Below are 144,179 nucleotides of genomic sequence, written 5' to 3'. Positions count from 1 at the left end.
GAGATATAAGCTAGTGTAAGACTTTGTCTGGGATAAGGCATCGGCATTTTACCCCAGGTTTGAGGCTATGGTATATCCAATAGCATTTCGAATGGTTCAATGGTAGAAGTTCTGATACACCATAGCCTCAAACATGGGGTAAAATGCCATTGAAGTTCTGACAATTTCAAGTCAGAATGCATGATAGTAAACACACGAGCAGAGACACGACCGTGTGTCTCAGCCGTGTGAAGGGTACAGTCTAGCACACAGACGTGTGTCTTGGCTGTGTGAAGGACACGGGTGTGTGCCAAGCCCTGTGAAAGCCACTGTAGGTGTGCAGTTAGAATTATTTCCACATGGGTGGAGGACACGGGCGTGTGCCTCTATGTCAAGTGACATTTTCCTATCGTTGTCAAAAGGACCCAGATTAGTCCCGAATGATTTCCGATGTGTGTTTTGGGCCTCGTAAGCCCATATTAAGAATATATTGATAAGTTTAAGGAAGTTTTAAATTTTCCAAGTCATGAAGACTCGGAATTGGTTGCAAGTATTACTTCAAGTTAGGTAACGCATCGTATTCTGCCCCGACATAGGATACTGGTATGAGGTGTTACACACAATTTGGTCCCTAATATGGGCCTATGAGGCCCAAAAAAACCATCGGAAAAGATTAGGGACTAAATCAAGGACTTTAGAAAAGTTTAGGAAATTTCCTGAATACAGAGCCACACGCCCGCGTGAGACAGGGGACACGCCTGTGTGCTCTCGACACGCCCGTGTCCTCCAGCCATGTAACTCTCTGACTATGACGTTAGCACCAATTTAGGGTCACACAGCTGTATCACACGCCCGTGTGACCAGACCATATGGTCAATAAAAATTAAATGATTTTTCATAAAATGGTGTAGACTTCACACAGCCAGAGTACACGTCCATGTGGGTAGGCCGTGTCTTTTCACACGGCCAAGACACGTGCCTGTGTCTTAGCCCATGTGTTTACTACTGGGCATACTGCTTGTAAAATTTAGGTCTAGGGGACACACGGCCATTCAACATGCCCGTGGGGCAGACCATGTGTCACACACGGTCTAGACACGTGCCCGTGTGTCTACCCGTGTGGACCATAAAAAGGCTATTTTCCAAGCCAATGTCACCCGCAAATTCTTTCATACACTTAAGCATATTTCATAGCATGCAACATGACCTATTTAAACACTCAAATATTCAACACCATGGTACTCTCATACCTTCATATTGTCATCCCATTGCACATTCATTTACTTACACCATTTAGAAGCATTCAACACCAATTTCATGCATAATCAAACTTGAAACCATAACTTCAAATTATTCATTCATGACTATAGTCACCTTAAGATCATTCCTTATCGCATATCCATCAATCAAACCACATAGCACATCATCAAGGCATTAATACATGCATGCATGAACAATTAGACATTACAGCCCCAAAAAATAATTATGAGCCATATCACATGGCTATTACAAAATGAATCATCAACATCATTGGCCTTCACACCATGCTCAAAATTACAATTTCACTATACCCAATTTCTTTTGATAGTATGATCGAACACTCCGACAGCTCTCAATCCCCGAGCTATCTTGGCGGAACTACAAAGGATAGAAAAGAGAGGGGAGTAAGCATTTAAGCTTAGTAAGTCCACATGCAAAATAATATGCAATGTTACTAAACCATAATCATACAAGACATAATAACATAACCACTGAGATTATTCATCACTCAAGCATTCTAGCTCGTTTATCAAGTATTCATATATATACATATAAATATATTTTCTCGTCACATATCATCCTTTAACAAGGCATCACTCATGAGTATAACATACATACCTATACATACCCGTAACATATCAAATAACTTATATCTTCATTACCATGCCCATCTTGGGACTTTCATCGCATCAACCATTATAATACACGTTGAACACTCAAAATACTATTGGATACACGAAAAATTGCACGTAAGTGCCACATAAACATACATAGCCGAAGCTACCTCATATCATGCAACACTCACAATAGAGCTATTCACAGACTTGCTCATATAAGCTATCGATCAAGGTATAACTACTCGGGCTGGTCACAAAAGCTGTCAGATATCCGACCACTCAAGGATTACCTAGCCACTGATAGGACACACAAGACTATTACCCGAAACTCAATCATATGTATCGTATCCATTATGAACTCGGACCACTAAACAAGATCTGATGCTACATATATCACGAACCTGGACCACTCAATGAGTTCGGACTTCTTAATTCCTAGTGACATGTCACTTGTATCCTAAACTATTCTTAAGGTTCAAACAGGGTTTTTCTCACTTGCACATTGCACCTCTATTGCACTTGCTCGTGACGTCGTGGATAGTAACCATAATATTATTCATGCTTATAATAGTACCATTAGACATAGCATACATAATAAGCAATAAAATAATTATCACATAATGTTTACACAACATAACATACCACATTGTCACATTATTTACACATGTACTTACCTCAGTACAAAAATGATGGTAATCGAGCCTAATTGTCGTATACTTTATTCTTCCCTCGATAAGACCCAATTCACATTTTTCTTGATCCATAATGCCAAATTTAACTTGTTTATTAATCACATTACTCAAATCGATCCATAATTCATGCTTTGGTAAAAACTACCTTTTTACCCCTATCTTTCCACTTATTTACGATTTAGTTCCTAAGCTTGTAAAATAAAATGCATGCATTTTATTGGTTACCGAAGCCTAGTCGAATCTTTACTTTGCTCATATCAGCCCATATTTTCCTTTATTTCACATTATTACTACCCACTTTTACACTTTTACAAATAAGTCCCCTTTTTAGGTGTTTTCACTAAAATTCACCTAGTAAAAGATGTTTATCATGCATCAAACATTCATATTCCTCCATTAATCAACAAAATAAATGCATGTTACTCATTGGTCAAATTTCATACATGAACCCTAGCTCAAAATATAGCTAGAAATTGGTAGATCATGCTTCAAAGACTTCAAAAATACAAAGAACATTAAAAACGGGGCTTGGGAGCACTTACAATCAAGCTTGAAATGTTGAACAAAACCTAGCTATGGCTATTGAGAAATTCGGCTAGCACTTGGAGAAGATGATACATTTTTGCTTTGATTTTCCCTTTTTATTCTTTTAATTACCAAATGACCAAAATGCCTTTAGGGTCTTTCTTTCAAATTTTTCCTATGCATGTCTATTTTTGTCCAAAATTATAGAAATTGGTCAAATTGCTAATTAGGACCCTCTAATTCATAATCTAAAGGAATTTCATGCTTAAAGCTTCTAGAATGCAAGTTTTGCATTTTATTCAATTTGGCCCTAAAATTCAATTAGACATTTTATGCCTTGAATTTCTTCATAAAACTTTCAGATAAGCATGCATTCATATTATAGACTTCATAAAAACCATAAAATAAGTATTCCTATCTCAGATTTGTGGTCTCAAAACCACTGTTTCGACTAGGCCCTAATTTGGGATGTTACAATGAATGCTTAGTAAGCTAGTATAAACTTTAAACATAACAATTCATTTCAATAATGAACATTATGGGGTAATTATAAACCTATACTAATACCACAAAGTTTATCAAACTTTATTATCATCAACTCATAAATGAGTAAGTTCATCAATATCACATATATTTTTCATTCCTATCATAATAAGATTTGTAAAACATATAACTCAATCATTAACCTTTTCATAATGCTATGAACCACTCCATTTTTTTTCTTACCATTCCATTTCCTTACTTTCCATTTCATTTACTTCGCATAAACTTAAATAACAACATCAATTCACTAATTAGTATATTTTTTCATTAACTAGGTCAATTCATCCATAGCATACGTAAACTTCTCACATATAAATACATCATTAAACTCATCATTCCCTTTTTCATCATATTAAATTTCAACTAGGAACTTACCATTTTATTACCTTTCTTATCCCGTTTCACATGCATAACACACAAGACATAAGCATAACATCAACCATGACTACAAGCTAGTTCATTTAAACATAGTTGTTTTGGAATCAACTACAAGATAAACCATTTCATAAGAAAATATGTACTTTGATCCTTACTACCCTTTCATGAACATAAGCATATTTCCATTTGGACACTTACCATTCCAATGCATAACTTTAAAAGTAAACATAATATAACCCAACCCAATAGCTTGGCATAAGCTTAAGCATCATCAATAACACATGTTAGTGCATCAATTCATAATTCACTTTAGTTAACATAAAATAAGTCATTAAACATGAATAACCTCACTTGAAATAATCAATTTCATGAACATAGACATACTTTCATTTAACCTTTCCGTTTCTTTCATTTTCATAGTTTTCATGATATAAGTCATTTGAATACTTACCGTTCCTTCCCCTTTCATGCGTGTTGAACCACTTAGAATAATATTAGATACACGAGAAAGCTTATACAAAGTGTACTAAACGTATGGTCAACCATTTCTTTTCATCATTGCTCATTTGAGCCATAAATGGGTCTACTCACACAATATGACACTTAGAATGTAGCTACACGATGCCATTCACACAAGATGACGAGTATTCGTAACAAATGTTAGAACTTAGCCATCGATAGGACATTCTGGACCAGCACCTTGAACATGGTAACTTGGGTCTGCTCACACAAGCTAACTGTCAAAATGTAAGCTACATGATGTTGCTCACACAAGCTGATGAGTATCCATAACAAATGCCAGACCTTAACCATCGGTAGAACATTCAGGATCAGCTCCTGAAACATGAAAATCCTAATAACATGTCATTTATATCCTATACATTCCTAATGTAACACCCCCTACTTGTGTCCGACGCTGGGACAAGATGTGAGGCATTAACGAACTTAAACACAAACAATCATGCAACCATAAAATTTCATTCATATTTTAAAACACTCAATCACATGCACATAGTCCCTTATTTGGGTTTACGAAGCCTAAAAAATACTTTAAGAAGGGTTCGGGACTAAACCGATAACTTTGGAAAGCTCTAGGGAAAACTTAGAAATTTTTCTCATGAAACAGGGCCACACACCCGTGTTCCATCAACACGCCCATGTCCTCAGGCCGTGTAACTCTCTGTTTATAACGTCAGCAAATAAATTGAACCACATGGTCAGGCCACACGCTCGTGTCACCAAGCCGTGTCCCTCACACGGTTGAGACACACGGTTGTGTCTCATCTCGTGTAGTTAACTCTTAGGCTATTTTCCAAGTCTTTTTGTTACCCTTACATGCACACACATATACATGGATCCAATGACATTCAACATCTTCAATTATGATACAAGCATATCACTTACCTATCAACATGCATGTGTTACACATTCCTACATTAGGCCAAGACAAGCCATACCATAGTTATCTTTGTGCCAATTTATTTCAACTTATCATCAAACTTCCATGTTCAAAGAATTATTATTTATCTCCATATTACACATTTAATTCATGGTCATAAAACATGCATTTAATACACATGACATATTGCCAACCATGCATGACAAACAAACATAATCCTATCTTCATATCATAAGCAATAAATCATAACTTGACTAGCTAGACTTACAAGCCATAATCAATATGAGCCACATCTCATGGCCATATACAATAGCTCAAAATAGGCCAACACATTTGGCCAAATCATAATAACACATGTCATAGAACTAGGTCCCTATACATGCCACTCACTTGATAATTCTAACATATGTAACAATATTCCAAAGGTATTGGCTTGATAGTGTGATGTTGCCTCTGACGATCTCCAACCCCGAGCTGACTTGAAAACACTAAAAGAAATAGAAAGGATGGAGTAAGCTTAAAGTTTAGTAAGTCCATATGAAAATAATAAGCAAATTATCAACATGATTCCATGGAAATATAATCATAATTACACTTTTACTTATTTTCTAGTCATGTTGTTTTCTTGAGTCATAGTTACTAAATTATTTATATCTGGAGCTACGGAACTCCAAATTAAGATATGTAAATTTTCCCTGAAACTAGACTCATACATCTTTTTACCTATAAATTTTTATAATTTTTTGTCGATCCAATAAGTACATTTATTCTTTAAAGTTACCCATGTTCTGCTGCTTGATAGCATTGATTTTTCTTTACTAAAAATCAATTATCTCATAATACGGGTTTCAATTAATGTTCTCATCTATTTCTATTGAAAATAGACTCATTAATTATTTTAATAATATAAATTATAACCTATAATTATTTTTGTACAATTTTTAATGATATTTCCAAGTCAAAACAGCGAATTCGAAAATCATTCTGACCCTGTCTCACAAAAATTAAAATATCTCAAAATATGAAATTCTTTTTCTTACACCGTTTCCTTTATATGAAAATAGACTAAAAAATATTTATTTTTATATCTTTTTCAACCTCTAATTTGATTTCCATGATTTTTGGTGATATTTCAAATCTACACAACTGCTGCTGTCTAAAACTATTTTATTACAATTTTCAGTGTTACATAATTTCAATTACTCCCTTCCATCTTATCGAAAGTTCACTCAACAATCGAGCACATTGCTCATAAATTTCCAAAAGCATATACATACACTTATTCATCACATGGTCATGTTCAGATGTATTTTCACTTAGTCGATTTCCCGTTGAACTCATCGGAATAATAAGAAATACACGATTGCCTGCACATATTACCACCCTTGTAACCGAAGCTATTTGGTACGCTTAGTAGCCTGCACTTAGAACTACACATGTGATCAACAATCCGATACACATAGTAGCCTGCACTTAGTACTACACACGTGACCTAACCATCTGATTCACGTAGTAGCCTGCACTTAGTACTACACACGTGATTGAAGTTGTCGGGTACGCATAGTAGCTTGCACTTAGTATTACACATGTAACCAAACTATCTGGTACAGGTAGTAGTTGCACTTAGTACTACACACGTGAACTAACCATCTGATTTACGTAGTAGCCTGCACTTAGTACTACACACGTGATTCAAGTTGTCGGTTACGCATAGTAGCCTGCACTTAGTACTACACATGCGACCAACAATCCGATACACATAGTAGCCTGCACTTAGAACTACACATGTGACCTAACCATCTGATACACGTAGTAGCCTGCACTTAGTACTACACATACGACCTAACTATCTGGTACATGTAGTAGCCTGCACTTAGTACTACACACGTGACCTAACCATCTGATACACGTAGTAGCCTGCACTTAGTACTACACACGTGATTGAAGTTGTCGGGTACGCATAGTAGCCTACACTTAGTACTACACATGTGACCTAACTATCTGGTACACGTAGTAGCCTGCACTTATTACTACACATGTGTTCTCACAATAGATCATTCGTATCATTTCTATTCCGAAGGTTCAACCGGGAAATTCCTCACTTTTTAACATTTAGCAAACTCATTCATATTCTATTTGGATTCATAATTTACATCAAATGATCATTCTATAGGCAGCCACATCTCATATAATAATGAAATATAATAACATAAAAAAAATCGATATATTATTTACATACAAATTGTAACATCCTGATTTTCGGATTTATTCGCGGTTTTCAATATTTTGTAAAGATTTTAAAATTTTGTATTTGGATGTGAAATTAATGTTTTGAGTAGGTAAATGGGCTTATAGAAGGCCCATGTGTTGGCCAAAAACCCGGTTGAATTTTTTAATTTTTGGACTTAGAAGTTAGGGGTTCTAGCTAGATGGTCCTTGTATAAAGTTATGGGTAAATTGCATCACAAAAAGAGCCTTAGTAAAGTGGCAAGGGTAACGCCACTAGGCTCCTAAAAAGGTGGATTTTGGAGCATTGGGGAAGGCATGGGATCAATTCCCTGTGTTGACAAATAGATGCATTTATTTTTAAGTGCGGGAGGGGTAGTGTTGGAGTCCTGGTGGAGTCTGCTAAAGGAGAGCTTGAATCTGTCCAAACGCTTGGATTAAGGAGTGATAAGGGGAGAGATTTAAGGGATTTGGAGAGAGGCTAAGAGTTGGCCGAATTAGGGGAATTAGAAAGGGGATTTCGGCAGAGGGGTATTAGGTTAGTATTTCGGCACTTAGGGTATTGAGTAGTGCCGTTTTCTTCTGCTTAAACACCTTAGGGTTGTTCTTTTCTCTCTTTTTCCTCTCTAGCCGAAACCACCATTCTTTCTATTCTTCTTTCTTCATTTTTCTTCTTCAAAACCGTTCATCAAACCTGTTGTTCATCAATACTTTTGTCGAATCCATAAAAGCCGAAATCCTGTGATCACTGCTTGTGTCGATTTCTTCAAAGCCAGGTCCTTCTAGGTTCTTTTGTTTTTTCCACGATTATCTTTTCTTAATCCTAGATACCTGACGGCAATTCTACTTCAATGTCATAGCCTCATATCGTCATCTCCTTCACCACCCAAAAGCCGAAAGTACCATTGGTTTAGGGGCTTATAGCTGAAACTTCTTCAACCCTTGGATTCGGGTTTTACCATTGTTCTAAGGATAAATCTGCACCGGATTGCATGGAAATCAAGTAGGAGTAAGGGGTAAGTACTTATCATCTCAGATCTGTTCTTATTTTACGATGTTAGGAAAAGCCGAAATCCCTAAAAATTAGGGAGGCTATCGATTTGTGCATAAGGCTTTAAGGGTTTGTAACTGATGTTTTCTTTTGGTGATTAGAGTCTTCTTAAGCGTTGGATCAAAAGCGTGAATCATTGGAATAATCAGATTCGGAGCTAGCTATCGATTTTGGCAAAAGGTAAGGGTTCGAAGGCTTTTTAGGAACATGGTTCGACTTTGGTTGAGCAAGTTTTGGGTTTAGTGATTATGGTTTGTAAATAAGAACTGTACTAATCAATTGTAGGACATCGAAAGAGATCTCGGTAGCAGGCGTCGCGAATCAGGTGTGTACCGAACACCCTTTCTTAGTTCAATTCGGCAAAAGCTGAAATGCCGAAATTTTCGGCATTTCATGGGTTGTGAGTATGCGAATGCTCTCAAGACGTAGAGTAAATGTTAGATCTAGCACCGCAAGGTGGTAAGTAAGTTTGTGTGACGTCTTAACGTACTTTGGAAAAAGAGGGCCTCGATGGGTCAAAACTGGGCCCAATGGGCTTACGGACCAATATGGGTAAGAGATGGGCAAATTAGCCTGTTAGTTAGATGGTGGAACCAAACTGCATAAAACTGTTGAAAATTGCTGAAGTAGCTTGTGTAGTTGCTAAGTTACGAGAATTACCCCTAAGGAGTAAAATTACCGATATACCCCTAGGGTTTAAATTAGCTAAACTGCATGATTGATTAATACTGTATTGTACATGATATGCTTTATTAATATCTGTTGCATGGGATTGGGGTCTTGATGGAGGAAGTATTGAAAGTGGTTCATCCACGTACTGGAGGTTTTGCCTCAACTTACTGATATTTGAGCAGCGTTGCTGCAACTGTGGAGTATAGGGCTGGTACGGGGCAGTGTAGTGGTTGGTGGGTTGAGTAGTCTCCCCAGATGGGTTTGCATGCATTACTACTATTGTTACCTATGTTACTGAACTGGGCCTATGGGCCACATTGTTATGTAAAAAGGGGCTAAGGCCTTGCTACTGTGTTCTGAAAATGGCTTTGGTCCATTGTGTACTGTTATCTGAATGGGGCTTAGGCCCAATGGGCTCGAGCTGATTTGGGTTTTGGATGGGTTTCTGTATACAATGAGTTTTCCCAAACTCACCCCTCTTTCCTTCCATCCTTGCAGGTGAGCCCTAGTTGGTGGACTTGGAGCTGGGCGGGATTCGGAGTGGCCACACGTTTTCTGCAAATTCGTTTTCTTCTGGTGAACTAGATTTTCCATATTTTTCGTTTCTGGTTTTGGGTTTTTTTTGTAATAAGGCCGCTAATTATTTTATAGTTTAGGTTGTTTCTTTATTATTTAACTCTATTATGATAAAACTGATCTATGATAACTAACGAAATAGATTAGCTCTAGGACGCGTTTTCAAAAACATTAAGTGATTTCAAAATAACACGAATACGAGTAGGGCTTCCGCTAAGCAAACGTTTTCAACCTTAATCATTTTCTTAAGATGGACATAACCAAACGGTTTTCTCAAAATTATACGAGATGTTAGAGTGTGGCAATGGCGGTGAACATGTCTAGGATTGGATCCGAAGGGAGCTTGGTACTTAAGCAGTCCGACGGACTCACCTCCTCTTCTTCCTGGTTTCCTACCTGGTGCACAGCTTCCATTCACTTTAACCTACTTTTAAAAGTGTCTTTTACAACACCAACTAAGTTTTCCAAACTAAGTAATACGGAATGTTTTGAACGCTTCCATATGGCGCATCAGATCTGGTCATAACATCTAGGCCGGGTTTGGGGTGTTACACAAACTTACCTTGAATGCGAGCACGACTATTTATTCCGATTTAGTCCATAATCTCATTCATTCCCAATCTATGCCTGAATCCCATTTTCCTTTATATATAATATCACATTTAGCTTAATAATTAGTCACATTATTCATATAGGTCTGAAAATCATATTTTTAAAAATTTGCATTTTGACCCCTAAACTTTCACATATTTGCACTTCTACCCCATGGCTCGTAAAATGATTTTTATCCAATTTCCTTGATTTTAAGCCTAGCCTAATCATTTTTATAACTATAGCACCCCATAATTTTTACTAAATCACACTTTTATGACAAAGTTTTGTAACTTTTTCAAAATTATGCTTTTTGACAATTTCACCGAAAATCACTTAGTAAAAGTCATTTATTACACTCCGAGCTTTCATTTTCTACTAGTTGACATCAAAAAACATGCATGTCATCCATGGGTAAATTTTTAAACACAAACCCTAGCTCAAAATATGGGTAGAAATGAGTAGATCTTATTACGAGGATTTCAAAAACGTAAAAATTATTTAAAAGGGGGCTAGAACGGACTTACAATCAAGCTTGGAAGCTTGAAAAACCCTAGCTATGTCTTCTCCATGCAAGTTTCAGCCATGGGGTAGAAGATGGACAAAAATTGGCTTTTAATTTTGTTATCAATTCATTTTAATTACTAGATTACCAAAATACCCCAAACTTAAAAATATTCTATTTCACCCATTTCAAGTCCATTTTTGTCAAAAAAATTATTCAATGGTCTAATTACCATTTAAAGGCCTCCAATTTAAAATTTCATAACAATTAGACATCTCTAACATGTAGAACTCAACTTTTGCACTTTTTACAATTTAGTCCTTTTGACCAAATTGAGTGCCCAAACGTCAAAATTTTTAAACAAAATTTTCATGAAATCATCCTGTGAAATTGTAGACCATAAAAATATAATAAAAAAATTTACTATGTCAAATTTGTGGTCCAGAAACCACTGTTCCAACTAGGCCCTAATTCAGGATGTTACACCTATGGTTCAAACGATGCTCAATAGTCGTCGAACATCGTTGGATTTTCATCATTTCTGTAATGCCCCAAAATCTCAAGAATTTTATTGTAAGAATCTGAAGTAATTAATTTGTATATTTCTGGTTCTGTACCCTAATTTGCTATTTAAGGCCTGGTGTTCGAGTTGCATTGTTAAAAATTATTATTATTATTTTTAAAACAACCTTCAACCATGCGTTTCGTAGTTAAGTTCAATTCTAAGCAAATCAGTGTCAAGAATAAGCCTACTAGTTCACTGGTTAAGCATCTGTTTGTATTTTGCCAGGTTCTGAGTTTGAATCCCACCGTACAGATTAGGAAATATATATGTTTGCAAATTCTGGAAGGGGTGGTTGTTAATTTAAAACATTCTAAGGAAATGTTATCATTCTTTTTCGCTTCTAAACTTTTAAGTTCTTTGTTTTTGTTGTTATTTCTTCTTTTTATTTCTTTTTTTATTTCTTCTTTTTTTGCGGTTGATTTTCGTGAATTGGGAAGTCTTGTTACCTATAAGGTCAATAATGTGTAAGTTTCATTATGATTCTCTTTCATTTGCAATTTTCGTTGTGTTAGCACTTTCCTGTCGAAACAGGAGTTTGCTCGTTTACTTGACATTCTGTTAAACACTTGATTGGCTACTTCATTTAGGCAAGGATATTGAAAAAGATGTTAATCCACTGTGCGAGGTGAGTGTACAAATTAAGTCGGAATTGCGTCGAATCTTTCGACATAATCTTAGCCGTGGATTGATTTTGCTAAATATTGAAATTGATGGTGTGATTGGTTGTTGAATGATTAATTAGGTTCCGGGTAGTCTCTATGTTGTTTCCCCATCAAAAGGAAACTAGGTGCATAACGAAACCCTTAATTTTGCAAGTTTTGGTTACCAAAAATAGTGGTTGTTGAGGCCACGCGGCCAGGCACACGGGCATGTGTGGCCATGTTAGTGCAGGGTTCACATGGGCATGAGACACGGGCATGTGTCTAGGTCGTGTAACTTATTATTTGTGATTTAGGACCACACGGGTAAGCACGCAGCTTGTGCCCAGGTCGTGTGAATCACACGGCAAGGACACGACCGTGTGTCTAAGCCGTGTAACTCTCTGTTGTAGGTTAGAACCACACGGGTAAGGGGCATTGGCGTGTACCTAGGCCGTGTAACATAACCGTGTGTCCAGGCTGTGTGGCATTGTAAAAGACGCCCAAACCCCATTTTTAAGGCCGTAAATGTTGTTTATGACTGATAATGATTTCCCCATTGTATGAATGATCTGAATTTGATTGTATGAGAACTCTCTAATACTTTGTAATGGACGTATGAATATTATAACTGTAAATGTATTATAGATAATTGTACTTTGCATTTGCATGGGTTGGGATGTTATGAGGAAGGAAGTAATGTACTCTAATTCAGTGGTTAAGCCACCATGTGAATTATTCTGATTCTGGCACTTTGTCGCATTATGATCCAGCAACAAAGTTATGTTATTGTAAACGTGTCAAATAGACACTTGTGGTGTGTAGGGTTGGATGGGCATTGAATGTCCTGAACAGTGTGTTGGGATGATCGAAGATGGTGTGTAGCGGATGGGATTTAGGAATATCTGCATCTAAATCTGATCTGCAATATATATATGAGTTAGTATATAATTGATTTGTTCTGAACATGAACTGTAAATAATTCTGTACCGAATCAAACCTCTGAATTTGAAACTACTTTACAAATGAATACTAATTGAATAAACCTCTTTTACGCATTGATTTCACAACTCATTTTGTTTCCGATTGGATTTCAGGTGATTCCCAACCTTGAACGGGTCAGCGCAACGTGTGCTCATCAAGCATTTATCTTTCCTTAAGTAGTATATTAGGACTTCAGTAAACAACAGTAGAATGAATTTGGAAGATTATATACTTAATTAGGTTTATAATGAATGTGTTATGAGGCAAGGTTTAACTTTATTGTATTGTGGTGTGGCCTTTGGTAATTGACGAGGTAACTCTCTAAACTTGGGCCAGACGTCCAGGCCGAGTTTAGGGTGTTATAGTTTCTTTCATGATAAATTTCATAATAACACATATACATATTGATTCATTTATAATAGAACAACACATTAAACATTCAATCTAATTAACATTGAAATGTTTATAGTTCATACGAACTTACCTCGCCAGATTTGCAGAAATGTTAAAGTACAAAGGTTATTTGGCAATTTTTCATTCTCCTCGATTTTCCACTCAATCTTGATCTAAATTAATAATTTCATTCAATTCATTAATTTAGACAGTAAAACAATTTATTTTATACAATTTAGTCATGTTTGACATTTTTACAAAATTTTCCCTAACATTTAAGTTTTATTCAATTTAGTCCCTAAGCCTAAAACATGCAAACTAACCATTTTTATTGTAAACCCATGCCAGCCAAATGTTAATAGCATCCATTTCAACTTATGTTTACAAAAATTTCAGATCAAGTCCTTGAACTATTACTAATTCAATAATTTAGTCCCTAATCGGCAAATTCATCAAAAATCACTTAATAAAATTCTTATAAATAAAAACTCATACTTCAAATTCATTATTTAACATCTAAAATCACAAATATTCATCAATAGCAATATTCACAATCTTTAGCAGTTTCAAAAATGAAGGCACTGGTTAACTAGACCTAGTTGCAACAATATAAAAAACATAAAAGTTATTAGAAACAGGTGAAAATGGCGTACCATGCATGAATTGAAGCATGGCCGAACCTTGGATCTTCTAGCCATGGTGTTTTGGTGATGAACATATCAAATGAAGAAGAAAACCTTTTGCTTTCTTATTTAATTAACTTTGTATTCTTTATTTTATTAACTTTTTTATTATTGATTTTATCTTTATATTTTAATAATAATATTATAACATATAAAGCACAAATAAATTTAAAAGAAAATAAAGCTTTAACCGTCCACCAACTTAAGAACGGGTAATTTACCTATTAAGGCCATCCAATTATAATTCTTTAATCAATCAACCCCTTTAAATTAATAGCGATAAACTTTTTCAATTTTTACGATTTAGTCCTTTTTGCTTAATTAACTATAGAAACATTAAAATTTCTTAACAAAACTTTAATACAAATAGCACTCTGTAAATATTTATAAAAATATTTATGACTCGGTTTATAGAAATGAGGTCCCGGTACCTTATTTTCTAAAACCACCTAACTTTATGGTCTTGCCTCTTGAACTTAATTAATCATTCGAATCGCATAAATTACCATATCAAAAACCTTTTTAAAACTATATATGACTCTTTAATATTAAAAAGTAATAATTACAAACTTACTCGTAGGATTTGTGGCCCCGAAACTACTGTTTCGATACAACTAAAAAAGGGACTATTACATGTTCAGTCTGATGTACTGTCAGTCTAGTCAGCCACATCTATGTCTCTATCTTCTGGGAGTCATTCATTTCAATGCTCAAGACAGCCACATATTAGGTTCGTCAACTAATAATAGTTATCTTTCTGTCTTACAATCCAACCACATAATACCGCTTAATATTAATTAAACGTTAGATAATGAATTAGTCAATATTAGCTTCTATTTTGCTTTGTGTGCAAATATCATTGAGGACAATATACAAAGAGTATTAATATAATTAATGGACATTATTATTAGATCAATTTGTTTGAAAAATACAAGTGTACATAGACGAAAATGCTACACTTAGGGCATCAAATCCAACAGTTATCGATTTACAATCTCTTTATATGATACATAACAAAATATCCCCTCAATAACAATATATCTCTTTAAATAACAATATTCTCTAACAACTACCAAATCTATCAACTATTTACTCAAAATCCTAATAAAAACACAAATTTCTAACCAAATACTCGAAGTCCTATTGAAAATCCAACTTCGTAAAAATTCTTAAAAGTTTTTAAATTAAAAATTGTAAAATTTATAATGCCAAAAACAAATTTATGATTTTTCAACATATCTATTTATATAACATCATTTTGTATGTATAACAAAATTTATAATATATACAAATAAATTTATTTATATAACATCTCTATTGATCCCTACCCACAACATAACTTATAACTGGTTGGTTTGGTAAAAGTTTATACTCATTTTTTTTAGAGCCTACGACAAAAGCTCTCTTGTCCCCCTCCTCACCTACAATATATATAAAGAGAAAATATTTGGTATATTGCTATTGGCGTTTTTAGACTTCATAAATAAGGTCAGGGGTTGACAAATGTCCTATAAGGGTATAGTAAAATACTAAAAAAAATAAATATTTTAGAAAATAAAACACATGTCAATTTTTTAAAGTTACTTGTGGAATAGAAAATAACATTGTTAATGTACCAAATAGTAACTCATATATATGCAAATATTTTTTTGAGAAAATACACTTTACAACTTTCTGTTCTATTATTTAAAATTAATTTAGCAATATATTTTTTTTATATTTACAAGAAAATATATTTATATTAATAATTTAATAATTTTAACATTTGAATATACAATTTTAGGGTTCAAAAAGCTCCTGAACAAAAAATTCAAGTCATTGCACATGAGATTTTTCATCAATTAAGTCATTTGATTGTTAAAATTAACAATGAACTGTTAAAGAGTAAAGATTGTTGTTTTCTTACATCTTTGGGTTACTTTTCCTATGTATCATGCCAAAATTGTTGTACATGGTGAATTGTTGTTTTCTATTTAAAATAATTAAAATATCATAAAATATTAAAAATAGGAAATTATAAAAATTAGTATAAATGAAAAAACTTATTAGATAATTGAAAATATAAAAATAAAGAAAATTACAGAAAACTTAAAACTATTAAAAATAAAAAATTACAAAAAAAATATAAAGTACTAAACATAAAAAATGTAAAAAAAAACATAATGTTTTTTTTTAAAACATGAAATTTTTTAAAAATATTAAAAAGTATTGAAATTTACAAAATACTATAAAAATAAAAAAATAAAACTAACAGTATATGAAAAAAGAATTATAAAACCAACTTTTTTTAATTTGTACACTGACCATCGTTGACAATTCTATACCTATTAAAAAAAAAATTTTGTTATGCTCATTTGCTGAGGACTTCTCCAACGCTTACACCCTTTTGTCCATTGTAGATATATTTTTTTATATTTTTATTATATATATTTTTTTGTAATTTATATGATTTCTTACAATTTTTTTATAATTTTGTACTATTTTTTAATAATATTGAATTTTTTTGTAATTATATATATTTATAATTTTTTGTACTTTTCTATTTTTTATTTAGTTTTCAAAATTTTTATAATTTTATAATGGTTTCTTATAATTTTTTATGATTTTTAACAAAAAAATTAATTTTTACCATGTGGCATAATCTTTATGTGACATGTAGCGTAAAATAACCCAAAAATAAAATAAAACAATAGCCGTTACTATTTAACAATTGATATTGTCTATAAACTTAAATGATTGAAATTTTAATATTTAAGGGTTTATATAAATGTATTTTTATTTTTTCAATGACTTAATTAATTTAACGGCTTTTTGGATGCTCTAGCCAAGATACAAAAGTATTTAAACAATTAATCATTTTTATATAATCAAAATATATAAAAATAAATTCAAATCCCTAGTAAAGTAAGGTCACACTCTAGTATTTTCTAATTTATAGTGTTCAATAATTTTATTTTTTTTAAGCGGTTGCGTGATTTATACTACTATAAATTTCCTCCCCCCCAAATTTAAATTCCAATCATTCTTTCTTTTAATTATAAAAATAATTAAATTTTAATTTATTTTTATATTTTGTTCAAATTTGAGATTTAATTTATATACTATAATTATTTTTAATAATTTAGTACCTCAACTTTAAAATATCATTAGTTAGTCTAAATACATTATTCTAAATGAATGATGATGTCAATTTTTAAAAATTATTAGTACCGTTAAAATTTTTTATGAAATTCAAGTACATTACATTTCTTTTATTTCATTAATACCAAGTGAGTGTTTTATTTAAAAAATGCTACACCGGAAGATTTAACCAAAAAAAAATAGAAGTGTATAAAATAAACCTAGATTTTTAAATTTAAAAGTGGAGAGACTAAATTCTTGAAAATAAAAGTATAGAGATTAAATTCTAAAAATATGAATAGTACAAAAACTCTAAGCAAATTACGACCTTTAACTTTTAATCTATAGATTATTTAAAAAATAATTAATTAATTGTCTCGAGATTATTTAATTGATGTGTAAATATACACAATCGTTGAGAAGTAATAAAGTAGTGAGTAAGACTTATCATCTCCACAAGGACTGTTTATCTAAATCAAGTATTACAAAATTAATTACTTAGCAAATTGGTTGATGATGAAAATTAATTAAGTGTGATGGATTTCTATTTATATTAAACTAGCCTAAGTATGCTTAAAATTAAATTAACTAAAGAATAAATAAGTATTCAAGTTTTAAGAGAAATCACAATAGTATGCATGTGTTAGAATAATTTTCCTTACTAACTTAGAATTATTTAAATAATGTTAATAATGATACGAAAAATAAATGGCAACTCGGCTATTTATTAACCTTGTTTTAATTTCGAGTACTTTGGTTTCTCTTGAAGTCCAAAATTTAACCTCTTGACTGCATATGTCTATGTCTGTTCCAACTTCAAGATTACCTTTTCAGGCATCGTCTAAGAATTTATACTTAGTAAATTATTAAGCCTAGAATATGTCTATGTCAACAACTTAGTATTTTTAATAAGCAAAAAAATAAATTATGTGAGGTAACAATAATATTTTTATACTAAAACAGTTTAATCACATAAATCCTAGATTTATGTAAGGTAATAAGGTTATTTCGAGTTATTACAAATTTTGACCTAATTTTCTCAAATATAAATCAAACATGCACCATTTAGAAATTGTGTTAATTAATTATAATTTGATTCTAATTTAATAACTAATTCAATTGCATCCCTACATTTATAATACACGAATAAAATATTCATGGTTTTATGTAACGCCCCAAAATTTTAAGAATTTAATTGTGAGATTTTGCTGTAATTATTTTTTGTATTTACGGTTTTGTGTTCTGCAATTGAATTTAAGGTCTAGAGTTCGAGTCGCATCATTAAAAGTTTTGTTGTATTTTAAATCAATCCATAAGCACGCGTCACCCGCTTAAGTTCGATTCAATGTGAAATTGTGATAAGAATGAGCCTATTGGTTCACTGGTTAAGCATTTGTCTGTATTCTGTCTAGTTCCAAGTTCGACTCCCATCATATACGTTAGGAAAATATTTTTGTCAAAAGCTAGAAATATGCTTGGAAGTTAGGAAATTAATTAACGATAGTTTCTTCTTCCTTCTTTTTACTTTTGTTCTTTTTTTTGTCGATTTTATTCTTTTCCTTCTTTCTGGTGATTATTTTGTTAACCGAAAATGGTGAGGGAATACGGGATTAACGGAAGTTCTGTTGTTAATCACTGGTCAGAAGGTTGTCAGCAAGTAAATGTCAATGCGAGTATCTCCGCAATTTTTCCTTCGCTTTGTAAATTGTTTGGACCAGAGTATTTTATGAGTTTCGGGAATCTCTTTTTAAAGATTGTGTATTTACCTAGCAGGCAAGGAATAGAAACTAGACAATCTTTGTGATTGTTGCTGAATTTTCATTAAGTTCGGGATATTTCAAGGTTTCGTGTCGAAACTTCGACGTATGTATTAAGTGAGTAATCAGGAAGTTCTGTTGATTAATTGACTAAATTGTGTTACTAAATGCTTGTTTTAAGCTTCAAGGATCTTTAGAGTTGTTGTCTCTTCGAAATCTATCCAGGTGCATATCGGAAACCTTAGTTTTGCAAGTTTTAGTCGTCGAAAATGGTGGTTGCTGACGCCACACAGCTAGGTACACGGGTGTGTGACTAGGTCGTGTGAGCCACAGAGGCGTGTGACAGGCCGTGTGATTGGCCGTGTACTCATTGTTTGTAGAATGAAACACACAGCTAGGGACATGGGTGTGTGCCCAGGCCGTTTAACTCACTGTTTATGCTTTGGAACCATATAGGCAAGACACACGGGCATGTGATCAAGCCATGTGGTATGTGATTATGGCCCGAAACCTATTTTCGATGGCAAAAATAGTACTTAACATTGATACTGGCTTCTTTAATGTATGAATGATGGAAATTAATGATATTAGAACTGTTTGATACTCCGAGATTGATTTGTGAATAACTTAGTTATAATTGCACTACAATGTTTATTCTACTATTGTGCTATCTTATTGATTATGAAATGAATTGGAATGAATGAATACATGATACTGGTACTTGTGTTTTACATTGGAATCGGTTGGGATATTGGGAAGGAGGAAGAAATCTATTTTGAAATCGTAGCTGTATCCGTCACTAGAGCAGGGTTATGAGGTATTACCAATCAATTCACAACATGTAGCATACATTTATCAAATATAAAACATTTATTGTCATAATCATACAACACAATCACATTGCCCCTTATAAGGGCCTACGGGGCCTTAAACATGCTTTAGAAGTGGTTTGGAACTAAACCGATAATATATGAAAATTTTGGAAACTTAGAAAAATTTCAACCATACAAGGGTCACACGTCCGTGTGAATAGGCCATGTGCCTCACACGGCTCCAAACACGCCTGTGTCTCAGGTCGTGTGGAAACAAGGCATACATACTGACTTGGGTCACACGGCCGACCACATGCCCGTGTGTCTAGGCCGTGCCAAATCTGTATGGTATACTGACTTATGCAACACGGCCAAGTCTGTAACATCCCAATTTTGGGCCTAGTCAAAACAGTGGTTTTGAGACCACAAATCCGATGAGTAAAATTTTATTTCTCATATTTTTATGGACTACAATTTCACGGAATTATTTTGTAAAAATTTTGTTCAAAAATTTTGACATTTGGGCACTCAATTTAGTCAAAAAGACTAAATCGTAAAAAGTGCAAAAGTTGAGTTCTACATGCTAAAGGTGTCCAATTGTTTTGAAATTTTAAATTAGAGGTCCTTATATGGTAATAAGACCATTGGTTAAGTTAGTGGACAAAAACGGACATGGTTAGGCATGTTTACAAAGTTTTTTATGAAGGGCATTTTGGTCATTTAGTTATTAAAATGAATAAAAACAAAATTAAAAGCCAATTTTTGTCCATCTTCAACCTCTTGGCCGAAACTTATATGGAGAAACCATTTCTAGGGTTTTTCAAGCTTCCAAGCTTGATTATCAAGGAAAATGAGGATTGAACCTAAATCGGGTGAAAAATGAAAAATTGACAGTTAGGTTCCTTTTTGCTATTTTGGTGTCGAGGTAAGTTTGTGTGTCAATAATATTGCAATGCTATATTTGAATTGAAAATTCTATATTATTATTGCACGAATGGCATGATTTAATATATTGAAAAGTGATGAAAGAATGGTATATAAAATTTGTGAGAACAATGATATATGACTAGTTGCACATGAAATGTTTGATGGTTCAATCATTGATGGCTTGCTATATAATAGCTGAATATATTGAGAATTTGATATAACATGATATTTTATTAAGTTGGATAACTTGTGAAAGAGTGAAAAGGAAGGTAAGTTTGTATGTAAATAATATATCGTTTTTACTTATGTTATAATATTTTGTTGTTATATGAGACGTGGTTGCATATTGAATGATCACTTGATGTAAATTATGAATTGAAATTGATTATGAATGAATTGGTAAAATGTTGAAACGTGTGGAATTTCCCGGTTGGACCTTCGGAATAGAAAAGATACGAATGATCCATTGTGAGAACACATGTGTAGTACTATGTGCAGGCTACTATGTGTTTAAAATGATTTTAGGTCACGTGTGTAGTACTAAGTGTAGGCTACTACGTGGTCGCATGTGTAGTACTAAGTGCAAGCTACTATGCGTACTCGACAACTTCGATCACGTGTGTAGTACTAAGTGCAGGCTACAACGTGTATCAGATGGTTAGGTCACATGTGTAGTAATAAGTGTAGGCTACTACGTGTACCGGATTGTTGGTCGCATGTGTAGTACTAAGTGCAGACTACTATGCGTACCAGATAGCTTTGGTTACAAGGGTAGTAATATGTGCAGGCAACCGTGTATCTGTTATTATTCCAATAAGTTTGCCGACAAATCGACTAAGTGAAAATACATGTGAACATGACCATGTGATGTGTAAGTGCAGGTATATTTTTGTGGAAATTTATGAGCAATGTGCTCGATAGTTGAGCGAACGTTCGGTAAGATGGAATGGAGTAAGTGAAATTATGTAAGAGTGAAATCTGTAGTAAAATAGTTTTAAACAGCAACAGTTGTGTAACTTTGAAAAATCACAAAAAAATAGTGTAAATTGAATTAGAGGTTGAATAATATATGAAATTAAATCTTATTGAGTTTATTTTCATATAAATGAAACTATGTAAGAAAAAGAATTTATTATTACGAGATATTTTAATTTTTGTGAGATAGGGTCAGAATGATTTTGGAATCCCCTATTTTTACTTGGAAAAATCATTAAAAATTATAAAAATATAATTATGGGTTATAATTTATATTCTTAAAATCCTTAATGAGTCTATTTTTGAAATAAATAAACAGGAACATTAACCAAATCTTGTACGAAGAGATAATTAATTTTAAGTGTAGAGGGGTCGGAACTATCAGACAGCGAAATAGGGGTGAATTTAAAAAATAAACTGTACTTATTGGCCAGACCAAAAATTCTAAAAATTTTATGCTAAGAATATATGTGAGTGTCATTTTTGGAAAATTTATCGAATCTTAATTTGGAGTTCTAGAGCTCTAGATATAAATAATTTAGCGACCGTGACTTGAGAAAATAGCTTAACTAGACTTTGAATAAATAGAGAGGAATTGAAAAATAACATGTTAATACATTGCTTATTATTTTTCATGTGAGCCTACTAAGCTTAAATCTTACTCCCTCCTTTCCATTTCCTTAGTGTTCCTAGGTCAGCTCGAGGTTGGAGATCGTCGGATGCAGCATCACACTATCAAGACAATACTTGTGGAATATTGTTACATATGTTAGAATTATCAAGTGAGTGGCATGTATATGGACCTAGTTTTATAACATGTGTTATTATAATTTGGCCAAATGTATTGGCCTATATTGAACAATTGATTATGGCTTGTAAATTTAGCTATTCATGTTATGTCTAATAATTGTGATGTGAATATGTTTGTTTGCCATGCATGGTTGGTACTATGTCATGTATGTTTAATGCATGTTTTATGACCAATTGAGGTGGTCATGATCATGAATTGAATGTGTCTTAATAAAGGGTGTTTAATCACTAAAATGTTGCTATGAATTGTGATTATGACATGTATAAAGTTGTAAGAGGTTATGGGTAACATAAAAGCTTGGAAAATAGCCTAAGAGTCAACTACACGGGGTGAGACATGGCCGTGTGTCTTAACCGTGTGAGGGACGCGATCTGGTGACACTGGCGTGTGACCTTGTTTCATGAGAAAAAAATTGCTAAGTTTTCCCAAAACTTTCCAAAGTCCTCAGTTTAGTCCCAAACCACCCCGATGTATGTTTTAGGCCTCGAAGGCCCATATAAGGGATGATATACATGTGTTTGAAAAGTTTTAATTTGGACAAAAAATTTATGGCTAGATTTTTGGATGAATGACTGTGTATGTGTTCGGTAATGCCTCATATCCTATCCCAGTCTTGGGTAAGGGTAAGGAGTGTTACATTTAGTGGTATCAGAGCTATAGTTTAGTAGGTTCTCAGACTAACCTAGCATATGTATGAGAGTCTAGCTATGCATCCCACCGATCTGAGATAGTGTGATGTTTCCCGATGCGTATGATAGCCACTTTTTTTAGACAAAAGTACCCTCCAACTAAGCTACATCCAACCATATTGATTTTGGTAATGAGGTATTTAAGTTAAGTACAGTCATGATGAGTTGAAACTTGGAAGGTACGAATCAGATTCACAATACCCTGTTATGGATAGAATTTCATTGACCTGATTGGATATAAAAAATTTGATGGATTGTAATGAATTATTGAAATGAGATAAAGGATTATATGGCATAATGAACTTATATGTGATTGATTGATAATTCCATGATATATGTGACTGAATTGCTCGAATAAATGCATGTGCTTAGATAACTTACCAAAGATATAGATGGAATGAATATTCACGTGTGCTTATTTGAAAGATTATGGTTGACAAGCTCGTATAGTTTAAGTAAACATTTTAAATTGCTTGGATTGATTTATATGATTGTAATGAAATGTCTAAATGATGGTGTACGAGGTGAAGAAAAAAAGAAGAAGAAGAAGATTGTGATAAACTTATCCATGTTTATTGGTCCTTGTATGTTGTTATGTGCATGACTTGTCTGATTAAATGAATAGATAAGTAAAGTTATTCAGAAAACATAGAATGTATGCATAAGTATACTTGTTTTAGTGAGATAACTAAAAAGTGGGTGTAAAATCAATATGAAAGTTAGTTTACCCGAAATGAATGACATGATTGTGATGATGTTGCTATGATGATGAAAATTGTGACATGTATATGTATATGAGAGTCGAGTCTGAGGCCCTACGACCCCCTCCCCTTACCAAAGTGGTGTTTTATAACAGAAATTCCTAAGATTTGTGTTGAATGAGTTCTCGAGCGAGAAACGAAAAAGTTCAGTGATAGAATGGTAATAAGAATGATTAGAGATTGAGAATGGGTTGATAAGCACAGGCATGAACTAGAAAGATATCGAATTGACTGAAAGATTATTTAATTTTCGCAACATCGTAGTTAGTGAAAAAGGTTAATTTTGATAAAACGATCTATCCTGGTATGACGTCGAGAAATGTATTGATTAAAATTCCCTCATGAGCTAATCTTCTTTAGTGAAAAGAATAATATGAATATTTTGATGCAGAAAATAGTTAAAGGAATAATGTTCGGAATGCGAAATGTTTGAGTATGGTAATTATTGCGAGCAGATGATGGCTGTCTCTTTTAAGGCACTCTATGAGTCTATTTATTTTTGGAAATTTGTTGTAGTGGTTGTATATCCTCTGATGAATTTTTGTACTATGGAAATGTTCCCTGACCTTAATGATAGACAAAGGCGTTGTCAGTCTGATTGGTACATAATCTACATGATCCTATTTCTTTCTAGCATTCTGTTACTTTTTTTCTATTGGGAATTGATGAGAAAGGGTGTATGATACTATGATTTGGTTTCTTCTAATGGTTTCCTTGTCCAATATGTATATGGAAAGGTATATTATTCTTTTTGCATCTATCCTTAGTGTTTTGAGTGATGTCTTCTTTTGGATTTCTTTTCTCCGAGGAACCATGAATGTCTTTCATATTTTCTTATGAACTTTGTTATCAGTCTTTCGATACGGTATCATGATTTGGGTTTTCTTGTTTTGGATTTTTTTATGTTGGATTTCTATATTCTGGATTTCTCCGTTATGGGTTTCCTTATCTTGAATTTTTGGTTATCTTTATCTCGTAACTTGTCGAGCATGGCTTATATTTAAAGTATGACCTCTAGCTTGTAATATATATATCAAGTATGATTATGTTTTTGATTTGACTATGGTAAAAAGGTAACCTTAGTAATTCGATTTCTCAAATTTCCTTAGAAGGATTTAACATTGGCAAAGGTTTATGTGGTAAAATTTTCGTATTGTGAAATTAAAAGCTTAATTTGTGATTAGTAAAGTTTGGACAGATGATAACATTGTTAACCGAAGCCTTTGAATTAGTTTAGTATGCATTGGGCAAAGACTCTTTGATTTTTAGCGATAGTTGTTGTAAGATCTTTGAGAAGAGTAGAATGCTGTGACAAACACTTGGGTAGAAAATCCAAAACTTGTACAGAGATTTCGCAAGAAAACCTACAGGAATAATGTATTAGTGATCGAGTTTGGAACTCGGCATCGTTGATCCTTGTATATGAAACTTGAAATGTTGAAAGGTTTAAGGATATTTATCAAGTGTCATCAGAATTATCTTCGCCCATGTTGGCAGCAAAATGGAAATGAGAATAAGTTATTATGGATTTCATGTCTGATTTATTATTGTCTCTGGAAGGGAAAAATGTTATGTGACTTTTTGTTAAATGTTTGACGAGATATGTAAATCATGCTAGTATGTACTGAATTTTCGCTCATCGAGTTCGAGGAGTTTCGTGTCTTTATGATTGATGGATTTCTTGGAATACTGGTCTCCACTAATCGGATTGAGATCCTGGTTTCATATCGTGATTTCTTGGGAAAGCCAGAGGAGGCTATCAAATGAAAGGTAACCGAGAGTTGATTTGGCAAATAATCAGACTGTGTGAAATTATAGAGAGTATAAGGCCGAGATGAACTGGCTAGTTTCATTATTCAAATTCAAAAAGATTCAGGTATGAATGTATATGTAACGTGATGGTATGGATCAGACTTTTGAGTACATGAACTTTCTGATAAAGATTAAGTTTCAGTGAATGTATTGTAAAGCGAAAACCGCTCATGATTCTTGTTCGTGGAATTTAAAGAGATATGTAGTAAATGTAACGCCCAAAATTTCTATAATTTTGGCTTTTGGGATTGTTGAGCTTGGAAATATCAGGACTTTTGTTTTGAATCATGTTGGCATAAAATATATGTAGTTTAAGAGGTTGTGTGCTCTGGGGTGTGTTTGGGAGATCCCAAGTTCGACTTAACTTGGGCTAAGTTTTGGTTTTTATTTGAATTAAGCCTAACTTTTGGTTGATGGGCTTATAAGAATTTATTGGTAGGAATTTAACAGAATGGGTCTGCTGGTCTAGTGGTTAAGTGGCAAGGGATTATGCCTGAGATCCCGAGTTCGAGTCGTGAGTGTGGCGTTATTTTGCTGATAAGCCATGCAAACGTTTGAGTTGGACTAAAACACTAAAGGGGGAGGTAGGGTTTATCAGGTGTTTGCCTAACCTATTTTCCTTTTTCTTTTTGCTCTCTCTGTCATTTTTTTCTTTTCCCAAACCTCTTGTTGCTGAATTTTTATTTCTTTTACCCCTCTCCTCTGTTTTTCTTTCTTTCAATTAGTTTTGGCGTGCTACTAGTGGTTTCGTCGGTTTGGTAAGTATGGTTTTGTTAAATTGTGTGGTTTCTTTTAGAGATCGTTTAAGAGGGATTTAATTTGCTATTTAGGGGACAATTTAGGTTCTGTGGATCACTAACCGGGGTTCTGAACAGCGAGTAATTGCAATTATTCGTTGAAGATAAGTAGATCTCTCATTTCGGGATTTGTCTATTCTAAACTACTCGAATCAAGAGATTGAAAATTTGGTTTACGATTGACAATAATAGGTTTTGGAGTGTTTGGGATTGCGTTAGGTTTCAATCGAAACTAGGTGTGTACTTCGATTGCACAGAAAATAGGTTTCGGCGAAAGCCAAAATCGAGACTGTCAACACCACATGGACGTGTGGACTGCCCGTGTGGAGGCCGTGTGGCGATACACGGCCGTGTGGTCGATGAAGTAGGCTGTGCGCGTACTACACGGGCACGACGGACACAGGCATGTAAGGCTGGCGAGGCCGTGTGGGCCACACGGGCGTGTGGGGTACATCAGTGAACCACACGGACGTGTAAGATCTTGGGCCAGGCCATGTGGTCCATACAGACAAGGCCAATCTGGGCTGTGTGAGCCACACGGATAGGGCACACAGACATGTGAGCCTAATTTGTTTGAAATGTTCTACAAGGTTGGACGGGTCGGCCAAGTCGACTGTGACCTGATTGTAGGGTTGGTAAGCGTTACTTAGACCCCTATACTTTGATTTGATACTAAGATGTATGTAAAACCATGATAATTAAAACATGTGTACCTGTTCTGATTTGATAATGATGTTATGATTTAATATCTGCACATGAGCATGCCTTATTATTTGTTGCATTGCATTGGGTTGGGCATGTTGTTGAAAAGGGGGAAGACTGAAAGGCTATTAGTCTGTCATTTGACAGCTACGCTATATATATATGATACGTACCGTATACGGTACCATTTGGTATGTAGGGTTGGATGGGTTGATTTTATCCCCATACTTGGTGTGTAGGGCTGGGTGGGTCGATTTTATCCCCACATGGTGTGTTGGGTTGGACAGAGATGGTGTGCAGGGTTGGTGGACATTACTGTTCTGATTAATATACATGTATGTCTGTATTGGCTAAGGCCCAAATGTATCTGATACTGTTCTTAGTGGGCTAAGGCCTACACTGTTCTTGTTAAGAGCTTAGGCTCCATTATGACTGTTTGACTGCTATCCGTTTACATGCATGCTTTACTGTGGGGATGTACACATTGAGTTTGTGAAAACTCACCCTTTATTTTGTTTGTCTATCAGGTAATCCCCAGTAGTAGGTTGATCCGTGCAGTGCAAGGGCTCGACGGTACCACTGCTACATACACTTTGGTTTTAAAGGTTTTTAATGTTTTTATTATTTTAATTGCTATAGTTGGGGGTAATTATGTAATTTCTAGTTTTAGATTGTTTGGTTTAAGTTCGGAATTTTGAAATACTGTTTATGGATTTTGGAACTCCAACTTTATTTGTTCTTAAGCTTCCGCGAACTAAGAAATGTTTTCAAGATAATTAATCAATATATGTTTTTTGAGTTAAGTAAAAGGTGGTAACTGGAATGATTTTTGGGTTAACACGGTTTTAAATACAATCTCATGTCACTTCGCTAGATTCAATCATATCGTCTATGCCGGGTTCGAGATGTTACAGTAAAAGTTCAACCTTGAGTGAAAGTTCTTTGACATCGATTATAGGATTTAGGAATCTAATTGAAAAACCAAAACCACTTTCCTCGTAAGATTTTCGGGGACGAAAATCCCTAAAAGGGGGAGAAATATAACATCCCGATTTTGGGCCTAGTCAGAACAGTGTTTTCAGGACCATAAATCCGATGAGGAAAATTTTATTTTTATTATATTTTTATGGTCTACAATTTCACAAAATGATTTCATGAAAATTTCGTTCGAAAATTTTGACGTTTGGGCACTCATTTTAGTCAAAAGGACTAAATAGTAAAAAGTGCAAAAGTTGAGTTCTACATGCTAGAGGTGCCCAATTGTTATGAAATTTTAAATTGGAGGCCCTTATATGGTAATTAGGCCATTATTTAAGTTGGTGGACAAAAATGGACATGGTTAAGCTTGTTTCCAAAGTTTTTCATTAAGGGTATTTTGGTCATTTAGTTATTAAAATAAATTAAAAACAAAATTAAAAGCCAATTTTTGTCCATCTTCAACCTCCTGGCCAAAACTTGCATGGAGAAACCATGGCAAGGGTTTATAAAGCTTCCAAGCTCGATTATCAAGGAAAATGAGGATTGGACCTAGATCGGGTGAAAAATATAAAATCGACGGTTAGGTTCCTTTTTGCTATTTTGGTGCCGGGGTAAGTTCGTGTGTCAATAATATTGCAATGCTATATTTGAATTGAAAATTCTATATTATTATTGCACAAACGACATGATTTAAAATATTGAAAAGTGATGAAAGAATGATATATAGAATATTTGGAACAATGATATATGACTAACAGCACATGAAATGTTTGATGGTTTAATCATTGATGGCTTGCTATATAATAGCTGAATATATTGAGAATTTGATATAACATGATGTTTTATTAAGTTGGATAACTTGTGAAAGAGTGAAATGGAAGGTAAGTTTGTATGTAAATAATATATCATTTTTACTTATGTTATAATATTTTGTTATTATATGAGAGGTGGTTGCATATTGAATGATCACTTGATGTAAATTATGAATTGAAATTGATTATGGATGAACTGGTAAAATGTTGAAAAGTGAGGAATTTCCTGGTTGGACCTTAGGAATAGAAAAGATACGAATGATCCGTTGTGAGAACACATGTGTAGTACTATGTGCAGGCTACTACATGTACAGGATTGTTGATCGCATGTGTAGTACAAAGTGCAAGCTACTATGCGTACCAGATAGCTTCGGTTACAAGGGTGGTAATATGTGCAGACAACCGTGTATCTATTATTATTCTGATGAGTTCAATCGAAAATCGACTAAGTGAAAATACATGTGAACATGACCATGTGATGAGTAAGTGCAAGTATATTTTTGTGGAAATTTATGAGCAATGTGCTCGATAGTTGAGCGAACTTTTGGTAAGATAGAATGGAGTAAGTGAAATTATGTAAGAGTGAAATTTGTAATAAAACAGTTTTGGATAGCAGCAGTTGCGTAATTTTAAAAAATCACTGAAAATTGTGGAAATTGAATTAGAGGTTGAATAAGATATGAAATTAAATCTTATTGAGTCTATTTTTATATAAAGGAAACGATGTAAGCAAAAGAATTTCATATTAAGAGATATTTGAATTTTTGTGAGACAAGGTCAGAATGATTTTGGAATCCCCTATTTTGACTTGGAAAAATCATTAAAAATTGTAAAAATATTATTATGGGTTATAATTTATATACCTAAAATCCTTAATGAGTCTATTTTCAAAAAAAAATAAACAGAAACATTATATAAATCTTGTACGCAGAGATAATTAATTTTTAGTGCAGAGGGGTCAGAACTGTCAGATAGCAAAAGAGGTGACTTTGAAAAATAAACTGTACTTATTGGCTTGACCGAAAATTCTGAAAATTTTATGGTGAGAAGATATGTGAGTCTAGCTTCTGGAAATTATTAGATTTTAATTTGAAGTTCCATAGCCCTGGCTATAAATAATTTAGTGACTATGATTCGAGAAAATAGCTTAACTAGACTTTGAATAAATAGAGAGGAATTGAACACATGTTAATACATTGCTTATTATTTTTCATGCGAGATTACTAAGCGTAAAGCTTACTCCATCCTTTCCATTTCCTTAGTGTTCTCAGGTTGGCTTGGGGTTGGAGATCGTCGGAGGTAGCATCACACTATCAAGCCAATACCTTTGGAATATTGTTACATATGTTAGAATTATCAAGTGAGTGGCATGTATAGGGACCTAGTTTTATAACATGTGTTATTATAATTTTGCCAAATGTATTGGCCTATATTGAGCTGTTGATTATGGCTTGTAAATCTAGCTATTCATGTTATATCTAATCATTATAATGTGAATATGTTTGTTTGCCATGCATGGTTGGTAATATGTCATGTGTGTTGAATGCATGTTTTATGACCAATCGAAGTGGTCATGACCATGAATTGAATGTGTCTTAATAAAGGCTGTTTAATCACTAAAATCTTGCTATGAATTGTGATTATGATATGTATAAAGTTGTAAGGGGTTATGGGTAACATAAAGGCTTGGAAAATAGCCCGAGAGTCAACTACACAGGGTGAGACACGACCCTGTGTTTAACCGTGTGAGGGACACGGTCTGGTGACACGGGCGTGTGACCCTATTTCAAGAGAAATTTTTTTTCTAAGTTTTCCCAAAACTTTTCAAATTTCCCGATGTACATTTTAGGCCTCGAAGGCCCGTATAAGGGATGATATACATGTGTTTGAAAAGTTTTAATTTGGACGAAAATTTTATGGCCCGGTTTTGCGTGAATGACTGTGTATGTGTTCGGTAATTCCTCGTATCCTATCTCATTCTCGGCTACGGGTAAGGGGTGTTACAAAGTCACACGCCTGTGTGCTAGGCCGTGTGCCAATTAGGGGGTATACTAACTTGTAGCACACGGCCAATCACAAACCTGTGTGTGAGACCATGTGGAGCATACTAACTTCAATTCAATTTTAACACCAGGGGACACATGGCCGTGTAACATAACCGTGTGTCACACACGGCTAAGACACACGCCTGTGTCTCTGCCCATGTAGACAAAAATAGGCTGTTTGGAAGGCCATTTTGCCACCCCAACTTCAAAGTACCTACACAAGGCAAAATGGTACCATTTCATTATACAATTAGATAGCCAAAATCATCAACCAAATGCACAATTCATACCATTATAATTTCATCTATTCCAATTCTCAAATCACTATCATTTACTTAGCCAAATACATGCCAAAACAATATCAAACAATATGGCTCATTTACCATAATTTACACATACATAACTTACCCTATAGATAACCAACACAACATCTAAAATCATATCTCATCAAGGCATTTCTGAAGCATTTATACTCCACAAATCAATTAACCATTTGAGCAACTATAAAACCATCACTCATGGCTATATGTATACAAACCAAAACATATTTATTTACAAGCCATTTCTAATAGCCAAACACACATCAATATTAACATCATTTACAAGCCAAATCTCATGGCTATGATCACAACCAAACTACCACATCTAGCCTATACATGCCATATATTGAAATTGTATAATTCAAAAGTACCAGCTTAGATATTTGATAGTGCGATGATGCTCCCGATGACTCTCGGATCCGAGGTAGCCTTGATTCACTATAAAACATAGAAAAATAACACAAAGTAAGCTTTTAAGCTTAGTAGGCTCGTATGAGATAAACTTAATGCAATCACATAAACATAAATCAATATGCAACATTCATTAACTATCAAACCTTTCAAATATTCATTCACAAAACTATATACTCTCATCATCATTTCTTCCATTCAAATCTAAAATTGTTTATTCACATACCTGTACCATCTCGTACCAATCTCATAAGTACCTATACCATGCCCCGAAGCCAAATCAAGGTATCTTATCCAAAATATCATGGCCCGAAGCCAAATCAGCCGATATGCATGGCCCAAAGCCAAATCGATTTATCTCGCACCCGAAGTGCTAAATCATGGCTCGAAGCCAACTCAAGGTATCCCTAATGACATGTCACTAGCATCCTAAACTATTCTTAAGGTTCAACTGGGATTCCAACTGTCGAATCATCGTCGAATCATTTCTGAACTTGTCCGTAATCACATAATAACAATTCATGCTATATCAAAGAACATAAAATACATTTGAAATAAAATTATAACATAAGAACTTATCTTAGATGTTAAAACGACGAATCAAGTTGATTAGTCAATAACTTTATCTTTTCCCCGATCGAAGTCCGTATTTCTCCTTTCTTGATCTAAATATATTTAAAATTAACTTATTTAATCAACCATTCATTCAATTTAGTCCAAAACATACATTTAGGCCTATTTACACATTAGCTCCTAAATTTTCACACTTCTAACAATTTAGTCATTATTTCACAAAACACAAAATTCACATAATTTCAATAAACCCAAGCTTGGCCAAATTATTTATAGGTCCCTAGTAGCCTAAAACTTTCATTTATTTCACATTTCAACCACACAATTTGGACATTTCACAATTTAATCCCTATTATGCATTTTCATCAAAAATCACTTTGCAAAACATGAAAATCTATCATCAAGCTTTCATATTTCAACATTAAACATTAAAGAACACATAGATTCAACAATGGAAACTCTCAAAATCTTTAACATTTTTGAAATCTAAGGTACTGGCTAGCTAGAATACTAAGCAATGATTTCAAAAACGTAAAAATCATAAAAAATCAAGCTTAAAACACTGACCAATTAACCTTGCAAGTGTCAAACCCTAAAACTCAATCAAAGGCTTTATTCTTCATCAAAATTCAGCTAAAAGAGAGCAAAGATGGAAAAAAATTCATATTGTTTTTATTAATATAACATTTATTAAATATTTTACCATTTTAACCTTAAAATTAATACAAAATTTCATTTATGCCAAACCATTAACATCCACTAACCATATAATGGTATATTTACCACTTAAGGACCTAAAATTCAAAGCTCTATAGCTATTTGACATCATTAGCTAATTGAACAGCACTTTTGCAATTTGCTCGATTTAATCCTTTTTATCAAATTAACCATTCAGACAGTAAAATTAGCTCACGCATTTTTCACACATATCAAATAACATGCTGTTAAATTCAGACAGAATTTCAACCTCGACCGGGGAAATGACATGTGAAGGACCAGATCGGTATCATCGAAGCATTGAAACATGAAATAGATTATGTATTTTCTCTAACTCAGACGGTAAAGATAGTCGATATGCCACTGGCCCAACTTGCTCAGTAATCTCATACGGTCCGATGAATCGTGGACTCAATTTCCTTTTCTGACCAAACCGCAATATCTTTTTCCACAGTGACACTTTCAAAAACATTTTATCCCCAATCTATTACTCAATATATTTCCGTTTCAAGTCTGCGTATGATTTTTGTTGATCCGAAGCTACTTTCAAACTATCGTGAATTACTTTAACTTTTTCTTCAGTGTCTCTGATCAGATCAACCCCGTGAATCTTATTTTCGCTGAGCTCACACCAGTACAACAGTGTTTGACATTTATGACCGTATAGAGCTTTGTATGGTGCCATCTTTATACTCGATTGGAAACTATTATTATAAGCAAATTCAATTAGCGGTAGATATTTCTCCCAGCTACCTTCAAACTCAAGAATACAACAATGGAACATATCCTCAATTATCTAAAAAACTTGTTTGAATTGACCGTCTATTTGTGGGTGAAACGCAGTGCTAAAATGCAACTTTGAACCCAAAGCTTCTTGCAATTTCTTCCAAAATTGCAAAGTAAATCTTGGATCTCTATCCGAAACAATAGACAGAGGAACACCATGTAATCTGACAATTTCAGAAATATACAACTCAGCTAATTTATCAAGTGAGAAATATGTACGTATTAGAATGAAATGCGCTGTTTTCATCAATCTGTCAACAACTACCTAGATCATATCTTTTGTAACACCCCTTACCCATACCCGAGGCTGGGACCAAGTACGAGACGTTATCAGACATGTACTCTAACATTTTTGAGAAATACGGGTTATAAAATTTTGTTCCAATTTGAAACCAATCGAACAACATCTTAGTGCCCCTATTATGGGCCTACGAGGCCCAAAACATATATTGAAAATGGTCCGGGACTAAATTGAGGACCTAAGGAAATTTTAAGATAATTTCTAGGTTAATGTCTCACATGCCCGTGTGGAGACAATGCACACGCCTGTGTGCTTTAGGACACATTCATGTTCCATAACGTGTGGAATTAATTGAAGTTATTTCCTATTTCAAACCTACAGGGGTTTTCACACGGCTGAGCACACGCCCGTGTCCCTCGCACGGCCTAGACACGCTTGTGTCCCTCACACAGCCTAGACACGCCCGTGTGATCGCCCATGTCCAAGAACTTGGACATTCTGTTTATGACGTTAGCATGCATTTAAGGGCACACGGCCAAGACACATGCTCGTGTGCTAGGCTGTGCCCTCCACACGATTGAGACATATGGCCGTATCTCTACTCGTGTGTTTACTACCATGCATTCTGACTCAAAATTTTAGGTGCAGAGGATATACGGCCATATCACATGCTTATGGGGTGATCCATGTGTCAGACACAGCCTAGACACACGCTTACGTGTCTACTCGTGTGGACCTTGTTAGGCTATTTTCCAAGCCTTTGGTCACCCTCTAATGTTCATGCCCACTTATTATTTTCAATAACACTTAACATGGTCTGATTGTACTCTTAAATGACCTTAATATATCTCATTACATGTAAACCTCATCTCATCGGTCTTATACATGCTCGATTATACTCTTTATATTAAGGATTTTTATAACTGGTAACTCAATTAAGCTTGGCTTATTGTTTTAACTCATTTCCAAATTCTGGCCTAACCACCCCATGTGATTTGGTCATATTACATGTGACTAATTGTAACACACCATATTTAATCATTACAAGAACATTGGAACATAATCATGCACAATTTAGTAGGTCGTAACCTACTCCAAAATGAGCCAATTCCCAAGACCATATACAAGTAAATAAGTATACTTTTATAAGCCTTCATATTGGCTAATCAAATGACACATATAAAAAAATAAAAAAATAACAAAAGCCCTATACATGCCATTGAACAAAATAAGAGTATCTATATACCAAAGCTAGACAAGATGATAGTGTGTTGATTCTCCAACTGTCTCCTAATCTTCGCGAGTCCACGAGCTCTGTATGACAGGGAAAAGAGAGGGGTAAGCATTTACATGCTGAATAAGGGAAAGTAAACTTATTGAATAGTTAGCATACATCCATATTAGGCAACAAAACTAACAAGTATGAAATAGTTTCCCTATCACATGCACTCAATCGACAAGTTAGTTCCATAACAATACACCTTGTAATTTGTCTTAGATGAGCTCATTGTCCAAAAATTTCATTTTTATATCTCATGTTAATCCCTTTGAGTTTCTCGAAAATCTCGATGGATTATCCATTTACCGTCAAGTCATAAGAGCGATCATACGGCGGGATTACCAGTCCATGCTAAATCCCCCGCAATGTAATCTCATAGGGTGATGTCGGGATTACCAATCTAGGCTAAATTCCATATAGCGACAAATACCCTTAATGAGCTCGGATCTGAATTACCAGTCCAGGCTAAATTCAGACCTTAATCAGATTACCTGTCAGAGCTAAATCCACAATGCACGCATATTCTTCGGGAGGCTTGATCACTCAAGGAACACCCGTCTTGGCTAGATCCTTTTTGTATTTGAGATCAATGGATTACCCATCCGGGCTAAGTCCTTTTCTGCAACACATGCAGGATCGAGTCATGTAAGCCATGGTCTATCCATCGAATTTCCCTTTTTTACTTCAATCGGGACATTTATTATCATATCATTATGATTAACATGTTTCATGGATTTTCATGCCATCATTATAACCAATTATCATACATTCATAATACATGCAATTAGGCATATTAATAGTTTAATTAAAGTTATTCGAACTTACCTGGTATTTGTTTCGGTTCCACGTTTCGGTTATTCCGAAACCTTTCGTTTCCCTCGATCAACCTATGGAATTTGTTCCTTCAGGTCTATAATAATAAAAATAAATTATTAATACCTAAAATTATACTTTTTGAGTCTGAATTTCACCCCCGAATAAAATGACCATTTTGCCCCGAACCTTTCACATTATTTACGATTTAGTCCCTAGGCTCGCATGATGAAATGCATGAATTTTCTACATTACTCAAGCCTAGCTGAATGTTCTTTCCTCTTATGGCAGCCCACATTTTCCATTATTTCACATTTCTACCACATATTTTACACCTTTTACAAAAAGGTCCTTTTAGGGCTTTTCATGAAAATCACCTACAAAAAGATGTTTAACACACATCCAACTTTCATATTCCTCCATAAAACATCAAAGAATAAACATGTCACACATGGGTCACTTTGCAAACATGAACCCTAACTCAAAATATGGGTAAAAATGGAGAGAGTAAGCTATCAATATTTCAAAAATACGAAGAACATTAAAAACAAGGCTTGGGAGCACTTAGTATTGAGCTTGAAAATGTTGAAAACCCTATCTATGGAGGGCTTGAGACATTCGACTGGATGAGGGAGAAGAATGGCTAATTTTTGCCTTCATTTTCCCATTTTATTTCATTAATTAGCCAAATAACCAAAATGCCCTTAAGCCCTTTCTTTAAAATTTTATACATACAGGCCCATTTTTTTCCAAAAACTTAGAAATTGGGAAAATTTCTCCTTAAGGACTTATAATTAATAATCTAAAGCAATTTCATACAAATTGCTTCTAGAATCCAAGTTTTGCACTTTATTCAATTTGGTCCTTATTTTTCAATTAGACACCTTGCTCATAGAATTTCTTCATGAAACTTTAACACATGCATAATTTCATATTCTAAACCTCATAATAATCATAAAATAAATATTTCAATGTCAGATTTGTGGTCCTCTAAAGTCTTACCAGTAAACAGGTTCAGATATAGGCTTCTCATGGTTTCTTTCGGCTCCCATATTGCCTTTTCCACACCATGTCGATGCCATAAGACTTTTACCAAGGCCACATCTTTATTTCTAAGCTGTTTAACCTCACAAGCCAAAATCTAGACCGGTTCCTCACCATAGGTCATGTCTAGTCTAATTTCAATTTCCGTCGGTGAAATCACATGAGAAGGGTCTGATCGATATCGCCTTAACATAGATATATGGAACACATCATGAATCTTTTCCAGTTCTAGTGTCAAATATAACTAATATGCCAAAGGTCCAACTTGTTCAATAACCTCATATGGTCCAATAAACTGTGGACTTAGTTTCCCTTCCTAGCCAAATCTCAATACTTTTTCCGTGGAGATACTTTCAAGAATACTTTATCTCCAACTAGGAACTCAATCTCTTTTCTTTTCAGATCAACATATGAGTTTTGTGTATCCAATGCCGCTTTTATGCAATCACGTATCACTTTAACCTTTTCCTTAGTTTCCTTGATTAGATCAACTCCGTGAATCTGATTCTCCTCGAGTTCTGTCCAATACAATGGAGTTTGGCACTTTCTGCCATATAAGGCCTCATAAGGCGCCATCTTCAAACTCATTTGAAAATTGTTGTTGTAGGCGAACTCTACCAATGGCAAGTATTTTTCCCAGCTGCCCTAAAATTCAAGGATGCAACATCGCAACATATCCTCAAGAATCTGAATCATCCATTCAGACTAACCATCGGTCTGCAGGTGAAAAGCTATACTAAAGCTCAACTTTGTACCCAAGGCTTCTTGTAATTTCTTCTAGAATCTCGAAGTGAATATCGGGTCTCTATCTGAAATAATCGATAGTGGTACCCCGTGTAATCTCACAATCTCATATTTATACAAGTCGGCTAACTTGTCAAGTGAATAATCTGTCCTTACCGAAATAAAATGAGCCAACTTTGTCAACTTATCGACCACAACCCATATAGCAGCTTTCTTTTTCGAGGTGAATGGTAATCTTATCATGAAGTCCATAGTAATTCTGTCCCACTTTCATTCGGGGACCATCCCAGGCTGTAGTAAACCTGAAGGTACTTGATGTTCCAGCTTGACTTGCTCGCATATCAAGCATTTCGATAAAAATTTGGAAATGTCTCTTTTCATGCCGTTCGACTAGTACATTTTCTTTAAATCATTGTACATTTTGGTACTTTTAGGATGAATAGACAAATGGCTATCATGTGCCTCTTACAAGATTGTCAGAATAATTCCATCGTTCCTTGGTACACAAACTTTGTCTCTGAACATCAAACATCTATCAGGACCAATCTGAAAGTCTGATTCAATGCCCGACTCACATTGAGCTCTTTTAGCTTGCAGGACACTATCATTAGTCTGAGCATCATAAATTTCCTGAAGAAATGTCAGCCTAGTCCTTAGCTCTGCCAAGACCGAACCATCATCAAACAACGCCAATCGAGCATTCATAGCCCTCAATGCAAACAAAGATTTTTTGCTTAACGCGTCCACAACCACATTCGGCTTTCCCACACGATAATCGATGATCAGCTCGTAATCTTTAATTAATTCTAACCATTTTTGCTGTCTCAGATTCAATTCTTTTTGAGTCATCAAATACTTCAAACTCTTGTGGCCTGTGAATATACGACAAGCCTCACCATATAAATAATGCCTCCAAATTTTCAAGGCAAAAACAATGGCGGTAAGCCCTAAGTCGTGTGTTGGATAACTCTTCTCTTGTGGCTTCAGCTGCAGCGAAGCATAGGCTATCACCTTGCCATTCTGCATAAGCATACAACCAAGTCCATTTGAGGACATATTACTGTAGACTACAAACTCTTTTCCCGACTCGGGTAATACTAGAACTGGAGCTTCCGTCAGCAATGTCTTCAACTTTTCGAAACTCTGTTGACACTTCTCTGTCCATTCAAACTTAGCGTCTTTCTGTAGCAACCTCGTCATTGGAGTCGCTAACATAGAGAATCCTTTCACAAATCTTCGGTAGTAACTGGCTAAGCCAAAAAGCTTCTAACCTCGGTTACATTTTTAGGTGGTTTCCATTCAACGATGGCAGAGATCTTACTTGGATCAACTTGCATACCATCACCCGAAACAACATGACCCAAAAACCCTACTTCTTGGAGCCAAAATTCACTCTTGCTAAACTTAGCATACAATTGCTTTTCCCGTAAGGTCTACAACACAGTCCTCAAATGCTTTGCATGTTCTATCTCATCCTTGGAATAGATCGAAATGTCGTCAATGAACACAACGACGAACTTGTCCAAGTATGGCCGAAATATCCTATTCATTAGGTCCATAAATATATCTGGTGCATTCATTAACCCAAATGGCATGACAAGGAATTCATAGTGACCATACCTCGTTCTAACAGCTGTCTTAGGCACATTTGATTCCTTAACTCGCAACTGATAGTAGCCGAATCTCAGGTCTATCTTAGAGAATACAATGGCTCCTCTCAACTGGTCAAAAAAATCATCGATCCTTGCCAAAGGATACTTATTCTTAATAGTTACCTTATTCAGTTGTCGATAATCTATACATAGCCTCATTGAACCATCTTTCTTCTTTACAAATAATACGGGAGCACCTCAAGGCGAAAAGCTTGGCCTTGCAAAACCTTTATCCGTCAGCTCTTGCAACCGTTCTTTTAACTCTTTCAGCTCGATTGGTGCCATCCTATACTGAGCAATAGAAATAGGAGCTATTCCTGAAACCAGTTCAATACCAAACTCTATCTCTCTATCAGGAGGTAATCCAGGTAGTTTCTTTGGGAACACATTTGGAAATTCACAAACTATTGGTACGGACTCAATCTTCAACTCTATTTCCTTAGTGTTCAGTACACAAGCAAGGTAGGCTTCGTACCCTTTTCTCATATATCTTTGAGCAAACATTGCTGTGATTACAACCGGCGGTGTATCCAATTCTCTTAAATCAACACGTAGAATCTCACCATCTGGGCACTTCAATTCAATATACTTACTACCACAATTTAAAATTACATCATGCAGGGCTAACCAATCTATTCCAAGTATTACATCAAACTCATCAAATGGCAATAACATAAGGTTAGCCGGAAAACAATGACCCTGAATCGTCAAGGGACAATTCTTACAGATTTTATCAACCAGGACTGACTTGCCTAATGGGTTTGGCAATATGATTATAAATTCCGTAGGTTCAATGGATATATTCATACTAGACACTAGTCCCATGCAAATGTATGAATGTGTCAATCCCGGGTCAATTAAGGCAACAACACAAGTATTAAAAAGAGAAAAAGTACCCGTGATGACGTCAGGAGCAGAGGCTTCCTCTCGAGCGCGTATTGCATACGTTCTTTCTGGGGCTCAAGTCTCTGATTTCGTAGTGTCTTTGGCCATAACCCGACTGCGACTAGCACTTTCAGGATATCTCAGAGGTCTACCTCATGAAATAAGAGCACTCGACTTCAGGGCCACTTCCACCTCTTTATTGATTAACTCTGGGCAGTCTCTGAGGAAGTGGTCAAGAGAACCACATCTAAAGCACGCACCACTCTTCATTTGGCACTCTCTGAAATGAAATTTATTGCAGCTTTTACACTTCAACTTTTGGTCATCTACACTCCCCACTCTACTCACCATCGGGGAAGAAGACTTTTGGTTATGCCGTTTGGAGTTTCTTACTCTACCCGAATATCCTAACGATGAAGTGGAATGTTCATGTTGGCTTTTTGATTTCTTTGTAGAAAATGAGAGCGCCTTACCGTTGGATCTCTTGCTCGAAACTCAAGCTTCTCTCTTAGTTTGCTTCCTTTCATTATTGAGCTCCTAGGCCTTCTTGGCCCGATAAGCTAATGCAGCAAACTCTCGTATCTCTAGGATCCCAATTAACAACTTGATTTCCTCATTCAGACCTTCCTCGAAGCATTTACACATTTCTGACTCTGCTTGAACCCATTCAGTCGTATACTGACTTAGTCTTATAAACTCCCTTTCATATTCTGATACAGTCTTATTTCCTTGTTTGAGTTTCAAAAACTCCTTTCGCTTCGAATCTAAGAACCTTTGACTGATGTATTTCTTCTTAAACTCCATTTGGAAAAATTCCCAAGTAATGTTTTCCTTTGGTACCACTGAAGATACGGTTTTCCACCAGTGGTATGCAGTATTCTTTCTGAGAGATACAACACTCTTTAAACACTTCTTAGGTGTGCACGAAAATTCGTCCAACACTCGTGTAGTATTCTCGAGCCAGAACTCAGCTTGTTTAGCATCATCATCAATCTTAGCCCTAAATTCTTTGGCCCCATACTTTCTAAGCTTGTCTACAGAGGCTTTATCAATTCTTACAGGTGCCATATCTCGTGGCACTTCCTCATCAGGTCGGTTAAGGGGCAGGGGAGGTCGTGGTATGTTGGGGCAATTTCTCAAATAATCCACAAACCACTCATCCATCATGTCAAAGAAGGCGACTCTGGCCTCTTCCTAGCCTTCAGACATAGGCCTTCTACTACTACTAGAAACAGCTCATTCTACGAAAGCTGGAGCATAGCCCTCGGCTCCCTCGGACTCATCTTGTGCTTGATATTTACTATATTCAAAGATAAATAAATAGTTAGGAGATGTAACACTATCAACGTAAATATAATGGCATGTATAGCTAAACTCGATGCACTCTATAGTAGTTCTAGAACTGACTAAACCGTAGCTCTAATACCACTAAATGTAACACCCCTTACATGTACCCAAGGCCGGGACTAGGTATGAGGCGTTACCAGATATGTACTCTAACATTTTCAGGAAATACGGCTTATAAAATTTCATTCCAATTTGAACCCAATCAAACAGTATCTTAGTATTCCTATTATGGGCCTACGAGGCCTAAAACATACATTGAAAATGATCCGGGACTAAACCAAGGGCCTAAAGAAATTTTAAGAAAATTTCTAGGTTAATGTCTCACATGCCCATGTGGAGACAATGCACACACCTGTGTGCTTTGGGACACACACGTGTCCCATACCCATGTAGAATTAATTGAATTTATTTCCTATTTCGAACCTATAGGGGTTTTCACACGGCCGAGCACACGCCTGTGTCCCTAGTCCGTTACCCTCACACGGCCTAGACACGCCCGTGTGATCGCCCGTGTCAAAGAACTTGGACATTCTGTTTATGACGTCAACATGCATTTAGGGGCACATGACCAAGACACACATCCGTGTGCTAGGCTGTGCCCTCCATATAGTTAAGACACACGACTGTGTCTCTACCCGTGTGTTTACTACCATGCCTTCTGACTCAAAATTTTAGGCGCAAGGGACACACGGCCATATCACACGCCTATGGGGTCATCTGTGAGTCAGACACGACCTAGACTCACGCCTATGTGTCTACCCATGTGGACCTTGTTACGCTATTTTCCAAGCCTTTGGTCACCCTCTAATGTTCATACCCACTTATTATTTTCAATAACACTTAACATAGTCTGATTGTACTCTTAAATAACCTTAATATATCTCATTGCATGTAAACCTCATCTCATCGGTCTTATACATGCTCGGTTATCCTCTTTATACATTTTGACTAATTGTAGCACACAATATTTAATCATTACAAGAACATTGGAACATAATCATGCACAATTTGGTAGGTCGTAACCTACACCAAAATGAGCCAATTCCAAAGACCATATACAAGTAAATAAATATACTTTTGTAAGCCTTCATATTGGCTAATCAAATGACACATATAACAAAATAACAAAGGCCCTATACATGCCATTGAACAAGATAAGAATATCTATATACCAAACTAGACAAGATGATAGTTTGTTGATTCTCCAATCGTCTCCCCATCTTCGTGAGTCCACGAGCTCTGTAAGACAAGGAAAAGAGAGGGGTAAGCATTTACTTGCTTAGTAAGCCTGAATAACTGGAAAGTAAACTTACTAAATAGTTAGTATACATCGATATTAGGCAATAAAACCAACAACCATGAAATAGTTTCCCTATCACATGCACTCAATCGACAAGTTAGTTCTATAACAATACACCTTGTAATTTGGCTTAGATCAGCTCATCATCTAACAATTTTATTTTTATATCTCATGTTAATCCCATTGAGTTTCTCGAAAATCTCGATGGATTATCCATTTACCGTCAAGTCATAAGAGTGACCATCTCAAGTACGCACTCCCGCGAACCTCACATCATACGGTGGGATTACTAGTCCAGGCTAAATCCCCCGCAACGTAAACTCATAGTTTCCCTATCTCATGTTTCGGTTCCATATTTTGGTTATTCCAAAACCTTTCGATTCCCTCGATCGACCTCTGAAATTTGTTCCGCGGGGTCTATAACAAAAAAAATAAATTATTAATACCTCACATTATACTTTTCGAGTCTAAATTTCACCCTTAGACAAAATGACTATTTTGCCCCTAACCTTTCACATTATTTATGATTTATTCCCCAAGCTCATATGATGAAATGCATGAATTTTCTACATTACCCAAGCCTAGCTGAATGTTATTTTCTCTTATGGCAGCCCACACTTTTCCCTTATTTCACATTTATACCACATATTTTACACCTTTTGTAAAACGGTCCTTTTAGGGGTTTTTCATGAAAATCACCTAGAAAAAGATGTTTAATACACATCCAACTTTCATATTCCTCCATAAAACATCAAAGAATAAATATGTCACACATGAGTCACTTTGCAAACATGAACCCTAACTCAAAATATGGGTAGAAATGGAGAGAGTACGCTACTGAGATCTCAAAAATACGAAGAACATTAAAAACGGGGCTTAGGAGCACTTACTATTGAGCTTGAAAATGTTGAAAACCCTAGCTATAGAGGGCTTGAGAAATTCAGCTGGATAAGGGAGAAGAATGACTGATTTTTGCCTTCATTTTCCTATTTTATTTCATTAATTAGCCAAATGACCAAAATGCCCTTAAGCCCATTCTTTAAAATTTTATACATACATGCCCATTTTTGTCCAAAAACTTAGAAATTGGGCAAATTGCTCCATAAGGAATTCTAATTAATAATCTAAAGCTGTAACACCCCGAACCCGAAACCGACACCGGAGTCGAACACGTGGTGTTAACTGACTTTAACCCCTTAAAAAGTTTATTTTCCAGACAGTGCCCAATCTGTGTACTAGTCGTTTTAAAAATCATATCTTGAGTTTCGTAACTCGAAAATCAGTTTCGTAATTTTTCCCAGAAACTAGACTCATGTGCCCATCTATGTATTTTTTTCTAGAATTTTTGGTCGGGCCAATTAGTACAGTTTATTAGTCAAAGTCTCCCAAGTTGCAGGGGTCGACTACACTGACCTTTGACCATTACGACTTGGATATCTCCCTGCACGGGGCTTCAATACTGATGCCGTTTGTTTCTATGAAAACTAGACTCAGAGAGGAATCTGTACATATATGGTACAACCCCTAACTATCTCTGGTTAATTTGTAATGAATTTCCAAAGTCGGAGCAGGGAATACAGAAACCGTTCTGGCCCTGTCCCACAATAATCTGATTATCTCTTAATATACTGCCCATATGATCTTTTCGTTACTTCCTCATGAAAGCAGACTCATCGAGCTTCGATTACATAATTTATTCATCAATTAATTCCACTCCTACTATTTTTAGTGATTTTTCAATCTCATGACACTGCTGCTGCCAGCATCTGTTACGAAAGTAACTAGGTCCATCTCATGCCTACCCTTGATCCAACTCAATCGAACATTCGTGCCATTTTCGCATGGCTTAAAGTTTACATGCCAAAGTTCAAACACAACGTAATAGCTTATACATGCCAAAATGTTCTTCTAAGCCAACTAAGAAGAAAGTACCAAAACTTGCTATCCGGTGTGATGACTTCGATGACGGCCTGACCCCGCAAAAATAGATGAGTCCAAGCAACCTATAATGGGTGACAAGGAAACACCGAGTGAGTTTATAACTCAGTAAGTCATAAGCAATGCACTACCATCCATCAATAACATTATCACAAGAGGAAACAAAATGGAACGAGACAATTTACTCCATCCATACCGAACCATACCATAGTTCCTCCAACCTATCGATTCAATTTCATATCAATTCATGCATTCACAATCCATATACTCATCAATAGGACATTGAAGCATTTTCATAAATCAATTTGTTTTCGTTACAATCAAACGACTAAACGGCCTTTCACCCATCCTACGATAAATTTTATGTACGTGACTTCAAGTATAGTTGTCACATAGGTTCAACTTACCGAGCTCAACACCAAGTATAAGCATAGCACCTATTAGCCATGTACTCAAGACACTTACCCGATCCGCTGTCCGCGATCGACTCAATAGTGTCGCACACATAGTGTCCATAATGATTCACGAATGTATATTGAGCCCGCACACTCAGTGCTATATAATCAACTCGCACACTTAGTGCTACGTAATCAAATCGCACACTTAGTGCTACATAGTCAAACTCGCACACTTAGTGCCGCATGGTCAATTCGCACACTTAGTGCATCATATTCATTTCTCACACTTAGTGCAACATAGTCAAATCGCACACTTAGTGCTGTAGAATTTAATCCCGCGCACTTAGCGCCAATCTCATGGTCATAAATGGTTATCCCGCACGTTTAGTGCCGAGATCAACAACTCAGTACATCTTACCTCTTTTCTTTCATTCAACAATTTTATCATCACATACGTACATGCATATATATATGTATATTTATTCATTCCATTCAGCATCAATACATAAACATTATGACCATTGAAATAATACCAACTACATGCTTAATGACTTACCTCGTGTTGGGTAAGACGGTTCCAACTCGGCTACTCGATGACCTTTTCTTTGCCTTTGCTCGATTCACCTCCTTTAACTCCTTGAGCTAAATCAAACAAATTTAACTCATTAAAGTCTCATTTTGCTAGCTTATGGCCGAATATGACAAGGAGTTTGATGGGTCATATGGCCACCTTTTAGCTCAAGTACACAATGGTCATATGCATTTTTAATCACATCAAATGATTCAATACAATTCACTCGAACATCAAAAGAGAACCTCAAGGTACTTAGTCCATATACACATTAGACATTAGAGTCACATGTGTACGAATTCACGAATCGAATTCGACATATTAGCTAATTTTCCCTTTAGCCGAACCTTCTAAGTCAAGATAAAGCCATCAACATGCTTACCTTTGGCCGAACATACACATCAACTTAGGTGCTCATTTATGTGGCCGAACACACACATGTCTATGTTAAGGCCGATTGCAACACTCAATACATCCTACAAGTATGGACACTTGCATTGACTAAACACCATTTCTATTATTTTTACTCCAAAGCCGAATGCCTCTCAAGCCCTAAGCTCATGATCCTTTCATCATTAAGCAAGTGTTATAGCACAACTAACATCCATTTTCAATTTGAACACCAACATAAAAATATTAAACATGAAAATCCATAGCCGAAACCTATACATGACATTACTCATTCCACCCATCGAAACAATATTTGTTCAAGACATCAAGCATTTTTATTTGGGTATTACATATATGAGCATTTAGAATTTATATTTTTAGCAAGATCAATTTCTTTCCTCAACACATTCTTCATCAAAACTTAAAGGAAGTAATCAAATTTCCTTCTTTAATAGCCATAGCCGAATGCTCCATCCATCCATCAAAGTTAAAAATTTTGCATGGTCTAAGTAAGAACCATGATAATTAACCTAAAACAAGCTAAAATTTCACAACTTTAACACAATATACTAACCTTATTAAGCATTCAAATGGCCGAAAGTCCTTTGCCCCTATTCCTTCCTTCACATTCGGCTTAGAAGAAACAAAGATGAACACTTAGTTTTCTTCACCCATTTCCCCCCCTTCTCAAGCTTCAAGTGACCGAATGTTTGCCCCAATTCTTTCTTTCAATCCGGCCAAGAAGACAAAGATGATGCTTTGTCTTCATTACTTTTCTTTTTATTCTTTCTTTAATCTATTTCCTTTCTTTTGCATAAAATAATGGCCATTTAATTAAGATTTAATACATATTATATATATATGACCATCATGGCCGGCCACCACTTAAAATAAAAGGGGTATTTGACATGCAAGTACAACTACTTGCAACATGCATAAATGGGCCACCTTACATTAGCCTAGCACATTTCTAAATTTTCTCACATAAGTCCTATTTAATAAAATTTCACTTACAATTTACAAAATTCAACCATGAAATTTTAACACATGCATATATACATATTCTAGACAATAAATATCATATTCAAACATTTCGGTGACTCGGTTTAGCGGTCCCGAAACCACTTCCCGACTAGGGTCAATTTTGGGCTGTCACAACTCTCCCTAACTTAAGAAATTTTCGTCCTCGAAAATCTTACCGATAAATAGGTTTGGATATCGTTCTTTCATCGAGCTCTCGGGTTCCCAGGTTGCTTCCTCGATCCCGTGTTTGAGCCACAACACCTTAACCAACGGAACCCTTTTATTTCGCAACTCTTTCACTTCACGAGTTAGGATACGAATCGGTTCTTCTTCATAGCTCATATCAGCCTGAATTTCAACCTCCGACGGACTAATTATGTGCGAAGGATCAGATCTATAGCGCCGAAGCATCGAAACATGAAAGACGTCGTGAATCTTTTCAAGTTCAGGGGGCAAAATCAATCTATATGCAACCGGCCCCACTCGTTCGGAAATTTCGTACGGCCCAATGAATCTCGGGCTCAACTTGCCTTTACGGCCAAATCTGAGTACCTTCTTCCAAGGTGACACTTTAAGAAACACTTTATCTCCCACCTGATATTCAATGTCCTTTCGTTTTAAATCCGCATACGATTTTTGACGATCTGTGGCTACCTTCAGACTTTCGCGGATTACCTTTACTTTTTGTTCGGCATCTTTAATCAAATCAACTCCGAAAATTTTACTTTCACCGAGCTCGGTCCAAAACAATGGCGTACGGCATTTACGACCGTACAAAGCCTCATAAGGTGCCATCTTAATACTTGATTGAAAACTATTGTTGTAAGCGAATTCAATCAAAGGTAGATACCGTTCCCATGAACTACTGAACTCGAGGATGCAACATCTCAACATATCCTCAAGTATCTGAATTATCCGCTCGGATTGACCATCGGTTTGGGGGTGAAAAGCGGTGCTAAAATGCAGCTTGGTACCCAAAGCTTCTTGCAATTTCTTCCAAAATCGTGAGGTAAATCTCGGATCTCTATCCGGCACGATAGAAATAGGTACTCCATGTAATCTCACAATCTGAGAGACATACAATTCGGCTAGTTTATCCAATGAAAGATCCGTACGCACGGGAAAAAAGTGAGCTGACTTAGTCAGTCTACCAACCACAACCCAAATTGCATCCTTCTTACTTGTTGACAATGGCAGTCCGGACACAAAGTCCATTGTGACTCGGTCCCATTTCCACTCGGGTATCATGATCGGCTGAAGTAACCCTGAAGGCACTTGATGTTCCGCTTTCACTTGTTGACATATTAAACATCTCGAAACAAAGTCGGAGATGTCTCGTTTCATACCATGCCACCAAAACCGACGTTTCAAGTCGTTGTACATTTTCGTGCTCCCAGGGTGAATTGACATTCGGCTACAATGGGCTTCGTTCAGAATCATCGGAATGAGTTCTGAATTCCTTGGAACACACAAACGACTTCTAAACCTCAAACAACCATCATCATCAATCTGAAACTCCGATTCCTTGTTCGGAACACGCTCAGCTCGTTTTGCAACCAATTCATCATCGACTTTCTGAGCTTCACGAATTTGATGAGTCAATAATGGTTCGGCTTTTAATTCAGCTACTAACACATTGTCAGGTAGAACAGACAAGTGTACATTCATCGCTCGCAAAGCAAACAGTGATTTCCGGCTTAAGGCGTCCGCAACCACATTAGCCTTTCCCAGGTGGTAATCAATGACAAGCTCGTAATCTTTCAACAACTCAAGCCAAAGTCTTTGTCGCAGATTCAAGTCTCGTTGAGTCATCAAATATTTGAGACTTTTGTGATCCGAAAACACATGGCACTTCTCACCAAACAAATAATGTCGCCATATTTTCAATGCAAACACAATGGCGGCTAGTTCGAGGGGTCGGATAATTTCTCTCGTGTGGCTTCAATTGTCTTGACGCATAGGCCACAACTCGACCTTCTTGCATCAATACGCAACCCAACCCAAGTAGGGATGCGTCACTATAAATGACAAACTCTTTACCCGATTCGGGTTGCACCAAAATTGGAGCTTCAGTCAGATGAGTTTTCAGTTGATCGAAGCTTTTCTGACATTTCTCCGTCCATTTGAACTTAACATCCTTCTGAAGTAGCTTCGTCATTGGTGTGGCTATCATCGAGAAACCTTTGACAAATCGTCGGTAATAACAAGCGAGCCCTAGAAAGCTCCGGACTTCGGTAACATTTCTCGGAGGCTTCCAGTTAAGTATGGCTGAAATTTTGCTCGGGTCAACTCGAATACCCGATGCGGATACCACATGACCCAAGAAGCTAACCTCTCTTAACCAGAACTCACACTTACTGAACTTAGCATATAACTGCTTATCCCGCAAAATTTGCAACACTTGCCTCAGATGCTCAGCATGTTCGGTCTCATCTCTTGAATAGACCAAGATGTCATCAATAAACACAACTACGAACCGATCCAAATACGGCCTGAAGATCCGATTCATCAAATCCATTAACACCGCAGGGGCATTAGTGAGCCCAAACGGCATCACTAAGAACTCGTAGTGACCGTACCTCGTTCTGAAAGCAGTTTTGGGTACGTCCGAATCTCGAATCCGCAACTGATAATAACCCGATCTCAAATCTATCTTTGAAAACACCGATGCTCCCTTTAATTGATCGAACAGATCATCAATAAGCGGTAACGGATACTTATTCTTTATCGTCACTTTATTCAGTTGACGATAATCAATGCACAACCTCATGGTTCCGTCCTTCTTTTTCACGAACAATACTGGTGCACCCCAAGGTGAGAAACTCGGTCGAGCGAAACCTCTATCCGTCAATTCTTGCAACTGAGCTTTCAACTCTTTTAACTCGGTTAGTGCCATACGATACGGAGCGATCGAAATTGGCGTAGTTCCAGGTACAAGCTCAATGCCAAACTCTACCTCCCGAACAGGTGGCAAACCTGATAACTCTTCAGGAAAAACATCCGGGTATTCACAGACCACCGGCACCGATTCGAGTTTCTTTTCTAACTCCTTGTCATCAAGTACATACGCGAGGTATGCTTCGCACCCTTTCCTTACATATTTCTGGGCCAACATTGCTGATATTACAGCTGGCAACCCCCTTAAGTCCGCAGACTCAACTCGGATTATTTCGTTATTTGCGCACCTCAAATCGATAGTCTTGCTTTTGCAATTCACAACCGCATCATGCGCGGTTAACCAATCCAAATCGAGAATAACATCAAACTCGTCGAACGGCAAAAGCATCAAATCGGCCAGAAAACAGGATTCTCGGATTATTAGAGGGCATCTCTTACACACTTTATCAACAAGTACGCATTGACCCAAAGGGTTTGATACTCGAATTACGAGCTCAGTAGACTCAACAGGTAGAGTCTTACTGGTTGCTAAGGTTTCGCATACATATGAATGAGTAGAACCAGGGTCAATCAATGCAATCACATTAGTATCAAAGAGAGTGAAGGTACCAGTGATGACGTCGGGGGAGGATGCCTCCTCTCGTGCGCGAATGGCATATGCTCTAGCAGGAGTACGGTTCTCGGCTCGATCGGCCGTATCAGAGGCCCCCTCTGACTACCACCCCTGCCTCCTAAAATTCTCGGTGGTCTACCTCTAGATGTCACTCCACTAGGTCTTGCACCTTGAATCTTATTCTTCTCATCCAGCTCCGTGCAATCTCTAATGAAGTGGTCCTCCGAATCGCATCCGTAACAGGCCCTGCTAGTAGACTTGCCCCAACATTCACCTAGGTGTCGTCTTCCACATTGGGGACATTCAGGTTTCTCGTGACGATTATTGCCCACACTAGTTACCGAAGTAGCTCGGGAGCCCATCGATGGTCTTGCCCTGATGGAAATTCCCGCAGTCGCCCTCGACTTATTAATGTCCTCCCTAAACTTCTTTACAGCTGAGAACGGAGCTTTACCCGTCGATCTTTTACGATAATCTCTAGCTTCAAATTCAGCCTTCCTCTTCTCCTTTCCAAGTTCTTCCGCCTTGCAGGCTCGTTCGACTAGTGTTACGAATTCTTTTATTTCCAAAATACCCAGTAGTAGCTTTAAATCTTCATTCAATCCTTCCTCGAATCTTTTGCACATAGCAACCTCATCAGCTACACACTCCCGGGCATACCTACTGAGTCTTACGAATTCATGTTCGTATTCAGATACAGTCATACGGCCTTGCTTGAGTTCCAAGAACTCCTTACGCTTCTGATCAATGAACCGTTGGCTAATAAATTTCTTCCGGAATTCTGTTTGAAAGAAGTCCCAAGTTACTCGCTCGTTCGGGACTATGGAAATCAAGGTCCTCCACCAATAGTAGGCGGAGTCTCGCAACAAAGATACAACACATTTTAGACATTCGTCGGGTGTGCATGACAATTCATCGAACACCCGAATGGTGTTATCAAGCCAGAACTCGGCCCTTTCGGCATCATCAGTTACTATGGCTTTGAACTCCTCGACCCCACGCTTCCTAATCAAGTCTACAGGTGGCTTACTCAGCCTCACAGGATCAGCGACTGATGGCATTACAGGCTCTTGGGGTGGATTATTCAAATTTGGGAATTGTTGGACAGCCGGGTTGGTTCGGGCATATTGCGCGACCCACTCATTCATCATGGTAAAGAAGGCTTGTTTAGCCCCCTCACCTTGATTATTCGCAGATGACTGAGGTTCAACAGGCGGCGTCCCTTGTGCAGGAGCAGCCGCTACGCTCTCAACGTCATCCGCTAGGGTTCTTTCTACACCGGGATCCATTTACTAATCAAAACAAAAACATTTCAACCGTCAGAAGTCATCACCCTTTTAAACATTAACATTAAGGCATGTATAGCTAGACTCATACGTGCTATGGTAGTCCTAGAACCGACTAAACCATAGCTCTGATACCAATCAAATGTAACACCCCGAACCCGAAACCGACACCGGAGTCGAACACGAGGTGTTAACTGACTTTAACCCCTTAAAAAGTTTATTTTCCAGACAGTGCCCAATCTGTGTACTAATCGTTTTAAAAATCATATCTTGAGTTTCGTAACTCGAAAATCAGTTTCGTAATTTTTCCCAGAAACTAGACTCATGTGCCCATCTATGTATTTTTTTCTATAATTTTTGGTCAGGCCAATTAGTACAGTTTATTAGTCAAAGTCTCCCAAGTTGCAGGGGTCGACTACACTGACCTTTGCCCATTACGACTTGGATATCTCCCTGCACGGGGCTTCAATACTGATGCCGTTTGTTTATATGAAAACTAGACTCAGAGAGGAATCTGTACATATATGGTACGACCCCTAACTATCTCTGGTTAATTTGTAATGAATTTCCAAAGTCGGAGCAGGGAATCCAGAAACTGTTCTGGCCCTGTCCCACAATAATCTGATTATCTCTTAATATACTGCCCATATGATCTTTTCGTTACTTCCTCATGAAAGCAGACTCATCGAGCTTCGATTACATAATTTATTCATCAATTAATTCCACTCCTACTATTTTTAGTGATTTTTCAATCTCATGACACTACTGCTGCCAGCATCTGTTACGAAAGTAACTAGGTCCATCTCATGCCTACCCTTGATCCAACTCAATCGAACATTCGTGCCATATTCGCATGGCTTAAAGTTTACATGCCAAAGTTCAAACACAACGTAATAGCTTATACATGCCAAAATGTTCTTCTAAGCCAACTAAGAAGAAAGTACCAAAACTTGCTATCCGGTGTGATGACTTCGATGACGGCCTGGCCCCGCAAAAATAGATGAGTCCAAGCAACCTATAATGGGTGACAAGGAAACACCGAGTGAGTTTATAACTTAGTAAGTCATAAGCAATGCACTACCATCCATCAATAACATTATCACAAGAGGAAACAAAATGGAACGAGACAATTTACTCCATCCATACCGAACCATACCATAGTTCCTCCAACCTATCGATTCAATTTCATATCAATTCATGCATTCACAATCCATATACTCATCAATAGGACATTGAAGCATTTTCATAAATCAATTTGTTTTCGTTACAATCAAACGACTAAACGGCCTTTCACCCATCCTACGATAAATTTTATGTACGTGACTTCAAGTATAGTTGTCACATAGGTTCAACTTACCGAGCTCAACACCAAGTATAAGCATAGCACCTATTAGCCATGTACTCAAGACACTTACCCGATCCGCTGTCCGCGATCGACTCAATAGTGTCGCACACATAGTGACCATAATGATTCACGAATGTATATTGAGCCCGCACACTCAGTGCTATATAATCAACTCGCACACTTAGTGCTACGTAATCAAATCGCACACTTAGTGCTACATAGTCAAACTCGCACACTTAGTGCCGCATGGTCAATTCGTACACTTAGTGCATCATATTCATTTCGCACACTTAGTGCAACATAGTCAAATCGCACACTTAGTGCTGTAGAATTTAATCCCGCGCACTTAGCGCCAATCTCATGGTCATAAATGGTTATCCCGCACGTTTAGTGCCGAGATCAACAACTCAGTACATCTTACCTCTTTTCTTTCATTCAACAATTTCATCATCACATACGTACATGCATATATATATATGTATATTTATTCATTCCATTCAGCATCAATACATAAACATTATGACCATTGAAATAATACCAACTACATGCTTAATGACTTACCTCGTGTTGGGTAAGACGGTTCCAACTCGGCTACTCGATGACCTTTTCTTTGCCTTTGCTCGATTCACCTCCTTTAACTCCTTGAGCTAAATCAAACAAATTTAACTCATTAAAGTCTCATTTTGCTAGCTTATGGCCGAATATGACAAGGAGTTTGATGGGTCATATGGCCACCTTTTAGCTCAAGTACACAATGGTCATATGCATTTTTAATCACATCAAATGATTCAATACAATTCACTCGAACATCAAAAGAGAACCTCAAGGTACTTAGTCCATATACACATTAGACATTAGAGTCACATATGTACGAATTCACGAATCGAATTCGACATATTAGCTAATTTTCCCTTTAGCCGAACCTTCTAAGTCAAGATAAAGCCATCAACATGCTTACCTTTGGCCGAACATACACATCAATTTAGGTGCTCATTTATGTGGCCGAACACACACATGTCTATGTTAAGGCCGATTGCAACACTCAATACATCCTACAAGTATGGACACTTGCATTGACTAAACACCATTTCTATTATTTTTACTCCAAAGCCGAATGCCTCTCAAGCCCTAAGCTCATGATCCTTTCATCATTAAGCAAGTGTTATAGCACAACTAACATCCATTATTTGAACACCAACATAAAAATATTAAACATGAAAATCCATAGCCGAAACCTATACATGACATTACTCATTCCACCCATCGAAACAATATTTGTTCAAGACATCAAGCATTTTTATTTGGGTATTACATATATGAGCATTTAGAATTTATATTTTTAGCAAGATCAATTTCTTTCCTCAACACATTCTTCATCAAAACTTAAAGGAAGTAATCAAATTTCCTTCTTTAATAGCCATAGCCGAATGCTCCATCCATCCATCAAAGTTAAAAATTTTGCATGGTCTAAGTAAGAACCATGATAATTAACCTAAAACAAGCTAAAATTTCACAACTTTAACACAATATACTAACCTTATTAAGCATTCAAATGGCCGAAAGTCCTTTGCCCCTATTCCTTCCTTCACATTCGGCTTAGAAGAAACAAAGATGAACACTTAGTTTTCTTCACCCATTCCCCCCTTCTCAAGCTTCAAGTGACCGAATGTTTGCCCCAATTCTTTCTTTCAATCCGGCCAAGAAGACAAAGATGATGCTTTGTCTTCATTACTTTTCTTTTTATTCTTTCTTTAATCTATTTCCTTTCTTTTGCATAAAATAATGGCCATTTAATTAAGATTTAATACATATTATATATATATGACCATCATGGCCGGCCACCACTTAAAATAAAAGGGGTATTTGACATGCAAGTACAACTATTTGCAACATGCATAAATGGGCCACCTTACATTAGCCTAGCACATTTCTAAATTTTCTCACATAAGTCCTATTTAATAAAATTTCACTTACAATTTACAAAATTCAACCATGAAATTTTAACACATGCATATATACATATTCTAGATAATAAATATCACATTCAAACATTTCGGTGACTCGGTTTAGCGGTCCCGAAACCACTTCCCGACTAGGGTCAATTTTGGGTTGTCACAAAAGCAATTTCATACAAATTTCTTTTAGAATCCAAGTTTTGCATTTTATTCAATTTGGTCCTTATTTCTCAATTAGACACCTTGCTCATAGAATTTCTTCGTGAAACTTTAACACATGCATATTTTCAAATTCTAGACCTCATAATAATCATAAAATAAATATTTTAACGTCAGATTTGTGGTCTCAAAACCACTGTTTCGACTAGGCCCTATTTCGAGATGTTACATCTTTCTTTGTCAGAGATAAAGGCAAACTCAATACGAAATCCATAGTTACTCTATCCCATTTCCACTTGGGAATCATAATAGGCTATAATAAACCTGACGAAACTTGATGCTTAGCTTTGACTTACAGAAAAATCAAACATTTCGAAACAAATTCTGAGATATCTCGTTTCATGCCTTTCCACCAATAAAGCTGTTTCAAATTGTTATACATTTTCGTGCTCCAAGATGTACTGATAAACAACAATTGTGTGCTTCGTTTAGAATCTTCCGAATGAGCTCAGAATTTCTTGGTACACATATTCTATCACGAAACATCAAACAGTCATCAGGCCCTATTCGAAACTCTGAATCAGAAGTCAACTCACACTCAGCTCGTTTTACTTGAAATTCATTATCAAATTTTTGAGCCTCACAAATCTAGTGTAGAAATAACGGTCTCACTTTCAACTCGACTACTATCGAACTGTTGTCAGAAAAAGATACTTGTGTGCTCAAAGCACGTAAAGGAAATAAGGACTTTCGACTTAAAGCATCAGCAACTACGTTAGCTTTCCCCGAATGATAGTCAATCATTAATTCACAGTCTTTTAGCAATTCTAACCATCTCACCTGTCGCAAATTCAAATCTTTTTGAGTCATCAGATATTTCAAGCTTTTATGGTCGTTATAAATGACATTTCTCACCAAAATACTAATGATGCCAAATTTTCAATACGAACACTATCACGGCTAACTCTAGATTGTGCGTCGGATAATTCTTTTCATGCGACTTCAACTGTCTCGAAGCATAAGCTACAACTTTTCCTTCCTGCATCAAAACACAACCCAGGCCATTGAACGATGCATCACTGAAAACTTTGAATTCTTTACCCAACTCAGGCTTAACTAACGCTGGTGCCTCTATCAATAACGCTTTCAACTGTTTGAACCTCTACTGATACTTTTCTGACCATTCAAATTTAACATCTTTTTGAAGCAATCTTGTCATTGGAGTAGCAATCATCGAGAAGCCTTTCACAAATCCCGCTAGTCCTAGAAAACTACAAACTTTGGATACATTTCACCGAGGCTTCCAATATATAATCGCAGAAATTTTACTCGTGCCAACTCGAATGCCCGTGGCTAAAACTATATGTCTCAAAAAACCAACCTCTTGTAGCCAAAACTCACATTTGCTAAACTTTGCAAACAACTGTTTACCTCTCAAAGTTTGTAACATGATTCTCAAATGCTCAGCATGCTCAGATTTGTAACTCCCCGCACCCGAGACCGTTTCCGGAGTCGAACACGAGGTGTTAACGAACTTAAATCATTTATTTACACAGTTCATTTTAAAATTTCCAGACAAGCTGGCTAACTGCAGCACTGTCACCTTAAAAATCATATCTCGAGTTCCAAAACTCGAAAACTGATTTCGTAAATTTTCCCTGAAACTAGACTCATATATCCATCTACAGATTTTTTTCTAGAATTTTTGGTCAGGCCAATTAGTACAGTTTATTAGTTAAAGTCACCCCTGTTTCAGGGTTCGACTACTCTGCCTTCATGCATTACGACTTAGATATCTCCCTGTACAGGGCTTCAATACATATACCGTTTGTTTCTAATGAAACTAGACTCAAAAAGGAATCAGTACATATAAAGTATGACTTCTAATTATTTCTGGTTAATTTATGATAAATTTCCAAAGTCAGAATAGGGGATCTAGTAACCGTTCTGGCCCTGTTTCACGAAAACTTAAACATCTCATAAAATACGGCTCATATGGTCATTTTGCTTCTTCCATATGAAAATATACTCATCAAGGTTCAATTACATAATTTATTAATTATTTAATTACATTCCTACTATTTTTAGTGAATTTTCAAACTCACATCACTGCTGCTGTCAGCATCTATTTTAAGGGAAATTTCACCTATTCCATAGTTTCCATGATTCAACTAGCCATTGGACATACATCGCACCAAATATGATCGTGATTAACCATTCCAATGGCTAATCATTGCCAAGCATTTCCACACCTCTCAATAACCATATATATACAAAATGATTTTAATACTATGCTCAAAATATTTAAGCCATTTTCGCATGGCTATCCGAATATATACACATCACCAAAGGTACTTAATTAACAACAAAGGTTAGTCCTATACATGCCATTATCAACGTTTAACTAAAAGAGTACCAAAAGGGCTTAGATAGTGTGGACGACTTCGATTTCGACAATCCCGAGTCCGATAGCTGACAAACAAAATCTATAAAACAGAGAATTAAAGAAACGGAATAAGCATTTAATGCTTAGTAAGTTTTGAGTAATGAAATTATTTACGACTAAAGTACAGCGTTCATATGACTAAATGAATAATTTCATATATGCACATTCTCAAAATCATAATTACTTCACGCTTCAACCAATATATTCATACACAGGGTATCAAACCTAACTAGAGGCCGGAAGCTCGTTAATCAATTGAGCGAGTACTATTTGAAAGGAGTCAACCTTTCTGATGCATATACGAAACATACCTTATCGTTTGTATTTTATGAGCATATTAATTGAAATTATTACAGCAAGATCGCTCACTTCCAAACCCAAGTATCTTCGGGATTTAGCCGGATATAGCAACTCGCACAAATGCCTTCGGGTCTTAGCCCAGATATAGCCACTAGCATAAATGCCTTCGGGACTTAGCCCGGATATAGTCACTAGCACAAATGCCTTCGGGACTTAGCCCGGATATAGTAACTTGCACAAATGCCTTCGGGACTTAACCTGGATATCATCCGAATAATCAAGCACATATACCAATAAATCATGACACATCCATATTTCATTATCATAACTAGAATTCAAACACAAGACGCTTATCAACCATTACCATTTTCGGCTCAATAGCCACATACAAAGAGCATGATTTTGATTTGCTTTATAACATGATCTCTATACACATTTGGCTACCCGTCATAGGTATAAACTACTCACCTCAATATACAATTCGAGTAGAATCATTATATCACTGTTTATTTGTTATGCTTATATGTCATGACTTAATCAAATCATAAACTAAGTTTCATTACTCGAAAACTTACCTTGGATGTTGTCGAACGATTTCGACGGCTATTCGATCACTTTTTCCTTTCCCTTATCCAACTTTGATCCTCTAAGCTCTTGAGCTAAATCAAACAATTTTCTACCCAAATCAAACATAGTCATACGACATCCATATACATTTTATACTAGCCGAAATGTACCATCAAGATATACTTTACTCAAATAATTCACCTTGGCCGAACATGTATAATGTTTTGTAGCTTAATAAATTTAACATACACTATGTATTTATAATATTTGTGCAGCCAATTATCCATGGTCATACACACACACAATCAAAAATAAATACCAAAATTTTCATATCCTTTATGCCCTAAGCCGAATACACTTGTCATGTTCACCTACATTTTTCAAGTACAACATTCTCATATTCGGCATTAGTATCAAGCATAATAGCCAATTCTTCCCACCTTGAATCTATGCATCTATTTAATCATAGTTTGTTCAAGCACTCATACAATAAGATACATCCAATTTAACAAGAAACAAAAACCTTATTTCTCCATAGCTACTATGGCCGAAAGTTCTAGGCATCTGAATACCGAAATTTTTAACATGGGTTGCCTAAAGAACTTGGTGATGAGTTCAAATTAATCTAACATTTCAAGCAACTTAACACATCCATATAACTAAAAATTCTAAGTTTAAACACAATACAACATTTTAGCACCATGACCGAATACTTCATGAAGTTGTCAAGACCCATCCTTTTCAAATTCTCACACACACTCATATCCAATCCTTTTTATTAAGCACTCAAACTCAATCATCTTCATGCCTCATCACCACAACATCAAACACCAACCAAGAAGACAACACCCATGGCCGAGTATCATCTCCATCAAATAGCAAAAAGAATTTAAAACATGGGCTAGGTAGAATTCAAACTAACATCTAAAAATATGCATGAACTTCATGGAATAACATCAAACATACCTCTTCCTAAACATCAACCAGCCGAACATGAAGCAAGAGAATCCTCTTCTTCTTCCTTCCTCAAGTCACGGCAATGGGGGAGCATGGATGAGACAACTTTGTTTTCATCACCCCTCCCTTTTAATTACTTTATTACTAACCTTTTATTTTATTATTTCTAACATAAAACATTAACACAAAATGTTTATAATATGCTTTAACCCATAGCATGGCCGGCCACCATCTAGATTTTGGTCAATTTGACATGCAAACCCATCATTTTTATAACATGCATTAATAGGTCCTTATAGATTAACCTATCACCTTTTAAAAGTGTCACACATAAGTCCTATTAATTAAATTCACATGCAATCGACTAAATCCAAGCTTAAAACTTTCACACATTCATATTCACATATTTTAGACAATAAATATCATATTCAAATACTTCGGTGACTCGATTTAGCGGTCTCGAAACCACTTTCCGACTAGGGTCAATTTAGGGCTGTCACAACTCTCCCCCACATAAAAAATTTTCGTCCCCGAAAATCTTACCGGTAAATAGGTTTGGGTATCGTTCTTTCATAGAGTTCTCGGTTTCCCAAGTAGCTTCTTCGATCCCGTGTTTGAGCCATAACACCTTTACTAACGGAACCCTCTTGTTTTGCAACTCTTTCACTTCATGAGCTAGGATGCGAATTGATTCTTCTTCATAACTCATATCGGCTTGAATTTCAACCTCGGAGGGATTTATTATGTGCGAAGGATCAGATTTGTAACGTCGAAGCATTGAGACATGAAAAACATTGTGAATCTTCTCGAGGTAAGGGGTAAAATCAATCTATATGCCATTGGGCCAACTCGTTCGGATATTTCATATGGCCATAAGAACCTCGGACTCATTTTGCCCTTACGGCCAAATCTGAGTATCTTTTTCCAAGGTGAAACTTTAAGAAACACTTTGTCTCCCACCTGATACTCAATATCTCTTCATTTTAAATCCGCGTACGACTTCTGATGATCTGATGCTGGCTTCAGACTTTCACAAATTATTTTTACTTTCTGCTCAGCATCTTTAATCAAATCAACTCCGAAAATTTTACTTTCACCGAGCTCGGTCCAAAACAATGGTGTACGGCATTTACGACCGTACAAAGCCTCGTATGGTGCCATCTTAGTACTTGATTGAAAACTATTGTTGTAAGCGAATTCAATCAAAGGTAAATACCGCTCCCATGAACCACTAAACTCAAGGATGCAACATCTCAACATATCCTCAAGTATCTGAATTATCCGCTCGGATTGACCATCTGTTTGTGGATGAAAAGCGGTGCTAAAATGCAACTTGGTACCCAAAGCTTCTTGCAATTTCTTCCAAAATCGCGAGGTGAACCTCGAATCTCTATCCGACACAATAGAAATAGGTACCCCGTGTAATCTTACAATCTGAGAAACATACAATTCTGCTAGTTTATCCAATGAAAAATCCGTACGTACGGGGATAAAGTGAGCCGACTTAGTCAGTCTATCAACAACAACCCAAATCGCATCTTTCTTACTTGCCGACAGTGGCAACCCAGATACAAAATCCATCGTGACTCGATCCCATTTCCATTCAGGTATCATGATCGGCTGAAGTAAACCTGTGGGTACTTGATGTTCCACTTTCACTTGTTGACATATTAAACACGTCGAAACAAAATCGAAAATGTCTCGTTTCATACCATGCCACAAAAACTGCTGCCTCAGTTCATTATACATTTTCATACTCCCCGGGTGAATTGACATTCGGCTACAATGAGCTTCGTTCAGAATCATCGAAATAAGTTCTGACTTTCTTGGAACACACAAACGACTTCTGAACCTCAAACAATCGTCATCATCAATTTGGAACTCTGATTCCATATTCGAAACGCATTCAGCCCGTTTTGCAACCAATTCATCATCGACTTTCTGAGCTTCACGAATTTGGTGAATCAACAATGGTTTGGCCTTTAATTCTGCTACCAACACATTGTCGGATTGAACAGACAGGTGTACATTCATCGCTCGTAAAGCAAACGGTGATTTACGACTTAAAGCATCCGCAACCACATTAGCCTTTCACGGGTGATAGTCAATGACAAGCTTATAATCTTTTAACAACTCGAGCCAATGTCTTTGTCGCAGATTCAAGTCTCTTTGAGTCATCAAATATTTGAGACTTTTGTGATCCGAATATACACGACACTTCTCACCAAATAAGTAATGTCGCCATATTTTCAAAGCAAATACGATGGCAGCTAGTTCGAGATCATGGGTTGGATAATTTTTCTCATGTGGCTTCAATTGTCTCAACGCATAAGCTACAACTTGACCTTCTTGCATCAATACACAACCCAACCCAAGTAAGAATGCGTCACTGTAAATGACAAACTCTTTGCCTGATTCAGGCTGCACTAGCACTGGAGCTTCAGTTAAGTAAGTTTTTAGTTGATCGAAACTTTTCTGACATTTTTCTGACCATTCGAACTTAACATCTTTCTGAAGTAGCTTCGTGATTGGTGTGGCTATCATCGAGAAACCCTTTACAAACCGTCTGTAGTAATCGACAAGTCCCAAAAAGCTCCGAACCTCAGTAATATTTCTCGGGGGCTTCCAGTTAAGTATGGCTGAAATTTTGCTCGGATCAACTCGAATACCCGATGCAGATACCATATGCCCCAAAAAGCTAACTTCTCTCAACCAGAACTCACATTTACTGAACTTAGCATATAACTGCTTATCCCGTAAAACCTGCAACACTAACCCCAGGTGTTCAGCATGATCGGTTTCATTTCTCGAATAGACCAAAATATCATCAATCAACACAACTACAAACCGATCCAAAAATGGTCTGAAGATCCGATTCATCAAATCTATAAATACCGCTGGGGCATTAGTGAGCCCAAACGGCATCACTAAGAACTCGTAGTGACCGTATCTCGTTCTGAAAGTAGTTTTGGGTATATCCGAATCCCGAATTCGCAACTGATAATAACCCGATCTCAAATCTATCTTTGAAAACACTGAGGCTCCCTTTAGTTAATCAAACAAATCATCAATACGCGGTAACGGATATTTATTCTTTATTGTCACTTTATTCAGCTAACGATAGTCGATGCACAACCTCATGGTTCCGTCCTTCTTTTTCACAAACAATACTGGCGCACCCCAAGGTGAAAAACTCGGTCAAGCAAAACCTTTATCCGTCAACTCTTGCAACTGAGTTTTCAGTTCTTTTAATTTCGTTGGTGACATACGATACGGAACTATCGAAATCGGTGTAGTCCCAGGTACAAGTTCGATGCCAAACTCTACCTCCCGAACAGGTGGTAACCCCGGTAAATCTTCAGGAAAAACATCCAGGATATTCACAAACCACTGGTACCGATTCAAGTTTCTTTCCTGATTTTTCATTATCAAGCACGTATGCAAGATACGCTTCACACCCCTTTCTCACTTATTTTTGAGCTAACGTCGAGGATATTATTGTTGGCAATCCATTCAAGACAGTAGACTCAACTCGGATTATCTCATTATTTGCACACCTCAAATCAATAGTCTTGCTTTTGCAATTCACAACCGTATCATGCACGGTCAACCAATCCAAACCGAGAATAACATCAAATTCATCAAACGGTAAAAGCATCAAGTCCGCCGGAAAACGGGAACCTCGAATTACTAGGGGACATTTCTTACACACCTTATCAACAAGCACACAATGACCCAAGGGATTCGACACTCTAATAACGAACTCAGTAGACTCAACAGGTAAAGTCTTACTGGATGCTAAAGTCTCACATATATAAGAATGGGTAGAACCAGGGTCAATCAATGCAATCACATTAGTATCAAAGAGAGTGAATGTACCGGTAATAACATCTGGCGAGGAAGCATCCTCGCGTGCGCGTATAGCATAAGCTCTAGCAGGAGCACGAGCCTCAGATCTGGTTGTAGCGTCTCTAGATCCTCTCTGACTGCCACTAGGATTTCCCGTATTTCTAGATGGTTTACCTCGAGCAGTAGTAGTACCCGGTTTCCCACTCTGGTTTACATTTTGTTCGAACAGTCTCGGGCAATCCTTGATAAAGTGGTCAGCTGATCCGCACTTATAACAGGAGCGGTCATGGAATCTACAACTCCCCGAATGCCATTTACCACAATACTGGCACTCTGTTCTGTCTCGACGATCATTTCCAACACTGGCAACCGAAGTGACTCGTGTACTCACAGGGGGTCGATCACGATCTCGTCTAGAAAAGCCCGAAGTGTCTTTAGATCGGCCTAAATCATCTCTAAATTTTTTCGATGACTGTTGAAAGGGTTTCCCTGAAGATCTCTTACGAAACTCCTTTGCTCCCATATCAGCTTTTCTTTTCTCCTTACTGAGCTCTTCGGCTTTGCAAGCTCGCTCGACAAGTACCACAAATTCTCTGATTTCTAAAATGCCAACATACAGCTTTATATCATTGTTCAGTCCATCTTCGAAACATTTACACATCACAGCTTCTGAAGAAATGCATTCTCGAGCGTACCGGCTAAGCCTTACAAACTTTCGTTCATAATCAGTAACTGACATGGAACCTTGTTTAAGTTCAAGAAATTCTTTCCATTTTTGATCAATGAATCTCTGGCTGATATACTTTTTTCGAAACTCGGTTTGGAAAAACTCCCGAGTTACTTGCTCTCTGGGCACGACAGAAATCAACGTATTCCACCAATAGTAGGCAGAATCACATAGCAAAGAGATAGTACACTTTATGCATTCATCGGGTGTGCAAGATAGTTCATCAAGTACCCGAATAGTGTTGTCCAACCAAAATTCAGCTTGCTCGGCATCGTCGCTGTCTATTGCCTTAAATTTAGTAGCCCCGTGTTTTCGAATTCTATCAACTAGGGGCTTATTTAACCTTATCTGGTCAGTTACCGGAGGTATCGCAGGTGCAGGGGTTGTATTAGTCGGGAATGGGGGTTGTGGAACAGCCGTATTAGTTCGAATGTATTGGTTGAACCGATCATTCATCACGCTATAAAAAGCCTGTCTAGCTTCATCATTCTGATTACTAGCAATAGGTTGAGAGTCCCTCGGCGCTGTCCCTTGAGCGGGAGCAGGCGCTACATTCTCAAGATCATTAGCTACCGCCCGGTTGGGATCGGGATCCATTACTATAAATAAACACATTTTTAACTGTCAAAAATCGCCACACTATCAAATAAACACACAATGGCATGTGTAGCTAAACCCGAACGTAGTACGGTAGTCCTAGAATCGACTAAACCGTAGCTCTGATACCAAAAAAATTGTAACGCCCCGCACCCGAGACCGTTGCCGGAGTCGAACACGAGGTGTTAACGAACTTAATTCATTTATTTACACAGTTCATTTTAAAATTTCCAGACAAGCTGGCTAACTGCATCACTGTCACCTTAAAAATTATATCTCGAGTTCCAAAACGCAAAAACTGATTCCATAAATTTTCCCTGAAACTATACTCCTATATCCATCTACAGATTATTTTCTAGAATTTTTGATCAGGCCAATTAGTACAGTTTATTAGTTAAATTCTCCCCTGTTTCAGGGTTCGACTACTCTGACCTTCATGCATTAAAACTTATATATCTCCCTGTACAGGTCTTCAATACATATTCCGTTTGTTTCTAGTGAAACTAGACTCAAAAAGGAATCTGTACATATAAAGCATGACTTCTAATTATTTCTGGTTAATTTATGGTAAATTTCCAAAGTCAGAACAGGGGATCCAGTAACTGTTCTGGCCCTGTTTCACGAAAACTTAAACATATCATAAAATACGGCTATATGGTCATTTCTCTTCTTTTATATGAAAATAGACTCATCAAGATTCGATTACATAATTTATTCATTATTTAATTACATTCCTACTATTTTTAGTGAATTTTCAAACTCACATCACTGCTGCTGTCAGCATCTATTTTAAGGGAAATTTCACCTATTCCATAGTTTCCATGATTCAACTAGCCATTGGACATACATAGTACCAAATATGATCGTGATTAACCATTCCAATGGCTAATCATTGCCAAGCATTTCCACACCTCTCAATAACCATATATATACAAAATGATTTTAATACTATGCTCAAAATATTTAAGCCATTTTTGCTTGGCTATCCGAATGTATACACATCACCAAAGGTACTTAATTAACAACAAAGGTTAGTCCTATACATGCCATTATCAACGTTTAACTAAAAGAGTACCAAAAGGGCTTAGATAGTGTGGACGACTTCGACTTCGACAATTCCGAGTCCGATAGCTGACGAACAAAATCTATAAAACAGAGAATTAAAGAAACGGAATAAGCATTTAATGCTTAGTAAGTTTTGAGTAATGAAATTATTTACGACTAAAGTATAGCGTTCATATGACTAAATGAATAATTTCATATATGCACATTCTCAAAATCATAATTACTTCACGATTCAACCAATATAATCATACACAGGGTATCAAACCTAACTAGAGGCCGGAAGCTCGTTAATCAATTGAGCGAGTACTATTTGAAAGGAGTCAACCTTTCTAATGCATATACGAAACATACCTTATCGTTTGTATTTTATGAGCGTATTAATTTAAATTATTACAGCAAGATCGCTCACTTCTAAACCCAAGTATCTTCGGGATTTAGCCGGATATAGCAACTCGCACAAATGCCTTCGGGTCTTAGCCCGGGTATAGTCACTAGCATAAATGCCTTCGGGACATAGCCCGGATATAGTCACTAGCACAAATGCCTTCGGGACTTAGCCTGGGTATAGTAACTTGCACAAATGCCTTCGGGACTTAGCCCGGATATCATCCGAATAATCAAGCACATATACCAAAAAATCATGACACATCCATATTTCATTATCATAACTAGAATTCAAACACAAGACGCTTATCAACCATTACCATTTTCGGCTCAATAGCCACATACAAAGAGCATGATTTTGATTTGCTTTATAACATGATCTCTATACACATTCGGCTACCCTCATAGGTATAAACTAATCACCTCAATATACAATTCAAGTACAATCATTATATCACTGTTTATTTGTTATGCTTATATGTCATGACTTAATCAAATCATAAACTAAGTTTCATTACTCGAAAACTTACCTCGGATGTTGTCGAATGATTTCGACGGCTATACGATCACTTTTTCCTTTCCCTTATCCAACTTTGATCCTCTAGGCTCTTGAGCTAAATCAAACAATTTACTTCCCAAATCAAACATAGTCATACGACATCCATATACATTTTATACTAGCCGAAATGTACCATCAAGATATACTTTACTCAAATAATTTACCTTGGCCGAACATGTATAATGTTTTGTAGCTTAATAAATTTAACATACACTATGTATTTATAATATTTGTCCAGCCAATTATCCATGGTCATACACACACATAATCAAAAATAAATACCAAAATTTTCATATCCTTTATGCCCTAAGCCGAATACACTTGTCATGTGCACCTACATTTTTCAAGTACAACATTCTCATATTCGGCATTAGTATCAAGCATAATAGCCAATTCTTCCCACCTTGAATCTATGCATCTATTTAATCATAGTTTGTTCAAGCACTCATACAACAAGATACATCCAATTTAACAAGAAACAAAAACCTTATTTCTCCATTGCTACTATGGCCGAAAGTTCTAGGCATCTCAATACCAAAATTTTTAACATGGGTTGCCTAAAGAACTTGGTGATGAGTTCAAATTAATCTAACATTTCAAGCAACTTAACACATCCATATAACTAAAAATTCTAAGTTTAAACACAATACAACATTTTAGCACCATGGCCGAATACTTCATGAAGTTGTCAAGACCCATCCTTTTCAAATTCTCACACACACTCACATCCAATCCTTTTTATTAAGCACTCAAACTCAATCATCTTCATGCCTCATCACCACAACATCAAACACCAACCAAGAAGACAACACCCATGGCCGAGTATCATCTCCATCAAATAGCAAAAAGAATTTAAACCATGGGCTAGGTAGAATTCAAACTAACATCTAAAAATATGCATGAACTTCATGGAATAACATCAAACATACCTCTTCCTAAACATTAAACAGCCGAACATGAAGCAAGAGAATCCTCTTCTTCTTCCTTCCTCAAGTCACGGCAATGGGGGAGCATGGATGAGACAACTTTGTTTTCATCACCCCTCCCTTTTCATTACTTTATTACTAACCTTTTATTTTATTATTTCTAACATAAAACATTAACACAAAATGTTTATAATATGCTTTAACCCATAGCATGGCCGGCCACCATCTAGACTTTGGTCAATTTAACATGCAAACCCATCATTTTTATAACATGCATTAATAGGTCCTTATAGATTAACCTATCACCTTTTAAAAGTGTCACACATAAGTCCTATTAATTAAATTAACATGCAATCGACTAAATCCAAGCTTAAAACTTTCACACATTCATATTCACATATTTTAGACAATAAATATCATATTCAAATACTTTGGTGACTCGGTTTAGCGGTCCCGAAACCACTTTCCGACTAGGGTCAATTTAGGGCTGTCACAAGATTTATCACGAGAGTAAATCAACAATCATCAATAAACATAACTACGAATCGGTCTAAGTACGGCCTGAAAATCTTGTTCATCAAATCCATAAAAATAGCAAGTGCCTTTGTTAGTCCGAAAGTCATAATAAGAAATTCGTAGTGTTCATACCTTGTTCTAAATGCAGTCTTTGGCACATCTAAGTCTTTAACTCGCAACTGGTAATAACCCAATCTCAAATCAATTTTTGAGAACAACGTTGCTCCTTTTAACTAATCAAACAAATCATCTATTTGTGGCAATCGATATTTATTTTTGATCGTCACTTTGTTAAGTTGTTAGTAGTCTATACACATTCTCATCGTGCCATCTTTATATTTCATAAATAACACCGGTGCACCCCAGGGAGAGAAACTTGGTCTAGCAAAACCTCTATTTGTCAACTCTTGCAGCTGAGCTTTCAATTCTTTAAACTCTATTGGAGCCATTCTGTATGGAGCTATCAATACTAGCGCTGTTTCCGGTACTAATTCAGTACAAAACTCAACCTCTCTGATAGGTGGTAAACCCGGTAACTCTTTGGGAAATACATCTGGATACTTGCACACAGTTGGTACTAATTCAATCTTTGTTTCTGTGACTTTCGTATCAAGTACATAAGCATGATAAGCTTAACACTCCTTTCTCACAAATCTCTGAGCTAACATAGACAAGATCACAACTGGAAAACTATTCAGATCATCAAATTCAATTCTAATAGTCTCATTATTCTAACATTTCAGTTCAATTGTCTTCCATCTACAATTCACTATAGCATCATGCATCATTAGCCATGTAACAAGGACTAAATCACGTAAAGCGTAAAAGTTGTGTTCTATAAGCTAAAGGTGTCAAATAGCTATAGAACTAAAACGTGAAGGTCCTTATGTGGTAAATAGCCCATTTATGAGATAGTGGATGATAATGGAGTGGAAATTTGTGTAATTACTAATGTTTTTAAAGGTTAATTAAGTAAATACTTAATAAAGGTTAATATTAATAAAAGAAAAGCCAAAATTCTTTTTTTTATCATCCATTTTGCAAAATGTTGAAAAGAATGGCAGCCATGGATGAGATAGGTTCATTCAACATTATTTTTCTCATTTAGGTATGGATTTTGACCCGTTTTTAATAATTTCTACGTTTTTGAGATCGTTGCAGCTTAATCTAACTAGCCCGTATCTTTATTTTTGAAACTATTATAGATTTTGAATGATTCCATTGTTGAATTCTTGGTTATCTAGATGTTTATGATAGTTTATTAACGTTTGAAGCTAGATTTACAAGTTTTATAAAGTGATTTTTCACAAAAATGCCAATTAGGGATTAAATTGTGAAATATTGAAATTATGTGGTTAAAAGTGTGATTATTTGGAAAATATGGGCTACTAAGGAAATAAGAAGAATTAGACTAAGCATGGGTAGGATGAAATTGCATGAAATTTGGACTTTATATGATAAGGACTAAATTGCAAAAATGTGAAATAATTGGGGCAAAAGTGTAATTTTTCCAAAACATGTAAATTGTGTTAAATTGATTGAATTAATGATTAAATAAGTAAATTTTGTTATTATTTAGATTGAGAAAAATGAGATTTGGATCTAGAACATGGGAAAATAAAGTATCAGATTAGTTGACCTAATTTATCGTTACAGCGAATGAGGTAAGTTCGTATGCTAATAAATATATTTAAATTGTGTTATAGATGCTTATTTATTACTGAATTGAATTGAATTATATAAGTTTACTTGTCATTGAGCTACTATGAATGTCAAATGAGCAACTACGAGTAAGAATCGATAGAGTTACGGCACCCAAAAGTCCCGTGCGAACCTTAGTAATAGTATAGGATACAAATGTCATGACATTAGGCTACCGAGATGTGATTACATGTAAGACCATGTCTGGGACATTGGCATCGTTAATCAATTTCGTGTAAGACCCTGTCTGGGATAGTGGCATTGATATGTGATAATATGTAAGACCATATATGTGATATGGCATTGTATGAGCTATTTGTGATTGCCGGGTATCCTCTATTTGTGATTGCCGGGTATCCTTAATGATTTCGAACGGTTCAACAGGCATAGTCAAGACAAGAATTAAAGTATGGTTGGAGTAAGTAATACAAGTACGTACAGAATTTATGTGAGAATCGAATGAAAGAAAATTGGTGAGTTCATATTGTATTATGTATATTAAATAAGAAAGAATTATGTATAAGTATGTTTCATGTCAAAATGTGTTTATTTGACTATAATGAAGTATATATTCAATTTTATGTGAGATATGAATAATAGTTGTTTTCAATAAATATACATATGGCACTCAACCAATAAGACCATAACCGAGTTATGGCACGTGAAAGAAAGACCATGGCAGGGCCTTAGCAATATATGTGTAAGACCACAGTTGGACTATGGCATCGGAAAATCAATGAATTTGTATCATAAGCACTTATAGAACAGAGAGGTTTGATAAGAGTATGGGTGATAAATAGAAAGGTATCGATACAAGTATGTACGGAAAAACTATTAAAGTATCAAGTTATATGAGGTTGAGAATTTGTGAATGAGAACATGAATAATTTGATGTTAGCTCATGAATTGATGCTTTTAATGTTAATGATTTATCTATATCGGATTGCTATATGAATATTATGATCATTTTAGGCTCATCATTTTAGGCTCATATACGAACTTACTAAGCTGTGAAGCTTACTTTGTGTTATTTTTCTATGTTTAATAGTGTCTCAAACTTTCACTCGGGTTGGGAGTCAACGGAGATCACATCATAATATCCGGCTATTGATTTTCGGTATTTTACACCTTGTGGCCTAGTTTTATGGCATTCATAGGCTTGAGTCCTTTTGATAAAGGTTTTGATGATGTATTTGGTCATTTTGTATGGCTTAATAATCACTTATGCTTGATGTGTAATTTACCTTGTGTAATGACATAATTTGGTATGGTTGGTGATGTTCAAGATGAACATTTGGTCATTTGGTATATGTTGAGTATTTACTTATGAAAAGCATGAATTTGGACTTAATAAATGAATGGTTAATTGATGATTTATAAGTCAAGCTTTATGTGTGATTGATGTTGATAAAATACATATTTGAAATAGGTTGAATTAATGAATGCGATATGTGTTTTGGTATGTGATGGAATAGGTGTGAAATGAGAAATGAATCATCCTAGTTTTGGTATGTGTTTTGTATTGGAAATGGTTATGATTTGAGTTGATGAAACGGAAAGAATTGATATGACATGTTTGGTACATAAAAAACATGTTTTGATTGACTATTAATGTATTGAAATGGCGCAAAATGTTGTCTTTTAGGTATGCATGTGAAAGGTGAGAAATGTGGCTTAAACCAAGCCTATTTTCACTCCACACGGCTGAGTACACGGGCATGTGACTCGACCGTGTGTGACACATGGCCTTGGTACACGGCCGTGTGTCCCTTGGGGTAGCCTTTTGAAATTAAGTCAATATACCCTACAAGTTTGGCATGGCCTAGACACACGGGCGTGTCTATTGGCCGTGTGTGGCACACGGGTTGGTACATGGGCATGTGGCCAAGTCATTAACCCCTTTAGACTTTACATGGCCTAGCACACGGGCGTGTCCTCGGTCGTGTGGTACAAGTCAGAATGTATTCCCTGTTTTCACACGGTCTGTGACACGGGCGTGTCACATGGCCTGTTCGCACAGGTGTGTGATCCCTGAATGCTTGAAAATTTTATAAGTTTCTCAACGCTTGTAAAAGTTATTGGTTTAATCCCAAACCACTTCTAAGCATGTTTTAAGGTCTCGTAGAGCCTTATAAGGGACAATGTGAATGATTTGAATGGATTTTAATTATGAATGCATAAATGTATATTAATGATATGTATTATCCGATAATGCCTCGTAACTCTATTCCGAAAACGGATACGGGTTAAGGGTATTATAAGCCAATCCATACCCAAATTCACATCAAATTCATCGAACCACAACAACATCAGATTAGACGGAAAAAAGAAATCCCGATTCATTAACGGACAATTCTTTCAGACTTCGTCAACCAAAACACATTTGCCTATGCGGTTCGATACTCTAATCACAAATTCAGTAGACTATACAAGAAAAGTCTTACTAGATACTAAATTCATACATATATAAGAATGAGTTGATCTATCCTGGATCTATCAATGCAATCACAGTAGTATCATAGAAAGTGAAAGTACTGGTGATAACATCTGGAAATGATGCTTCTTCACGAGCACGAATAACATAGGCTCTAGTAAGTGCTCTGGCCTTGGATCTCACAGTGGAGTCCTTTGTCGCCTCTCGACTAACACTCACATTTCTAGCATTTCTTGTTGGTCTTCCTCTAGTTGACATATTACTTGGTCTGACATTTAAAGGTCTATCTTTCTCAGACATCTCAGAACAGCCTTTAATAAAATGATCTAGCGAGCCACATTTGAAACAAGCTTTAGTACTCTTATTCCAGCTTTAACTAAAATTTCTTCTCTCGTACTGTTGACACTCAGGTTTGTTATTTCTCACACTGCCAACACTCGAAACAGAAATAGCTTGAGCTTTAGATTTCACATGTTGATTTCCACGATCTCTATTTTGGTACCCCACAGATGCATTCGATCGACTATATGAACTCGAAATTTCTTTGGTGAATAATGATAAGGTTTATTCATCGGTATTTTTCTTAAATCTCTAGCATCTAAATCAACTTTCTTATTTTTTCTACTAAAGTCTTTGGCTTTACAAGCCCAATCAACTAACACAATGAATTCTTTTAAATCTAATATCTTAACCAGAATTTTAATATCTTTGTTCAACCTATCAACAAACCATTTACACATAATTTCTTCGGTAGAAACATACTCTCGAGCGTACTTACTCAACCGTATAAATTCACTTTCATATTCTATCACAATTATTAATGCTTGTTTTAATTCTAGAATCTTTTTGTGCTTTTGATCGAGAAATCTTTGACTGATGTATTTCTTTCGAAATTTGGATTGAAAGAACTCCCAAGTAATCCATTAATTTGGAACCAAAAATATCAACGTGTTTCACCATTGATACGCGGCGTGTCTCAGCAAAGATACAACACATTTAATACATTCATCAGGAGTACAAGAAAATTCATCGAATACTCGCATCATATTTTTGAGCCAGAATCAGCTCTCTCAGCATTATCATCAGTATTAGCTCTGAACTCTTCAACCCCTTGTTTGCGGATCTTGTTAACTCGAGGCTTACTCAACCGTATCAAATCTATAACTTGAGGAATAACAGGGATTTGCTAAGGAATAAGTGGGGGTGGAGGTTGCTGAGCAGCCGGATTTCTACGAATGCATTGACTGAACCATTCGTTCATCATTTGGAAGAAGGCTTCTTTGGCCTCTCCTCCCTGACTTCCCATCACAGGTCTAGAATTAGATGGCACTGTCCCTTGTACGGGAGCAGGCACATTACTTTTAACCTCATCGGCTATAGCTCGATCGGGATCCATTACAATATGAAAACACAATTTAAGTTGTCAAGAATCATCATACTATTGCAGAGTATATATGGCATGTATAGCTAGACACTCACACACACTACATTAGTCCTAAAGTCGATTAAACTGTAGCTCTCATACCAATAAAATGTAACATCTTTAACCCGTATCCGTCACCAGAGTAAGGTTATGAGGTATTACCGATCGATTCACAACATATAGCATACATACATTTATCAAACATAAAACATTCATTCTCATAAATTATTCAACACAATCACATTGTCCCTTATAAGGGCTTACGGGGCCTTAAACATGCTTTAGAAGTAGTTCGGGACTAAACCGATAACATACAAAAATTTTGGAAACTTAGAAAAATTTCAACCATACAGGGGCCACATGCCTGTATGAATAGGCCGTGTGCCTCACACAGCTCTAGACACGTCCGTGTCTTAGGCCATGTAGAAATAGGGCATACATACTGACTTGGGTCACACGGCCGACCACACGCCCGTGTGCTAGGCCGTGTGCCAATTAGGGGGTATATTGACTTGTACCATACGGCAAGTCACACGCCCGTGTGTGAGACCCTGAGGAGCATACTAAAATTAATTCAATTTCAACACCTGGTGATACACGACCGTGTAACATAATCATGTGTCACATATAGCTCAGACAAACGCCTGTGTCTCTGCCCGTGTGGACAAAAATAGGCCATTCGCAAGGACAATTTGCCACCCCAACTTCAAAGTACCTATACAAGGAAAAATGATATCATTTCATTATACAATTAGGCAGCCAAAATCATCAACCAAATGCACAATTCATACCATTATAATTTCATCTATTCCAATTCTCAAATCACTACCATTTACTTAGCCAAATACATGCCAAAACAATATCAAATAATATGGCTCATTTACCATAATTTACACATACATAACTTACCCTATAGTTAACCAACACAACATCTAAAATCATATCTTATCAAGGCATTTCTGAAGCATTTATACTCCACAAATCAATTAACCATTTGAGCAACTATAAAACCATCACCATATTCATACCAAAACTTGCCAAAATAAGTCATCACTCATAGCTATATATATACAAACCAAAACATATATATTTACAAACCATTTCTAATTTCCAAACACACATCAATATTAACATCATTTACAAGCCAAATCTCATGGCTATGATCATAACCAAACTACCACATCTAGCCTATATATGCCATATACCGTAATTGAATAATTCAAAAGTACCAACTTAGATATTTGATAGTGCGATGATGTTCCTGACGACTCCCTGATCCGAGCTAGCCTTGATTCACTATAAAACATAGAAAAATAACACGAAGTAAGCTTTTAAGCTTAGTAAGCTCGTATGAGATAAACTTAATGCAATGACATAAACTTAAATCAATATGTAACATTCATTAACTGTCAAACCTTTCAAGTACTCATTCACAAAACTATATACTTTCATCATCATTTCTTCAATTCAAATCTAAAATGGTTTATTCACAAACCTCTACCATCTCGTACCAATCATATATACGTTCTCACCTTTCATTTACCCATTGAACCATTCAGAATAGAAATCAAATACTAAAGGGTCTCACACGATAAGTACCTATACCTTCGCCTGATGCCAAATCAAGGTATCTTATCCAAAATATTGATATCATGGCTCAAAGCCAAATCAGTTGATATGCATGGTCCAAAGCTAAGTAAGCTCAAAGCCAAATCAGTCGATATGCATTTTCCAAAGCTAAGTCAGTTTTTCTCGCAGCTGAAGTGCTAAATCATGGCCCGAAGCCAACTCAAGGTATCCCTAAAGACATGTCACTAGCATCCTAAACTATTTCTAAGGTTCAACTGAGATTCCAACTGTCGAATCTTAGTCGACTCATTTCTGAACTTGTCCATAATCACATAATCACAATTCATGCTATATCAAACAACATAAAATACTTTTGGAATAAAATTATAACATACGAACTTACCTCAGATGTTAAAACGGCGAATCGAGTCGATTAGTCAATAACTTTATGTTTTCCCCGATACAAGTCCGTATTTCTCCTTTCTTGATATAAATATATTTAAAATTAACTTACCCAATCAACCATTCATTAAATTAAGTCCAAAACATACATTTAGGCCTATTTACACATTAGCCCCTAAACTTTCACACTTTTAACAATTTAGTCCATATATCACAAAACACAAAATTCACATAAATTCAATAGACCCAAGCTTGGTCGAATTATTTATAGGTCCCTAGCAGCCCAAAAATTTCATTTATTTAACATTTCAACCACATAATTTGCACATTTCACAATTTAATCCCTATATGCATTTTCATCAAAAACCACTTTACAAAAGATGAAAATCTATCATCAAGCTTTCATATTTCAAAATTAAACATCAAATAACACATAGATTCAACAATGGCAACTCACAAAATCTTTAACATTTTCGAAATCTAATGTACGGTCTAGCTAGAATACTAAGCAATGATCTCAAAAACGTAAAAATCATCAAAAACTGAGCTCAAAACACTTACCAATTAACCTTGCAAGTGTCGAACCCTAAAACTAAATCAAAAGCTTTCTTCTTCATCAAAATTCATCCAAAAAAGAGAAAAGATGGACAAAAATTCGCTTTGTTCTTATTAATACAACATTTATTAACTATTTTACCATTTTAACCTTAAAATTATTACAAAATTTCATTTATGCCAAACCATTGACATCCACTAACCAAATAATGGTATATTTACCACTTAAGGACCTAAAATTCAATGTTCTATAGCTATTTGACATCATTAGCTAATAGAACAACACTTTTGCAATTTATGCAAGTTAGGCCTTTTTACCGAATTAACCATTCAAACAGTAAAATTAGATCACAAAATTTTTACACATATAAAATAACATGCTGTAAATACCAAAAATAATATTAAAATAATTTTTTGAAATTGAATTTGTGGTTTCAAAACCACTGTTTCGATTTAGCTAAAACTGAGATGTTACTGATCGCGTGATTTCGTGATAGGTTTTAAATATTTATAATTAATCGTTCTTGAAACTAACTATTATCGCGATGTTGACAAGTGTACCTACCGAACAGTAGTATAGTTTAGCAAGACCGGATTGTCGAACCCAAAGGAACTAAAAGTACTAGTAATGACTGTCTTTTTATTATCTAGCCTAAGAATAAAGAGGTTTTGTTTTAACTAACTAATTATCTAAACTAAGAATTCACAGAGAATGGAATTGGGGAATTGCTTTTGGGAAAATCGATTAAACTAAGACAATACCTAAGGAAAAATCCACCTAGACTGTACTTGTTATTCTGGCTCCGAATCGGATGATTTATTCATTTAACTTGTCCCGTAGAGAACCCTAAGTTATGTTATTATCCCTATTCAAGACTAGTAATGTGACAGCCTTAAAGTGACCCTAGTCGGAAAGCGGTTTCGGGATCGCTAAACCGAGTCACCAAATTATTTGAATGTGATATTTATTTTCTAAAATATGTGAATATGAATGTGTGAAAGTTTTAAGCTTCTATTTAGTAAATTGCATGTGAATTTAGTCAATAGGACTTATGTGTGACACTTTTGAAATGTGGTAGGTCAAAACCTAAGGATCTATTAGTGCATGTAATAAAAAGGGCGGACTTGCATGTCAATTTCCCCCCTAATTAGTAGTGGCCGGCCATGACAAATAGGGTGGACAAAGTGTGATAGGCAAAACATGTCATAAACATGTTATGTTGGTGTTTCATGGGAGAAATGATAAAATAAGGAGCATGGTAATAAAATAATGGAAGGGAAAATGATGAAAACAAAGAAAAAAAAGTGTCAATCCTTTTACATTTTTTTGGCCGAAAGTTCTAAGGAGGAAGGAAGAAGGAAGGTGCTCTCTTGCTTCATGTTTGGCTTGGAAGAGGATTAGGAAGAGGTTCGGCCATACTTGTATCTAGGTTAAGGTATGTTGATGTTGTTCCATGAGATTCATGTATGCTTTTAGTTGTTAGTTTGAGTTCTACCTAGCCCATGGTTCAAATCTTTGCTATGTCATAGAGATGATATTCGACTAAGGTGGATTGGTGTTGATGTCATTTGCATGCTAAAAGTGAAGCTTTGTAAGGATACATGTGAGGGTGGATTGATGACTTTTGAATTTTTTTTTAGCATTTTTGAGTTAGACATTAAGTTCTTTGTTTAACCATGACCAAAATTGAAATGGTATGGTGTTTTGATGCATTCGGCCATGGTAGGAAGTAGAAGAGAAATATGGTTGTTGTTCATGTTATTTGGATGAGAAATGGTAGTAAGGTGAAGTGCAATTGTTAGTGTTTGATTTACTAGTGTATATAGTTGTACTAGCCGAGTTTTGAAATTGAAAAAGGGCTTGAGCACCATGTGTGGTATTGAGATTGTTTGAGTAAATTCATAGTCATTTATATGATGAATTCGGGTGTAGATATACATGCTTGAATAAGATGCACGCATGAATGAATAGATGGATTAGTGTTGCATGTGTTCGGTTATAGGTAAGCATGATGATGAATCTATCTTGACTTGGATAATCGGCTCAAGGAGAAATTGCTAAAGTGCTTAGTAATTGATATTAGGTTAATGATGTGTGTTTTCGGTCATAAAGGTGCACATGAAGAAATGTTAGATTAATTGTATTAAATTGCTCAATGTGATTAAAAATGCGTATGACCATTTTTTATTTGAGCTAAAGGTGGCCATATGACCTATCAAACTCCTTCTCATATTCGACCATAAGCTAGCATAATGAGACTTTAATAAGTTAAATTTCTTTGAATTAGCTCAAGAGCTTAGAGGACCAAAGTTGGATAAGGGAAAGGAAAAAGTGATCGAATAGTCGCTGAAATCGTTCGACAACATCCGAGGTAAGTTTTCAAGTAATGAAACTTAGATTATGATTCGATTAGATTATGTTATAAGCAAATCAAACTCATGCCCTTTGTATGTAGCTTTTGATCTGAAAATGTTAATGCTTAATACGTGACTTGTGTTTGAACTCTAATTATGAAAACGAGATATAAATGTGTCATGATTTATTGATATATGCGTGAATATTCGGATGATAACTGGGCTAAGTCCTGAAGGCATTTGCGCTAGTGACTAGCTCCGGGCTAAGTCCCGAAGGCATTTGTGTGAGTTACTATATCCGGGTTAAGTCTCGAAGGCATTTGTGCGAGTTACTACATCCGGGCTATGTCCCGAAGGCATTCGAGCGAGTAGCTATATCCGATTAAATCCCGAAGGTAGCTGGCTTGGGAATGAGCGATCTTGCTGTAATAATTTCAATTAATACGCTCGTAAAATCCCAGCGATGAGGTATGTTTCGTATATGCATTGAATTGGTTGATTCCTTACAAATAGTATTCGCTCAGTTGATAAATGAGCTACCGGCCTTTGGCTAAATTGATCTTTTGTGTATGAATATAAGGGTCGAAAATGTGAAGTAAGTATGATATTGAGAATTTGTGCATATGAAATTATCCGTTTAGCCATACGAATGTTATACTTTAGTTGTGTCTAATTTCATGGCTCAAAACTTACTAAGCATTAAATGCTTACTCCGTTTCTTTGATTCTCTGTTTTATAGATTTTGGTTCGTCAGCTATCGGACTCGGGATTATCTAAGTCGAAGTCGTCCACACTATCAAAGCCCCTTTTGGTACACTTTTGGTTGAACTTTGAAATGGCATGTATAGGACTACCCTTTTTGATGTTGGTCATGTACCTTTCGGTATTGTACAAATTTGGATAGCCATGCGAAAATGGCTTATATATATTTTTGAGCATAATGTTATCTTCATTTTGTATGTATATGGTTATTGAGAGGTGTGGATATGCTTGGCAATGATTGGCCATTGGAATGGTTAATCACAATCATACTTTGTGCTATATATGCAAAAGGGTTAGTTGAATCATGGAAACTATGTAATAGGTAAAGTCTACCTTAAAGGCAGATGCTGACAGCAGTAGTGGTGTGAATTTGAAAAATCACTAAAAATAGTAGGAATGGAATTAAATAGTGAATAAATTATGTAATCGAACCTTGATGAATCTACTTCCATATGGATGAAACAAAACGGTCATATGAGTCGTATTTTAAGAGGTATTTAAGTTTTCGTGGGATAGGTCCAGAGCAATTTCTGGATCCCCTGATCTGACTTTGGAAATTCATTATAAATTAGCCAGAGATAATTAGAAGTCATGCCATATATGTATAGATTCCTTTTTGAGTCGAGTTTGATTAGAAACAAACGGGATAAGTATTGAAGCCCTGTATAAGGAGTTATCTTAGTCTCAATGCAAGAAGGTTAGTGTAGTCGAACCCTGTAACAGGGGAGACTTTAACTAATAAACTGTACTAATTGGCTCGACCAAAAATTGTAGAAAAAATTTGTGGATGGATATATGAGTCTAGTTTCAGGGAAAAATTACGAAACTGATGTTCGAGTTTTGGAACTAAAGATATGATTTTTAAGGTGACAGTGACGCAGTTAGCCAGCTGTCTGGAAATTTTTTTTAAAATGGACTGTGAACATACATGAATTCTGTCTGTTAGCACCTCGTGGTCGTTTCCAACTACGGTCTCGGGTACCGGGTGTTACAATTTTATTGGTATCAGAGCTACGGTTTAGTCGATTCTAGGACTACCGTAATACGTTTGGGTCTAGCTATACATGCCATTATGTGATTATTTGATAGTGTGATGATTTCTGACAATTGAAAATGTGTTTATTTATAGTAATGGATCCCGATCCCGACCGAGTGGTAGCTGATGATCTTGAGAGTGTAGCGCCTGCTCCCGCACAAGGGACAGCGCCGGTGGACTCTCAACCTATTGCTAGTAATCCGAATGATGAGGCTAGACAAGCTTTTATAGCGTGATGAATGATTGGTTCAATCAATACATTCGAACTAATACGGCTGTTCCACAACCTCCATTCCCGACTAATGCCACCCCCGCACCTACAATACCTTCGGCAACTGACCAAATAAGGTCAAATAAGCCCCCAGTTGACAGAAACAGAAAACACGGGGCTACTGAATTTAAGGCTACGGATAGCGATGATGCCGAGCAAGCTGAATTTTGGTTGGACAACACTAGTCGGGTACTCGATGAGCTATCTTGCACACCCGATGAGTGCCTAAAGTGTACTATCTCCTTGCTACGTGATTCTGCCTACTATTGGTGGAATACGTTGACTTCTGTTGTACCCAAAGAGCAAGTAACTTGGGTTTTTCCAAACCGAGTTTCGGAAAAAGTATATCAGTCAGAGATTTATGGATCAAAAACGGAAGGAATTTCTTGAACTTAAACAAGGTTCCATGTCAGTTACCGACTATGAACGAAAATTTGTGAGGCTTAGCCAATACGCACGAGAATGCATTTCCTCAGAAGCCGTAATGTGTAAACATTTCGAGGATGGGCTGAATGATGATATAAAGCTGTATGTTGGCATCTTGGAAATCCAAGAATTTGTGGTACTTGTCGAGCGAGCTTGCAAAGCTGAGGAGCTCAGTATGGAGAAAAGAAAAGCTGATATGGGAGCAAAGGAGTTTCGTAAGAGGTCTTCGGGGAGGCGCTTTCAACAATCATCGAAAAAGTTTAGAGATGATTTGGGCCGATCTAGAGACACTTCGGGTTTTTCTAGACGAGACCGTGATCGACCCCCTATGAGTGCACGAGTCACTTCGGTCGCCAGTGTTGGAAATGACCGTCGAGACAGAATGGAGTGTCAGTATTGTGGTAAATGGCACTCGGGGAGCTGTAGATTCCATGACCACTCCTATTACAAGTGCGGGTCAGCCGACCACTTTATTAGAGATTGCCCGAGATTGTCTGAACACAACGTAAATCAGAGTGGGAAGCCTGGTGCTACTACTGCTCGGGGTAGACCATCTAGGAATACGGGCAATGCTAGTGGCGGTCAGAGAGGATCTAGAGATGCTACAACCAGATCTGAGGCTCGTGCTCCTGCTAGAGCTTACGCTATACGCGCACACGAGGATGCTTCCTCGCTAGATGTTATTACCGGTACTTTTACTCTCTTTGATACTAATGTGATTGCTTTGGTTGACCCTGGTTCTACTCATTCTTATATATGTGAAACCTTAGCATCCAGTAAGACTCTACCTGTTGACTCTACTGAGTTTGTAATTCGGGTGTCAAATCCTTTGGGTCGTTACGTGCTTGTCGACAAAGTGTGCAAGAAATGTCCCCTAGTAATCCGAGGTTCCTGTTTTTCGGCCGATTTGATGCTTTTACCATTTGACAAGTTTGATGTTATCCTCGGTATGGATTGGTTGACCGTACATGATGCAATTGTTAATTGCAAAAGAAAAACCATCGATTTGAGGTGTGTAAATAACGAGATAATCCGAGTTGAGTCTACTGACTTGAATAGGTTGCCAGCTGTAATATCATCAATGTTGGCTCAGAAATATGTAAGAAAAGGGTGTGAAGCATACCTTGCGTACGTACTTGATGACAAAGAGTTAGAAAAGAAGCCTGAATCTGTGCCAGTGGTTTGTTAATACCCGGATGTTTTTCCCAAAGAATTACCGGGTTTACCACCTGTTCGGGAGGTAGAGTTTGGCATCGAGCTTGTACCTGGGACTACACCGATTTCGATAGCTCCGTATTGTATGGCACCAACGGAATTAAAGGAATTGAAAGCTCAGTTGCAAGAGTTGACGGATAGATGTTTCGTTTGACCAAGTTTCTCACCTTGGGGTGCACCAGTATTGTTTGTGAAAAAGAAAGACGGAACTATGAGGTTGTGCATCGACTATCGTCAGCTGAATAAGGTGACAATAAATAATAAATATCCGATGCCGCGCATTGATGATTTGTTTGATCAACTAAAGGGAGCCTCAGTGTTTTCAAAGATAGACTTGAGATCGGGTTATTATCAGTTGCAAATTCGAAATTCAGATATACCCAAAACTGCTTTCAGAACGAGATACGGTCACTACGAATTCTTAGTGATGCCGTTTGGGCTCACTAATGCCCCTACGGTATTTATGGATTTAATGAATCAGATTTTTAGACCGTATTTGGATCGGTTTGTAGTTGTGTTTATCGATGATATTTTGGTCTATTCGAGAAATGAAACCGATCATGCTGAACACCTGGGATTAGTGTTGCAAATTTTACAGGATAAGCAGTTATATGCTAAGTTCAGTAAGTGTGAGTTCTGGTTAAGAGAGGTCAGCTTCTTGGGTCATGTGGTATCTGCATCGGGTATTCGAGTTGATCCGAACAAAATTTTGGCCATACTTAACTGGAAGTCTCCGAGAAATATTACTGAGGTTCGGAGCTTTTTGGGACTTGCCGGTTACTACCGACGGTTTGTAAAAGGTTTCTCGATGATAGCCACACCAATGGCGAAGCTACTTCAAAAAGATGTTAAGTTCAAATAGACGAAAAAATGTCAGAAAAGTTTTGATCAACTGAAAACTTATTTGACTGAAGCTCCAATATAAGTGCAGCCCGAATCAGGCAAAGAGTTTGTCATTTATAGTGATGCCTCCCTACTTGGGTTGGGTTGCGTATTGATGCAAGAAGGTCGAGTTGTGGCCTATGCGTCGAGGCAATTGAAGCCACACGAGAAAAATTATCTGACCCATGATCTCGAACTAGCTACCATCGTGTTCGCCTTGAAAATATGGCGACATTATTTATTTGGTGAGAAGTGCCATGTATATTCGGATCACAAAAGTCTCAAATATTTGATGACTCAACGAGACTTGAATCTACGACAAAGGCGTTGGCTTGAGTTGTTGAAAGATTATGAGCTTGTCATTGATTATCACCCGGGAAAGGCTAATGTGGTTGCGGACGCCTTAAGCCGAAAATCACTGTTTGGTTTACGAGCGATAAATGCACACTTGTCTGTTCTACCCGACAATGTGTTAGTAGCTGAATTAAAGGCCAAACGATTATTGATTCATCAAATTCGGGAAGCTCAGAAAGTCGATGATGAATTGGTTGCAAAACGGGCCGAATGTGTTCCGAATATGGAATCAGAGTTTCAAATTGATGATGACGATTGTTTGAGGTTCAGAAGTCATTTGTGTGTTCCAAGAAATTCAGAACTCATTTCGATGATTCTGAACGAAGCTCATTGTAGCCGAATGTCAATTCACCCGGGGAGTACGAAAATGTACAACGATCTGAGACGTCAGTTTTGGTGGCATGGTATGAAACGAGACATTTCCGATTTTGTTTCAAAGTGTTTTATTTCAGCAAGTGAAGGCGGAACAACAAGTGCCGACGGGTTTACTTCAGCCGATCATGATACCTGAATGGAAATAGGATCGAGTCACGATGGATTTTGTATCTGGGTTGCCTGTATCGGCACGTAAGAAAGATGCGATTTGGGTTGTTGTTGATAGACTGACTAAGTCGGCTTACTTCATCCCCGTACGTACGGGTTTTTCATTGGATAAACTTGTTGAATTGTATGTTTCTCAGATTGTGAGATTACACGGGGTACCTATCTCTATCGTATCGGATAGAGATCCGAGATTCACCTCGCGATTTTGGAAGAAATTGCAAGAAGCCTTGGGTACCAAGTTGCATTTTAGCACCGCTTTTCATCCCCAAACCGATGGTCAATCCGAGCGGATAATTCAGATACTCGAGGATATGTTGAGATGCTGCATCCTTGAGTTTAGTGGTTCATAGGAACGGTATCTACCTTTGATTGAGTTTGCTTACAACAATAGTTTTCAGTCAAGCATTAAGATGGCGCCTTACGAGGCTTTGTACGGTCGAAAATGCCGTACGCCATTGTTTTGGATCGAGCTCAATGAAAGTAAAATTTTCAGAGTTGATTTGATTAAATATGCTGAACAGAAAGTAAAAGTAATCCGTGAAAGTCTGAAGGCAGCCACAGATCGTCAGAAATCGTATGCGGATTTGAAACGAAAATACATTGAATATCAGGTGGGAGATAAAGTGTTTCTTAAAGTTTTGCCTTGGAAAAAGATACTCAGATTTGGCCGTAAGGGCAAGTTGAGTCCGAGATTCATTGGGCCGTACGAAATCTCCAAACGTGTTGGTCCAGTTGCGTATAGATTGATTTGCCCCCTGAACTTGAAAAGATTCACGACATCTTTCATGTTTCGATGCTTCGACGTTACAGATCTGATCCTTCGCACATAATAAGTCCCTCCGAGGTTGAAATTCAAGCCGATATGAGTTATGAAGAAGAACCAATTCGTATCCTAGCTCGTGAAGTGAAAGAGTTGCGAAACAAAAAGGTTCCTTTAGTAAAAGTGTTATGGCTCAAACACGGGATAGAAGAAGCTACTTGGGAACCCGAGAACGACATGAAAGAATGATACCCAAACCTATTTACCGGTAAGATTTTCGGGGACGAAAATTTCTTAAGTGGGGGAGAGTTGTGACAGCCTTAAAGTGACCCTAGTCGGAAAGCGGTTTCAGGACCTCTAAACCGAGTCACCAAATTATTTGAATATGATATTTATTGTCTAAAATATGTGAATATGAATGTGTGAAAGTTTTAAGCTTCGATTTAGTAAATTGCATGTGAATTTAGTCAATAGGACTTATGTGTGACACTTTTGAAATGTGGTAGGTCAAAACCTAAGGATCTATTAGTGTATGTAATAAAAAGGGTGGACTTGCATGTCAATTTCCCCCCTAATTAGTAGTGGCCGGCCATGACAAATAGGGTGGACAAAGTGTGATAGGCAAAACATGTCATAAACATGTTATGTTGGTGTTTCATGGGAGGAATGATAAAATAAGGAGCATGGTAATAAAATAATGGAAGGGAAAATGATGAAAACAAAGAAAAAAAAGTGTCCATCCTTTTGCATTTTTTTGGCCGAAAGTTCTAAGGAGGAAGGAAGAAAGAAGGTGCTCTCTTGCTTCATGTTCGGCTTGGAAGAGGATTAGGAAGAGGTTTGGCCATACTTGTATCTAGGTTAAGGTATGTTGATGTTGTTCCGTGAGATTCATGCATGCTTTTAGTTGTTAGCTTGAGTTCTACCTAGCCCATGGTTCAAATCTTTGCTATGTCATGGAGATGATATTCGGCTAAGGTGGATTGGTGTTGATGTCATTTGCATGCTAAAAGTGAAGCTTTGTAAGGATACATGTGAGGGTGGATTGATGACTTTTGAATTTTTTTTTTAGCATTTTTGAGTTAGACATTAAGTTCTTTGTTTAACCATGACAAAAATTGAAATGGTATGTTGTTTTGATGCATTCGGCCATGGTAGGAAGTAGAAGAGAAATATGGTTGTTGTTCACGTTATTTGGATGAGAAATGGTAGTAAGGTGAAGTGCAATTGTTAGTGTTTGATTTACTAGTGTATATAGTTGTACTAGCCGAGTTTTGAAATTGAAAAAGGGCTTGAGCACCATGTGTGGTATTGAGATTGTTTGAGTAAATTCATAGTCATTTATATGATGAATTCAGGTGTAGATATACATGCTTGAATAAGATGCACGCATGAATGAATAGATGGATTAGTGTTGCATGTGTTCGGTTATAGGTAAGCATGATGATGAATCTATCTTGACATGGATAATCGGCTCAAGGAGAAATTGCTAAAGTGCTTAGTAATTGATATTAGGTTAATGATGTGTGTTTTCGGTCATAAAGGTGCACATGAGAAAATGTTAGATTAATTGTATTAAATTGCTCAATGTGATTAAAAATGCGTATGACCATTTTGTATTTGAGCTAAAGGTGGCCATATGACCTATCAAACTCCTTCTCATATTCGGCCATAAGCTAGCATAATGAGACTTTAATAAGTTAAATTTCTTTGAATTAGCTCAAGAGCTTAGAGGACCAAAGTTGGATAAGGGAAAGGAAAAAGTGATCGAATAGCCGCCGAAATCGTTCGACAACATCCGAGGTAAGTTTTCGAGTAATGAAACTTAGATTATGATTCGATTAAATTATGTTATAAGCAAATCAAAATCATGCCCTTTGTATGTAGCTTTTGAGCTGAAAATGTTAATGCTTAATACGTGACTTGTGTTTGAACTCTAATTATGAAAATGAGATATAAATGTGTCATGATTTATTGATATGTGCGTGAATATTCGGATGATAACCGGGCTAAGTCCCAAGGCATTTGCGCTAGTGACTAGTTCCGGGCTAAGTCCCGAAGGCATTTGTGCTAGTTACTATATCCGGGTTAAGTCCCGAAGGCATTTGTGCGAGTTACTACATCCGGGCTATGTCCCGAAGGCATTCGAGCGAGTAGCTATATCCGGTTAAATCCCGAAGGTACCTGGCTTGGGAAGGAGCGATCTTGTTGTAATAATTTCAATTAATACGCTCGTAAAACCCCAGCGATGAGGTATGTTTCGTATATGCATTGAATTGGTTGATTCCTTACAAATAGTATTCGCTCAGTTGATAAATGAGCTACCGGCCTTTGGCTAAATTGATCTTTTGTGTATGAATATAAGGGTCGGTAATGTGAAGTAAGTATGATATTGAGAATTTGTGCATATGAAATTATCCGTTTAGCCATACGAATGTTATACTTTAGTTGTGTCTAATTTCATGGCTCAAAACCTACTAAGCATTAAATGCTTACTCCTTTTCTTTGATTCTCTGTTTTATAGATTTTGGTTCGTCAGCTATCGGACTCGGGATTGTCGAAGTCGAAGTCGTCCACACTATCAAAGCCCCTTTTGGTACACTTTTGGTTGAACTTTGAAATGGCATGTATACGACTACCCTTTTTGATGTTGGTCATGTACCTTTCGGTATTGTACAAATTTGGATAGCCATGCGAAAATGGCTTATATATATTTTTGAGCATAATGTTATAATCATTTTGTATGTATATTGTTATTGAGAGGTGTGGATATGCTTGGCAATGATTGGCCATTGGAATGGTTAATCACGATCATACTTTGTGCTATATATGCAAAAGGGTTAGTTGAATCATGGAAACTATGTAATAGGTAAAGTCTACCTTAAAGGCAGATGCTGACAGCAGCAGTGGTGTGAATTTGAAAAATCACTAAAAATAGTATGAATGGAATTAAATAGTGAATAAATTATGTAATCGAACCTTGATAAATCTAATTCCATATGGAAGAAACGAAACGGTCATATGAGTTGTATTTTAAGAGGTATTTAAGTTTTCGTGGGACAGGGCCAGAGCGATTTCTGGATCCCTTGATCTGACTTTGGAAATTCATTATAAATTAACCAGAGATAATTAGAAGTCATTCCATATATGTATAGATTCCTTTTTGAGTCTAGTTTCATTAGAAACAAACTGCATAAGTATTGAAGCCTGTATGAGGAGTTATCTAAGTCGCAATGTAGGAAGGTCAGTGTAGTCGAACCCTGTAACAGGGGAGACTTTAGCTAATAAACTGTACTAATTGGCTTGACCAAAAATTCCAGAAAAACATTTGTGGATGGATATATGAGTCTAGTTTCAGGGAAAAATTACGAAACTGATGTTCGAGTTTTGGAACTCAAGATATGATTTTTAAGGTGACAGTGACGCAGTTAGCCAGCTGTCTGGAATTTTTTTTTAAAATGGACTGTGAACATACATGAATTATGTCTGTTAGCACCTCGTGGTCGTTTCCGACTACGGTCTCGGGTACGGGGTGTTACAAGTAACGTCTAATCCCTAGATTGCATAATAGAGACCTTTCTCTAATTAACATCCTAGGGTTGCATTGACTCGATCTATGGATCCTCTTATTAGGTTTCACCCTAATCCGGAAAAATCTTGTCACCCTATGTCTAGGCACGCAATCAACTTCGCTTAATTATGACAAATGTACTCTTAGACAAGGTCTATTCCTCCTTTGAATAAGAGCTTATTTTGAATCAGTATCCTGGGATATCAAAACAAGAATTAAGAATAAGTTAAATATTTATCACACAATTCAGAAAATAATAACAAGATTCGTTTTAGGTTTCATTCTCCTTAGGTATTTAGGGGATTTAGTTCATAACTAAAAAGGAAAACATCTCAGAATAATAAAGACTAAAAAACATAAAGAAAACCCAAAACTCCTGAAGGGGAAATTCAGGAGAGATCTACAGTCTTGATGGTGAATCCGGCTTCTGAGATGGCTCAATCGGCTTCCTTGGATTAATTCCTTACACCCTATCCTCTACCTCCTTTTTTTCCTCCTCTAGGGTGTATTTATAGGCTTTGGAATGCCTAAGAGCCCTCAAAATTAGCCTTTTCCGAATTGGACTCAACTTTGGCTCGGCAAGGACACGCTCGTGTAACACGCTCGTGTGCGATTACATCAGGCCGTGCTCGAGCATGCCAAATTGACACAGTCGTGTGGTCTGCCCATTTAAGGAGGTCCATGCTGTATTGATTTCGTACTTTGGCCCATTTTCTCTGGTTTTGGCCCGTTTCTCGTTCTTTTCACTCTCTTATGCTCTCCTAAGTATAAAACATAAAATTAAAGCATTAGGAGCATTAAATTCACCAATTCTAATAGAAAATCATCCATAAAATGTGTTAAACATGGGGTAAAAATATGTATAAATTATGGTTTATCAAATACTCCCACACTTAAGCATTTGCTTGTCCTCAAGCAAAATTCTCAACTCATAATCAAAATAAATTCTTCTCAACTTATAATTTCTATCGATAATATCTCAAAATAATTCATAGGTAATCATACATTGAGAATTCAACTAAAAGAACATAAAATTTTCAAACATTCCAAGTTGAGCATTTTCTTCTGAAAACATAGGTGTCTCTCCTATTTAAGTAATTACATTTAATTCGAAATATCATAGAGTTTCACATCCTCATTAAAGATTCACTCAAATCACTCGAGGTGTTTTAAGGACAATAAATGAAGCACTCAATAGTCAATAATGAAAAATCATTACAATAGGCTTGCATGAAAATCAAATCTCCACCACTGATAAATTAAGATGAAACATCAATCAAAAGGTCTTTAGAGGGTTGTAATGAGGTTTGGTTAGGGGGTGTGGTCACAAGCTGAAAGAAATGGCTAGAATCGAGATTGAATTGAAAAATTACCTAACTAGAAAAAGAGTTAATATCACTTGCGTACAACAGAGCTTCTTATCAGAATATGGCATTACTAATGTGTATATATAGTTTTATTTTTTATTGTTTTTTTAAGAACAAGTTAAATAACATAGACTAACTATTAAGAACAAGACATAGCTAAATAATTTATTCAACTCAAATCTCGACAAAAATAGGGATTAATTTAGGGGATTTCAACAATAATGGGTTAAGGGTTAATATTAAGGGTAATACAAGAAATGGCTTGTTAGGCTCAAGGGGGTTTACTAGGGGTTAATCATGGAGGTAGCCTTTTCATGGCATGAGTGGGTTAATCCTAAGTGCCTTAATCATTTTGACATATCAAATCAAATGGTGTGGTCTCAACATGCATAATCAAGCAAGTTCTAGAATAACAGTTCAATACTGACGCACTCAAAGCAATAATAAAAGTGAGCATGAAAGAATTAATAGATGCTCAAAAGGCTCAAAAATCTCACAAGAATTATGGCTTTTTGATGTTTAAAACTTGTGAATTCCAACTCAAAGTAATACCTAAACTTTGGGGAAACAACCTAAGATTTTAATATCTTAAAAATCAACTTATCATGCTTGATTCTCTAATGTCTTAAAGTTTAAAAAATCAATGCATAAATGCCTATGTTTTAATTCAAGATATATCAACAAAAATAAAAAATCAATCAAAATTTATCCTAAATATGATATGAGAGTTTTTCAAGAGAACAAGGTAGTCATTCAGGGATTTTTCTGATAATGAAATAAATACCCCCACACTTAAGATGTACATTGCCCTCAATGTACAAAGATAGATATAACAATATAAAAATAAGATAGGGAGAGAAGTGAAACTTCCTGAGTTGATGATTTCCTCGAACTTGAGTTTTGGAGAGTAATCGATTCAAGAGTGGAGAAGGATACTCCGGTGGTCGTAGAGGTTCATTAGTCCATAAGTCCTATGCCAAAAGAATATTATATCTAGTGGTAGCTATGGTCGTGGTCGATCAGGACATGGCAGTCGTGAAGAACCTTTCCCGGTGGAGTTGTTAGTTCATATGCAATGATGAGCTTAAGAGCTCTATATAACTGTGATAACATTAGGGACTTTTTAGGAGATATTAGGAAGAATAATTACTCATAAAGAAATAACCGAAATTGATAATTAAAAATGAAATTCTAAAATCTAATAATAAAAATAAAAAGTAATTTTAATAAAGATTAAAAACATAAAATAATAAATAAATGTTTTTAAACATCTTCATTGCTGGATGGTTCACGAGGTGGGTCTGGCGATGAGATGTGGAGGTGCTGACAATCTGCTGTAGAGTAGCATCAAAGTTATCAAATCGTTGAAAACACTGCTGCTCGAATCTAGTGAGGCGCTCAGAGATGTCAGCATATGAAGCCTTGCATGAACTGGATGAGAGGGTGGTGGTGGCTGAGTTGGTGGGTCCTCGTGCTGTGGAGGGACTCGTAGGCTTCCTCCTCGGTAGATTAGGTGAGACGATATTGGGGAGGGTAGGTTCCTTGGTTCCTCTCAATCATCCTCATGCTAAGCATGCTCGAGATGCCTTGTGGAGACATCTGGCCGATAAGGGTAAAGGATCATTTTGGGGCTGCGGTGCTGAGGAGCCCGAAGTGTCGAGCCAACCGAGTAACATAGGGGCCAATGGAGATGACCCCCTTCCTATGCCGCTCCATCTGGTGCTGAATCGCGAGGGCTATGAAATAAGCAAGGTCGATGACGTGCCCGTTCGACATGCACCATAAGAAGTAGGCATCGTGAGTGTTGATGACGCCAGTGCTCTCTCACCTCCCTATAATCGTGTGAGCCAAAATGGCATGTAAGTACCTCAGGGGTGGTGGGAGAACTGATGCCTTGGAGCGAATAGGATTGTAGGAGGCTACGCTAGGGGCCAAAGTGTGCCAGCGATTTGAGGGAGAGAAATGTATATGGAAAGTGAGAGCATGTAGTTCATTCTCCTCCTTGAACTCCTTTATATATAAGCCCAGTGCAACACCGAAATTTGGGACGCTTAGTTGGCGGACTAACCCGCCTAGGTGAAACTGGACTGTGTCGGGATCATCGTAATTCGTTCTACAGCAGCCCAGTCGATGTAGCGGCCTGCAATTAAAGGTCAGGCCAGAAGTATTTGAAAAAGCTCTTCTTGGGGCCTTCGGGGGAACTGCAGGAGAGGCTGACGAATTTTCGCAGTTAGAACCGCGGAAGATGATGCTCCCTTCCATTTCTTGAAGACAGGTACGGTGGTTTTCTTTCCTCGTGAAGACGACATGGTACCTGCGATCAAAAACCATTAATTCATTTTGAAGGATGATCAACGTAAAATGAAGTCAAATTTCAATTAAAAATCAGAATTTCAGCCACAACTATTAATATTAACCAAACGTAGCCAGCATAATTTCGTGACATTATCATTGTAATGGCATGAGAATGGACATAGTAATGGCATGTGTATGATAAGAGAGTGAGGCTTTAACAACTCAATTTAACATGAAATGTATGATAAATAATCTAATAGTGCAGAAATAATGAACAAAATGGAAATAGTACGAGAAAAATAATGATTATTTTAAAAATAAACATTAAAAGTAAGTAGAATAGAGGTGAAAAGAGTAAACAAACACTAAGGACGAGAAATCGGGCGTCAAAAATAGAGTTGGAGGTGGCGCACAGGCGTGGCAAGGAGGCCGTGTGGAATTACAGCGGCTAGGGTTAGGGTTTTTGAGTGGGGAAGACAATGAATAGTGCAGGGTATTTATAGATTCTGGGGCACACGGCCAGGTAACACGCCCGTGTTCCCCAATTCCAGCCCGTGTGATTTGCGAATTTTGAATTTGGGCGTGTTTGAAATTTGCCCTATGCCCGTGTACCTTGGGCATGTGGGTGCACATGGCCATGTTGCACGATCGTGTCTAGCTTCGTTCGCTTCTCCCACGCCTGTGTTAATTTAACAGGTTCGGCCACGGGTACTAGACATGGGCGTGTCGCATGCTCGTGCTGTTTTAACAAGTTCACCCACGGTTATTCAACACGGGTGTGTCGCACGCCCGTGTTGTTTTGGCAGTTTCGACTACGGCCATGTTATCGTAGCCCGTGTTGGGGAAATATTTTGCCCTGTTTTCACATGGCCCTAAGTATGCCCGTGCTCTTGGTCGTGTCCTTATGAAAAAAATTGTTTTCAAGTGCTCTATTAGTAAGTTAGATGCTGAAGACTAAATTTTAAAGAAGTTAATACAGTTAGTGCCCGGGTTGCCTCCCGAGAAGTGCTTATTTATATTCTAAGCTTGACTTACCTCTCCGTTGAATGATCATGGTGGTTTGAGGAGTTTATACTCCTCATTCCTACTATTTATCTCATCAAAATAAGGTTTTAAACAGGTGTTGTTTACCTTAAAAGTGTCAAACTTGGGATGACTCACCTCAATCGTATCGAATGGGAAAATGCTGAGCACCGTAAGAGGGATTTCTTCATTTGGTGTGGTAGCGATAATGTGGGGATCTGTGGCATTTTAATAAGACTCTATCTCCAACCTTAAGTTGATTTGGAAAAGGATTGAGCTTGTTCTATCGTAGATTCAGTTTGTCAGGTGTTTTCTATTTATGCGTCTGCCATTCATCTAGCTCCTCGATTTGTAGCCTTCGATCTTCATGAATGGGTCCTCTACTATTGCTTACGAATGATTTATGTGCTTCCTTCAGACTCATTTCCTGCAAAGTAGGTTGTACCATATTGTCAGTTTTAGTAGAATGGGTTAAACGATCACCTTCAATTTCTGATGTGTTACTAGAATTGTGACCTTGAAGAGTGATTGTTTCATCTCCCACACAGAGCGTGAGTTCACCTGTGCCAATATCAATAATTGTTTTAGCAGTTGCTAAAAAGGGCCTTCATAGAATTAAAGGAGTGTTGCTATCCTCCTCTATGTCTAGAACAATGAAGTTAATGGGAAATACAAATTTATCAATTTTAACTAGCACATCTTCAATAATACCCTTAGGAAATCTTATAGTTTTCTCTGGTAATTGAATGCTCATCCTAGTCTGTTTGGGTTTCCTAAGACCTAATTGTTTGAACATTTTGTAAGGCATGACGTTAATACTAGCCCCCTAATCAGCTAATGCATTATTAACATCTAAACTACCAATTAAGTAAGGAATTGTAAAACTCCCTAGATCTTTAATTTTGTTAGGTAGTTTATTCTGGAGAATAGCTGAGCAAACTGCATTTAATTCCACATGCGATGCCTCGTCCATCTTCCGCTTATTTACTAAAAGCTCGTTTAAAAATTTCATTGCATTTGGCATTTGTGATAGAGCTTCAATAAACGGTAAGTTAATATGTAATTTTTTAAGAGTTTAAGGAATTTACCAACTGGTTCATCTAAGCGGTCTTTCCTTGTTACGTTGGGGTATGGCACACGAGGTTTATATTCGACATTCACCGATTTGATTTTATTGTGATCTACCTTACCTTGACCTTAGTTTACCACAGTTTCTTGCCTCGGTTTTGGCTCAGGCTCAACAAATCCTTCTTCATCTTGAACGTTAATCGTGTTGATCTGTTCCCTTGGGTTAGGTTCAGTATTACTTGGCAAGCTCCCTTGTGGTCCTTCGGAGATTAGTTTGGAAAGCTGGCTTATCTGAGTTTCGAGCCCTTGGATCGACACTTGTTGATTTTTAAGTGCTGTCTTGGTGTTCTAAAAATGGGTTTCTGACACTGAGATAAACTTTATGAGGATCTCTTCAAGGTTCGGCTTCTTTTCCTATTGATAGGGTGGCTGTTGGTAGCTCGGAGGTGGTTGTGGTCTTTGACTTCCTTGACTACCCCACGAGAAATTGGGCTGGTTCGTCCAACCTGCATTGTAAGTATTACTATATGGACTGTTTTGAGATCAAGGATTATTACCCATGTAATTTAATTGCCCGTTACCAATGTTGTGGCCATAAGATTGGTATTTCGAATATGGCTTGTTCCACCTCCACTTGCTTCGCATTGCATTACTGGGTGTGAAGAACTAAGAAAACCATCAATCTTTTTATTCAAGAGTTCTACCTGATTAGAGAGCATGGTGACTGAATCGACGTTATAAACACCAGCTGTTTTCGTTGGCTTTGTCCTCATGACTTGCCACTAATAGTTATTCAATGACATCTCCTCTATGAATTCATACGCATCTTCAGGTGTTTTATTATTGATGGTTCTGCCAGCAGCTGCATCAACCATTTGTCGAGTTAAAGGATTCAGACCATTATGGAATGTTTGAACCTAAAGCCAAAGCGGTATCCCATGGTAAAGACACCTTCTCAAAAGGTCATTGTATCTCTCCCATGCATTGTAGAGTGTTTGTAAATCCATCTGCACAAAAGAAGAGATATCATTACGTAATTTAGCCAGTTTAGCTGGCGAAAAATATTTTAATAGAAATTTTTTGGTCATTTGTTCCCAAGTAGTGATTGACCCTGGTGGTAATGAGTTCAACCACTGTTTAGCTTTTTTCCTCAACGAAAAAGGGAATAACCGAAGACGAATGGCATCATCAGAAACACCATCAATTTTAAATGTATCATATAGTTCTAAGAAGTTGGCTAAATGAGCGTTGGGATCCTCATTCTGCAAAAATTGCTATATCATTTGAATACTGTTAGGTTTCAGTTCAAAAGTATTTGCAGCTACAGCAGGTCTAACTATGCTCAATTTAGTTCATGTTAAAGACAGTTTAGCATAATCATACATAGTGCGTGAAGCAGGATTTTGATTAACTGCAATTGCAGGAGGTAGCTGATTGTCTTGGTTTTCTGCCATCTCTTCGGTTGGGGATTGAGTATCGTCTTCTTGCTCGTTCTCTATGTATCTTAGGCTTCGCCTTATTTCTCTTTGGTTTCTACGGACTGTGCGATCGATTTCTTTGTCAAAAAGTAGTGGTCCTAACGAGTTTCTTCTAGTCATAAACTATAAAAACCCATCAGAAGAAAGAAAAAGAAGATTAGTAAATTAGAATAAAATTAACAATAAAATTAGATTGCAAGAAAAATAAATGGCTAAAGTAATAAAAATTGAGTGCTCCTAATATTTTAGTTCCCCAGCAACGGCGCCAAAAACTTGATCGCATGATTTCATGATAGGTTTTAAATATTTATAATTAATCGTTCTTGAAACTAACTATTATCGTCATGTATGCAAGTGTACCTATCGAACAGTAGTATAGTTTTGGTAAGACCAGATTGTCGAACCCAAAGGAACTAAAAGTACTAGTGATGACTGTCTTTTTATTATCTAGCCTAAGAATAAAGAGGTTTTTGTTTTAACTAACTAATTATCTAAACTAAGAATTCACAGAGAATGGAATTGGGGAATTGCTTTTACGAAAATCAATTGAATTAAGACAATACCTAAAGAAAAATCCACCCAGACTGTACTTGTTATTCTGGCCCCGAACCGGACGATTTATTTATTTAACTTCTCCTGTAGAGATCCCTAAGTTATGTTATTATCCCTATTCAGGACTAATAACATCTAATCCCTAGATTGCATAATTGAGACCTTTCTTTAATTAACACCCTAGGGTTGCATTAACTCGATCTATGGATCCCCATATTAGGTTTCACCCTAATCTGGCAAAATCTTGTCACCCTATATCTAGGCCCGCAATCAACTCTGCTTAATTATGACAAATGTACTCTTAAATAGGGTCTATTCCTCCTTTGAATAAGAGCTTATCTTGAATCAGTATCCTGGGATATCAAAACAACAATTAAGAACACATAATTAAGAACAAGTTAAGTATTTATCATGCAATTTAGAAAATAATACCAAGATTCGTCTTAGGATTCATTCTTCTTAGGTATTCAGGGGATTTAGTTCATAAAAAGGAAAACATCTCAGAATAATAAAGAATACAAAACATAAAGAAAACCCAAAACTCCTGAAGGGGAAATTGAGGAGAGATCTTCAGTCTTGATGGTGAATCGAGCTTCTGAGATGGATCAATTAGCTTCCTTGGAGTATTTCCTTACTCCCTATCCTCTACCTCCTTTTCTTCCTCCTCTAGGGTGTATTTATAGGCTTTAGAATGCCTAGAAGCCCTTAAAATTAGCCTTTTTCGAATTGGACTCAACTTGGGCTCGGCAGGGACACCCCCGTGTAACACGCCCATGTGCGATTACTTCAGGCTGTGTTCAAGCCTGCCAAATTGACACGACCGTGTGGTCTGCCCGTGTGAGGAGGTCCATGCCATGTTGATTTCGTACTTTGGCCCATTTTCTCTAGTTTTGGACCGTTTCTTGTTCCTTTTGCTCTCCTATGCTCTCCTAAGTATAAAACATGAAATTAAAGCATTAGGAGCATAAAATTCACCAATTATAATAGGAAATCATCCATAAAATGCGTTAAAAATGGGGTAAAAATATGTATAAATTATGGTTTTATCAGTTACAGTGGCTATGCCATCAAGAGTATACATCTGATTTTGGTGCTTGTTGCATACTAAATTAGTAGCTAAGCTGCATTTCTGTAAAGGTGTCAACGAACACTTTGAGGTTTGTAAGTTTTGTTGGGTATTGAATGTCCTTAATGGTGTGTTGGTATGGCTAATTGAATCTTTGAATTTGGGACTACGCTATAATGATTGTTAATTGAATATTTTATTTTACACACTTAGTTCACAACTCATTTTGTTATTACTTGGATTTCAGGTGGTTCGCAGACTTGAAAGGGGCGGTGCCGTAGAAGCTCGGTCAAACTATTATCTTTCTATAAACTATTTCAATAGAAACCTTCTTAAACTATAGTAGGATGACTGTAACAGATTATATACTTAACTAATATTTGGGTTAAGCTTTATGTAAACCACAGTTTGGTATTAGTGGTGTCTTGCGTGGTATTTGATTATTTTTGCATGTGACTTCCGAAGCTCGGGCTAGATGTTTAGCTTCGGTTTAGGGTGTTACAGTTAATGGTATCAGAGCTAAGTTTGACAACACTCAGACTGTGTTTGGGCTCATAACGGGTGAGAAAAGTAGTTAGTGTAATTAGGATCTGCACTAATATAGAAACACTGAAACTTTAGTGAACAACAGAGCCTTCGACGCTGACCTTGTAAGTATTCTTGTTCTGTTATAAAGATTATTATACTTAAATTATTGTGGGTAAATTGTTTTGATGTGTGCTGGTGAACTCATCTAGCTAGATGTCTGAATAGATTTGTGTACTCCGACATTGTAGCTAGATTCCCAAAAATGAGTTCGTGCGGTAGTCGTAGATGTGGTATGCAAGGGCATTGAGGATGCAGAGGAGGAAGAGATTGAGCAGAGTCATCCTCTATGGGTAGCATGCACAGTGATTGTAGGAAACACCACCCAGAAGAGTGTTGGAGAAAATTAGGAATGTGCCTCCGTTGCGGTTCGATGGAGCATCGAGTTAGGGAATGCCCCATCATCCTGATTCAGTGCCACCTGTGGCACAGACTCCGGCCCCTAATCTTGTTCGGCCTCTGAGAGAGATTCAACAACTTCAGAGGTTGTGGTACTGGTAAGGGTGGCAATGGATTGGAGAGAGGACAAAGATTTCTGCGTAGAGGTATAGGTTAGGCTAAGGCTCGTCAGTCGATACTGGTTTTTGCGACGAGACATCATAAAAAGAGCGATGATGCTAATGTCATTGCAGGTACCTTCCTTATTCATTTTGTTTCGTATTATGCTCTCATTGATAATAGCTCTACTCACACATACAAAGCTAGTGTTGTTTCTATAAATTTGGGTTTAACCGCTGAGAATACTGCTAGAGAGTTTTCCATGATTAGTCCTTTGGGTCAGTCAGTTCGAGTTGATAGAATATACAGGCGAGTACCCCTAGAGCTTTAGGGTATGATATTTCCAGCTAACTTAAGGGAATTACCCTTTAACGAGTTTGACTTAATTCTGGGAATTGATTGGCTCGTTGAGTATCGAGTTAGTTAGACTGAGTAACTAAGAGGTTTACTCTGAGACCGACTGAGAATGACAAGGTGAACATGATTGGTGAGCGTCGAGATTACCTTTCTAATGTAATCTCTGCTTTTGTAGCAGATAAGTTAGTCCGAAAGGGTACGAGGCATACTTTGCTTACGTATCTAATTCTGCTCCTAAAAAGCTTTCAATGGGAGATATTCGCATCGTGAGGGAATTCCTGGATGTCTTTCTTGAGGAATTGCCCGAAGTACCCCTGGATAGAGAGGTGGAGTTTGAAGTTGATCTGTTACCAGCTACTGCTTTAGTGTCCATTGTGCCCTATCGCATGGCACCAAAAGAACTGACCGAATTAAAAACGTAACTTCAGGGAACTCCTTGATAGAGGATTTATTCGATTGAGTGTGTCTCTGTGGGGGGCACCGGTATTATTTGTTAAGAAGAAAGATGGGTTGATGAGAATGTGGATTGATGACTTGTTTGACTAGTTTTGGGAGTGTCTGTCTTTTCCAAAATCAATCTACTCTCTGGCTACCATTAGCTCAAAGTCAAAGAGACTGATGTGTACAAAACTACCTTCAGGACTTATTACAGACATTACGAGTTCCTAGTAATGCCCTTCGACTTAACGAATGCCCCGGTGACATTTATGGATTTAATGAATCTGGTGTTTCAATCGTACTTGGATCAATTTATATTGTTTTTCATTGATGATATCTTAATTTACTCTAAAATTGAGATGGAACATGATGATCTTCTTTGCATTGTACTTCAATACTCTGAGAAAATAAGTTGTATGCCAAGTTCAGTAAGTGTAAGTTTTTGCGGTAAGAAGTCGCTTTTCTGGGTCGCATGGTGATGATAGAGGCGATTCGAGTTGATCCTAAGAAAATCAAAGCTGTTGTTGAGTGGAAATAGCCGAAAAATGTATCTGAGCTTCGTAGCTTCCTAGGTTTAGCTGGGTACTACCGAAGGTTCGTCGAAGGGTTTTCTCTTATTGCATCCCCTCTAACAAAGCTGTTGCGTAAGAATGCTCCTTTCATGTGGTCTAAGGTACAATAGTCTAGTTTCAATAAACTCAACTCCGTTCTGACACAAGCTCCTATCTTAGTACAATCGAAATCGAGTCGGGAGTTTGTGTTATATAGTGATGCTTCCTATATCGAGTTAGGATGTGTGCTCATGCAAGACGGTAAGGTAGTAGCTTATGCATCACGGCATCTTAAGACACACGAGGGTAACAACCCTAAGCATGACCTTAACTGGCTGCGGTTGTGTTTACTCTAAAAATCTGGAGACATTATTTGTATGGTGAAAAGTGTATTTTTTACACCGATCACAAGAGTCTCAAATATTTGTTAACCTAAAAAGAGTTAAATCTTTGGCAGCGTCAATGCATTGAATTACTCAAAGATTATGATTTCATGATAGAGTACCATCTGAGTAAGGCTAATGTTGTAGTTGGCGCTCTTAGTCGTAGAGTAATGGCTAATCTGAGAGCAATGTTAGCCCGTCTAAGTTTGGTTGAGGATGGAGGACTGTTGGTAGAATTGCAGGTTAAACCAATTTGGGTGGAACAAATTCAAGCTAAAAAATTGAACGATGAGTCCTTAGTGTAGCGATTGTAATGTGTTGGTTCAAACGAGAACTCTGATTTTATCTTGAATAATGATAATGTGTTATGCTTCAAAGGTCAGATTTGTGTACCCAATGATAAGGAAATAAGGAATTCGATTCTACAGGAGGCGCATAACAGTCCCTATGCTATACATCCTGGTGGGAATAAAATGTACCGGGACCTCCGAGAACTCTACTGGTGGCCCAAACTGAAACGGAAGGTAGTCGCTTTTGTGTCCAACTATCTAATGTGTCAAAAGGTTAAGGCGGAACATCAGTTGCCATCTAAATCTCTTCAACCAGTTAAAATTCATCAGTGAAAGTGGGAGTGGATAATAATGGATTCTGTTACGGGGATGCCTCTAACCCCCACTAAGAAAGATTTAATTTGGGTCATCATTGATTGATTGACTAAATCAGCCCACTTCATTCCTATCCAAATGGATTACTCTTACAGAGGTTAGCTAAATTATATATCGCCAAAATTGTGAGACCACACAGGATTCTAGTCTCAATCATCTCTAACAGAGATCCACGATTTCTGTCTCGATTATAGAAGAAACTACATGTAACACCCCGTACCCGAGACCGTTGCCGGAGTCGAACACGAGGCGTTAACGGGCTTAATTCATTACTTAAGCGGCTCATACAATTCGTTTTAAAATTTTCTAGACAAGTTGGCTAACTGCATTGCAGTCGCTTTAAAAATCATATCTCGACTTCTGAAACTCGAAATTCAATTCCATAAATTTTTCCTGAAACTAGACTCATATATCTATCTAGTAAAATTATTGTAAAATTTTTGGTTGGGCCAATTAGTACAGTTTATTAGTTAAAGTGTCCCCTGTTTCAGGGTTCGACTACTCTGACCTCTGTGCATTACGAATTAGATATCTCCCTATATAGGGCTTCAATGCCTATGCCGTTTGTCTCTTATACATATAAAGCATGACTTCTAATTATCTTTGTAAAATTTATGGTGAATTTCCAAAGTCAGAACAGGGGATCCAGAAATCGCTCTAGCCCTGTTTCACAAAAATTTAAACATCTTATAAAATATAGCTCATATAGTCATTTCATTTCTTCCATATGAAAATAGACTCATCAAGCTTCGATTACATAATTTATTCATTATTTAATTCTATTTCTACTATTTTTAGTGAATTTTCAAATTCACATCACTACTGCTGTCTGAATCTATTTTTATGGTAAATTTTACCTATTTCATGGTTTTCCATGGATTAACTAGTAATTTGACATACATATCACCAAATATGATCATGATTACCCATTCCAATGGCTAATCATTACCAAGCATTTCCATACTACTCAATAACCATATCATAAGTGTAACACCAAAAATGATTAGCCATGACATACGGCATAATAATCAAATAGACTTAGACTATTACTCAACCAAAACCGAATTCGAACCTAAGATTAAAGTCATTCTCAATGCATGAAATGCTTACCACAAACATCATCCACTCGTAGTACTGATCACTTTAACTAAAACGAATTTAAACCACTATCAATCATAACCAAATTATCAAGACCAAACTTACTAAAACTTATAACTAAGTACCCATAAGACCAAATCCAAACTTAACATTTAAGCCATATTCGCATGGCTAAAAGTATACATATCAAAGTTCAAACAAAACATAATAGCCTGTACATGCCGAAATGTTCTCTTAGACCAACTAAGAAGAAGGTACCAAAAAGTTGCAAGCTGGCGTGATGACTTCGACGATGGTCCCGAGCACACAAAATGGGTCAAAGAAACCTAAATAAGTAACAAGTAAACACACCAAATGAGTATATAACTCAGTAAGTCATAAGCATTACACTACCGTCCATTAATAAAAGATCATAAGAGAAAACAAATAATGCAAGATCAATTACTCCATCCATACCAAACTATGCTATAATTTCTTAGATTTTCGGTTCAATCTCATGCCAAGTCCTACAATCATACCAAATAGCAAAACAACCCAATTGATTCAGATTCATTTCCTCACAGCATGGAACGATGATGCACTAGGTAAATTTATACATACACATCACATGCCTCAAATTCGATATTTTAGTTAATAGTTCTATCACTTGGTTCTTTCATGCACCTTTTATATTATCAACCATATTTGCACACATAGTGCTAATTACACTCGCACACATAGTGTATTGGATTCTCTCTCATGCTTCAACATCCAAATCGGCACACCTAGTGCCACTTAATTCCGCACACATAGTGCATATGTCAACTCATTATGATAAGGCAATTTACTTAACTTAAATAGCACATATTGTTACATTAATAAATAGGAAAATCACTCCAAAAGAATACCTAACAAGGGGAATTCTTTTATGATTCACTAATATTATTTATATACAAGCTAATCAACCTTACAAAAATGCTTAAGGACTTACCTTAAGTCGGATGGAATGATTCCCAATCGACTACTCAATATTCTTTGCTGTGCCTTTGCTTGGTTCCCCTCCTTTGGATTCTTGAGCTCCTACTAGCAAGAAGTAGTGCCGAATTGCCTTATTGAGAATTTTCCTTTTTCTTTTCTTTGGTTTCAGTTTTTGGAGGAAGAAGGAGATGAACACACTCTCTCTCCTTGAATTTCTTCTTTATTCATCTATTTTTCTTATTAAATCATTTTATTTTAAATATTTTAATCATTTTCTAACCAAATATTATAATTAATTGAATTTAGTGGAGGGTCATCACCACTTGGCTGGCCACTTATTGAATTTTTGGGTATTTTGACATGCAAACCCAAGCTTTCACACTTTGTAGTTATTTGGTCCTTACAATTTGCCTATCATATTTTCTAAGTTTCTCAACTAAGACCTTTCAAGAAAAATTCACATTCATAAGTCTAAATTAAAACATCAAATTTTCATAAATGCACTAATACACATAGTGGATATGCAACTAAATTTTAAATAAATTTTATGACTCGGTTTTGTGGTCCCGAAACCACATTCCGACTAGGGTCGAATTAGGGCTGCCACAACTCTCCCTCCCTTAAAAATTTTCGTCCCCGAAAATCTTACCAGCAAATAAATTTGGATAACGTTCTTTCACCGAATCCTCAAGCTCCCAAGTAGCTTCTTCGACCCCATATTTACGCCACAGTATTTTCACTAATGAGATTTTCTTATTTCGTAGTTTTTTTACCTCACGGGCCAAAATACGAACTGGTTCTTCTTCATAACTCAAATCAGATTGAATCTCCACCTCAGATAAATTAATTATATGCGATGGATCAGATCTATAACGTCGAAGCATCGAGACATGAAAACGTTGTGAATCTTTTCAAGTTCCGGGGGTAAAATCAATCGGTATGCAACTGGCCCAATTTGTTCAGATATTTCATACGGCCCGATGAACCTCGGGCTCAATTTGCCCTTACGGCCAAATCTCAGCACCTTTTTCCAAGGTGAGACTTTAAGAAACACTTTGTCTCCAACTTAATATTCAATGTCCTTTCTTTTTAAATCTGCATACGACTTCTGACGATCCGAAACGGCTTTCAAACTTTCACGAATCACTTGAACTTTCTGCTCAGCATCCCTAATCAAATCAACCCCGAAGATTTTACTTTCACTAAGTTCGGTCCAAAATAACGGTGTACGGCATTTACGACCGTACAAAGCCTCGTAAGGTGCCATCTTAATGCTTGATTGAAAACTATTGTTGTAAGCGAATTCAATCAAAGGTAAATACCGTTCCCATGAAGCACTAATTAAACTCAAGGATGCAACATCTCAACATATCCTCGAGTATCTGAATTACCCGTTCGGATTGACCATCGGCCTGGGGATGAAAAGCGGTGCTAATATGCAACCTGGTACCCAATGCTTCTTGCAATTTCAAGCAAAATTGCGATGTGAATCTCGGATCTCTATCCGACACAATAGAAATAGGTACTCCATGTAACCTTACAATCTGAGAAACATACATTTCAGCTAGCTTGTCAAGGGAATAATCCGTACGTACAGGAATAAAATGAGCCGATTTTGTCAGTCTATCAACAACAACCCAGATCGCATCTTTCTTGCTTGACGACAATGGCAACTCAGATACAAAATCCATCGTGACTCGATCCCATTTCCATTCGGGTATCATGTTCGGCTGAAGTAACCCTGAAGGCACTTGATGTTCCGCTTTCACTTGTTGACATATCAAACACTTCGAAACAAAGTCAGAAATGTCTCGTTCCATACCAGCCACCAAAACTGACGTTTCAGATCGTTGTACATTTTCGTACTACCCGGGTGGATTGACATCCGACTACTATGAGCCTTGCTTAAAATCAAAGAAATAAGTTCTGAATTTCTTGGGACACATAGTCGACTTCTGAACCTCAAACAATCGTCATCATCAATTTTAAACTCTGATTCCATATTTGAAACACATTCAACTCGTTTAGCAACCAATTCATCGTCAACTTTCTAGGATTCACGTATTTGATGAATCAATAACGGTTTGGCCTTTAATTCTGCTACCAATACATTATCGGGTGAAACGGACAGGTGTACATTCATTGCTCGCAAAACAAAAAGTGGTTTGCGACTTAAGGCATCGGCAACCACGTTATCCTTTCCCGGGTGATAGTCGATGACAAGCTCATAATCTTTCAACAACTCAAGCCAATGTCTTTGCTGCAGATTCAAATCTCTTTGAGTCATCAAGTATTTGAGGCTTTTATGATCTGAATATATATGACACCTCTCTCCAAACAAGTAGTGTCGCCAAATTTTCAAAGCGAAAATAATGGCAGCTAATTCAAGATCATGGGTTGGATAGTTTTTCTCATGTGGTTTCAATTGTCTCGCGCGTAAGCTACTACTCGACCTTCTTGCATCAACACGCAACCTAGCCCAAGCAAAGATGCATCACTGTAAATGACAAACTCTTTACCGGATTCAGGCTGCACAAGCACTGGAGCTTCAGTCAAATAAGTTTTCAACTGATCGAAACTTTTCTGACATTTTTCTGACTATTCAAACCTAACATCTTTCTGAAGTAGTCTCGTTATTGGTGTGGCTATCATCAAGAAACCCTTTACAAACCGTCTGTAGTAACCAGCAAGCCCCAAAAAGCTTCGAACTTCAGTAACATTTCTCGGGGGTTTCCAATTAAGTATGGCTGAAATTTTGCTCGGATCAACTCGAATTCCCGATGCAGATACTACATGTCCTAAAAAGCTAACTTCTCTCAACTAGAACTCACATTTACTGAACTTAGCATACAACTGCTTATCCCGTAAAATCTGTAACACTAATCTCAGGTGCTCAGCGTGTTCAGTTTCATCATGTGAATAAATCAAGATGTCATCTATAAACACAACTACAAATCGGTCCAAATACTGCCTGAAAATTCGGTTCATCAAATCCATAAATACTGCAGGGGCATTAGTGAGCCCAAACGGTATAACTAAAAACTCGTAGTGACCGTATCTCGTCCTAAAAGTAGTTTTAGGTATATCTGAGTCTCGAACTCGCAACTGATAATAACCCGATCTCAAATCTATCTTTGAAAACACTGAAGCTCCCTTCAATTGATCAAACAAATCATCAATACGCAGTAACGGATATTTATTCTTTATTGTCACTTTATTCAACTGACGATAGTCGATGCACAACCTCATGGTCTCATCCTTCTTTTTCACAAACAATACTGGTGCACCCCATGGTGAAAAACTCGATCGAGCGAAACCTCTATCTGTCAACTCTTGCAACTGTGCTTTCAATTCCTTTAATTCAGTTGGTGTCATACGGTACGGCGCTATCGAAATTGGTGTAGTCCCAGGTACAAGTTCGATGCCAAATTCTACTTCTCGAACGGGTGGTAATCCCGGTAACTCCTCAGGAAAAACATCTGGATACTCATGAACCACTGGTACCGTTTCAAGTTTCTTTTCTGACTCTTTGCGATCAAGTACATATGCAAGATATGCTTCACTCCCCTTTCTCATATATCTCTGAGTGATCATCGAGGATATTATTTCTGGTACTCCGTTCAAGTCAGTAGACTCAACTCAGACTATCTCATTATTTGCACACCTCAAATCAATGGTCTTTCTTTTGCAATTCACCACTGCATCATGCACGGTCAACCAATCCATACCGAGAATAACATCAAATTCATCAAACAGTAAAAGCATCAAATCGGCCGGAACACAGGAATCTCGGATTATCAGAGGACATTTCTTACACACTTTGTCAACAAGTATATATCGACCCAAGGGGTTTGACACTCGAATTACGAACTCAGTAGACTCAACAGGTAGAGTCTTTCTGGATGCTAAAGTCTCACATACATATGAATGAGTAGAGCCAGGGTCAATCAATACAATCACATCAGTATCAAAGAGAGTGAAAGTACCAATGATAACATCAGGGGAGGATGCCTCCTCTCGTGCGCAGATGGCATAAGCTCTAGCAGGAGCACGAGTCTCAGATCGAACAGCCGTATCAGAAGTCCCTCTCTGACTACCACCCCTACCTCCTGAAATTCTCGGTGGTCTACCTCTAGTCGTTGTTCCACTAGGTCTTGCACCTTGAATCTTATTTTTCTCATCAAGTTCCGTACAATCTCTAATGAAGTTATCCTTCGAACCACATCTGTAACAGGCCCTGTAAGTAGACTTACCCCAACATTCACCTACGGGTCATATTCCACATTGTGGACATTCAGGTTTTTCTTGGTGATTGTTACCCACACTAGCAACCGAAGTAGCTCGAGAGTCCGTTGATGGTCGCTCTCTAATAGAAATTCCTGCAGTTGTCTTCAATTTATTAGTATCTTCCCTGAACTTCTTTACAGCCGAGAATGAAGTTTTACCCGCCAATCTTTTACGAAAGTCTCTAGCTTCAAATTCAGCCTTCTTTTTCTCTTTTCCAAGTTTTTTTGCCTTGCAAGCTCGTTCAACCAGTGTTACAAATTCTTTTATCTCTAAAATACCCACTAGTAGCTTTAAATCTTCATTCAATCCTTCTTCAAATCTTTTACACATAGCAATTTCATCAGCTGCACACTCCCAAGCATATCGACTGAGTCTTACAAACTCACGTTCGTATTCAGATACTGTCATATGGCCTTGCTTAAGTTCCAAAAATTATTTACGCTTTTGATCGACGAACCGTTGACTAATATACTTTTTTCGAAATTCCGTCTGGAAGAAATCCCAAGTAACTCGTTCCTTTGGGATTATAGTAATCAAGGTTCTCCACCAATAGTAGGCAGAGTCTTGTAACAAAGATATGGCACACTTTAAACACTCATCAGGTGTGCAAGACAGCTCATAAAAAACCCGGATGGTGTTATCAAGCCAAAACTCGGCCCTTTCAGCATCATCAGTAGCTATGGCTCGGAATTCCTCGGCCCCGCGCTTCCTAATCAAATACACAGGAGGTTTACTCGGCCTTACAGGATCAGTATCTGGTGGTATTATAGGCACCTGAGGCGAATTATTTAAATTCGAAAATGGTTGAGTAGCCGGGTTAGTTCGGGCATATTGTGCGACCCACTCATTCATCAATGTAAAGAAGGCTTGTTTTGCCCCATCATCTTGATTATTCATGGATGATTGAGGTTCAACAAGTGGTGTCCCTTGCGCAGGAGCAGCCGCTACACTTTCAACGTCATCCGCTAAGGTTCTCTCTAGATTGGGTTCCATTTACTAATCAAAACAATAATTTCGACCGTCAGAAGTCATCACACTATCAAATACTAACATTAAGGCATATATAGCTAGACTCATACGCGCTATGGTAGTCCTAGAACTGACTAAACCATAGCTCTGATACCAATGAAATGTAACACCCCGTACCCGAGACCATTGCCAGAGTCGAACACGAGATGTTAACGGGCTTAATTCATTACTTAAGCAGCTCATACAATTCGTTTTAAAATTTTCTATACAAGTTGGCTAACTGCATTGCAGTCGCTTTAAAAATCATATCTAGAGTTCCGAAACTTGAAATTCAATTCTGTAATTTTTTTCTAAAACTAGACTCATATATCTATCTAGTAAAATTTTTGTAAAATTTTTGGTTGGGCCAATTAGTACAGTTTATTAGTTAAATTCTCCCCTATTTCAGGGTTCGACTACTCTGACCTCTGTGCATTACAAATTAGATATCTCCCTGTTCAGGGCTTCAATTCCTATTCCGTTTGTCTCTAATAAAACTAGACTCAATAATGAATCTATACATATAAAGCATTACTTCTAATTATCTTTGTAAAATTTATGGTGAATTTCCAAATTCAGAATAGGGATCCAAAAATTGTTCTGGCCCTGTTTCACAAAAATTTAAACATCTCATAAAATATAGCTCATATAGTCGTTTCGTTTCTTCCATATGAAAATAGTCTCATCAAGATTCGGTTACATAATTTATTCATTATTTAATTCTATTTCTACTATTTTTAGTGATTTTTCAAATTCACATCACTACTGCTGTCTGAATCTATTTTTATGGTAAATTTTACCTATTTCATGGTTTTCCATGGATTAACTAGTAATTTGACATACATATCACCAAATATGATCATGATTACCCATTCAAATGGCTAATCATTACCAAGCATTTCCATACTACTCAATAACCATATCATAAGTGTAACACCAAAAATGATTAGCCATGACATACGGCATAATAATCAAATAGACTTAGACTATTACTCAACCAAAACCGACTTCGAACCTAAGATTAAAGTCATTCTCAATGCATGAAATGCTTACCACAAACATCATCCATCCGTAGTACTGATCACTTTAACTAAAACGAATTTAAACCACTATCAATCATAACCAAATTATCAAGACCAAACTTACTAAAACTTATAACTAAGTACCCATAAGACCAAATCCAAACTTAACATTTAAGCCATATTCGCATGGCTAAAAGTATACATATCAAAGTTCAAACAAAACATAATAGCCTATACATGCCGAAATGTTCTCTTAGACCAACTAAGAAGAAGGTACCAAAAGTTGCAAGCTGGCGTGATGACTTCGACGATGGTCCCGAGCACACAAAATGGGTCAAAGAAACCTAAATAAGTAACAAGTAAACACACCAAATGAGTATATAACTCAGTAAGTCATAAGCATTACACTACCGTCCATTAATAAAAGATCATAAGAGAAAACAAATAATGCAAGATCAATTACTCCATCCATACCGAACTATGCTATAATTTCTTAGATTTTCGATTCAATCTCATGCCAAGTCCTACAATCATACCAAATACCAACACAACCCAATTGATTCAGATTCATTTCCTCACAGCATGGAACGATGATGCACTAGGTAAATTTATACATACACATCACATGTCTCAAATTCGATATTTTAGTTAATAGTTCTATCACTTAGTTCTTTCATGCACCTTTTATATTATCAACCGTATTTGCACACATAGTGCTAATTACACTCGCACACATAGTGCCATAGTAAACCGCACACATAGTGCATTGGATTCTCTCTCATGCTTCAACATCCAAATCGACACACCTAATGCCACTTAATTCCGCACACATAGTGCCATATGTCAACTAATTATGATAAGGCAATTTCCTTAACTCAAATAGCACATATGGTTACATTAATAAATAGGAAAATCACTCCAAAAGAATACCTAACAAGGGGAATTCTTTTATGATTCACTAATATTATTTATATACAAGCTAATCAACCTTACAAAAATGCTTAAGGACTTACCTTAAGTCGGATGGAATGATTCCCAATCGACTACTCAATATTCTTTGCTTTGCCTTTGCTTGGTTCCCCTTCTTTGGATTCTTGAGCTCCTAATAGCAAGAAGTAGTGCCGAATTGCCTTAATGAGAATTTTCCTTTTTCTTTTCTTTGGTTTCGGTTTTTGGAGGAAGAAGGAGATGAACACACTCTCTCTCCTTGAATTTCTTCTTTATTCATCTATTTTTCTTATTAAATCATTTTATTTTAAATATTTTAATCATTTTCTAACCAAATATTATAATTAATTGAATTTAGTGGAGGGTCATCACCACTTGGCCGGCCACTTATTGAATTTTTGGGTATTTTGACATGCAAACCCAAGCTTTCACACTTTGTAGTTATTTGGTCCTTACAATTTGTCTATCATATTTTCTAAGTTTCTCAACTAAGACCTTTCAAGAAAAATTCACATTTATAAGTCTAAATTAAAACATCAAATTTTCACACATGCACTAATACACATAAATGATATGCAACTAAATTTTAAATAAATTTTATGACTCGATTTTGTGGTCCCGAAACCACATTCCGACTAGGGTCGAATTAGGGCTGTCACACTCCATGAGGCCTTAGGCACCTGACTTAATTTCAGCACTACGTATCACCCCCAAACTGATGGACAACCAGAACGAGTTATTTAGATCCTAGAGGATATGTTTTGGAGTTGTGTGATAGACTTCAGGGGTAGTTGGGAGGAGTATATGTCCTTGGCGGAATTTGCATACAATAATAGTTTCCAGCCTAGTATTCATGTAACAACCTAGTTTTAGCTAAATCAGAACAGTGGTTTCGAAATCACAAATCTGATGTCATAAAATTATTTTAATATTATTTTTGGTGTCTATAGCATGTGAATATATATATGTGTGAAAATTTTGTGAGCTAATTTTATCGTTTAATAGCTCAATTTGAGAAAAAAGGAGTTAATTGCGTAAAATGCAAAAGTTGCATTCTATATGATAAAGGTATCTATTTGCTTTGGTTTATTAAATGTGAGGTCCTTATTTTGTAAATAGACCATTGATAGTGGGAATGGACATAAATGGGCATAAATTTGATGTTTATTAATGTTTTAAATCAAGGTCAAATTTGTAAACTAGTAATTAATATATGTTTTAATTAAAAAAAACAAAATGTTCATCATTTCATGCATTCATCAACTAAAATATCAAAGAAGAAGAAGAACATTTACGTCTTGAACTTTCGGCACCTTTAATCCTCGATTAAGGTATGATTTTTGATCAGTTTTTGATGATTTCTATGTTTTTGTGATTGTTGCTTTGAGTACTAGCTAGCCCGTACCATAATTGTTGAGTTTGTTAGTGATTTTGAAAACTTCCATTGATGAATCCATGAGTTTTATGATGTTTGATGATGAATTATGCAAGCTTGGTGTTTGATATACATATTTTGTAAAGTGATTTTTGACAAAAATGTCAATTAGGGATTAAATTGAGAAAAGTGTAAATTGAGGGGTTAAATTGTGAAATAAATGAAAAATATGGGCTGCTAGTGACCTGTAGAGAATTCGGTTAAGCATGGGTCATATTGAATTTTGTGAATTTTGTGTATTTATGAAATAGGGACAAAATTAAATAAATGTGTAACTTTAGGGGCTAAAGTACAAAAATGCCCAAATATGTGTTTGTGGACTAAATTGAATGTGTTGATGAATAAAAGAGTTAATTTTGAATGTATACAGATCAAGAACGAAAGAAAATGGATTTAGATTGGGGAAAATCAAAAGTTGACGAATAGTCTATCCAGTTCGTTTATCCCGAATACGAGGTAAGTTCATATACAAATAAATATCTTTAAATTGAATTATATGTGTGTACTTGTCATTGAAATGTTATAAATATGGAATGAGTAAACACGAGCATGAATTAATGAAGTTACAATATCTGAAAGTCCCGTACGAACCTTAGGAATAGTACAAGATACAAATGTCATGACATTAGGTTATCGAGATATGATTACATGTAAGACCATGTCTGGGACATTGGTATCATTAATCAATTTCGTGTCAGACCCTTTTTAGGACAGTGGCATCGATATGTGATAACATTTAAGACCATATCTAGGATATGGCATTGTATGAGCTTACGAGATTTCTGAGTATCCTTAACAATTCTGAGTGGTTCAATAGGTAAAGTCAAGTCGAGAAAGAATATGTGAATGAGTTAAGTGACGCAGGTACGTATGAGTTTCATACAAGTATTGAAAAGGTGAAGTAATTGATGAATTTGATTAAGATATTGAATCTATGTTCAATGTGAAAGGTTTGTGAACTTGTATGTGATTAGCCATGCTTAGCATATTTGAATTGATTTGCAAATGTTCATATGATGACTTTATTTGTCTATGGCATACTAAGCTTTTAAAGCTTATAGTGTTTATTTTCACTATTCTATGGATTATTGAAGCTATCTCAGACTTGGGGATCGTCGAGAATACGTCATCGCACTATCGATCATCTCGTTGGTACTTTTGAAGCTTTGTATATATGGTATATGGCATGTATAGGCTAGTGTCATCTTGGTATGTTCTGAGTTGTGATTATAGCCATGAGATTTGTCTTGTAAATGTTGGAGTATGGCCATTTAAGTTGGCTTGAATTATATGTTTGATAAATGATATATGTGATGTATATAATGTCCTAAGTGTTGGCTTGTTTGGAATGGTTGTATAGATACTCTTTTGGATAGTTATATGTTGTGGTATTATTGTTTGGAAATTTGGTATATTTTGGTAAGATTTGAGGATGATGAATTGATATGTTTGAGAAGCATGATTTGGTTGATAAGAAAAGGTGAGAAAATTTATTTAGGAGTTTTATGAGTTTAATGATTGTGGCATATTGATTTGGTATATTTTGAATATGGAATTTAGTAGTTGAATTGATTGATGGTAGATGGCATGATATGTGTGTGAAATTGTATGTTTCGGCTACCTACATATGTGTTGTAATGATACCATTTGATGGCTAGGTGTAAGGGTGGCAAATTGGCCTTGCAAATGGCCTATTTTTGTCCACACGAGTAGAGACACGGGTGTGTGTCTTAACCGTGTGTGACATACGGTCATGTTACACGGCCATCCATCCCCTGGGGCACCCTTTCGAATTAAGTCAGTATACCCCAAAGTTTTGACACGGCCTAGACACACGAGCGTGCCTACTGGTCGTGTGTGGCACACGGGCTGGAACATGGGCGTGTGGCCAAGTCAGTAACCCCCTTAGATTTCATACGGCCTGATACATAGGTGTGTCCTCGACCATGTGGTGCAAGTCAATATGTATGCCTTGTTTTCACACAGCCTGTGACACGGGCATGTCTAGTGGCTGTGTGAGGCGCACTACCTGTTCACATAAGCATGCGACCATTAAATCAAAGAAAATTTTCTAAGTCTCCGAAAGTTTGTAAATGTTATCGGTTTAGTCCCGAACCACTTCTAAGCATGTTTTAAGATCTCGTAGGGCCTTATAAGGGACAAATTGATTGAGATGAATGGATTTTCATTATGATTGCAAAAATGTATAATTTATGTTGTGATTGATCAGTAATGCCTCGTAACCCTATTCTGGCGATGGATACGGGTTAAGATTGTTACATTTAATTGGTATCAGAGCTACGGTTTAGTCGATTCTAGGACTAACACAGAGTGTGAGAGTATAGGTATACATGCCTTATATATAAACTGCGATAGTGTGATGGTTCCTAACAGTTAAAATGTGTTTTTATATAGCAAAATGGATCCCGTTCGAGCCATAGCTGATGATGTGGAAAGTAATGCACCCGCTCTCGCTAAGGGGCAATACCGGCCGATTCTAGGCCTATATCTAGTAGTCAAGGGGGAGAGGCTAAACAAGCCTTCTTCCAAATGATGAGTAAGTGGTTCACAGAGTTCGTTCAAACAAATTTGGCTGCTCAACAATCTCCACCACCACCTATTCCTCAACAAATCCTAGTTGTGCCACATGTGATAGATCTGATTTGATTGAATAAGCCGCTAGTAGATAAGATTTGTAAACACGGGGCTGAAGAGTTTCAGGCTACAATTGATAATGAGGAGAGAGGGCTGAGTTCTGGCTGGAGAACACAATCAGAGTATTCGAGGAATTATCTTATACTCCTGATGAATGCATTAAATGCGTTGTATCATTGCTGAGAGATAATGCGTGTCATTGGTGGAAAACCTTAATATCTGTGGTTCCTAGAGAACGAATTACTTGGGAGTTCTTTCAATCTAGATTTTAAAAGAAATATATAAGTCAGCGATTTCTTGATCAGAAGCATAAAAAGTTTCTAGAATTGAAACAGTGTCGAATGACTGTGAATGACTGTGAATGAGTATGGAAAAGAATTTATGTGATTGAGCAAATATACTTGGGAATATGTTTCTATCAAAGAGATCATGTGTAAACGATTCGTTGATAGACTGAACAAAGATATAAAGCTATTATTTGGGATTCTAGAAATCAAAGAATTCGTTGTTTTAGTTGAAGGGGCCTGTAAAGTCGAAGATCTCAGCAAAGAAAACACAAAAGCTGATTTTGAAGCAAGGGATTCGAGAAAGAGATCAACTAGTAAGTCTTATTAGTCTGCATCGAAGAAATTTTGAGACTTGTTTAATCGTTCTACTCCATCGATGGGACATTCAAATAGAGATTGAGTTTGACAATAGTCGAGCTTCAAAGCTCCAGCTACTTCGATAGCTAGTGTTGGGAGTGCGAGACCTAACCAACTTGAATGTAAACATTATGGTAAAAGGCATCTTGGTGATTGTTGATTGAATGATCGGGCTTGTTTTAAATGTGAATCATTGATCATTTCATTCGTAATTGTCTAGAGTTGGCTGAACACGATACAGTACAAAATATGAGGCTGAGTAACACTTCAGCTAGAGGTAGACCACCTAGAAACATGGGAAATGTGAGTGGTAGCCAGAAAGCGACTAAAGACTCCACCGTGAGGTCAGAGGTAAGAGCACCTGTACGAGCCTACGCTATTCGTGCTCGAGAAGAAGCGTCATCTCTAGACATCATTACCGGTACATTTATTCTCTATGATACTAAAGTTATTGCATTGATAGATCCAAGATCAACTCATTCATATGTATGTGTGAATTTAGTATCTAGTAAGACTTTTCCTGTAGAATCTACTGAATTTGTAATTAGAGTATCGAACCCCTTAGGCAAGTGTGTGTTGGTTGATAAAGTGTACAAGAACTGTCCATTGATGATTCGATATATTTGTTTTCTGGCTGATCTGATATTGTTTCCATTTGATGAATTTGATATAATGTTGCATGATGCTATTATGAATTGAAAATGAAAGATGATTGATCTGAGATGTCAAAATAATGAGATTATCTGAATTGAATCGATGATTTGAATGGCTTGCCAACGGTGATTTCATCGATGTTAGCTCAGAAATATGTGAGAAAGGGTTGTGAAGCTTATTTAGCTTATGTTCTTGATACAAAAGTGGCTAAAAAGAAAAATAGAATCAGTACCCTTTGTGTGTGAATACCTATATGTGTTTCCTGAAGAGTTACCGGGTTTACCACAAATTCAAGAGGTTGAGTTTGGTATTGAGTTAATGCTGGGAACTATGCCAGTATCGATAACTCCATAGAGAATGGCTCCGATAGAGTTAAAAGAATTGAAAGCTCAATTGTAAGAATTAATAGACAGAGGGTTTGCAAGACCGAGTCTCTCGCTGCTCCCGTATTGTTTGTGAAAAGGAAAGATGGCACAATGAGAATGTATATAAACTACCAATAGCTTAACAAAGTGACGATCAAGAATAAATATCCTCTGCCTAGAATAGATGATTTATTTGATCAATTGAAAGGAGCTACAGTGCTCTCAAAAATATATTTTAGATCGGGTTATTACCAGTTGCGAGTTAGAGATTCTGATGTGCCAAAGACAGCTTTCTGAATGAGGTACAGACACTATGAGTTCTTAGTTATGCCTTTTGGACTAACGAATGCTCCTGTAGTTTTTATGGAATTAATGAACCATATTTTCAGACCATATCTAGATTGATTCGTTGTTGTGTTCACTGATGATATATTGACATATTCATGAAATGAATCCGAGCATGCTGAGCATTTGAGAATTGTATTACAGAACTTGCATGATAAATAATTATGTGCAAAGTTTAGTAAATCTGAAATTTGGTTGCGTGAGGTTGGTTTTCTGGGGCATCTTCTGTTAGCATTGAGTATCCGAGTCGATCCGAGCAAGATTTCTGCAATAATGGATTAGAAGCCTTCGAGAAATATATCCGAAGTCTACAGTTTTCTAGGACTCACCGGCTATTATAGATGATATGTGAAAGGTTTTTCGATGATTGTAACTCTATTGACGAGATTGCTTCAGAAAGATGTTAATTTCAGTGGTAAGATAAATGTCAGAAAAGTTTCGATTAGTTGAAAGCCCTATTGACTAAAGCTCCAGTATTAGTACAGCCTGAATCAGGTAAAGAATTTGTGATTTATAGTGACACATTGTTGAATGGTCTGGGCTGTGTTTTGATGCAGGAAGGCAAAGTCATAGCTTATGCCTCGAGACAGTTGAAACCACATGAAAAGATTTATCCGACGCACGATTAGAGTTAGCAACCGTTGTGTTTGTATTGAAGATTTGACGCCATTATCTGTTTGGTGAGGAATGCCATGTTTATGCAAATCACAAAAGTTTGAAATATCTGATGACTCAGAAAGATTTGAATTTGTGACAGCGAAGATGCCTAGAATTATTAAAAGATTACGAGATAATGATTGACTACCATCCAGGAAAAGCTAATTTTGTTGCTAATGCATTAAGCCAAAAATCTTTGTTTGCTCTACGTGAAATGAATGCTCAGTTGGCTATTTCTGGTGATGGCTTGATTGTAGCTGAGTTGAAAGTGAGACTGTTGTTTTTACAGCAGATTTGTGAAGCTCAAAAAGTTGATAATGAAATGCTAGCTAAAAGAGATCAATGTGATTTGAACCCTGATTTAGAATTTCAAGTGGATTCCGATGATTGTTTAAGATTCAGAGGTCGAATATGTGTTTCAAGAAATTCAGAGTTGATTCAGATGATTTTGAATGAAGCACATAGTAGTCGTTTGCCTGTTCATTCGGGAAGCACGAAATGTGAAATTTTAGAATTTGTTTTGAAATGTTTAATTTATCAACAAGTTAAAGCTAAGTATCAAGTACCGTCTGGTTTATTACAGTCGATTATGATTCCCGAGTGGAAATTGTGACAGCCCAAAATTGACCCTAGTCGGGAAGTGGTTTCGGGACCACAAAACCGAGTCATAAAAATAATTGATTTCCATATTCTATGCTTATTATGTGTGTACATGAGTATGTGGAAGTTTCATTCTCCAATTTTGCCAATTGCATGAGAAATTATTAAATAGGGTTGATATGAGACATGGTGAAAATATGATAGGCTAATTTAAAATGGTCTATTAATGCATGTTGTGAAAATTTTGGGTTTGCATGATACCAATCAAATGTAACACCCCGAACCCGAGACCGACACCGGAGTTGAACACGAGGTGTTAACAGACTTTAAACCCCTTATAAAAATATTTCTCAGACACTACCAATCTGCGTACTAGTCGCTTTAAAAATCATATCTTGAGTTTCACAACTCGAAAATCAGTTTTGTCATTTTTCCCTGAAACTAGACTCATATTCCCATCTACATATTTTTTTATAGAATTTTTGGTCAGGCCAATTAGTACAGTTTATTAGTCAAAGTCTCCCATGTTACAGGGATCGACTACCCTGAACTTTGCGCATTACGACTTGGATATCTCCTTGTACAGGGCTCCAATATTGATGCCGTTTGTTTCTATAGAAACTAGACTCAGAGAGGAATCTATCCATATATGGTATGACTCCTAATTATCTCTGGTTAATTTGTAATTAATTTCCAAAGTCAGAACAGGAAATCCAGAAACCGTTCTGGCCCTGTCTCACGAGAACCTGAATATATCTTAACATACTATCCGTATGATTGTTTCGTTACTTTCCTATGAAAGTAGATTCATCAAGGTTTGTTTACATAATTTATTCACTATTTAATTCCCTTCCTACTATTTTTAGTGATTTTCCAAATCTACATCACTGCTGCTGTCAACATCTGCCTTTAAGGTAGACTTTACCTATTTCATGGTTTCCATGATTCAACTAGCCCTTTTTGCATAAATAGCACAATTTATGAAAGTAATTAACCATCCCCATGGCCAATCCTTGTCAAGCATATCCACACCAAATGATTATAACAATATACTCAACACATATAAGCCATTTTCGCATGGCTATCCAAAATTTATACATGTCCAAAGGGTCCACGACCCACAACAAACGGGTAGTCCTATACATGCCATTTCGAAGTTCAACCATAATTGTACCAAAAGGGGGCTTTGATAGTGTGGGCGACTTTGACCTCAAGATCTCGAGTCCGATAGCTGGAGAACCAAATCTATAAAACAGAGGAGCAATGAAACGGAGTAAGCAATTTATGCTTAGTAAGTTTTGAGTAAGGAATTCCAGCACAACAAAAGTATAGCATTCATATAGCTAAACGGATAATTTCATATGCACAAATTTACGATATCGTACTTGCTTCACATTATCAACTCTTATGTACATACACAAAAGATCAACTCAGCCAAAGGCCGGTAGCTCGTTTATCAACTGAGCGAATACTTATTTGTAAGGGCTCAACTAAATTCAAGCACATACGAAACATACCTCAATGTTGGGATGTTTCGAGAGTATTAACTGGAATTTTACAGCAAGTTCATTCATTCCCAAATCACGTACCTTCGGAATTTAACCGGATATAGCTCCTCGTTCAAATGCCTTCGGGACATAGCCCGGTTATAGTAATTTGCACAAATGCCTTCGGGACTTAACCCGGATTTAGTAACTCGCACAAATGCCTTCGGGACTTAACCCGGATTTAGTAACTTGCACAAATGCCTTCGGGACTTAACCCGGATTTAGTAACTCGCACAAATGCCTTCGGATCTTAGTCTGGATATTGTCACTTAGCACAAGCCTTCGGGACTTAGCCCGGACAGCATTCAAATAACCATGCACATTTAACAATAAATCATGGCCCATTCGTATTTCATTTTCGTTAGCAAAACTCAAACACAAGACATTTATCATTCTTGCAAATTCGGCTCAATAGCCACACAAAGAGCATGATTTTAATTTGCTCAAAACATGATCTAATCACATCATAATTTAAGCTCTTTTACTCAAGAACTTACCTCGGGTGTTGTCGAACGATTCCGATAGCTATTCGACCACTTTTTTCCTTCCCTTTATCGGATTTAGTTCCCCTTTGCTCTTGAGCTTAATTAAACAAATAAATTGATTTAATCATTTGAGCATCGAAAAGAGGAACACAAGGCACTTAGCCCATATTTATACATTAGACATTAAAGTCACATATGTACGGAATCATGAATCAAACTCAACATTTTAGCTAATTTTTCCCCCTTGGCCGAATATGCATGTCTATTTTGGGGCCGATTTCAACACTTAATACATTCTACAAGTATGGTCACTTGTATTGACTAAACACCCTTTTGTTTCAAGTTCAAAACTTGGCTAATACACACATATACACACTAGTAAAGCATCCTCTCCCTTTCCATCAATTTAACACATGCATTGCTCATTAACATGCAAAAGTTATATTCGGCCTTAGCACACAACTTGCTAGCCGATTCTTCTCCATTTAGCAACCAATGCACATATGTTCTCACTCAAAAATGCTAAAAAGGAGGTTCAAGAATCATCAAGCCACCATCACATGCATCATTAACAAGCTTCATATTTAGCATGCAATGGCATTAACACAAACTCCACCTAGGCCGAATCTTAACTCATCCTCATGCCTCATCACCACAACATCAAACATCAACCAAGAATGATGCATCCATGGCCGAGTGTCATTTCCATCACATAGCAAGATTTAGACCATGGGCTAGGTAGAACTCAAGCTAACAACTAAAACATGCATGCATCTCATGGAACATCATCAAACATACCTTAGCCTAGCTACATGCATGGCCGAACCTCTTTAACCTTTCTTCTTCCTTCCTCCTTAAAATTTTTGGCCAAGGATGAACCAAAGGATGAGCATTTTTTTTTCTTTGTTTTTTTCTTTCTAGTTTCGGCTAAATGAAGATGAGAAAGGATGAACAAAAATTTTCTCCTTTCTTTTCTTTAGCTCACGGCAATGGGGGGGGGAAACAACTACACACATTTTTTTTTGTATTCATCATACTCCTTTTCATTATTTTATGCCCATGCCCCTTATTTTATTTTTTTCCTACATACCTCACTAGGCCAACATGTTCCCAACATGTTTCCACCCATAGCATGGCCAACCACTAGCTCAAATTTTGGGTAATTTGACATGGAAACCCATCATTTTCACAACATGCATTAATAGACCATTTTAAATTAGCCTATCATATTTTCACCATGTCTCATATCAATCCCTATTTAATAATTTCTCATGCAATTGGCAAAATTGGAGAATGAAACTTCCACATACTCATGTACACACATAATAAGCATAGAATATGGAAATCAATTATTTTTATGACTCGGTTTTGTGGTCCCGAAACCACTTCCCGACTAGGGTCAATTTTGGGCTGTCACAGAAATGGGATAGAGTGACTGTGGATTTTGTTTCGGGATTACCCCTATCTCCGAGTAACAATAATGCAATCTGGGTTGTTGTTGACCGGTTGACAAAATCATCTCAATTCATTCCTATGCGTACAGATTAATTGCTTGACAAGCTTGCTGAATTCTATATCTTCGTGGTTGTGAGATTACATGGAGTACTTGTTTCTATTATTTCGGATAGAGATCTGATATTCACATCGAGGTTTTGGAAAAAACTGCAAGATGCACTGGGTAGAAAACTACATTTAGTACCGCATTTCCCCATAGACGGATGGTCAATCCGAGCGAGTTATATAGATGCTTGAGGATATGTTGAGATGTTGCATTCTTGAGTTTGAAGGTACATGGGAAAAGTATTTTCCATTGATTAAATTTGCGTATAACAATAGTTTTCAATGAGTATTAAAATGGTACCATACGAAGCTTTATACGGTCGAAATTGTCAAATACTGTTGTACTGGACTGAGCTAAGCCAGAATAAGATTCACGAGGTTGATTTGATTAGAGAGACTAAAGAAAAAGTGAACGTAATTCGTGATAGCCTGAAAGAAGTGTCAGGTCGACAGAAATCATACGCAGACTTGAAACAGAAAGATATTGAGTTTCAGATCAGGGATAAAGTGTTTTTGAAAGTATCTCTATGGAAGAAAATACTTTGATTCGGTTGTAAACACAAATTGAGTCCAAGATTCATCGAGCCGTATGAAATTATCAAGTAAATTGGACCAGTGGCTTATCGGCTAGCATTAGCGTCTAAGTTAGAAAAGATTCATAATGTATTTCATATATCAATGCTTTGATGATACTGATCCGATCCTTTGCATATTATTTCTCCGATCGTATGCACCAAGGTATTCGTCCTTGAAGATTCAATCTCAAAGAGATGATCGTATTTCATATGTAGATCCCTCATTTTTTTCCCAACAAAAGGATTTTTATTTTGAATCTATATTGTTATCTTCATCTTGTAATGAAAGGAAAAGAGAAAAATAAATAACAAGAAAAGAGAGATAAGAGATGTTGATGAGAGAAAATGAGCGAATACTAGAAGAAATCGAAAAAGAAAAAGAGAATAAAAGAAAGGAAAAAGAGATTGAGATTGAAAAAGCATGTGAGCAAGAAAAGAAAATTTAAAAAGAGAGAGAAATTGAAGAAAGAAAAGATAGTGAGCAAGAAACGAGTGTTCTTGAAAAAGAAAATGAAATGAAGAGTGAAAGTGAGTCTTCAACAATAAAAGAGACTGAGGTAAAAGAAAGATGGTTTTGAAAATGAGTTAGAAAAAAGAACGAGTAAAAAAGATGCAAGTGAACAAGAAAAAGTGAGTAATGTTTTTTACTAACCTACATGCGAGTTGTCCTCGTATTTTTTCTTCTTTTTTTTTGAGTTTCTAGAGATTCAATTGATAAGTTTCAACTTCATTACCTTCCTGATGAGAGATGATTTCGATTGATCGAGAAAGGTAAGGATAAAGGTGAACTTAATCCACAAGTGCTTAAAGGTAAGCAAATAAGGAGTTTTTGGCCATTGAACCACGAAAATCAAATTTGTATGCTATTGAGAAAATTGTTGGTGACTCAGTCTTCGAAAGATCTCCTCACTTTGATTTGATTAATTTTCATTCTATGATTAATGTCGATGATTTCGTTCCAACTAGTGCCATGAAGAATTTTTCTTATGATAAGTTTTGTGTTGATAATTCTGTTGACAAAGTTAAATTAAATTGCCATATACAAAATCTGGTCATATATGATAAAGAGTTTTCGCGTAAGACATTTAATCTGATCGATTGCGACGATAATGTGAAATCTCTAAATCCTTGTGCAAAATACTCATGCATTTACATGCCAGTTCAAAAGAGATTTGAGAGGCTTGATTGTTTGCATATTTGTATGCTTAAATCCTTTTCATTTGGCATGTGTATTGATGAAAACGAAATTCTTGCTGCATTTTGGAACGAGTGACCAAAACCATGTGTTTAAACCCAGAGCCTATGTTCCTAAGTTGTCGTTAAGAAAAGGTGAGCATCGTAACTTTATTGTGAATAAATGTGTTGAACCCTTTCAACTGCTCTGAATTTTATCATTATTTTTTAACACAAAGCATGTGAATTTTGTTGGCTTGCAAAATCAAAATCAGATTTTTGATTCTGGAAATTGTTTTACATTATGGTTTAAAGGAACCAAGCATGATTTACATATTTGTAACTTACAATCGCTTCATGTTCGGTATGATTATGACTTTCAATTATTTCATGAGCCTTCTATGCTGCCGACCATGAAATTTTTGAGTCAGATTGAAATTGTAAGAGAAAACCTCGTTTTTGGTGTAACACCCCGTACCCGAGACCGTTTCCGGAGTCAGACAAGAGGTGTTAACGGACTTAATTCACTTATTTGCACAATCCATTTTAAAATTTCCAGACAAGCTGGCTAACTGCTTCACTGTCACCTTAAAAATCATATCTCGAGTTCCAAAACTCAAAAACTGATTCAGTAAATTTTCCCTGAAAGTAGACGCATATATCCATCTACAAGTTTTTTTCTAGAATTTTTGGTTGAGCCAATTAGTACAGTTTATTAGCTAAAGTCTCCCCTGTTATAGGGTTCGACTACTCTGACCTTCATGCATTACGACTTAGATATCTTTCTGTACAGGGCTTCAATACTTATGCCGTTTGTTTCTAAAAAAACTAGACTCAAAAAGGAATCGTTACATATAGGGCATGACTTCTAATTATCTCTGGTTAATTTATAGTGAATTTCAAAAGTTAGAACAGGGGATCCAGAAATCGCTCTGGCCCTGCTCAACGAAAACTTAAACATCCCTTAGAATACAGCTCATATGATCGTTTTGCTTCTTCCATATGAAAATAGACTCATCAATGTTCGACTAAAAAATTTATTTGCTATTTAATTCGATTCCTACTATTTTTAGTGATTTTCCAAATTCACATTACTGCTGCTGCCAGCATCTATTTTTAAGGTAGACTATACCTATTTCATGATTTTCCATGAATCAACTAGAGTTTTGTCATACATAGCACCAAAATGATCGTGATTAACCATTCCAATGGCTAATCGTTACCAACATTTCCATACCACTCAATGAACAACATACAAAATGATTATAACGCTATGCTCAAAATATATATAAGCCATTTTCGCATGGCTCTCCAAATTTATACAATACCAAAAGGTACATGACCAACAACAAAAGGGCAGTCCTATACATGCCATTTTCAGAGTTCAACTAAAAGAGTACCAAAAGGGCTTTGATAGTGTGGACGACTTCGACTTCGACAATCCCGAGTCCGATAGCTGACGAACCAAAATTTATAAAACAGAGAATCAAAGAAACGGAATAAGCATTTAATGCTTAGTAAGTTTTGAATAATGAAATTAGTTCGGCTAAGGTATAACATTCATATGGCTAAATGAATAACTTCATATATGCACATTCTCATAATCATACTTACTTCACGCTTCAATCAATATATTCATACACAAGGTATCAACCTAACTAAAGGCCAAAAATTCGTTAATCAATTGAACGGATACTATTTAAAACGAATTGACTTTTCCGATGCATATACAAAACATACCTTATCGTTTGGATTTATGAGCGTATTAATTGAAACTATTACACCAAAATCGCTCACTTCCAACCCAAGCATCTACGGGATTTAGCCGGATATAACAACTCGCACAAATGCCTTCGGGTCTTGGCCCGGATATAGCAACTCGCACAAATGCCTTTGGGACTTAGCCCGGATATAGTCAATACCACAAATGCCTTCGGGACTTAGCCCGGATATATTCACTAGCACAAAAGCCTTCGGGACTTAGCCCGGATATAGCAACTCGCACAAATGCCTTCGGGACTTAGCCCGGATATCATTCGAATAATCATGCACATATATCAATAAATCATGACACATCCTTATTTCATTTTTATTACTAAAGCTCAAACACAAGACATTTATCAAACCTTACCAATTTCGGCTCAATAGCCACATACAAAGAGCATGATTTTGACTTGCTTCATAACATGACCTCTATTCGCATTCGGATGCCCGTCATAAGTATAAACTAATTACCTCAATATATGTAACTCAAGTAGATTCATTATATCACCGTTTATTTGTTATGCTTATATGTCATGACTTAAACAAATCATAAACTAAGTTCCATTACTCGAAGACTTACCTCGGTTGTTGTTGAACGATTTCAACAGCTATTCGATCACTTTTTCCTTTCCTTTATCAGATTTAGTTCCCCTTTGCTCTTGAGCTTAAATTTAAACAAATAAATTTATTTAATTATTTTCCACTTGGGCAATTCCATTCAATACATGTATGTCATACAATTTAAGTACAATGACCTTGTTCAATACTATTTAAACATCATGCATTATCGAATTTCATCAACACCATCTAACTTCATATAGAAACACATATCATCCTAAGTCGGTACACAAGTCAAATGCATCATTTAAATTGTCAAAGTCCACAATTTAGTCATATCTCTCTATCATAGTTTCTTCACTTAAACCGAATTAGCAAGCCCATATAGTCTTTGGCCGAATGCTATATAACCCAAGTCATCAAGAGTTTTATTATTTAACACCTTAGATATCCATAGCTAAATAGGTTATTTGTACATACATATATATCGTCCAAAACCGAACATAAGAATTTTTTCATATATCTAACATTAATTAAATTATTCAAAACCTCACTAGCAAAATATCATGTACTATGCCGAACCAAAAAAAAGATCAAACACCTAGCTTATCCATTCAAAACACTTAACCGGCCTTTGACCAAGACTTTAAACAAAGTCTATGTTCGGCTATCACACATATGGGCACTATTAGTTTAAAGTTTTAACAAGTTTAATTTCTTTGATCTCAACCTAAATGACAACTCCCATTCTCCTTATTTCAACCGAATTATTCATAACATCAAGACTAAAATTTTTGCACCTTGAACTTCATACATTTATAAAAACTTTCATAACTTATTCGGCCTTATCAAGAACCATTTAACATGCAAGGAAAAATAATCATAGAGGAAGAAATTAACATTCTAAATAGACTCAAATTTTGACCGAATGTACAAGGTGTCTCTAAGCTACTCATCCAAAAATCTTTACCCCATTCTAGTCATTCCCCCATTGTTCCCTACAACATGAAAATAGCCCCTAATTCCAACACTTAATCATTCGACATCTTGCTCAAATCACCATAAGAAATCTCAACTTTCTTGACATTTCCAAGAGTGCATTCACAAATTAACTTAGCATAATATAAAGCCAAATCAACAAATTCAAAGCTTACCTCCTAATAGCTAAAGATGAATGCCGAAATGCTCTAGGTAAGTTTTCCCTTATTTTTCCTCTTTGTTTCGACTTGAGAGAGGTAGGAGAAGAAGATGAACACCATCCTCTTTCTTCTCTTTTATTTAATTCATTTTATTACAATTATTAATTCATTTGTTAATACAAAATTATTTTAAATTTGAATTGGTGGAGCATTATCTTTTCTTCGCCGGCCACTATGTTCATTATGGGTAAATTGACATGCAAAACCACTCTTTTCAATGCATGTACTAATAGACCATTGTAAGATTAACCTCTCACTTTCCAACAATGTTTCATATAAGTCCATTTTAATAAATCCACATAAAAATGATCAAATTAATGCATGAAACTTTCACACATGCATTTACTCACATCATAAACAAAGAATATAACTTTTAATTATTTATAAGACTCGGTTTCGTGGTCCCGAAACCACTTTTCGACTAGCGTCAATTTAGGGCTGTCACAACTCTCCCCCACTTAAGAAATTTTCGTCCCCGAAAATCTTACCGGTAAATAGGTTAGGGTATCGTTCTTTCATAGAGTTCTCGGTTTCCCAAGTAGCTTCTTCGATTCCGTGTTTGAGCCAGAACACCTTTACTAACGGAACCCTTTTGTTTCGTAACTCTTTCACTTCACGAGCTAGGATACGAATCGGTTCTTCTTCATAACTCAAGTCAGATTGAATTTCAACCTCTGATGGACTAATTATGTGCGAAGGATCAGATCTGTAATGTCGAAGCATCGAAACATGAAAAACGTTGTGAATCCTTTCAAGTTCAAAGGGTAAAAGCAACCTATATGCAACTGGACGAACTCGTTCAGAGATTTCATACGGCCCAATGAATCTCGGACTCAGTTTGCCCTTACGGCCAAATCTGAGTATCTTTTTCCAAGGTGAAACCTTAAGAAACACTTTGTCTCCCACCTGATACTCAATATCTCTTCGTTTTAAATCCGCGTACGACTTCTGACGATCGGATGCTGCCTTCAGACTTTCACGAATTATTTTTACTTTTTGCTCAGCATCTTTGATCAAATCAACTCCGAAAATTTTACTTTCACAGAGCTCTATCCAAAACAATGGTGTACGGCATTTACAACCGTACAAAGCCTCGTAAGGTGCCATCTTAATACTTGATTGAAAACTATTGTTGTAAGCGAATTCAATCAAAGATAAATACCGTTCCCATGAACCACTAAACTCAAGGATGCAACATCTCAACATATCCTCGAGTATCTGAATTATCCGCTCGGATTGACCATCGGTTTGGGGATGAAAAGTAGTGCTAAAATACAGCTTGGTACCCAAACCTTCTTGCAATTTCTTCCAAAATCGTGAGGTGAATCTCAGATCTCTATCCGACACAATAGAAATAGGTACCCCATGTAATCTTACAATCTGAGAACCATACAATTCAGCTAGTTTATCCAATGAAAAATCCGTACGTATGGGGATAAAGTGAGCCGACTTAGTCAGTCCATCAACAACAACCCAAATCGCATCTTTCTTACTTGCCGATACTGGCAACCCAGATACAAAATCCATCGTGACTCGATCCCATTTCCATTCTGGTATCATGATCGGCTGAAGTAAACCCGTAGGCACTTGATGTTCCGCCTTCACTTGCTGACATATTAAACACTTCGAAACAAAATTAGAAATGTCTCGTTTCATACCATGCCACCAAAACTGACGTCTCAAATCGTTGTACATTTTCGTACTCCCCGGGTGAATTGACATTCAGCTACAATGAGCTTCGCTTAGAATCATCGAAATAAGTTCTGAATTTCTTGGAACACACAAACGACTTCTGGACCTCAAACAATCGTCATCATCAATTTGAAACTCTGATTCCATATTCGAAACACATTCAGCCCGTCTTGCGACCAATTCATCATCGACTTTCTGAGCTTCACGAATTTGATGAATCAACAATGGTTTGGCCTTTAATTCTGCTACTAACACATTGTCGGATAGAACAGACAAGTGTACATTCATCGCTCGTAAAGCAAATAGTGATTTACACTTAAAGCATCCGCAACCACATTAGCCTTTCCCGGGTGATAGTCAATGACAAGCTCATAATCTTTCAACAACTCAAGCCAACGCCGTTGTCGCAAATTCAAGTCTTTTTGAGTCATCAAATATTTGAGACTTTTGTGATCCGAATATACATGACACTTCTCACCAAATAAGTAATGTCGCCATATTTTCAAAGCGAACACGATGGCAGCTAGTTCGAGATCATGGGTCGGATAATTTTTCTCATGTGGCTTCAGTTGTCTCGACGCATAAGCTACAACTCGACCCTCTTGCATCAATACGCAACCCAACCCAAGTAGGGATGCATCACTATGAATGACAAACTCTTTGCCTGATTCGTGCTACACTAGTACTGGAGCTTCAGTCAAATAAGTTTTCAGTTGATCGAAACTTTTCTGACATTTTTCCGTCCATTCGAGCTTAACATCTTTCTGAAGTAGTTTCATTATTGGTGTGGCTATCATCGAGAAACCCTTTACAAAGCGTCTGTAGTAACTGGCAAGTCCCAAAAAGCTCCGAACTTCAGTAATATTTCTCGGAGGCTTCCAGTTAAGTTGGCTGAAATTTTGCTCGGATCAACTCGAATACCCGATGCAGATACCACATGTCCCAAGAAGCTAACCTCTCTTAACCAGAACTCACACTTACTGAACTTAGCATACAACTGCTTATCCCGTAAAATTTGCAACACTAATCCCAGGTGTTCAGCATGATCGGTTTCATTTCTCGAATAGACCAAAATATCATCGATAAACACAACTACAAACCGATCTAAATAGGTCTGAAGATCCGATTCATCAGATCCATAAATACCGCGGGGGCATTAGTGAGCCCAAACGACATCACTAAGAATTCGTAGTGACCGTATCTCGTTCTGAAAGCAGTTTTGGGTATGTCCGAATCTAGAATTCGCAACTGATAATAACCTGATCTCAAATCTATCTTTGAAAACACCGAGGCTCCCTTTAGTTGATCAAACAAATCATCAATATGTGGTAACGGATATTTCTTCTTTATTGTCACTTTATTCAGCTGACGATAGTCGATGCACAACCTCATGGTTCCGTCCTTCTTTTTCACAAACAATACTGGTGCACCCTGTAACGCCCCCACGCCCGAGACCGTCGCCGGAGTCGAGTATGAGGTGTTACTAAGCTTAATTTAACATTTTTAGAACTTTGGATTATTTGTTTCTACATTCACAGCTTTTAAGCTACTTTCGTCACAGTCGCAAGAAAAATCATATCTCGAGTTACGAAACTCGAAATCAAGATCCGGAAATTTTCCCTGAATCTAGACTCATATTCCTATCTACTAATTTTTTTATATAATTTTTGGTAGGGCCAATTAGTACAGTTTATTAGTTAAAGTTACCCCTGTTTCAGGACTTGACTGGTCTGACCTCTGTTTACTACGAACCACATTTCTCTCTGTAAAAAATCCATATGACTATGAGGTTTGTTTCTAATGAAACTAGACTAAATAAGGATTCTAATATAAAATAAACTACCTAATTATATCTTTACAATTTATTATGAATTTCTAAAGTTGGAACAGGGGATTCAGAAACTGCTATGACCCTATTTCACTAAAATTCAAATATCTTCTAACATATAATTGCTTTACCTGTTTCATTTGTTTCATGTGAAACTAGACATAATAAGCTTCAATTTGATATGTAGTCCATCACCAAATTCAATTTATATGATTTTTAGTAAATTTTCAAACTCGCGTCAGTGTTGCTGCAGTATTCTGTTTATGGCAAATTTCATCCCTTTTATGAGTTTTTATGCACTAAGTATCTTAATAATTTTCCTTATCATCAAACATAATCTAAACTTACCATTTTCATAATTTATCATTATCAAATATTTTCTCAACCATTCTGTCACCATATCATAAGATCATTTACACAAAATAAGTAAATTGCTATACATGCCATACTTAAATTTACAAGCCATTTACCAAAAATCTTCCGGATAGTGTGACTGAGCCTTCGACCTATCCCGACTCCTGAACTGGCTTGTCCAAAACTACAATGAGTAAGAAGGAGGGAGTAAGCATAAATGCTTAGTAAGTTCATATGTAAATAATAAATAACATAACAAACAATCAAACTAATCAACATTAGCATATATCATCAACACACTTATCACATTTTTAATCATTTTTCATCATCTTATTACCTTATCGTGGTTGTAATCAACACTCAACCCGAGGGTTAAATACATACCTGTCCAAAATATCCATTTCTCATCACTTACCAATACGTCTCTTTTCATCTCGAGTATTCCTCCATTTGAGTAAAACTTTACCCGTTGAACACATCAGAATATAATTCGGATACATGGATAATTTGCATATAAGTGCCACATATTCAATCAAGCAATCATGTAACCCGCCCATAAGCGAACTCGGACTCAACTCAACGAGCTCGGGAGTTCGCATCCATAAGTGAACTCGGACTCAACTCAACGAGCTCGGATGCCTAGTTACATCTCACGAACTCGAACTCAACTCAACGAGTTCAGACATTCGCATCCATAAGTGAACTCAGACTCAACTCAACGAGTTCGGATGCTCAATCATCCTAGTGACATGTCACTTGTATCCTAATCTATTCCTAAGGTTCAAACGAGATTTTTCCTCGAACACTTATCCTTGCCGTCTTCCGTAGAATGCCGAAATCAATACTCGGTAACAATTATATTTAACAAGTAGTTCACATAATTTACATATTATTTGAAATTAACCACAAAGCATACATTTCATAATAAAATTCAGCATAACATATAATTAACATCAATAACTTAAAAATAACCATTATGATACATTATTTACACATGAACTTACCTTGGTACCAAAATACAAAGATTTTGCAATTTAGTCCACAATCTTTTCTTTTCCTCGATTGAGGTCGATTCCACGTCTTTCTTGATATAAAATAACACATTTAGCTTATTTAATACTCACATTATCAAATTAATCCTTAACTCAAATTTTGGCAAAATTACAATTTTACCCCTAAACTTTTGCATATTTACATTTTTGCCCCTAGGCTCGGGATTAAAATTTATTCCTTATTCTTATGTTTTACAACATGCTGATCACTTTTCTCTTCTATGGCAACATCAAATTCTCACTCTAACATGTACTTGTGACTATTAGGTATTTTTACCGATTAAGCCCTTTTACTCGTTTTTGCTTAAAATCGAGTAGTACAAGTTGTCTAACATAATTTAAAACTTCATATTCTATCATAAAACATCAAAATACACAAATTTCACCTATGGGTATTTTTCCAAATATAAACCCTAGGTTAAATTATTACTAACATAAGCTTTATCGAGTTACCGGGATCTCAAAAACGTAAAAATCATTAAAAACAGGGCTTGGAATCACTTACTATGGAGCTTGGAAGCTTGAAACAAACCCTAGCTATGGATAACCCTTGAAATTTCGGCCTAATGAAGAAGATGGAGAAAAATTGGCTTTTAATTTTGTTTTAAATTCATTTTAATAACTAAATGACCAAAATACCCTTACTACTAAACTTTCCAAAAATTCCTTCCATGTCCTAATTTTGTCCATGAACTTAAAATTGGTAAAATTGCTATTTAAGACCTCATAATTAATATTTCAAAGTAATTTCATACTAAAAACTTCTAGAATGCAAATTTTGCAACTTATTCAATTTAGTCCCTAACTTTAAATTAAACTCGTTATGCGCAAAATTTCTTCACGAAATCTTCACACAATTATGCATTCATATCATAAACCTCAAAATAATTATTTCTATCTCAGATTTGTGGACACGAAACCACTATTCCGACTAGGCTCTAATTTGGGATATTACACACCCCAAGGTGAGAAACTTGGTCGAGCGAAACCTCTATCCGTCAAATCTTGCAACTGAGCTTTCAACTCTTTTAACTCGGTTGGTGCCATACGATACGGAGCTATCGAAATCGGTGTAGTCCCAGGTACAAGCTCAATACCAAACTCTACCTCCCGAACAGGTGGTAAACCCGGTAATTCTTCGGGAAAAACATCCGGGTATTCCGAAACCACCAGCATAGATTCAAGTTTCTTTTCTAACTCTTTGTCATCAAGTACATACGCAAGGTATGCTTCACACCCCTTTCGTACATATTTCTGAGCCAACATTGATGATATTACAGCTGGCAACCCATTCAAGTCCGTAGACTCAACTCGGATTATCTCGTTATTTACACACCTCAAATCAATGGTTTTTCTTTTTCAATTTACAATTGCATCATGTACGGTCAACCAATCTATACCGAGGATAACATCAAATTCATCAAACGGTAAAAGCATCAAATCGGCCAGAAAACAGGAACCTCGGATTACTAGGGGACATTTCTTACACACTTTGTCAACAAGTACATAATGACCCAAGGGATTCGACACTCGAATTACAAACTCAGTAGACTCAATAAGTAAAGTCTTACTGGATGCTAAGGTTTCACATATATAAGAATAAGTAGAACCAGGGTCAATCAAAGCAATCACATTAGTATCAAAGAGAGTAAAAGTACCGGTAATAACATCTGGCGAGGAAGCATCCTCGCGTGCGCGTATAGCATAAGCCCTAGCAGGAGCACGAGCCTCAGCTCTGGTTGTAGCGTCTCTAGATCCTCTCTGACCACCACTAGGATTTCCCGTGTTTCTAGATGGTCTACCTCGAGCAGTGGTAGCACCCGGTTTCCCACTTTGATTTACATTCTGTTCAGACAATCTCGGGCAATCTTTAATAAAGTGGTCAGCTGATCCGCACTTGTAACAAGAGCGGTCATGGAATCTACAACTCCCCAAATGCCATTTACCACAATACTGGCACTCTGTTCTGTCTCGACGTTTATTTCCAACACTGGCGACCGACGTGACTCGTGTACCCACAGGGGGTCGATCACGATCTGGTCTAGAAAAGCCCGAAGTGTCTCTAGATCGGCCTAAATCATCTCTAAATTTCTTCGATGATTGTTGAAGGGGCTTTCCCGAAGATCTCTTACGAAACTCCTTTGCTCCCATATCAGCTTTTCTTTTCTCCTTACTGAGCTCCTCGGCTTTGCAAGCTCGCTCGACAAGTACCACAAATTCTCGGATTTCTAAAATGCCAACATACAGCTTTATATCATCGTTCTGTCCATCCTCGAAATATTTACACATCACAGCTTCTGAAGAAATGCATTCTCGAGCGTACCGGCTAAGTCTTACAAACTTTCATTCATAATCAGTAACCGACATGGAACCTTGTTTAAGTTCAAGAAATTCCTTCCGTTTTTGATCAATGAATCTCTGACTGATATACATTTTCCGAAACTCGGTTTGGAAAAACTCCCAAGTTACTTGCTCTCTGGGCACAACAGAAATCAACGTATTCCACCAATAGTAGGCAGAATCACGTAGCAAGGAGATAGTACACTTTAGGCACTCATCGGGTGTGCAAGATAGCTCATCGAGTACCCGAATAGTGTTGTCCAACCAAAATTCAGCTTGCTCGGCATCATCGCTGTCCGTAGCTTTAAATTCAGTAGCCCCGTGTTTTCGGATTCTATCAACTGGGGGCTTATTTGACCTTATTTGGTCAGTTACCGGAGGTATTGTCGGTACGGGGGTTGTATTAGTCGGGAATGGAGGTTATGGAACAGCCGTATTAGTTTGAATGTATTGGTTGAACCAATCATTCATCACGCTATAAAAAGCTTGTCTAGCTTCATCATTCTGATTACTAGCAATAGGTTGAGAGTCCGCCGGCGCTGTCCCTTGTGCAGGAGCAGGCGCTGGCGCTACACTCTCAAGATCATCAGCTACCGTTCAGTTGGGATCGGGATCCATTTCTATAAGGAAACACATTTTAACTGTCAGAAATCACCACACTATCAAATAAACACATAATGGCATGTATAGCTAGACCCAAACGTATTACGGTAGTCCTAGAATCGACTAAAATGTAGCTCTGATACCAATAAAATTGTAACACCCCGTACTCGAGACCGTTACCGGAGTCGGACACGAGGTGTTAACGGACTTAATTCACTTATTTGCACAGTCCATTTTAAAATTTCCAAACAAGCTGGCTAACTGCGTCACTATCACCTTAAAAATCATATCTCGAGTTCCAAAACTCGAAAACTGATTCCGTAAATTTTCCCTGAAACTAGACACATATATCCATCTACAAGTTTTTTCTAGAATTTTTGGTAGGGCCAATTAGTACAGTTTATTAGTTAAAGTCTCCCCTGTTACGGGGTTTGACTACTCTGACCTTCATGCATTACGACTTAGATATCTTCCTGTATAGGGCTTCAATACTTATGCCGTTTGTTTCTAAAAAACCTAGACTCAAAAAGGAATCTTTACATATAGGGCATGACTTCTAATTATCTCTGGTTAATTTATAGTGAATTTCAAAAGTTAGAACAGGGGATCTAGAAATCGCTCTGGCCCTGCTCAACGAAAACTTAAACATCCCTTAGAATACAGCTCATATGATCGTTTCGCTTCTTCCATATGAAAATAGACTCATCAAGGTTCGACTAAAAAATTTATTTGCTATTTAATTCGATTCCTACTATTTTTAGTGATTTTCCAAATTCACATTACTGCTGCTGTCAGCATCTGTTTTTAAGGTAGACTATACCTATTTCATGATTTTCCATGAATCAACTAGAGTTTTGTCATACATAGCACCAAAATGATCGTGATTAACCATTCCAATGGCTAATCATTACCAACATTTCCATACCACTCAATGAACAACATACAAAATGATTATAACGCTATGCTCAAAATATATATAAGCCATTTTCGCATGGCTATCCAAATTTATACAATACCAAAAGGTACATGACCAACAACAAAAGGGCAGTCCTATACATGCCATTTTCAGAGTTCAACTAAAAGAGTACCAAAAGGGCTTTGATAGTGTGGACGACTTCGACTTCGACAATCCCGAGTCCGATAGCTGACGAACCAAAATCTATAAAACAGAGAATCAAAAAAACAGAATAAGCATTTAATGCTTAGTAAGTTTTGAATAATGAAATTAGTTCGGCTAAGGTATAACATTCATATGGCTAAATGAATAACTTCATATATGCACATTCTCATAATCATACTTACTTCACGCTTCAATCAATATATTCATACACAAGGTATCAACCTAACTAAAGGCCAAAAATTCGTTAATCAATTGAACGGATACTATTTAAAACGAATTGACTTTTCCGATGCATATACAAAACATACCTTATCGTTTGGATTTATGAGCGTATTAATTGAAACTATTACAGCAAAATCGCTCACTTCCAAACCCAAGTATCTTCGGGATTTAGCCGGATATAACAACTCGCACAAATGCCTTCGGGTCTTGGCCCGGATATAGCAACTCGCACAAATGCCTTCGGGACTTAGCCCGGATATAGTCAATAGCACAAATGCCTTCGGGACTTAGCCCGGATATAGTCACTAGCAGAAAAGCCTTCGGGACTTAGCCCGGATATAGCAACTCGCACAAATGCCTTCGGGACTTAGCCCGGATATCATTCGAATAATCATGCACATATATCAATAAATCATGACACATCCTTATTTCATTTTTATTACTAAAGCTCAAACACAAGACATTTATCAAACCTTACCAATTTCGGCTCAATAGCCACATACAAAGAGCATGATTTTGACTTGCTTCATAACATGACCTCTATTCGCATTCGGATGCCCGTTATAAGTATAAACTAATTACCTCAATATATGTAACTCAAGTAGATTCATTATATCACTGTTTATTTGTTATGCTTATATGTCATGACTTAAACAAATCATAAACTAAGTTCCATTACTCGAAGACTTACCTTGGTTGTTGTCGAACGATTTCAACAGCTATCGATCACTTTTTCCTTTCCTTTATCAGATTTAGTTCCCCTTTGCTCTTGAGCTTAAATTTAAACAAATAAATTTATTTAATTATTTTTCACTTGGGCAATTCCATTCAATACATGTATGTCATACAATTTAAGTACAATGACCTTGTTCAATACTATTTAAACATCATGCATTATCGAATTTCATCAACACCATCTAACTTCATATAGAAACACATATCATCCTAAGTCGGTACACAAGTCAAATGCATCATTTAAATTGTCAAAGTCCACAATTTAGTCATATCTCTCTATCATAGTTTCTTCACTTAAACCGAATTAGCAAGCCCATATAGTCTTTGGCCGAATGCTATATAACCCAAGTCATCAAGAGTTTTATTATTTAACACCTTAGATATCCATAGCTAAATAGGTTATTTGTACATACATATATATCGTCCAAAACCGAACATAAGAATTTTTTCATATATCTAACATTAATTAAATTATTCAAAACCTCACTAGCAAAATATCATGTACTATGCCGAACCAAAAAAAAAGATCAAACACCTAGCTTATCCATTCAAAACACTTAACCGGCCTTTGACCAAGACTTTAAACAAAGTCTATGTTCGGCTATCACACATATGGGCACTATTAGTTTAAAGTTTTAACAAGATTAATTTCTTTGATCTCAACCTAAATGACAACTCCCATTCTCCTTATTTCAACCGAATTATTCATAACATCAAGACTAAAATTTTTGCACCTTGAACTTCATACATTTATAAAAACTTTCATAACTTATTTGGCCTTATCAAGAACCATTTAACATGCAAGGAAAAATAATCATAGAGGAAGAAATTAACATTCTAAATAGACTCAAATTTTGACCGAATGTACAAGGTGTCTCTAAGCTACTCATCCAAAAATCTTTACCCCATTCTAGTCATTCCCCCATTGTTCCCTACAACATGAAAATAGCCCCTAATTCCAACACTTAATCATTTGGTATCTTGCTCAAATCACCATAAGAAATCTCAACTTTCTTCACATTACCAAGAGTGCATTCACAAATTAACTTAGCATAATATAAAGTCAAATCAACAAATTCAAAGCTTACCTCCTAATAGCTAAAGATGAATGCCAAAATGCTCTAGGTAAGTTTTCCCTTATTTTTCCTCTTTGTTTCGGCTTGAGAGAGGTAGGAGAAGAAGATGAACACCATCCTCTTTCTTCTCTTTTATTTAATTCATTTTATTACAATTATTAATTCATTTGTTAATACAAAATTATTTTAAATTTGAATTGGTGGAGCATTATCTTTTCTTGGCCGGCCACTATGTTCATTATGGGTAAATTGACATGCAAAACCACTCTTTTCAATGCATGTACTAATAGACCATTGTAAGATTAACCTCTCACTTTCCAACAATGTTTCATATAAGTCCATTTTAATAAATCCACATAAAAATGATCAAATTAATGCATGAAATTTCGCACATGCATTTACTCACATCATAAACACAGAATATAACTTTTAATTATTTATAAGACTCGGTTTCGTGGTCCCGAAACCACTTTTTGACTAGGGTCAATTTAGGGCTGTCACATTTGGTCTCGGAGATTATTATTATATATTATTATTCAAGGGATTTAAGCCGTGGAATTTTGTTTTCCAGGATTATATTTTTCAAATGCTTTGTGGTTCTGGTTTGTTGCCATCGATGAATTTCTTGATTCGTTATGGTAAGGTAAGACCAACTCCTATTTTTGATCCCGACATTGGTTTATGCATCCTGATCACGCTATTTCGTGATAGATTTTAAATGTTTATAATTAATCATTCTTGAAAATAACTATTATCGCGATGTAGGCTAGTGTACCTATCGAATAGTAGTATAGTTTTAGCAAGCCGGATTGTCGAACCCAGGGGAACTAAAAGTACTAGTAATGGCTGTCTTTTTATTATGTAGCCTAAGAATAAAGAGGTTTTTGTTTTAACTAACTAATTATCTAAACTAATAATTCACAGAGAATAGGATTAGGGAATTGCTTTTGGGAAAATCGATTAAATTAAGACAATACCTAAGGAAAAATCCACCTAGACAGTACTTGTTATTCTAGCTCCGAATCGGATGATTTATTCATTTAACTTGTTCCATAGTGATCCCTAAGTTATGTTATTATCCCTATTCAAGACTAATAACGTCTAATCCCTAGATTGAATAATTGAGACCTTTCTCTAATTAACACCCTAGGTTTGCATTAACTCGATCTATGGATCCCCTTATTAGGTTTCACCCTAATCCGGCAAGATCTTGTCACCCTATGTCTAGGCACGCAATCAACTCCACTTAATTATGACAAATGTACTCTTAGACAAGGTCTATTCCTCCTTTGAATAAGAGCTTATCTTGAATCAGTATCCTGGGATATCAAAACAATAATTAAGAACAAGTTAAATATCTATCATACAATTCAGAAAATAATAACAAGATTCGTCTTAGGTTTCATTCCCCTTAGGTATTTAGGGGATTTGGTTCATAACTAAAAAGGAAAACATCACAGAATAATAAAGAATAAAAAACATAAAAAAATACCCAAAACTCCTGAAGGGGAAATTGAGGAGAGATCTTCAGTCTTCATGGTGAATTCGGCTTCTGAGATGGATCAATCGGCTTCCTTGGAGTAATTCCTTACTCCCTCTTCTGTGCCTCCCTTTTTCTTCCTCCTCTAGGGTGTATTTATAGGCTTTGGAATGCCTAAGAGCCCTCAAAACTAGCCTTTTCCGAATTGGACTCAACTTGGGCTCGACAGGGACACGCCCGTGTAACATGCCCGTGTGCGATTACTTCAGGCTGTGCTCGAGCCTGCCAAATTGACACGGCCATGTGGTCTGCCCGTATGAGGATGTCCAGGCCGTGTTGATTTCATACTTTGGCCCATTTTCTCTGGTTTTGGCCCGTTTCTTGTTCTTTTCGCTCTCCTATGCTCTCCTAAGTATAAAACATGAAATTAAAGCATTAGGAGCATCGAATTCACCAATTCTAATAGGAAATCATCCAGAAAATGCGTTAAACATGGGGTAAAAATATGTATAAATTACGGTTTATCACATCCCAACTTTGAAAAAGATTTCGAAAAGTTGTTTTGTGTTTATAATTCATAGTGTCACTAATGTAATTCATTCTTGTGTAGGTGACACTCTAAAATGGTGCCCTCCTAAAGAGGGAGGGCATGCAAGTAACCCACTTTCTTTTCAAACCCTTTATGGTTCTCAGGTTTTTAGAAATTATTCTGTCAAGTTCATGAGCAAAGGAGTTCATGACGTTGAAAGATTCTTCGCAAGCAAATGGCCTGATTTGAGGACAAATTGTCTTCAAGAGGGAGGGTATGATACGACCCAAGCCGCATCATGTCATGATACAATTCGACGACACTGGAATTGGCCCAAGCACGAGAGGTCCAAGTGCAAAATAAAGCTTTTAATTTCATTTTGTTTATTTGGCTACTAGAAAATAAGGACTTTGATTCGTTTTTTTTTTAGTTTTTTTAGTTATTTTAGCTTGTGTCTTTAATTATGTCATAGTTTGAACATTATTAATATGAGTCTTTAACAATGTCATAGTTTGCACATCATTAATATGTGTTTTGCATTTAATAAAGTCATGCATTATGTAACTTTCATGTTAGTTAAGTTTGCATCATTAAATTAAGTCATGTTAGTTTAATTCTATAACTTTCATGTTAGTTAAGTTTGCATCATTAAATTAAGTCATGCATTAAGTAACTCATCTGTTCATTTAGTTTACATCTTAATTAAATTCTGCATTTAAACATCTTAGTTGTTTGAATTAAAGTGTTATTTAATTTAGCTATTACTTTTTCATGCTTAAGTTATAGTGTGTTTAATTTTTTTTCTTAAATAAATTAATTGTGTGTTTATTAGTTTATTGTAGGAAAGTTCAAAAGGCTGGACACATACTTTAAAGCTACAATAGGGCTATTCATTTGCCAAGAAGAAGAAAATGCTGTCACATTCAATTAGGTATTTAGTTCTGGCATAAAAGAGTGTGCATTTGCCAAGGGAATGTTTTTGGTGGATATTCAAGCACTCAAAGCTCATTATGGTGGTTGTTCAAATAGACCAAGAGTGACTTTCAAGTCTGATCAGTTTCATGCACTCAAAACTAGTTATGGTGCCTATTAAAGAGATGAATGCACAAGTCTTTCGACATTGGGTTTAAGGGAGATGAAGGGACGTCAAACAACACATTAAGGGTTCATTAAGTAAATAATAAAGTGAATAGACATGCCTTTCATCTACACCAGAATCAAGTGAAGAGACATCATTATTAGCTTCCCTACATGACTTAAAAACGAAATTAAAGCTTGTTAAAAACCTTAGTTAATTGCTGAAAGTGAAAGGTCACAAATATTCATTTGAATAGTCATAATAGTGCCTATAAATAGTGTAACACCCCGAACCCGAGACCGACACCGGAGTCGAACACGAGGTGTTAACAGACTTTAAACCCTTTATAAAAATATTTCTCAGACACTGCCAATCTGCGTACTAGTCTCTTTAAAAATCATATCTTGAGTTTCACAGCTCGAAAATCAGTTTCGTGATTTTTCCCTGAAACTAGACTCATATTCCCATCTACATATTTTTTTCTAGAATTTTTGGTTGGGCCAATTAGTACAGTTTATTAGTCAAAGTCTCCCATGTTACAGGGATTGACTACACTGACCTTTGCGCATTACGACCTCGATATCTCCCTGCAAAGAGATTCAATACTGATGCCGTTTGTTTCTATAGAAACTAGACTCATAGAGGAATCTATCCATATATGGTATGACTCCTAATTGTCTCTGGTTAATTTATAATGAATTTCCAAAGTCGGAACAGGGAATCCAGAAACCGTTCTGGCCCTGTCTCACGAGAACCTGAATATCTCTTAACATACTGTCCATATGATCTTTTCGTTGCTTCTATATGAAAATAGACTCATCGATCTTCGAATACATAATTTATTCATCAATTAATTCCACTCCTACTATTTTTAGTGATTTTTCAATCTCACGTCACTGCTGCTGCCAGCATCTGTTACGAAAGCAACTATGCCCATTTCGTGATTTCTCCTTGATCTAACTAGTAATTCGTCATACAGATCACAAATTATGATCATGACTAGCCATGCCAAAGGCTAATCATTGCCAAACATCCCCCTACTACACTATTGCCATATCATGAATTTTAACACCAAAATAATCAACCATGACATATGGCATAAAAAGGTCGAATTATCAAGATTTACGACCTAACGTTATGAAACCAAACCCAACCGAACATTTATGCCATTTTCGCATGGCTAAAAGTTTACATACCAAAGTTCAAACACAACATAATAGCCTATACATGCCGAAATGTTCTCCTAAGCCGACTAAGAAGAAAGTACCAAAACTTGCTAGCCGGTGTGATGACTTCGACGACGGCACGATCACGCAAAAATAGACGAGTCCAAGAAACCTAGAATAGGTGACAAGCAAACACCGAATGAGTATATAACTCAGTAAGCCATAAGCATTCCACAACCATCCATTAATAAAATTATCACAACAGGAAACAATGAAATGAGGTTAAGTACTCCATCCATACCAAACTATACCATAGTTCCTTAAACCCTATGGTTCAATCTCATACCAAGTCCTACATTGGCCTTTCATACATCATTTTATTTTCGTTATAATCATACAATTAAACGAACTTTCACCTATTCCACAATGAACCTTATGTACGTGACTTCAACTATAATCGTCACATAGGTTCAAAACTTACCAAGCTCAACTCCAAATATAAACATAGCGCCTATTAGCCATGAACTCAAGGTACTTACCTTTTCCGCTGTCCAAAATTGACTCGGTAAAGTCGCACCCTTCATGTAAATAATTTATAGAAAATATATATTGGGTTCGCACACATAGTGCTTAATAATCAACCGCGCACACTTAGTGCCATGTACTTTAAACTCACACACTTAGTGCCATGCATTTCAAGTTCGCACACTTACCTTTTCCGCTGTCCAAAATCGACTCGGTAAAGTCGCACCCTTAATGTAAATAATTTATAGAAAATATATATTGGGTTCGCACACATAGTGCTTAATAATCAACCGCGCACACTTAGTGCCATGTACTTTAAACTCGCACACTTAGTGCTGTACAATTTAAACCCGCACACTTAGTGCCAATCTCATGACCGTGAACACTTATTGCCCGCACACTTAGTGCCGAAAACCAGCCACTCAATAGGCTTCACTTCCTTTTTACATTCGACAAATTTCATCTCTACTTACATATACATTTGTATACATTTCATCTCATTAAACACAATGGTATAGGTATTACGATCCTTTAAATCAATACCAAAGATATGCTTAATGACTTACTTGTGTTGGGTAAGATGGTTCCAACTCGGCTACTCGATGATCTTTTCTTTGCCTTTGCTCGATTCTCCTCCTTTAACTCCTTGAGCTTAATCAATAAATCAACTAGTTTAACCGCCTTGCTAAATATTTACAATCCAATTACACATGCATATGTATGTTAGTATATTCGGCAATCACCCTTACTAATCACCCACTTGATCAATTATAGAGAATCAAAGTTAATATCACAATGTGTACCCTATATGGCCCATTATACATAATCAAATTTAACATCATCTATATATTTACTCATATGGCCGAATATACCTAATCATACATACACCTAACCAAAAATAATTTCTAAAATCTTTATATCATTTATACACTAGTAAAGCATCCTCTCCCTTTCATTCAATTTAGCACATGCATTACTCATTAACCTACAAAACTTATATTCGGCCTTAGCACACAACTTGCTAGCCGATTCTTCCCCATCTAGCAACCAATGCACATATGTGCTCACTCAAAAATGCTAAAAAAAAAAGAGATTCAAGAATCATCAATCCACCATCACATGCATCATTAACAAGCTTCATATTTAGCATGCAATGGCATTAACACAAACTCCACCTAGGTCGAATCTTAACTCATCTTCATGCCTCATCACCACAACATCAAACATCAAAATACCAACCAAGAATGTAACATGCATGGCCGAATATCATCTCCATCATTTAACAAAGTTTGAACCATGGCTAGGTAGATTTCAAACTTACAACTTAAAATATACATGAATCTCAAAGAATAATATCAAACATACCTCAATCTAGTTACATGCATGGCCAAACTTCCTCCTAATT

Source organism: Gossypium hirsutum, chromosome A11, assembly GCF_007990345.1.
Source record: "Gossypium hirsutum isolate 1008001.06 chromosome A11, Gossypium_hirsutum_v2.1, whole genome shotgun sequence".
Taxonomy (NCBI): Eukaryota; Viridiplantae; Streptophyta; class Magnoliopsida; order Malvales; family Malvaceae; genus Gossypium; species Gossypium hirsutum.
This window is presented reverse-complemented; position numbering follows the sequence as displayed.